This window comes from Hyaena hyaena, unplaced genomic scaffold (genome assembly GCF_003009895.1).
Source record: "Hyaena hyaena isolate Hyena2069 unplaced genomic scaffold, ASM300989v1 scaffold_1337, whole genome shotgun sequence".
In the NCBI taxonomy this organism is placed as follows: Eukaryota; Metazoa; Chordata; class Mammalia; order Carnivora; family Hyaenidae; genus Hyaena; species Hyaena hyaena.
Genome location: NW_024081971.1, coordinates 220,110 through 364,288, shown reverse-complemented (window position 1 = coordinate 364,288; position 144,179 = coordinate 220,110). Strand labels below are relative to the sequence as shown.

The window sequence follows — 144,179 nt, the reverse complement described above, 5'->3', positions numbered from 1 at the left end:
TTTATGTGTTTACGCTTAGGAAAATTGTTTTCTTAGGGCCATTTTCGTGACCTTGGGTTAATATTGCTTTTGAATCCCTCATGGTCAACATTGGCTAATTTTGAGAAGAGAAATTCCTAGAACTAATTTAGGCACTAAATGCACTTAAAATAATATGGACCCTGGGTTAACATTACGTTTTAAGCTACAAAAAGAACATTTGGATAAAAAATTTCCCTCCAGTGATATAACATAAGTGCATGATTTAAATATTTTGATTTGCACTATAAATTATACTTATTTAATTTAACTATTTTGAATTAATTTACCCTTTGAAGTATTTTGAAAACATTTTATTTTACTAAAACATAGAAAAAATTAAAACTGCTGGAGTCTGTGGGATTTTAGATGAACTGTTAAAAATACTTATTCTTTCCCACAGTTGTCAAATCAGACAGCTGTTTTGTTTCTAGTAACATTTGATCTTCATATTTGTAATTTCCATTGTAGATATTATCAATGTATATCACCTTTTCCCCACAATGCTTTTTTTTTTACTTATACCTATAACCTATCCATTTTTAGATATCCGTATTTAAAATTTAAGTATAATCTACAAAGTTAAAATATCTATGATACTAATGTTAAATTCTAGTCCCCCTCTATACAGCCAACCATTGCTATCAGGTTAATGTGGGTATTTTAGACTTTGTTTTATGCATTTGCAAAAATTGATAATTATAGCGAAAATAATATGGTATTGCTTTGATCTTTTTTAAAATAAAAATTGTATCATAATATACTTACTATGATACCAAAACCTGATTTTTTCCCTTTATCACTGCCTCTTTTCTTTAAAATGATGCCTTATTTTTCATACCACGGATTAGGAGTCCCTCTATTCGTAGACATTGAGTGCACTTCCAGTTCTTTGCTGTTAGAAATTTTTTATTTAAGAATACCGTCCAGGAACACCTCGATGGCTCAGTCAGCTGAGTGTCCTGCTTCGGCCCACATGATAATCTCACAGTTCGTGGGATCGAACCCCACATTGGGCTCTCTGCCATCAGAATGGAACCTGGTTCAGATTCTCTGTTCCCAATTCGCTGCCCCTCCTCCGCTTGTGCTCTCTTTCAAAAATAAACAAACATTAAAAAAGAATAACTTCCAGATTCCAACAGGAAAAAATTATATTAATGTAATACTCTTATAATATTATGCTTAGATTATAATCATCTGAAATTTGTCTTTATGAATATGAGATATGAGCTAACTGCATCTTTCTAAATAAGTAGATAATTCTCCCAAGAACTTATATTAAGAAATGTACCTCTTACTCCATTTATTTAAAATGACACTTCTATGGTATCTTAAATTAGCATGTGCTTTTACTTATTTTTATAATTCTTCTTCCACTGATCTAATTATCTATTCCTCTTTCACTAATACAATATTTTTATAACGCTAACTCTATAATATGTTCTATATGTAGTAGTCAATCAAGGCCATCCTGTCATTTTCTTTTATAGATTTATCTTGGGTTTTTTTTTTTTTTTTTTTCTCAGAGGCCATACTCCTCTCTGAATTGTTCTAATTTTAGTATATGTGCTGCCTAAGCAAGCACTTGGTGATTTTTATATATTCAATCTTTGCAGATTTTAGAACAGGCGTTACTTTTTTATTAAAAAATTCTTTTTTTATTAGTCTTGTGCTAAATTTGTAGATTATTTTGAGAGAGCAGACATCATTAAATATTAAACCTTTTCATTCATGAACAAAGTATTTTTCTCCTTTTATGCCTTCTACTAAAGTCATTTTAGGATTATTTCTAAGTATTTGATGTGGTTATTGTATTATAAATAGACCTCTTGTTCTATTTTATTTTCTCATTGGCTTACTGATATGAATAAAAGCTACACGTTATTATATGGTGAGCTTGTATTTGGCCATCTTGATTAAATTCCCTTATCCACCGCATTGAGGTTTTCATACAAATGTTTATATTATCTGTATATTTTCACAGTTTTATGACTTACTTTCCAATATTTAAGTTGTTTTCCTTGTTTTATCACACTAACTGGGACCTCACATTAAAAGGGAAGCAGTTTCTTCTTGTCCATATAAGCCTATTTCATCATTAAGGATAGGGCTTGATGAGGGACTTGGGTAGATCCTTTTATAAAGTCAAGGATATTAATTTACATATTTTTTATTTTACCAAGAGCTTTTAAAAATTGTTGTAAACATCCTGAATTCATTTAGAATACTTTTTCCAAAATCAAGTGAGATGATCAAATGGTTTTCCTCCTTTAATAGACAAATATAGTGCATTCCATTGAAAGAGTTCAATGGGAAGCCATTTTTGTATTCCCAAGAGAAAGCCCTACTTGGTCATGCTGCATTAATTTTACACTGCATTGTTGGATTCAGTGTGTTACCGTTTTATTACTATTATTCTTTAAAGTTTATTTGAGGGAGAGAGAGAGAAGAAGAAGAAGAAGAAGAGAGATGGAGGGAGGGAGAGAGAGAGCAGGAGGTATGCCTGAGTTTGGGAAAGGCAGAGAGAAAATCCCAAGCAAGCTCTGTATGGAGATGTGGAGCCCAAGTCAGGACTCTATCTCATGAACCCCAAGATCATGACCTGAGTCAAAATCAAGAGTCATTTGCTTAACAGACAGAGCCACACACAAACTCATCTTATTATTTATTTATTTATTTATTATAGTCTGCTTGTTTAAAATAGAAATTTCCTGTTTCAAGATTTGTTCACACTTGCTCATAAAATAACTTTGGTCTGGAGCTATTAGTGAGGACCAGTAGGGAACAAGTCATTATTTCCTTACCATTTCAATATCTGTTACTATTTTTTTATCTTTCTAGATTTTCCTAATTTTAGTAATTTTTGTAATTACTAAATTTTTTTTTAGTAATTACTTTTGCTAATTTTAGTAATTTTTAACTCTTATATAGATATAATCGTATATAGTCTTTCTGAAAAAAAATCTGTGCCTTTTTTCTTAATTGTAGTTATCAAAGGTTTACCTGTTTCATATGACCTTTCATTGAATTATTTTTCTTTTGGATTCTGTCAATTATTTCAATTTTCTTGATGCATTCATTAATTATATTTATCTTACTTAATTCCTTTCTTGGCTTTATTTTTGTTCTTGTTTTAGATTATTGGATGATTACTTGGTTCTTTTATTTCAAATATAACTTTTTAATAAATACATTTAAGATGAAAAATTTTCCACAGGTGTTGATATGTTATGCTCTAATTTGAATCAATTCTAAACATACTTCTTTTCAGTCTTTGCTAATGTTATAACTTTGATTTTCATCACTTATTTAATATGCTACTAATTAGTTACCCTTTTTATTCATTTGATACTCAGGAGAGGTAGAATATTTATTCCTTGAAAATAGAAAAGCGTGGCAGCCTAGAGTGATCACACAATGCATAGAGACTGAATAATACACAGCATTTCATTCTTAGGAATATGAATCTTTAACCCATTTCCTGAAGCAAATGTTACACATTTAATGGCCTCTATACTTTCAAAAAGACTTACCACTCCTTTGAGAAAGAGTAAAAGTCACTTAACACTGAATGTCATTATTATTATTATTATTTTCATTTATAGACTTTAGAAAAAGGCAGTTTCTAGGGCTAGTGGGTAACTCACTTGGTTCAGCTCAGGTCATGATCTCATGGTTTGTGAGTTCAAGCCCCACATCAGCCTCTGTGGTGAACGCTTGCTCAGATCCTGGAGCCTGCTTCAGATTCTGTGTCTCCCTCTCTCTCTGCCCTTCCCCTCATCATGCTCTCTCTCTTAAAGATAAATGAAAAATTTTTAAAAAATTTTAAAAAGGCTGTTTCTAATTATGCCTGAAGTCCAGTATCATCCATTCATTTCACTGATTTTGTTGTTGTTAGGATTAATTGTCCCATAGCCCTGAATGAATACAAAGCCCTACATTGGTAAGGAAGTCTATTGGACTGATAGGAAGTATTTCTCATTGCCTGGGAAAGGAAGAATTGGTTAGATGGTGTGAAATTCAACTGTGGGACTCATATCTTTCATAGGTTATGCTGTTTCTAACAAAACCATTGTGCACACTCATATCCTCTCTTACACCACCTTAACACAGGATTCTGCTAATGTAACTTACTAAGGTAAATGTTTCACACAAAACCCGGTTTTGCAGACATTTTATTTTTTGGTGTTTTAATTATCACCTTTCATCTCACAGGGTTTTAGAGAGCCAGAAACTTTTTTCTTTTTTTTGCAGTGCACAGACTTTCTGTTTCCCTTACTCTTCATATGCATTTTTGAAGATGATTGGCTATGAATCTAATCTTGTTAGCACCATGACCTTTCCACCACCAGTTTTAAGAACTACCTGTTAGATCACTGCATAATACCATTAGGAAGTAAAAGGCATGGGATATATGAAGTTATCAGGCAGCATAGTATTTGTTCCCTATTGATATATATCTAACAAAACATTACATAAAATACTTTCTACCTGCCTTAAACAGTTTGGATTAATTCTCCTTTTCATTTTAAGATAAATAATATTTACATTTCAATTAAAATTTAACTAAATTTGGCAAGCTGTGGAGGTTCAAAAGTTTGTGAAAGTCCAGAAACCTTTATATTTTACTTGAACACTCACTTTTTAACCGTAGCTATAAAGCTACATTGGTCTGGTTATTTCCTACTTAGAATTAGTAATCCTTGTGCATTATAAAGGAATTGATAAAGTAAATATGACATTGGAGTTGTTGATATGACATTTCCCTAAATAAAGGAAAAGACAATAGTTTGTAAATAACTCACCATGCCTATAAAGGATGTTTTGGGTTCCTCATGGTATAAGTAGATTGTGACTACACTTACTAATTTTAACTAGAAAATTACTCAGCCCTCTACTTAACCCTCGATAGTATGGTTTTGTGCTGGCTTATAAGAATTAAGCAGGCTTAATTTGTAAACTTTAATGGTCAGTAACAACTAAAACAAAAAAATATGTTTAGTGTAAGAGTAAATTCCAGATAAGAATAGCCATCATCTTGCAAAGAATAAAGCCCTAAACATGACATACTAATAATTCTAAGGAAATATATATATAAGAATTTTTACTATGAGAATTTATACAAGAAGTGTATACTTGTATCTACTTTTATTCTTTTATGAGAAAAACAGATTCCTGTCTTTGATTCTTAATTAATAAATATTACGGGATATTAAGTTAAAGAGGTATCTTTTTATTTCTAATTCTATAAAACATTTTACTCACTCAAATCAAGACAATAAGTGAAGACCAAAATTCAAATACAGTTTTTGTCATCACTTGGTCCAAGTCAGAGAACATGATCTTCTTTATCTTCAGGGGAATTTTCACTGTGAAAGCAAATTATCTTCAGCACAATCACATCCTCTTATCATGGTAAAATTAGTCTTGTTTCCAGGAGAAAGGTTTCTGTGGTATCTTGGAAACTTGAAAGGGTGGATTAAAACGTCTTAACTTCTTTAAATACTTCCTCATATTTTTCTATTGTCAACTTATTAATAGAGGTAGTGTTTTTCAAAAAATAACTTTATAATTAAAATTATAGTTCATCTGATCTTCTTGTTTGTTTTATAATAGATATCTAAAAACCCCACTAGGAAAAAGAACATGGGAAAAAAACCTTTATTTCTATCGCCGGCATAATGAAATGGGGCTTACTACGGAAAGTAGTTCAATTACTTTGGTTAAAAAGTTTAGGTCTCGCTATGAAGATGGTCCCCTGTCAGTTGAAAAGGTGGTACAGTTGATGATGGATACCATCTGTACAAGCAGATGTCACAGGAAAGATGAATGTGGTCATAGCAGTCCTTTCCCTGATTTTGTGCATATAGATTGTCCTTTGACTGTTGTGGTTACTATTCACAGTGCTTATAGCTACTTGCAACCCAGTCCTGGACATGCTCAGTGGCCCCAGTCTTTGCTCTTTCCCTATGGCTGTCTGCCAGCTGGTCTGTAGGCTGCAGTGGTTTCTCCAGTAACTGCATTTCTCTTAAAGCTCACCCCAGAGCAGCAAACAAGTGTATTTTTTTCTACCGCCAAACTTATGACTTTTCCTCTTGAGTTGACTAAACAACCATCTGGACAGCCTGCTGTTACACATTTACTACTTTTAGCCATTACATCAAAAGTGAAGTATTTAGCATTCTTTCATTGATAAATCCAACTTCTTCACAGAGAGCAAATCATGAGATAGATCGCCTGTTAATGAGAAGCCTTTCACTCACTCTGGTAACCTTAAAATCATTCGGTCACCATTTCTGTTCTGTGTTCTTTTTGGGTTTAAGTTACTCTCTGTGGGAAATTCTCTGAGTGGCCGAATTCATTCAGGAGAGCTAGAATGCAGGCAAATTTAGGTTATAGTTTTCTTCTCCTTCCCTTTTATTCTTATTTTATGTTAGAATAGATCATAAATAATTTGTGTTCAGTGTACATGATTCCATCTACATTTTTGGAAATACATCACCACCAATCCTAAAAGAAAAGCTACCATTAATTGCAGGTGCTAATAGCTTCATATGCATTATTTCATGGCAACTCTATGAAGAATAAATGCTATTATTATGAGTCCTGTTTTGCTGATAGGTATGAAGAGGTTAATTAACTACCTGAGGTCATATAAATAGTAAGTGGTAAAACCAGGCTTTGAACCTACTTGTCTAACCCCAGAGCCTCAGCTCCTTTCTCTCTCTCTCTCTCTCTCTCTCTCTCTCTCTCTCATTCTCTGTGTGTATGTGTGTGTGTGTGTGTATACACATATATATTTTATATGTTATATATATATGTGTGTGTCTATATATATACATATATATAATAAGCTTAATTTACTAGCAACTCTTCTAATGCTCTATACATATAACTAATTTTAATTTTCATAATAACTTTAAAGTAAGCACAAGAATTATATGTTCTGTATAGGTAAGAATATTGAGGCCTAGAGCGGTTAACTTGCTCATGTCAACACAATTGGTAAGTAGACAAACTAGGAGACCAAGCATTTTAGTTCCAGAATCTGTGTTCTTAACCTCTGTGAAAAATGCTCATGATAAGAAAACATGAAAAACTTTCTAGTAATAAATATCTACCTATATTAAGATATATTTGCTGAAATAGAATGTTATTTTTATTCAAATATGTCTTTATTTTCTACCTCTATTGCTAATATTTTTTAAATTATCAATTTCATACAAGTGGTAATACCTGTGAATATTTGTATTTTACAAAAACCACATATATTTCAGATTCATCCCAGTTAATCATGATTAATGTTTTCTAGGCCTTACATTTCTATTTGTCTTATTAATTCTAAAAAGAAATTAAGTAAAAAGAGGGGCAATATTTTGGTATGAGAATGAAATTAAGGTGGATAGCAACTTCAGTTTGGGGAAGGATAAAGAAATCTCAGTTAGAAACATAAAGATGAGTCAAAAAACCCAAGACCTAGCCATACTCAGTGTCACATTCACAGTATGAAGTGCTAGCTAATTGATATAAACAAGCCACTGATGAGCAAAGAGTTATTCCAAACATAGTCGTCACAATGCTATGATTAATAATACCTCATAGTAGTAGGATTGATAATAAACTTGTCTTTGTTACTGTGCAGTAGAAAGAAACATCATAGTTTCACCCAGTGTGACCATTAGATTAATGCTTTTCATCTCCACTATTCCATAAATTCTGTAATTTCAGACATGGCCTGTTTTAAATCACTAGTACATACTCATCATCAGTATGTGCTCAATGTTGAGCTGAGAGATGTCTCTTAATAACTGCTGAAGGAGTGAATGAATGAATGTAGATATAATATTGACTGAAGTTAAAGTACCCATAGCCTGAATTCAACTCCTTGTGTCCCAGACACGAAGCCTAGAGTACCAAGTGTAAGTTCATCTCACCAGATAATGGGCCAGTGATGCCATTGTGGCTCCTCCCTTGGTGTAATGGCTGAGTCATGAGTAGGACACAAACTGACCAGATAGAGTCTGGGGACATTTGTCTGTGTCTACTCCTGATTCAAACTAAAATAATCACTCCTCCTTAGTATATCTGACCCAGTGGATCACCCCTTCCTTCTTGATACCATTTCTTTACTTCATTTTCAGGACACTCTCTGGAGTTTTCCTATTATTAGCCATTTGTTTGTAGACTCCTTTGCTGATTCCATCTCTTCTTCTCACATTCTTATATTTTGTGGTTTTTTTAAATAGTGTTTTTCCTGAGAAGGGCAGACTTGTAAAATTTTGATCAAATCCAGTTTATCAGTTTTTTTATGAAGCATGCTTTTAGTGTCTCATCTAAGAAGTCTTTGCCTAGTGTCAGATCGCAAACATTTTCTCCATTCTTGTCTTGAGTATGTTTATAGTTCCAATTTAGCAGTTAGGTTTATGATGTCTTTGAGTTAAGTTTTGTATGTGGGTTGAGATAGGAATCAAAGTTTATTTTTGCATATGGGTGTCCATGTACTCCAAGGCTATTTCTTGAGAAGAGTGTCTTTTCTCAACTACACTGCCTTTGAATCTGTCAAAAATCAGTTACCTAATAGCATGAAAAGACAAGCTACCAAGTGAGAGAAAATGTTAGAAAATCGCATCTTTGACAAGGACTTGCCCCATAGTAAAAAAAAGGGAACTCTCAGAATGCCACAGTAAGAAAACAACCCAATTAAAACCTGGTTTAAAAAAAAAAAGAAAAGAAAAAGAGAGAAACCCTACCAGACACTTCAGCAGACAGAATATTTGGAAGGCAAAGGAGCACATGAAAATATATTCAACATCATTAACCACTGAGGAAATGCAAATTAAAACTATGGCAAGTTATATTCACACACAAGTTAAAATGGCTAAAATAAAAATTACTGATAACATTAAACACTAGGGAGGATGTGGGATAATCAGTACATTGCTGGTGGGAGTACAAAGGTAAAAATAAGTGTTTGGTTGGCTACTGGTTTCTGTCTAATTGAATCCTGTAGCATTAGACTTTCATGTTTGTGTGACCTGGAAATTCCCAAGTAATTACTTTTGAGTAGCAGATGTTTAGATAAGTTAACAAGGTCTTAAGGAAATAAATCCTTTTATGATTATTTCAGAAAAGAAAAAGGGTATTGAGGCCATGATAAAAATTTTCCTGCTTTAATATCCTAAAAAAGATCTATCATTTTTTGAAACAACTTTAACTTTATAGCATGTATCGTCTTATTTTCAGTATTAGGTTATAAAGATAATCTATTTTAAATAGAAAGATAAAACACATATTAAGATCTACATAAAAACCAATTTTGTATTTTGGATGCGATGTAAAATATGTAAGGGGAGATATCTAGAAAAAACGGGATGGTATTTTTTTCTTTGTGCCTTCTTTACTTGAATTATTGAGGAATAAATGGTTCTTTAGAACTAGCAGGACAAACAAGATCCTTCTCACGGCCAAGTCAGTGAGCTTTTCAAGTTCAAAAGCACTTTGCAGCTATTGCCTAGAGCCATTTCCTCATTGTTGATGACAGCAAGAGTGGTTCATTTTCTCTTTTACAGTGTTATGCCCTTTAGCTAATTCTGATTAAAACTGTTACACTTGTTTGGTGAGAATTTTTTCAGCATTCCATGCTGAACATATCCACTGTTCACACCCAGACCACATAAGTTCTGAGCCTAGAGACGGCGTCCAAAACACAAATGCAAAAGAAAATGAAAACACGATGACGTGAGACCTTAACATTAATTTGCTAATCTGTCCTGAGTTGTTTATAAATCTGACTTTAACTTTCAAGTGCCAGCTCAGGGTTTGTAATGAGACATTGAGGGTGAAGACTCTGAACAGTTCAGTAGTTTCACAGGCCAAAGGTCAACTCATAGTTGAAAACTTTTACCTGAGACCTTACAGAATTAAGTAATGCTTTTCACAGGTCAAAACATCTACTGGTTGTGCTGTACACTTTCTGGTAAACACTGGCCTAATGTATGAAGAAAAAGGTATATAAAACAAAAAGTCATGACGTTTGTTCAGCACTGTGAGCGTGAATATCACCAGTCACTGTTTCGGCTGACTGTACTTGGTGCTGTTTCTGTTAAACAAAATACTTTCCAGACATAAAACCCTGCTACTTAAAATTCAGGCATAAAAACATTTTCCTGAGACTGGTTTATATCTAAACTTTCTACAAATGCCCATATGCCAGTGCCCCACCATGACTTCAGTTTAATGTCAACACACAGATAGGAAAACTCATGCATAGACCATATTTATCGAATTATTTCCTATCATAGCCTCATTGAAATGTAAAATGCTTACTGCTTAGAAAAACATATAAATCAATTACCCTAATCTGGAACTGGCAGGCAGGATATCAAATGAAATGGTAAGGTTTTATTCTATCTGTATATGAAATTGATAACTGAGACATAGGAGTTTATCAAGAACATTTTTAGCTTGTTATTACCATTGCATGCTCATGACAAAAAAATTCAAATTTTGTTAGGTATAAGTAACTTCTGTTGACTTTCTCATCTTTAGCTCACTTACAGTAACTCCTGATTCCTAATTAGGAGCATAAACTAGGAAAGATAATGTAGGAAAAGAGAGGAATAGTTGAGGTTTGAAGAGTCTGAGTGTGAGGCATTGGGAGGACTTTCATTGGAGATCCTCAGAAAGAACTTGAGCCTGTGGATATGGTAGGAGCAGAGAAACCAGAGCTACAAATGCAGATTTGTGCCAAAGCTTATTGTTGCTACAAGAAGCTACATCAATGGGGGGAAAAAACTCACTAAGTTTGAGTTGTGAGGAAGGCATCCTTGGGTACATCAACATTTAAGGGACAGGTGGAAGAAAACTCCATGGACATAAGGGAAAGTAGAGAGGAAAAACAAGACATGGTGTCAAAAAAAAAAAGCCAAAGGGTGAGAGAGCTCAAGGAGGAATGCTTTGCCCATAGCCATAGTATTATCAGATGATGCTGAGACATTCGGTAAGATAAGCATCCCAAAGTCTTCATCTGTTTTAGAAATGAAGAGATCATGGGTGTGGCGGACTGGTAGATTTCAGCAGCATGGTGTGACTGGGCCATGGCAGGAGGAGGCAGTCTTTCAGGTAGCCTGATGGTGTAGAGAAAGTAATGCCAGAATCACAAGGGATAAAATGCAGGGTGCAGGATTTTTTTTTTCCTTGAAAGAGCAGAGAACCCTAAGCTTATTCCCTTAGCGAGAGTCAAAGGTAAGGGAACAGTGATATTCCAGATTCTTACCTTGTGATCAAAGAGTAACATCTTTTGTCCAGGAAAATAGCTCAGACATCCCTTAAGAAAGCTTCTATAGATAATACAGGAGAAACCAAACTAAAGGAAGGCATAAAAGACCCATCTAGAGTCTCTCTCTAAGAAAGCGGTGTGACCTTACTGGAAAGGGAGACATTCTGGCAGAGGCCTAATTTGGAAAGGCAAAATAGTGGTAAGGGACAGCTTGGAAGTATTCCACTCAGATCTTCTTTGTCAGTGTTGAGTAGCATCCACATGTGATGGCCACGAGAAGCCCGAGAATAGGCGAAATCTCCACAAGATAAAGTTGACAAACAGCTGGACTTCTCCCGACACAAGGAAGTATTTCTTCCCTAATTTTCACCACTGCCTCCACCAACAAAAAAATATTTTATCTATTTTTATATTTTTATTTGAGATAGTTTTTAAAATATTTTTATGTTTTATTTATTTTTGAGAGGTACAGACAGACAGAGTGTGAGCAGGGGAGGGACAGAGAGAGAGGGAGACACAGAATCCAGCTCCAAGGTCTGATCTGTCAGCATGTAGCTGCACATGGGGCTAGAACTCATAACTGTGAGTTCCCGACCTGCCTTGAAGTCAGCTGCTTAACCGACTGAGCCACCCAGGTGCCCCTTTTTTTTGAGATAGTTTTCAATTGGACTTATGCTCAACATACCATCTTTCCCAAAAGTTTGTTAACAAACATTTAAAGGTAATTTAAAGTAGATACTCATTAAAAAATACTCCCAACTCAAGTAATTTATGTCCCTGTGATATGGCACATTATTTGATAATATTCATGTTATAAATATAAATTGTCAACAAAAATAATTTTTCCTTTCATCAGTTACAACATAAACATATTTAAAAGACTATAATTTTGTATTATTTTATCTTATTGTATGTTCTCAGTTTCTTGAATTACTGACAGATATCTTCTAAATTAGTCATTGTTCCCAGTGCTCAGCTACAGTTTTAAATGCCCAAATTTATGACATGCTTTTTTAGAGTATGTATATTTCAATAACTGTAATCCAACAGAAATAGAAGTCATCATAGTAAAATATGTAATGAGTCTGATATATAAATATTTGTTGTGTCTTTTGTTTTTAAAAGTAGAAAGAGCTTAGTTTTCTTCCTGAGAAGTGGTGCATATTTAGAATAATTTTCTGTACTTAGAAGGTGCTATAAGACATGCTCTTTCTTACAAAACAGCCATTCAGATGTTTTTATACTGGCAAAGAAAGATAGAGCAGGTTAGGATGTGTCCATCTCTTGCTCAAGAAGACAATTTTAAAACGGGAGGCCCCATTAAATGGAAAGCTTAACCCTTGTAAGGGAAGATGACTTTTCCCGTGTGAGCTGACCCTTATCAGTAAACATAGGGTGTGCCTGTTGGTGAGATCAGTTTCTTGGATTTTTCTGTGCTTCGAATGATTTGGAACTGTAAATAGAACCATGAAGATGACATGTCTGTAGCAGCATAAGGACATTTACCCTAGTGTTTTCTCACAGCAGTAGGAATGTTTGTTTATTCAGTGCTCTCAGTGGGGTAACTTATTTCTGATCAACCAGAAAATATGTATTTTTTTAGTTTTACTTTTTAAATTGTGGTAAAATACACATAACATAAATCTTGCCATTTCAACTATTTTAAAGTGTATAATTCATTGGCAGTAAGTACATTCATATGTGCAGCTAGCACCATCATGTATCTCTAGAATTTTTTTTATCTTCCCAAACTGAAACTCTGTACACATTGAATGAAAATTTCCCTCCCCACCTCCTTACACACCAGGGCAACCACCCTTCTATTTCTTTGCGGGTTTGACTACTCTGAGTACCTCATATAGGTGACATTAGACAATATTTGTCCTTTTGTGACTGGCTTATTTCTTTTAGCATGATATCCTAGAGGTCCATCCATGTTGTACCATGTGTCAGAATGTCTTTCCCTTTTAAGTTTGGATGATATTCTATATACATAGATGCCATGAATAAAAATGTTTAAGTGCACTTCGTAACCTAAGCTGTATGGACATAAGGTCTAAACCATTATGTTAAAAACTAAAAATCGAATTGATGAATTGTGTGAAACAATCTGAAGGTATGGAGTCCCAAAAATAGAGATTGAATTTAAATAATAATGCTAATTAAATTTCTAACAAATAAAATTAGAACTTTCCTTAGCATGGACCGATTATTAGGAGAGATAGATGATAATGAATTTAAACTTCATGTGATCATTCACATAATTTTCATCTTTCCTTTCCTGTAATGGCTTTGAAATGCAAAAGGGAGCTGATAGTGGCACTGCATTGTGAATGCAAAATGTGCAACTAAATAGTACGCTTAAATTATTTATTATTTATTTATTTATTTCAAGTTTATTTATTTGTTTTGAGAGAGAGCAAAAGAGCAGGGGAGGGGCAGAGAGAGAGGGAGACAGGGAATCCCAAGCAGGCTCTGCACTGTTAGCGCAGAGAACTATGTCGGGCTCCATCCCATAAACCAAACCTTGAGATCATGACCTGTGCCAAAATCAAGAGTCAGATGCTTAACCAACTGAGCCACCCAAGCACCTCTAAATGGTATAATTTAAAATGGTCAATTATATATTAAAGTTAGACCTCAGTAAAGAATATTGTTATAATGATGGAAACTTCCTTTAACTTTCTACCGGGATTGCATTTTTACTATAAATGCATGTGTTGGTGGACAGTTTGATACATTTGCATTACAATTAAGAGAATTAACTTAATATCAAAAAGCATAAAGAGTCAGGAAACAAGCTTGTGGACATGCCTTTGTACATATGGTTCTCTCTGCTCAGAACATTTCTCAAGGTCTTCCTGTCTGCAGAGTCCAACTCATTGGCCATTTTCTTAGAGAAACCTTCCCCATAATTTAAAAAATTAAAGTCTCCCCCTTTTTGTATGGTCTTAGGTTCTGCCTAGTTTCCCCTGCTCAATGTAAAGTTATTTGAGGCCAGAATCATGCTTTCTTCTTCTCTGTATTTATCACTCATATAGTACATGCTCAGTTAGTGCTGGTTATGTGGAAACTCTTCAAGTTGAATTAATTAAAATTGATTTTCTAGCTCACTGGATTTTATAAGCCATTGTTTCATTGCAATTTTTTCTCAACTGTTCCAGACATTTGAAAGAAAGAACATGAACAAAGAAACTTTCAGTTGGACCTGACTACTTCATGAGGTCATACACAACTTGAGTGGCTAGACAGGCATTTGCCCATTCTCTTTAAGAAGCATGTATTTCTTATTGCTTTACTTTGAAATCAGTTGCTACCCGGGGCGCCTGGGTGGCTTAGTCGGTTAAGCGTCCGACTTTCGCTTGGGTCATGATCTCGCGGTTCGTTGGTTCGAGCCCCGCGTCGGGCTCTGTGCTGACTGCCAGCTCAGAGCCTGGAGCCTGTTTCAGAGTCTGTGACTCCCTCTCTCTCCGACCCTCCCCTGCTCACGTTGTCTCTCTCTCTGCTAGAAATAAATAAAATATTTAAAAAAAAAAGAAAAAATAAAAGAAATCAGTTGCTACCCATTTCTTTTTTCTTCTTTTTAGTTTAGAACAAAATGTTTCTTAACTTCTCTTTTATGTCTCCTTGGTCTACTCTTCATAACCAAAGCAGTTCACTTTTCTAACAAATACCTCTGCTATGTAAAGCATTCCACAATATCTTGCTGATGACAGTCAATGTTCTTGAAAGACTGAAATAGGGTCAGTATAGATTAGCCATGAACTCATTTAAAGACGATGGTGAAACAATTATCCAAAACAAAATTATAGACGATAGAACAAATTGGGCATAACACAATTTTTTATAAAATGCTTTCCTCCAGGGGTGCCTGGGTGGCTCAGTTGGTTAAGCGTCCAACTTCGGCTCAGGTCATGATCTCACAGTTTGTGGGTTTGAGCCCTGCGTAGGGCTCTATGCTGACAGCTAGCTCAGAGCCTGGAGCCTGTTTCGGATTGTGTCTCCCTCTCTCTCTGACCCTCCGCTGCTCACGCTGTCTCTCTCTCCCAGAAATAAATAAAAAACATTAAAAATTTTTAAAAAATAAAATAAAATACTTTCCTTCATGCTGTGTATGAAAACGATTTCGCATGAAACAAAACATCAAACAAAATTGATCATTATATGATACTGAAACATGAGCCTTGAGAAATGTCTAAGTTTAAAGATCTGCAGTGGCACCTGGGTGGCTTAGTCTGTTAAGCGTCCGACTTTCGCTTAGGTCATGATCTTGCGGTTCGTGGGTTCGGGCCCCACGTCGGGCTCTGTGCTGATTGCCAGCTCAGAGCCTGGAGCCTGTTTCAGAGTCTGTGACTTCCTCTCTCTCTGTCCCTCCCCTGCTCACGCTGTCTCTCTCTCTCTCTCTCTCTCTCTCCCCTAGAAATAAATAAAACATTAAAAAAAATTTTAAAGATCTGCAGATAAAGACATGTAAAACAAGGCATCTTGGATAGACAGGAAAAGACATAGAAGGTCAATGTCATGATAGCCAAGGAAGGAGACTCTTATTTGGAAAATAGGCAACGATAATCTAGGTCTCCAGGAAAAGATTAGAAAGCTCTAAAGAAGCAAATAATAAGATGGTTGTAATAGAGTTGCAAATTTAGTCACATCCTTGGATTTGAAAAGAAACCATGGCCTCTATTTCTTGGTAACAATCGGATTGTTTTCATCATATGCAGCCACAGGTGGGAAGAACTAAAAGAAAAAGTAACAATTTAGTCTCCTCCCCAAATTAAATCCTCTATAATATTAATATATGGTAATATGAACAGTATCTTAAATCAGGCTTTGTCCTGAGCCTTTTTTTTTTTTTAACAGGGCTGCTGTAGTTTTGGAGTGTATGGTTTATTTGACCATTGTAGAGGTGGTGGGAAGGGGTCACCTCTGGTGTGAAGTGGCTGGTTTAGTTTGCTGCCTCGACCAAGAGACACTGAAAGGGCTTCCAGAGTATCTGAGCAGTGTTCAGTCATCTACTATGGAAATGTGAGCTAATGAAGCTCAGGTTTGGACACCCAGGGTTTGCTCGGAGCAGCCAACTTCCTGCTGACTCAGCCCCTCTGCAATCTTCACAGGCACCTGATTACTCAGCCACTGAGCCTTGACTTCTGAGCTTCCCTGGAGCACAACCCCCAACCTGACTCTCAACTTACTTGCACATGTCCTCCTCAGGAAACACAGGCACTGTAGATCCTATCTGTGACACAGAAGAAGCAGGTGTAAAAGGAAGCCAGACTCAGGTCACCTCTCTACCACCAAGTTCACCTGCTCCATCTGGCCCAGATTAGTGAGAGACTTTGGGAGCATCTCGTTTCATGTCACACACTTTTCCTATTAGGTCTTCAGCATGGAAAGGGGACATCTAGCCATGTGTGTCTCTGACTTCCTCTACCTGCCCCTCTTTTTCTCTTCCCATCAACCCTTGGAACCAAATAAGATTTTCTTATTTCCTCTTTCTTTCTGGCTGGAACCCCCCCCCCCCTTTTTTTTCTCTAAAATTCTATGTTCAATCTTGGTAAGCCAGCTTCTAGAAATTTTAAACGGAGAGATGAGGGATTTTAGGAAATCCTCCCAGAGTCTGGCTGTCAAAAACATCATCTGTGTGCATCCTGCCTTTGGGGACTTTTTACTCTTTCTTGATGTTTCTGCTGTGGCTGTCCTAGTCACTCCCAAGATCCCGTCTGCCTAAGGAAACAGCTCTTCACAAGGAAATGCAAAGACATAAGCATATTATATTTCTCAAAGTACTGTATTTGTTATCTTTACTCTCTTATAATGCTATTCTTTCTCTAACAGGAAAATACTTAGATGATACTTCTGTGCTTTATCAGTTTCATTTCTGAACTTCTAATACCTTTTTGTTTACATTTTTAGAGCAGTTTTAGCTTTACACAAACAGGGAAATGGACGTATACAAATTTTGCAAATATTCTCTGCTCCTACACGTGCAATGCTTCCCCCATGATCAATGTCACTCACCAGGATGGTGCATTTTGTACCAAGGATGAACCTCCATTGACACATCACAGTTACCCAAAGTCCACAGTTTACTTGAGGATTCACACTTGGTGCTGTACGTTCTAAGGGTTTGATAAATCTACAATGACCTATATTATCATAATCATATCACAGACTGTTTTCAGTGCCCTAAAATGACCTTTTTAAAAATTGTTTTTCTATGTTTCTCTCTATATTTTTTCTTGGTAACTATTTTTACATCCCCTAGCTTTCTAAAGTTTTAAAACACAATGTTTATATTCACTTATTAGTTTGTTCATATTGAGTTTTGCGTCTTAAAGATAAAACCTAATTGAGTTTGTGGAAGTTTTGAACCAAATGCACTATCACACTGTGTACCATACCTCTTCAAAGAACACTCCTTAGTGTTATCTGCAAACTTCAAAAGGACTCCTTATATTCTTCTACCAGTGTTTGATTATACTTACCTGTTGAGTTTTTTAAGTGTGAGACAAACTCCATGAGTGTGTATAGAAATGTGTGTTTAATCTTTCTGAACTTTTAGTTGAGCTGGTAGTTCTATTCTAGTTGTTTTTAAATGCCTCAACTGTAGATGCATTTTTGACAGAAAAAGAGTACATTTGAGGTTACATACTGCAAACTTCAGAGTAAGTGAAATTCAGGGGTGTGATTTAACCATTGAAAAAGTGGTAGACATTATTTTGACCGCAAGTACCAGTCATATCAGTGGGAAAGGATGTTTGAACTAGAAGGGTACAGACGTAAACTCACTTTAATTTCTGTGCATCTTCCTTGAGTATTTTATCAGATTACCATGTACAGAAACTTGCTATTCTGCGGTTACTCAACTTCTAACATTGTAAATGTCGAGAAATGCCAGACTATCACCTTGGGCTTAAAAGTGTGATTGCTTGGTGTCTATGTGGTTTCATACCCAGTGAGTCATTCTGCCAAGAACCTTGAGAATATCAGTCCAGTCTAGACATTTCAATCTTAATGATTGACACACCAGCACTGGCATAAGATTATGTGTCTTTAGAAAGAGGATGTAGGTGGAAAACGATTCTGTGCAAATACAAATATTATATATTTAAACCCACAAAATCTTGACTAGTCATTTCCTCTACTAAACCTTTCCATTCCCATCATTTCCATTTTTTATCACTTATATCAACAACTGTTCATGAGGAAACCTCATATCTGTAGAATAATCTCTTCCTGTCCTACTTGTATTTCTAGCCTGCCTTAGTAGCTTCAGTAAAAATCTGTTGAATGAATCTTGACTTCAAGGGACTTACAGGAAGGCCACTGCAAATTATGCAACTCTGATGCTCGTATCCACTTTGTCTCCTCAGTTTCTTCCTTAAGTATTTCTTAACAGCTTCTAGAAATTCTTCACTGATTTTGACAGTGTCCTCTTATTTTTACCAACTAGCAGATAGGATTATAGCTATGAATGATCATATAAATGTGACTGTTATCAAACTTTTTGTTTCATAGGTGAATCCAATTTAATTGCAAGATACTACTTAAGTTGGGAGAGTGTCTATGGGAATATCAGTCACTTTAGCATGAATAAATATGCTAGTGATGGTCATAGCAATTTAAACAGAAGCTTGGAAAACTGGATCTTAATTTTATCCCACACTATTACTTTGGGCCCCAATTAAAGTTTTAAGATGTTGGAACCAATTGGTAAATATATTAGGAATCTTATAAAACTCTTTTATGAAATATTTTAATAAGAATGATATACAAAGATATATACTGAAGGCATAGCCTACTAAATATTATTTGTATCATTTTCTTTATTGAGAAAAAAATAGTTCTTCATGGTATAAAAACAGAACATTCTTTTAGAATTACCAAGGGTAGCATCCTTTCTAAGGATAGAAATGATGAGAAGTTCCCATTTGCCTAGGTACTCTTTGGGTTTTGAGAATAGCAGAGAAAATTACCCAATGTTTTGGCTTAATCCAAATCAGGTCTGCTGTTCAGATGATATGTGCTATCAGTCATTAAATTAAATATTTCTGTACTGGTTGGTATAGAGCTTCCTCCCTGATTTATTTGCCCTCTTCCTTTCCAGAAACAGTAGACTTCCTTACAAACGAGCCACTATCTGATGAATGATCTCCAGGACCCATCTTGGATGCTAGGGCTAGTTTCAGTACTGATTCACCTGAATTTATACAGCATCACCTGCTGGGTCATTTTGATTTTAGGCCTGCTAAATGTCATGCATTGGAATCCCCTTTATGGCAAACCCGAATGAGTATTCAGGCAGCACTCAAGGTAACACGCAGAGCAGAGGACACATGACCAGTCACTATGGCAAGGGTCACACCTAAGGTACAGTTACACCTCTCACAACTCCACTGCTCCACTAGAGGTTACACTACTACCCAGCTACTCAGACTTAACTGCCATCATGCTTTGAAGCTACCTGCCCCCAGAAAACAGCACCTTGCCCATGGCATTAGTCTACCAAACACAAAGCCCATAGCTTATGTCCTATTTTTCACATCCATGAGCAACAGGAAGTAGCAAAATCTTGAATAGTTGTGGTAACGTTGGAAAATGTTTCACCATGCATAATGCTAAGGAGGCATCTGCCTCAGTGTCAAGTAAGCAGTGCTGGTAACTTGGCCCAAAATTTGGTAAGGCCAAACTTTTCTCTCCCACCACAGCATCTCTTTAGCAGACACGGTATTGAGACAGGGGCAAGCCAGTCTGGATTGCCCCCACGAAATACACAAAAACACCAGAAACTGGACAATGAAGGCAAATTGTTTTTTACTGAACTGTACTTAAATAAAATACTGAAAAATAAACATGCTCTCATTTGGGAGAAACGTTTTTGCCCTCTACTCTTTAACACTACCAACTTGCCTTTTGATTAACGGTGTCAAGAACCTGTTACCTTTTTTTTTAGGGGGGGAGGGCCTTTTTGGTCTAGTTTTCACTTTAATGTCTATGTTTTCCTGATTCTTAGCTCCTTGTCTTTAAACAACCATAGTAGACAGAAAAATGACTCCCAAAGATGTCTTAGTCCTAATTCCTGGACGCTGTGAATGCCTTATGTTACAAGGTAGAAGGCAAGTAAGGTTACATATGGAATTAAGGCTATTTACCAACTGATTTTAAAATAGGGAGATTACTTTGAATTATCTGGGTGGACACAGACTAATTAGAGTCCTTAGCAGAGAACCTTTCCTGGCTATAAATCACGAAGAGAGAAATGATGATGAACGAAGTGCTAGAAAGATGTTACTTAAAAAGGGGTTGGCTCGCCATCGCTGGCTTTAATGACAGAAGAAGGGAGCCATGAACTAAAGAATGTGAGCAGCCTCCAGAAGTTCCAGGAATGAATGCAGCCCTGCTGATGCCTTGATTTTTAGCCTTCTGAAACCATGGTGCACTTCTAATCGATGGCACAATAAGCTAGTACGTTTGTATTGTTGAAGCCATTGAAGTTGTGGTAATTTGATTCAGCAGCACTAGGAAACTAGTATACCAACATCCCCCACACCCCACATTTAAAAAAAAAGAAATAAAAATGATATGAGAAGTTGATGATAATGACACAACTCTCTTGGGCCACATTCTCTTCGAGCCAAGAAAGGAGAAAACTCCTCCTCAATTTCCTTTCATTTTGAGAGACTTTTGCTTAGTTACTGGTATCTGTCTGGGCTTTCATGGACAGTTTTCTGAAGTTACTGAGAAAACTGTCAGGGTGAGGCGTGCTTTGGCACAAAACATAAAAATAGGAGACCCTTTGATGTTTTACAAGTCATAGGGTGAAAGCCAAACTTCTTAAAAGATGAATTCACACTCTGTATCTCCCTGTTCCTTTTCTACACAACTGTCAGTTTGAATTTGTTCCATCAGTAGTGAAACTCATCTGAGGCCTTCCTAGAAGTGGGGTGAACTGTGTTTATAGAGGAGTCTGGACCTGACGGATATCTGAGCAAGGCTACGTATGGAAGCAACAGCTATAAAGTATACATTTTTCTCTCCCATCATCTCTGATCCTTTTTGTTCAGCATTACAGTCTCATGTCAGTTGTAGAGAATCAGAAGAGGGCCAGTCTGGCCATCTTCATGGAAAGCCAAAAGGAGTACCACCAAAGACTATAGTGATGGCAGTTGTGACCAGTGAAGTACATTTTCACTGGGAGAAAGTTCAGGGTGGGAGAAGATGAAGGATCATGTTTAGTGCATATAAATGTATCCTTAGGAATTGGAGGAATACTTGGGAATGGGGTATCAGGGTTGGTGGGCTAACTTCCTACATTCAACTAGTGGAGATTTAAACAACTCTAATTTAGGTGTTTAAGGAAAATCTAAATTTATTTTGTGGTTTACAATGTAAGAATGTGTAGATATTAGTTATGGCGTCTGAGACACAAGAGTGGTACTATGCCTAGTACAATGGGCATCCTCATTACAAACTCTGGAAAGGAATATTTGGAATGTTGTACTGATATTGATAGAGGACATCATAGGCATAGTGGATTCTCAAATATCACTTCTGCTTTGAAGGAACCAGAAAACTGTGATGGGACTGAAATTATAGAAATCAAAAGGGGTTGACCCGCCATTGCTGGCTTTAATGAGGGAGGGAGGAAGGGGGCCATGAACTGAAGAATGTCAGCAGCCTCCAGAAGTTCCAGAAATGAGTGCAGCCTTGCTGATGTCTTGATTTTTATCCCTGTGTAACCCATGGTGCACCAGCCAAAAGGCTGGTTTCATACCCTGACTTGGTACAGAGAGAGCTTAGGAAGATTGTCAGGAAAAAAATTAAGACTGCAGTTATACTGAAGGTCGCTGAACAAATTAATTACTTGAAATCATTAGGGAGATGCTTCTAACAGAAAGTGATATATAAGCCCCCTACCTTGCACAATTAATATTTTGTTTGTTTGTTTTTAATATTTTTTTTATTTATTTCTAGGAGAGAGAGAGAGACAGCGTGAGCAGGGGAGGGTCAGGGAGAGAGGGAGTCACAGACTGAAACAGGCTCCAGGCTCCGAGCGGGCAGTCAGCACAGAGCCCGACGCGGGGCTCAAACCCACGAACCACGAGATCATGACCTAAGCGAAAGTCGGACGCTTAACCGACTAAGCCATCCAGGCGCCCCACAATTAATATTTTGAAAGATTAAATATTTTTTAGAGACCGGAAAGTGGGTACTATGACACATGTCATGAACCTAGGCCTGATAACCTCCCTATAAATCCGAAGTTGAGCATGCCTTCTGTTTCAGAAACCATTCTAAAATCATTACCTCCCTTTTCAGTCCCACTGCCTCTGTGCTGGTCACAGACCTCCTTGTCCCCCTCCTAGATCAAGTGGTAAGAGCTGCTGCCTGGTTTCAATGCTTTCATACCTCCCAGTAGTCCCCCTGTGGCCATCAAGCTCTTTTCCTAAACACAGATCTGACCTTGTCTTTCCCCTGCTCAAAATCCTTCAGTTAGCTTCAATACATAAATAACAACACCTAACTTCTTAGGATTGAGATGTAAAGTCCTCTAATAAGTCATTCCTGCCTAGCTTTCTGGCATTGTATCCTGCAGTAATGGCTCCTGCTGTTTCACCCCCACACATCTAGTCTAACTGTAAGTGTCTGAACATTTCTTGTATCCAACTGCCTTCATATACAGGAGAAAGAGCTTGATATTTTCAAAGAGAAAATACAGGTTTCAGTCCATAGTCCATCCATCACTAATGTCATTGATTTGGGAAAAGTTCCTTTTGTTCTCTGTTCCTCGATTCATCACCTGTAAGATAGGAAACTAAGATGGACGCTTACCTTACAGAGTGGCTGTCAGGGTCCGACAAGAATAATGGTGAAAGTACATTCTAAGCTGTAAGATGGCATCTGGATGTAAGTAATAAATATGGCCATTCTTTCCTTCTTTCCTGTTAGATACTTAGCTGCTATAGATAGCTACCCCAACTTCATTTGATATCTCCAAAATCTCATGGCAATAGGCCCTTAACAAATGTGTCATGAATTGAAACATATTTTAGGCTCCACCATTTATAATATGCATCCTTTTAAGTTTGCACAATACAGAGATCCCTGGGGTGGGGGTGGAGGGTTAGAATTCTCACACCCTTCCAAGTAAATCAGTAAGTCAGAAGCCTACAGATGAGAAAATCTATTTTAACAATACCCATTCTGTTCTCAAAATTTAATTAGGTCAAATAAGTTAACATCACAATGGCAAGATTTATTATTACAGCTTTTCTGACATATGGTTGATAGTAATAGTATTTACAAGAATTCTAGGAGCCACATGATAGGTAAAATGTGTAAAAAGTCAATGACCACTTTGTGGAAATTTTTATACATTTTAATATTCATAAGATCCATTATTCATGAAGTTTTCAAGATGCATTTTTTAAGTCAAAGGGGGCAAAATGAAGGGAAATGGAGATAAGAAGAGAAAAAGAAGAGAGAAGCTTCCTGTATTTATTCTTAATTATGTCATGGCATTTTGTATTATGGACACCCTTTCTTTCCTTACGGATGATCATATCTGAGAAGGAAAAGAATCAAACGACATAGAATTTGAAAGCCAAAAGTTTTTCTTTTTAAATAGATTATCAACTCCAAACTCCTTATTTTGTAGGTGAAGAAACTAGACATGAAGGTGACACGGGAGTAGTCCAGTGTTTTAAAATCTGAGAGTGGTAGATTAACTTTTTGCTAAAGGATTTGACAGTTATCTTCAAATTTATCTTCCTTCTAGATGAGCAGACACTGCTGCTTCTGTTCTTATAATGGTATCTTTATTTCATAGGGAGTCTCTCCAATGTGACAGGAAGTGCTTTTCCTAAAGCCATGAATAATAACCTCTCTGCTTTGTCAGGCGCTGCAGCACAATGCGGGGAACAATACCCTGGTGCCCTCACAGAGTTAATGAGCCTCACAAGGCTACTAATTTACTTTGAGGGAGTAGCTTAGAATTCAGGAAGATTAGATTCGGCTTTATTATATCAGTGCCCTTTTATTTTGTTAACCTAATGCCCTTAACATTTCCCACCATTATATTTCTTTCCTTCCTTTTATACCCAAAGCCCTTACATGAGTAGTGTGTGCGGACCATCTCCTTTTACCTCTCACCCGTTAATTTGCTTTTTGGCTGCTTTCCATAAACCAATACATATTATGTGTCTCAGGGACGTTGCTACTGGACAAATCGAAATGTCTTTTCTTAATCTTCTCCTTCTCGATTCCTTTGTCATATTAAACAAGTTTTGACTATTGCCCTTATTAAAACTCTTTCATCACTTGAATTCTGTAATCCTAAAACAACAAACTTCCTGACCACCCCTGACCACCCCTCCAATTACACTTCATCCTTTGGTCCATTTTCCATGGATATTCCTGAGGCTCACTGGTTTTCTTACTCTCCTCCCAAGACCAGTTTACCTAAGTGGATGGCCTCATGATCACGTCCATGTGATAACCCCACGTCTTGGTCACTAATGAGCATTCTAATCTTGTGATTCCAGCTGTTCTTCTCAGAGATCTTGCCATATCCTAATTTAATATATCTAAAACCAAACTCGTCATCCCCCTAAATAAATTGCAGCTCTTTCCAATACACCATTAAAAAAAAACCCTAAAAATGTTTAAGCTTTTGCACTCAAACATAGTTATTTTTATTCCTCTGTTAAAACATATTTGAAGAATTATGGAATTGCCTTGATTATTTATTGTATTTTCTTTTTAGAAAATACTTTTTTTGAAGTTTATTTATTTTAGGAGACAGAGAGAGTGAACAGGGGGAAGGCAGAGAGCGGGACTCACGAGGAATGCAGAGCCTTTTGCAGGGCTTGAACTCAGAACCGTGGGATCATGACCTGAGCTGAAACCAAAAGTCATTCACTTACTGACTGAGCCACCCAGGTACCTCTATTCATTGTGTTTTCTTAGTGAATGCTTTCATTTCTCTTCCTGCTGTCATCACCTGAATCCATCCATTGACCTACCCACCATCCTGGTTAATCCCCTTTGTTACAAACCCACTTCTGAACGGTCTGTACAAAAAACCCTCAGTGCCAGTTTTCACTGAACTAAGTGTATTAAGTGTTCCTGAGTAGATTGAGCAGTTTCACTTGGTAGAACTGCTAGTCTTCACCTACCTTTACCCTGACTTCTCTCTAAATTAAGCACCATGCACCAAAGTCTCTGTTGCAAAGGGTGGGAACAGTACAGCAAAAATCAGTCTGTCCTTTGTTCTTATTCGGACGGGGAGCAACTCCATGAGGAGTGGGCAGAGAAACATCTCCCCACAATGATAGCTTATTTAATAATGTCCTGATGCCAGGGTCATCCTCTCTTGTTGGAACTATTACCTCATCATCTCTAGCTGTCATTTATATATTTTGCCCGTTACTTGCCTTCACGCTCCGCCAGCATAGCCCCTGGCTGCTCTACTTAGCGAGGCCATTTTCTGTACCATATATACCTATCATTCTGTGGATCTGACAGCTGAGATCTTTTTTTTAAAACCAAGTGTGGGTAACCATCTCAGGGAATAGGCGTCTAAATGGTAGCCCTTGAAGGATGTTAGTAATCTATTATTTTTCTCTATAATTCTCTATAAAAAGTCCTCTTGTTCCAGAAGTTTGTTGATTCTTCAACTATGGTCTCATTCGCTTGACATATATGGTTGAACCACTACTACTGGGTGTCAGGTTCTTTGGTTCTGAGAATAAAATGTTTAGTCTCATAGTCCAGACTCTGCCTTCGCAGAGTGGAGAATACAGATACTGATGAGGCAGTTATGAAGACATTTGAGGAGTATCATGATAAGGGAAGTTCAGAGTTCTGTGGAAGCATGTGGTATTAATACCTCAGTTCCACTACCTGTTGGCAGTGAGATCATGCAAAAGTTACTTAAGCTCTCAAAGGCTCATTTCCTCATAGGTAACATTGTAGCCAATAATAACAGCTACTTCACAGATTTGTTATGATGATTAAATGTTTAAAAACAGTACAGTGTTTGGCACATAGTAACCACCCAATAAATGTTAACTGCAATAATAACATTGATTTTCTGTTACCACACTATTTTACTATGTTCATTTTTATTTCTACAACTTAAAATTCTTTTTTTCTCCTTAATTCTTGGCAGCCATATTTTTCTTTTCAGATTCAAAGTTTATAAAGCTTCTATACACTTGTCCATTTATTCAATTTTCAGGCATTCTTTTATTCAACCCGTATTTATTGGCCCAGTCTAAACCAAACTCTTTGCTAGACACTGTTAGTAACATACTGAGCACAGCATATGGAATCCTCTCCCTGAGGGAGCTTATTGTTTCCTCAGAAAGATGGGCGCTGAACAGATCACCCCTTCAAGAAGCACAGGACGGCAAGCTGTCCCAGTATGTGCATAAATACATTGAAAGATAAAAGATAATGGTCTTTTATCTGACCGAAAGCAAATAAGATTCAAGCTATAAAATTAGAACAAACTAGTCCCAATATGGAAGTGGTGCTTCCTTCTAGAAACTTAGATCCTAACAAAAGCAAAGATTAATATTGAAACCCAGAACATTGTATTTCCAATAACTTTTTGTTTCCTTGTTCTATGAGATAGCTAGAAAAATAATATTCATTATAGCTTAAAAATGGGCTATGTTATACAAATAATAAAACTTTAAATTGGTCATTTTCCTTAGGATGTTACTTATGCTAAAACTCTGTTGGTCTTACAAAAGCATCTTCTATTTCAGTCTAACAGTACAGTCCCCAGCATGCATGTTTGTTTCACCACTGAAAAAAGTAAGCATACTAAGGAATATACTGAGGTGTTATTTTATTTGTTTCTAGGTCCTAGAAGTACTTAAGGATGTAAGGACTGGAATCTATCTTAATTGGGAGACCTGGACCAGTTATTTAAATCCTCAATGCATGGTTTCTTCATTCATAAAGTGGGGTTAATGATAGTATCTTCCTGGGATGCCTTCCTGGGTGGCTCAGTTGGTTTACTGTCTGTCTTCCACTCTGGTCATGATCTTGTGCTTTGTGAGTTTGAGCCCCACCCCAGGCTCCATGCTGACAGCTCAGAGCCTGGAGCCTGCTTCAGATTCTGTGTCTCCTTGTCTCTCTCTCTTCCTTCCCTGCTCACGCTCTGCCTCTGTCTCTTAAAAATAAATAAACATTAAAGGAAAATAATAGTATCTTCCTCAAATGGTTAGAATGTGGCACTTAGACACTGCTTACCGACTGAGAACCCAGTAATACTGTGATTAAATGTTAGCTGCAGGTTTTGGCTAAGTTTAAAGGAAAATGGATTATTTGAGGCCATTTAGGATAGGATCTAAAGTGCCCTGCTTTCCTTCTTTGCCAGGGACTTAGTTTCACCTGACACAGGACTCTCAGTGCTAGTGGGACAGTCCCAGGCAAAAAGGGACAGTTGGTTACACTAGTCTAAATTCGCATAGGTAGAAGGCAGTGTTCAAACCCACAGGGACTGTCCCCTGTTTACACGACACCATTAATCTGACAGAGGAATGACTAATACAGTTTCTATCAGCTAAATTGCAAGGACTGATGAAGAAAGCAGTAGTGAATCAAGGATCATGACAAATCTAATTTGGGGTGCCTAAGTTTCTTGAATTTTAGTTCTTGAAATTTGATTGGTTAGCATGCTTCAATGTTTTCCATATCTCACAGGAGAGAGCCCGGGAAAAATGCATAGTTCCTCAAGCAGATCTAAGTTAGTTAGAGGAAGAATTGTTACTTGTAACTCTTGTTAAGTATACTGCCTTCTACTTCCTGGAATAGGTTACAAAGGTCAGAATTTGGCACCTGTGCTTAACAGGTGCTTAAATAACAATAATCTTCGCAGAAGGCAGCTGAAACTGAGAGAAGTACCACAGGTCCGGATACTTAGGTATGACCTAAGAGCAGCAGCATCACAACAGGTTGAAGAACAATGCTTAAATAAGCGCCTGAATTCTGGCATTCTGTTGATCTTTTTCCTTATTTTTTTTTCTTATTCTACCTGATATCTTAATGTCCTACTCCTCTTGTGAACCTTGAATGTTTTAATATGATGTCTAGCCAGTGTTAGGTTTTCAACAAAAAAATTATTTAATTGAATTTTCATTAAGGCTGGGGAAATTTTTTTGTGTGTAATTCCCCCCTCCCCCCACTTCAAATCAGTACCTATTGCAAGTTTACAGACCTATTTGAAGAGAACAGGAAAGTTGCAGAGTTGATTGTCATACAGATGAATTTTCAGGTTGGCATTTATTTGCTCTGACATCACTTTGGCGCCCTTTACAAATCTAGCTTTGGGATACGACACTGTCAGTTTCCTGAGATCATGCTTCACGGTGAGCCCCGTTATTGCCAATTGTTACGATGTTGATATGGAAAAGGCAGCTATTGAATTTAGTTAACTGTTACAGTGAATCATTCTCCAGCTGTGTGAGAGTCACAATCCATAGTCTTAAATAGACATATCTGTTGTCAGTTTTATGAGCTGCAGGTTATATGAGTCATTCCTTGGTTTTCAGTATAGTAACTTGTGTGGGCAAATGCTTTTGTCAAAATTATTGTTTTAAAGACACAATTACCAATTCATTTTTGTTCAACAAATACAGAATTCACAAACAGTTTTATGTTTTTACTATATAATCCATCACATCATATTTTCATTTTGGATCTCAGAGTCCACTGAGACTATTAGAGATGTATAGAGGTCTGTTTGCCCTAAATCATCATCTACTGACCTCCTAGCATGTGCTTTATAGAAACCTGCTATGGAGGATGAGAAAGATTCTAATGTTGGGGAAACTAACTCAGTCTGTTTCCATCAAGTTGAGAAATAAATAACTCGATTTATGTATATGCAATTAACCTAATGGATTTAAGATGTTTTCACTTCAAGCACAGATTAGACGAACTTTAAATGATGACAGAAAACAAAGGAGAGAAACAGTATATTAAGAGATTTCACTCTAGGATATTTATAAGAAAAGACACAAATCTTGGTTCTGAGCCTCCCACTTCACAAAGGAAAAAGGGAAACAATGATTACTTCACGTTCATGGTTTGGAGCAATCAGTATCAAATTAGTATTCCCTGAGGAAGGTTAAAGACAAGTGGGAGAGCACCAGGAGCCCAGCCTCAGGCCACCCTGGGGATCTCCTATAGAAAGAGGAAGTCATATGTTTTACACAATCCTGTTTCTCCAATGCACCATCTACCCACTTTATCATGGAAAACTGGAGGACTTGACAGCAACCTCTGCCCATGCTCCCTCAAGCTATGTTGTTGTCTGTTCACCCACAGCCCAAGGGTCTCTGCCATGGCAAAACAGGAAGTCCTGGGATCTTCTTGATTCCTTTCCCTCTGTATTCCTGTTCATTTCACAGAGTACAATGATAGGCATGGCATTTTTGATGGGGGTGGAGGGTGAAAGGTGTTGATTCTTAGGACTCTGAGGACTGTCACTCAAGTTTCCTGTTCAGTGACCGAGCCCCAGCCAGAAATAGAAACAGAATTTGGAGCTGGCATCAGAAGACATCATTCCTGAATGTATTGTAGGTGAATTTTTGCCTTCTCCCCAACGCACACACATATGCACATCCCACACCTTTCCCATGGTGTAGTTGTGGCAACCTTGCCAAAACTAACCATAGTACTGTGAACCTGCTACTGTGATCCTCCACTAGGATAGTGTTCCATCCCAGAGCATCAAATGCTTTGCTAGGGTCCGAAGAGAAACCCAACTCCAAATCATACCTCTAGGACACCTCCAAGGGTCAAGGCTCTATGGTGGTATTTATTCACTCCCTGAGCTAGTATTTCACCAGCCATTCCTAACCTGTGTATAATCTGTACAGAAGGCATCATCACTGAAAATAGGTGAATCATCCAGACAAATTTATATCTCCAAAATATTTAGCTTTTTTGACATGCCATGAATTGTCATGGCATGCTCAACTTAAAAGTAAATCTTTTTATACATTAAAAAGGCAAATTTTAAACAAAACTATTTGCTTATAAGGAGACTTTAATAGAGAAAAATATTCCATGATGATAGGGTGCAATTACATCATTTATCTAGGTTATTTATTCCTGGGAGGTCTAAAAACTGTGAAGCAATAACAAATTTTCTGGTTCTTCATAATTAAAAATAAAATAGGGACCTGTGATGGCCACTCTTTAAGTCTGTGTCTTGGTGACCAGATGGATTTTTTAGTGTATCTATTCTGCAATATACTTGGTAGCTATATTCTAAGGCCCCCAAGTATGTATTTCTGGAAATTTCCTCTTTCCTTGGCCATCAGAATCATTTTTCAGTTGCCTATCAGATACCCTTATTTACATATCCAGCCTGCAATATATACTCAGGATGTCCAACCCCAAATTGATCCTCCTCCCATCATACACTCTTTAATTCCCTATCTCATTAATGGCATCACTATCAGCCCAATGGCTAGGAAAGAAACATGGAGTCATTCTAGAAAACTTCTCTCTCCACATCTGTCAAGTATCAAATACTATTTGCCCACAAAATACTTGTCGAATCCATCCTGTTCTCTCCTTTCTTATGCCTTTAGTTCAGGCCTTCATTTTTGTATTATAATAACCTCCTAACTGGTCTTCTTTTTTTCCTGTTGATTTCAAAATTGTTACCAGTAATTTTTCCAAATAAAGGTTGCACGATATCACATTTATTGATAATTATTCAAGGAAAACCTATGGCCCTGTGAATGAAAACTGCTCTAAAAATAGCCTTATTAAAGCCAAATCCATGGGCCTGGTGGGCACAAAAAAGCTTTGCCATAGTTCATAAGGCTCTTTATGCTCTGCACCAGCCAATTTTTCCAGTTTCACTTGCCAGTGACTTCCCCAGCATGAGTAAAGACTAATATGACACTTTTCCTTTCTTCAAAAGTTCACTCTTAATCTATTTGAGGAATTAACATATAAATAATAATAATGCACAGAGGAGAATGCATTTAGCTTCCTTGGAGTTTGGGGGAATGGGATCCTGTCACGGAAATCACAAAGAAAGGGTGACACCTGAGAAAAAAAATCTCCCAGATGAAATCTGAATTTACCTGAAAGGTATGAAAGGGGAAGAGAATTCCAGGTAAAAAGAACAGCAGGGTGCAGGGTGGCAAAAATCAGTAGTGTTTTTCTTGAATTACAGGTTCAATTATGTAGTAACGTGAAAGTTGGGAGAGAGGAGAAATGGGCTGCCAAATGTCCTGCATCTTATGAAAAAATTCCCATGAGTTTCTAAGCAGCTTCTCTGAAACCAGAATTGATTCATCACGTTTCTGAAGCTGTATCTTAACTTTCATGTGAAACTTTGCTGTAATTACCTTGTGATGTCTTTCTCGGGCTTGTAGTCTAGTAGTAGTTCTTGCTCAAAGAAAAGAAAATCTTTACGTAGTCTTTGTTTTCTTAGCACCTAACATATTCTCTAGGACACAGTTGGCTCTTAATGATTGCATAATTCTTGAACTACAGAAGAAAACACACACCTTCCTCTAGTCTATGCTTCTACCACCGGTCTTGCTTCCTCGATTAATTAGTTTTAGTTGTTTATAAAGCATAGAACAAAAATCAGTTGTAGCCTTAATCCTCATGCTTACCACCAGTTAAAATAAGATGAATAATTCTCACCATGGATGAAACTGGTTAATTACTAAAGCATTCGGGTTCAAAGAGATGAGGAAACTCCAATTAATCAGTAAGAATAACCTCACTTCATCAATAGAACTTAGTTAGAAATATAGTTCTAAGGACCTTTAAAGCTTCACTTCCTTTTTTCTAAGAGATAAAGAGATTGGGACTATGAAACATGGAAGATGTATTTAAATGAGGAAGAAAGAAACATACACATTTTAGGAGAATTTTTCTACGGGTATATCTACATAAACTACTATGTCCAAATAGGATTTTCTCATATAAACTTGAGAATTAGAAAACATTCTCTGGGCATTCTGTGGGCTTGCCATTCCGGTGGTGATAAGAAGTGTACATGTGAAAAACAATACGGATACAATATACTCTGCCTGATATCTACCCTCAGTATTTGACTAATGTGCTTGGAGGAAATCCGTAAAATGTTTGACCATAAAGTTGTCACACTGCAAGAGGCTTTTCTTTGCCCAATTTAAGACTGCCAGATATTTGGTTTGAACTTGGTTATACGGATAAGTAAGGATCTAATCCTGATGCTAAATAATTATTGTTCTTGATTTCCTGGTCCATATCACCAGCAAAGATCTTGGCTCCTTAAAGAGTCACCACAGATACAAACTAAGTGTATATATATTCTTTTATGGATTTTTCTTTACCTTTTTTCAAGTCTTACATTTTTATTCTTTATTATTTCCTTAGTCTTAAAATCAGAGGTCCTTTGGATGAGCTTATGATATCTATGAACCCCTAAAACTCCATACAAAACATTCTATATATGTGCATATTCTCTGTGGAAAAGAACTAAGTGTTCATAATTGTACAAAGGTTGCATGCCCCTAAACCATGAGAATATTCTCTCTTTATTTTCTTCTCTCTCTTGTGAAGCTCTACAACTCTTCCCCATTTATGTTTCATTATTTATGTTTGGGTGATAGCCTAATTCATAGCCAATAATAAACATCCCCAAACCCACTCTTACACTGTAGACCTGTATTTCCAAATGCTGCTAGACTAAATCCTTAAACTCAGTATGTCATTATAAATCCTCCTTAGAGGGCTACAGATTGCAGTGGCACTGGAGACACGAGGTAGCCTTCAAAGACATTCTTATATAAGTACCATTTACTGAGCACGTAATATGTTCCAGGAACTGTGCTAAATGTTTTACCTGTACTATCTCTCTTAATTCTCACAACAAATCTATGAGGTTTACAGAAAAGGAAATATAAATCAGAGATTACATAACCTACTTAAAATTGCATAAAAGTGTAGCTGAGAAGGCTCAGTTTGAACTGACATTTGTGTCTCCGGGGTCCAAGTTTTTGTCCACTGTACTAGTGTACTAGCAGGTTAGAGTTGAAAACAGGTCACTACAATAACATATAAACTATGATAAACAATGGATCATCTCCTGCTTAAAAAGGCTCATGATTTCCCTTGGCCTAGAGGATCAAGCACATACTCTTGATGCCAACTTATAATCTGGCCTCAACCCACCTCTCAGTCCTCAGTTGTAGCATATTTCCCATACACATTCTAGCATCTAGTCACAGAACTCGAGTTCCTTTGCTCAGTACCTCCTGTTCTCCTTCTCTGCCTTGTTTATGTCATTCAGTGAGCTGGAAATCATTTGCCTCTTCCTCTTCTTGAAAGACTTTATTTGCAAGATCTAGTCAATGGGTGTCACCGACTAAGTAACTCCCTGAGGCAAAGTTTGTTCTTCCCTGTTTGTAACACTTGCGCCCCAACCATAGGCTTGAATGTAATTGTGTGTTTACTGGTCTTGCTCTGTGCCTATGTATGTCCTAGAGGAAAAGTGTTTCTGGTTTCCCAGCATTGGTGTTAATGGAAGGTATTCAATCATGAAGTACATTCAATCAGTGCAATGTCAGGTGTTTAATACATGTTTATATAATGAATGGCATTCAATCTTTATCTGCCTTTGAAGTTTAGCATCTTTATGTAGACAGGAAACCTCAATAGAACATACATTTAATATGGCCATTTTCTTATACATGTTAAGTGGTTTTTAAATCTTATGTAAATGCTCCAAAATGTATTTAAATTTTTAAGATTTATGTTACATATCTTCTTGACGTTTGTCTTTAACTTTCGACAAGCTGACACAAATCTGAAGGGAGAATTGTTACAAGTAGATATCAATAAAATGACATTTTCTAACTTGATCCCTTGGTATAAAAAATCATTTTGTGCAAAAAAGAGATTTAAGAAATGCTCGGGGTGCCTGGGTGGCTCAGTCAGTTAGGCGGCCAACTTCAGCTCAAGTCATGATCCCCCAGTTCGTGGGTTCAAGCCCTGCATGGGGCTCCGTGTTGACAGCTCAGAGCCTGGAGCCTGCTTCGAATTCTGTGACTCCCTCTCTCTCTGTCCCTCCCCTGCTCACGCTCTGTCTCTCAAAAATAAAAAATAAACATTAAAAATTTTTTTAAAATGCCAAAATTAAAAAAAAAAAATAAGAGAAGGCTTGGAAGTGATATAAAAAAGCCATGAAAGTCTGTTTAAAAAGAAGACAATGATTAATATTAGAGGGAAAGTGCCCACATAATTCAATAGGAGCAAGAATAGTCTTTTTTCTTTGATTTTTGAAAACACTTATTTGTTTTTGAGAGACAGAGAGAGACTGAGCACAAGCAGGAGAGGGCAAAGAGAGAGGGAGACACAGAATCTGAAGCAGGCTCCAGGCTTTGACCTGTGACCACAGAGCTTGATGTAGGGCTTGAACCCACAAACCATGAGATTATGACCTGATACTTAGGTCATAATACAAAGGCAGCTACCTAACTGACTGAGCCACCCCGGTGCCCCACAAATAGTCTTTTCAACAAAGTCTGGAATGCCTGAATATCCAGATGCAAAAGAATGAAGTTGGGCTCTACCTCACATTGTGTACAAAAATTAAAGTGGATCAAATTTTATGTGCAATAACTAAGACTATAAAACTCTCAGAACTATTTTTCATTTTTTAAAGCACCTGTTTCATAGGGTTGCAAGGTTAAGTGAAAGAAAGTATATAAAATGCACAAGGCCTCTATTCAATAAACACTAATTTTCATTTTTTATTTTAAAAAGGCTGAATGAAAAAGTTAGACTTTATTCATTTTGAGAATTGAAAATTTACATAAATAATATGCAACTATAAAACATGAAACTCTCAAAAGAAAATATACAAATTTTTTTGACCTCTGATTTGGTTATGATTTCTTAGCTGTGACACCAAGAGTGCAAGCTGCAAAAAGAAAATATATAGGCTAGTTGGACCTCATTAAAATTTAGAACATTGTGTATTAAAGGTCACTGTCCAGAAAAAAAGTAACCCACAGAAGAGAATATTTGCAATTCATATTATAGTAAGAGTCTAGAAGTCAGAATATATAATTAATTCCTACAAGACAGTAAGATTACCTAATTAAAAATGGGCAAAATAGTTGAGTAGATATTTCTTCAAAGAAGACACACAAATGCCTAATAAACACATGAAAAGATATACAGCATCATTAGTAGAGAAATGAAAAAACTATAATCAAGTGGTTACCAAGTTGGCTATAATAAAAAAGAATAAAATGTTTGGCAAGGATATGAAGAAATTGGATCGCTCATACCTTGTTGGTGGAAACGTAAAATGTTGAGAACATTTTACAGTCTGGCAGCTCCTCAAAAATTTGAATATAAAATTATCATATGTCCCAAGATTGTACTTCTAGCTGTATGCCCAAGAGAAATGAAAACACGTCAACACAAAAACTTGGACAGGAATGTTCATAATAGCTTTATTCAAAATAGCCAACAAGTGGAAACAACCCATTTGTCTATCAACTGATGAATGTGTGGATAAAATGTAATCTGTCAACACAATGATATGTCACTTAGCCATAAGAAACAAAAAATACTGATGTATACTGTAACAGGGGTGAACCTTGAAAACATTACGAGAAACGAAAGTAGCTAATCTCAAAGACCATATTTTGTAGGATTTCATTTATATTAAATGTCCACAACAGATACAGCCCTAGAGACAGAAAGTAGATTAGTGTTTTTCTGAGAGCTGATAGAAGGGGGAATAGAGAGTGACTAAGAATGACTACAGGGTTCTTTGGGCGGTGGGGGCGGGGGGGGGGATGAATTAGATAATACTGATGGTTTGATAAATTAATGAATACACAAAAATAACTCAGTTGTACACTTTAAAATGGTGAATTTCATGGTTTGTGAATTTCTTTCATTTTTTTAAATTCTTTATTTCATAGAGTTGTTGTTAAGATTAAGAGCAAGAAAGTAGATAAAATGCACAGGGCTTATATTCAACAAAAACTAATTTTCTTTTTTTTTTTTTAAAAGGACTGAATGTAAAATGTAGACTTTATTTAGTTTGAGAATTGAATATTCACATAAATAATATGCAGTTTACGTAAGCTGTGTGGACAGTGAATGCAAAAGTGTTAAAACTATATCACAATACTTCTTACAGAGTTTATGAATCAAAAGGAAGACAATGGACCACTTTATCCACATTATCCTGACCAGGGCAGTTTGTGCTAATAGGAGTGCACCAATCTGTTTGTGCTTCTCCTCAGTGTCATCACAATAACAAGGACAGATCATTGGCTTAGGAATAGACACAGCATCCCTTCCAACAATTGAGTAAACAAATGACTGATTTGCCATTGTGATTAGTATTCTGGTTGCTACATAACACAACAGATATTCAGAAAATACAGTGCAATCACAATTATGTCAGAGTTTCATGTCATCTTCAACAGAGCCACTATCTGGAGGCAAAAAATGGTTTAAATTATTAGGGCTAAATTATTTCAGCCTATAATCTTCAGTTCAGTTAGTTCACTTCTTGGGTGCAATTAGTTCTGGTGAGTATTTAATTTTCAACAGTAGCACTGCACATTGTAAAAGTCACCTTATGTCATAAATATATACAACTAATTATATGGTTCTACATTTTGAAATTTGTGCATGCTGCACTAAATGTTTAATGTGTCCTTGACCAAAAGATATGCAATATTAATTTTGTTTTGATGACAAGTTGACTTCATACAAACACAGATAAAAAACTTAGCTAAGTACAACAGTTCCAGGAAATCCTTGATCCCTGGGTTGCAGGATTTATAAAGAACTTCTTTCTCAAGAATGTCATTTCAAACGGAGAACTTTCCCCCTGAGATCAGGAGCACAACAGATGTGTCTGTTCTCATCACTGTTTTTAACATAGTGCTGAAAGTCCTGGCATCAGCAATCAGATAACAAAAAGAAATAATAGGCATCAGAATTGGCAAAGAAGAAGTCAAACTTTGACTTTTCGCAGACGCCATGATACTCTATAAGAAAACCTGACAGACTTCACCCGGAGCATACTAGAACTGATCCATGAATTTAGCAAAGTCACAGGGTACAAAATCAACATACAGAAATCGGTTGTATTTTTATACACGAATAATGAAGCAACAGAAAGAGAAATCAAGGAATTGATCCCATTCACAATTGCACCAAAAAATCCCCATAAAATACCTAGGAATAAAACTAACCAAAGATATAAAAGATCTCTATTATGAAAACTATAGAAAACTTATGAAGGAAGTTGAAGACACGAAGAAAGAGAAAAACATTCCATGCTCATGGATCAGAAGAATAAATATTGTTAAAATGTCATTATTACCCAAAGTAATCTACACATTCAATGCAATCCCAATCAAAATTGCACCAGTATTCTTCTCAAAGCTAGAAAAAACAATCCTAAAATTTGTGTGGAACCACAAAAGACCCCGAATAGCCAAAGTAATACTGATGAAGAAAACCAAAACGGGAGGGATCACCATCCCAGACTTTAGCCTCTACTACAAAGCTGTCATCATCAAGACAGGATGGTATTGGCACAAAAACAGACACACATCCAATGGAATAGAATAGAGAACTCAGAATTAGACCCACAAATGTATGGCCAACTAATCTTTGACAAAGCAGGAAAGAGTGTCCAGTGGAAAAAAGACAGCCTTTTTAACAGATGGTGCTGGGAGAACTGGGCAGCAACATGCAGAAGAATGAAGCTGGATCACTGTCTCACACCATACAGAAAAATAAACTCATAATGGATAAAGGACCTGAATGTGAGACAGGAAACTATCAAAACCCCAGAAGAGAAAGCCGGAAACAACCTCCTTGACCTCCACCCCAAGTAAGACACAGCAATGTCTTACTTGACACATCCCTAAGGGCAAGGGAATCAAGAGCAAAAAGGAACTATTGGGACCTCATCAAGATAAAAAGCTTCTGCACGACAAGGGAAACAATCAATAAAACTAATAGGCAACCGAGGGAATGGGAAAATATAGTTGCAAATGACCTACCAGATAAAGGGTTAGTATCCAAAATCTACAAGGAACTCACCAAACTCCACACCCGGAAAACAAACATTCCAGTGAAGAAATGGGTAGAAGACATGAACAGACACTTCTCCAAAGAGGACATCCAGATGGCCCACAGACACAGGAAATGATACTCAATGTCACTCACCATCAGGGAAATACAAATCAAAACCACACTGAGATACCACCTCACACCGGTCAAAGTGGCTAAAATGAACAAATCAGGAGACTCTAGATGCTGGCGAGGATGTGGAGAAATGGGCACCCTTCTACACTGTTGGTGGGAATGTAAACTGGTACAGCCCCTCTGGAAAACAGCGTGGAGTTTCCTCAGACAATTAACACTAGAACTACCCCATGACCCAGCAGCAGCACTGCTAGGAATCTACCCAAGGGATCCAGGAGTGCTGATGCATAGGGGCACATGTACCCCAATGTTCATAGCAGCACTCTCAACAATAGCCAAAACATGGAAAGAGCCTAAGTGTCTATCAAGTGATGAATGGTTCAAGAAGATGTGGTTAATCTATCCAATGGAATACTACGTGGTAATGAGAAAGAATGAAATCTGGCCGTGTGTAGCAATGTGGATGGATTTGGAGTGTACTATGCTGAGCGAAATAAGTCAGGCAGAGAAGGACAGATACCATATGTTTTCACTTATAAATAGATCAGGAGAAACTTAACGGAGGACCAGGGGGGAGGAGAAGGGGAAAAAACAGTTGGGGAGAGGGAGAGAGGCAAACCATGAGAGGCTCTTAAATACTGAGAACAAACTGAGGGCTGATGGGGGTAGGGAAGAGGGTAAGGGGAGTGATGGACATGGAGGAGGGCACTTGTTGGGATGAGCACTGGGTGTTATATGGAAACCTACTTGACAATAAGCTAAGAAAGGGAAAAAAATGTCATTTCAAAGAATATTCCCTAAATTCACCAAAGTTTAATGATGAAGAAATACAATAAATGTTATTCAGTTTTTTGGAAGGCAGTTTGGAAGTGAATGTCACAGCTTAAAATTCAGAGAAGATCACAATCATGAAGTGGTTCAGAAAGTTTTAAGTGAATTAAAAAGAAAAACAAACAAACAAAAACAAGCACACCTAATAAGAAACCATTTATTTCTTCTCAGTTCCAGGCTGAGCTTTAGTTAACCCGTGACAGGCAGTTCACAACACTGGGAAAAGAAAGAAAAAAAGGAAGGGAGGGATAGAAGACAGGGAGAGAGAGAAGGGAGAGAGAGGAATGCAAGAAAAGAAAAAGAGGGAAAATAGAATTAATAAGAAAATAAAAATTGTAGGAAGAAAAATTAAGACACAGAGGTTTTGCCTAAAGCAAAACCAGGAAAACAATAAAACATCATCACAGTGTGACTCTTATTTTCCAAACTGATGGCTAATGTCTATTTGGGCAGTTTTCTAGTATATAATAAAACTTAGAAGCAATGATTGTAACCTCACTAAGACTGAATTCTCCTTGTGTCATACAGATGTGTCTTTAGCTAAATGTATAGCACATAATTTCTGTGTTCCCTAAATTACTTTTCCAAAATCAACAAAGCCAATTAAGTTTATTAAAATTTTTAAATGTTTTTATTTATTTCTGAGAGAGAGAGGGGCATCGTGAGCAGGGGAGGGTCAGAGAGAGAGGGAAACGCAGAATCCAAAGCAGACTCCAGGCTCTGCTAGCTGTCAGCACAGAGCCCAAGGCGGGGCTCGAACCCACAAACTGTGAGATCATGACCTGAGCCGAAGTTGGATGCTTAACCGACTGAGCCACCCAGGTGCCCCCGATTCAGTTTAATTATACAGGAAACTATAGTAGACATTTGAACAAATAAGTATTTTTGGTTGGAATTCAAAACCCTGAAAATGGAACAAGCATGGTTTAGGGGCCCTGTTAGTTAGTTAGGGATAACTGTTAGCAGTTTACCAACTGCTGTACCCAGCTGCACCCATCCCCGGGTGCTCTGAGTGTTGGCTGACCAGGCTCACTGCTTCCCCCTTTTCCCTAAAATTTCCCTCTGCTCTGTGGAAGTCACTGCATTCTGCATCCAGAAGGTTATCCTCACTTTCCTCCTCACTAAGAAAAGCCAGCCCTCTTGACTCAATGTGGGACCAACTGTGGATGCACTTGATGCTCCCGAGTTGCCCAAAGGACCAAACTAAAGCTGGCCTTCATGGTGTTTCATGTGCCTCCTTCGCTCCATCCCCTACCCTATCCTACTTTTCACATGTCCTTCTCTTGAGAGTGCTCCCTCTGTAAAGCTCTTTAGAAATGTGACCTGAGGGGGCGCCTGGGTGGCTTAGTCGGTTAAGCGTCCGACTTTTGCTTAGGTCAGGATCTCGCGGTTCGTGGGTTCGAGCCCCGCGTCGGGCTCTGTGCTGACTGCCAGCTCAGAGCCTGGAGCTTGTTTCCAATTCTGTGTCTCCCTCTCTCTGACCCTCCCCTGCTCACGCTGTCTCTCTCTCTCTCTCCTAGAAATAAATAAAACATTAAAAAAAAAAAAAAGAAAGAAAGAAATGGCTACCTGGGTGGTTCAGTTGGTAGCATGTCTAACTTTGGCTCAGGTCTTGATCGTGTTTTTTGAGCTTGAGCCCCATGTCAGGCTCACTGCTGTCAGCCTGTCACACTGTCAGTCTGAGACTGTCAGCCTGAGATGCAGCTTTATACTGTGAGTGCAGAGCCTGCTTCAGGTCCTCTGTCCTCCTCTCTCTCTCTGCCCCTCCTTTGCCTGTGTTCTCTCTCTGTCAAAAAATTAATAAAACTTAAAAAGAAAAATGTGACCTGAAACAGAAGGAAAAGAAGTTTCCCCTTGGAAACATTTTAGGAATAATTGTTTTTGAAAAATTATTTTAAGAATTTATGATTCCCAGCATGTTCTTTTGGTTTGATGTAATTTTGTTAGGTTTCAAAGTATGAACTAGAATCATATGAAATCTGAATCAGAACTAAATATACCAGCAGAAAAATTTAGTTAAGTAGTTTTTCCTGTATCTTTAAACTTCACATGCCAAGCAAGAAATTTCATTCACTGCCGTTAGACCTTGGTCTGGGTTTCCTCTGACTTCCTCAAGCTGTTTGCTGGAGTCATGCCTACTCCTCGGGGCTTAGCTTGTCACTTCAGAATGCATGACTTTCAACGTCCTTTTTATGTGCTCTCAGAGTACATCATACTAAGCATAATCTTCATGTCCATCATACTCCTGTTCACACTGCTCACCCTGTTTACCCAGTACATGTTCTGAAAGCAGTGCAAGGGCCGTGCTTTATTCTTTATGCCATCCCCATTACTCAGTACATCGCAGATACTTGAATACTTGTTGAATGAATGCATCCTTTATGCGTATTGAATGAATAGTATACTGTACAAGTAGTGAAATTATCTAGCTTCAGTATATAAACTACTTTATAGATTATCTTGAATTACAAGTAATATACCCGTACTTGTTACTGACATCTGAAAAAAGAGGCACTGTAAATGAGAAAACTTGTGACTAAACCAACAACTAAAAAACACATGACTGTAATTTTTAGGATGTTTAACGTCAACAATAAACTGTCTAGGCTATGTTGTATTAAGTATTTAAATTAAACTCAAACACATATTGATTAAGCACTTAACATTTCACCAGCACAGTAATCAATTACATGGGAAATATAGCTTGTAAATGAAAGAACTCATAAATAATATATAGTATAAGTTAATATGAAGAACATATGACACAAGTCAGTGCTTTATGAAATTAATGGGTTCAATTTGAGTAGGTGGACAGTAGGTTTTCCAACACACATGGTGCTAAAGAGACAAGTCTAAATTTGATGTTTTCAAGAAATCATAAGAAATTTTCTGATTGATATGGAGGGTATGTATTAGGGAATGGGGATGATACAATTAGATAAGAAAGTAAAGTTAGGGGGTGCCTGGGTGGCTTAATGGGTTGAGTGTTGGACTTTGGCTCAGGTCATGATTCACTGCATGAGTTCAAGCCCTGCGTCAGGCTGTGTGCTGACAGCTCAGAGCCTGGAGCCTGCTGTGGATTCTGTGTCTCCCACTCTCTCTGCCCCTCCCCTGCTCATGCTCTATCTCTTATAGTCTCTTAGAAATATAAAGAAACAAATCAATCAATCAATCAATCAATCAAGTTGGTTGGATAGGGGCACCTGGGTGGCTCAGTCAGTTGGGTGTCCAACTCTTGATTTTGGCTCAGGTCATGATCTCACAGTTCATGGGTCTGAGCCCTGCGTCAGTCTCTGCTCTGACAGTACGGAGTCTCCTTGGGATTCTCCCTGTGCCTCTCTCTTTGCCCCTGCTCTTTTGCTTTCTCTCTCACTCTCTCTCAAAATAAATAAGTAAACTTAAAAAAATGGTAAAAATAGAAGTTGATTTGATGGACAAGGAGAAACTGCAGGTTCTTGAGAAGGGAAGTGGAATATGTATTCAGAACACATTATTTTCAGAACAAAGCTCATGATAGTATCTAAAATGAAATGCGGATTTATTAGATAAATCTAAATATTAAGAACCAGTTAAGGTTAAATTTACAAACTAAGGGTAGAATTGGCTAAGAAATGATATATTTAATCATGAACATAAGGTTACATGATGGAATTTTATACATGTGGAAGTAAATAAACTTTTATTCAGAGAGCACTAAAAATTCAACGTAGTTTATTCTGTCTAATATTTAAAATTATATAAGAAAGTAATGAGTAGTCAGTGTAATTCGCTTGTTTTCTGAATTCACCTTTTGAGGAGAAATAGAGGGTATTGACCACAATGAGGTTCAACTGAATTTAAGTCCTGAAGGGACCAAGATCAATATAATAAGATCAGTATAAGATGAACCTCTCCATATGTATCATAAGATAGAAATGATATATGTTTTCTAAGAAAATCTCAAGGGAAAAAAAGGTCAATGTGATAAGACCTTTCAGAAGAGGCAAAATCAAAAACTCATTGCAAGTTTAAGGCAAAGTATGGGACAAATAGAATAAGCAGAATTCTTATGTCTTGCAGAATAAGACAATAGAAATGGAGACAAGAGTCAGGAGCCAGGTTGAAACTGAAGAGCAGTGAAGGAAAGTCAGTAAATTAATCTGAGGAGGACTAGTGTGTTAATGGTGCTTGGGCATATAAACTGGTTTAAAGGTAAAGTGTGTATTGGCTCCACATAGGCAACAATAAATGTTTCTGGAAAAAAAAAGTGCTAGACAAGGATTTTATTTTTATTTTTATTTTATTTCTTTAGAAAGTATGAGAACACAGAGCAAAATTTTTCCAAATCTTCTCAAAATCTTGACTGACTTGGTATGTCTGTCAGTACATTTCCACTTAGGGAATTGGCCACAGTGCTTCTAATTATTGCCATCATAAAAATGTAACATTACTAGGAAAATATAAAATTGAAGTGAAAATTATTCATTCCATTTACAAGAAAGGTATCAGTCAAATGCACGGACATTCTTAGGAATCAGAGATTTATAATATCTAGCTGCCTATTAAATATGCAATTGTTTTTTCTGTGATACTTGCCCAGTGGAACCAATACTTCACAAAACGTGTTTAGATCAATATTATCTGAGTAAAATTAATAACATGAAGATACCACAAGACAATTTTAACAGCTATTTGTCATATCATGACTACCTATCTTTCAAAAAAGAGGAAACAATATGGAATACACTTAGGTGGTACAGTTTGGTCTTCTTGACTACCCTGCTGGGTATGAATGCAATTTGCTTATGTGTGTATCGGTTAGGGTTCAGTTCAGGAAAATGAATAAGGTCCAGATACTTTAAGTAGACAGAAATCCAATACAGAGAATTAAAAGCTTATAAAATAATTGGAAAGTCTAGAGCTAGAGGCTCCAGGCTAGGCATCGAGGAATGTTCCCAGAACACAGCAGAACTGACCTATCAGGGGAACTACTACTTCTGCTTCAATGAGAAAGGTAAGAAATCCAGAAGTTGCTTTGGAATTAATTGAGTTCAGAAACACACAACTGGAGCTACAAGGAAGGGATCAAGACACCACTACTGCTGCCATCACAACAGCCTCTCAAAACCCATGAAACAAGAACTTGGATGCTGGAACCTATCACTCAAAAATCACATCTTCACAGTCTCGCTTATTGGCACCAAACAATGCAAACGGCAGGAAGATGACCTTCACTTGACTTCTGCCTTCCAAATCTCAACAAGTACGTTTAATTGGCTGAACCTAATTTGCATCTGCAACTTCAACTGCACAGAAATCTGGGGACTCTGCAGTACAGAAATGCACACTCTAAAGTGGGGAACGGTTGCCAATTGGCCACATCCACAATACTGTGATTCAACAGCTTTAGAAATTTCTCATCCAAGGTCACAGAACTTGTGAGTGCTAGAGCAACAAACTTGAATTCAAAGAGTTTGGCTACTTGCCCAGTGCTCTTTCCACTACATCAGTCTACAGCACTGATTACTCTCTGAAGACGTTTGCCAAAGGAGACATATTTTCAAATCTTGTGCTAATTATATTTTTCACTGAAGCATTAATTCAGGCATCTGTGAATATTGTTACCTTTTAGTCTTATGTCAAATCTAGTTCTTCTTCCAAACTCAGACTTAATCTTATTTTACAGTACTTACAGTTAAACCAACACTGCAAGGGTTTAATACCTTTGAGTATTTTTCTCAGCAGGCTTGCTGCTTAATCCATTTAATGTCAGAACAACACAAACCTTCTTATTAAAATGGGAGAAAGGACATTCTTAGAGACTACATTAGTGGCTTTCTTTCTGCTGGGAAAACCTGCCAGTCTGGCGATATTCATACTGTATGTTTATTTGTGTTTTCTGTTAAAAATATTGAAAGAAAAACATTTAAAGGAAGGATTTGGGATGTAAAGTCCTCTTGAATTTTAATGATACATAAAAGAAAATGAGAAGAATGAAAATTCTCTTAAAGAAATCTTCCTAAGTTTGTACTTCAATATTAAAATAAAAAATATATGTAAATAAAATGTTTGGATAAATGGGAAATTTGTAGTGAATCAGTAGTATCTCATTAATGTCAATTAAACCATAATTTTCATTTCAAATGATTTTTAAAGGAATTTTGGAAATGTATTTTTATATGCACATTTAATGATCTAAGCACAGAAATTCCTTACCTAAACATTAAAAGAAGATAAGTTATTAGATATATGCCTATTTAGACCCAACAATACTATGTTAAAATGAAAAGAAGGGGTTAAATACATGTTACTAAAAAATAATAAAAAATTCAGTTCTTGCAAAGTTAACATTTAACTCTAGATGCTTGAGAATAACTAAAAAGTCAAAGTTTGTCATTTATATCTTTCATCTACTTTCTGTATACAGTGGAAGCACTTTAGCAGCTTAAGATTACTGTTTTTACTAATATAATGTGTGTGTTGACTAATGTTTTTGGTGTTGGTGGTGATCTGCTTCAAAAATCATGTGAAACATCGGTAGAAATCTGAGAACTCATAAAATTAAAATTAGTTTAAATAATATGGAAAAACAATAACTAATAAGTATTGGAAAATTCTGGTTTCTGAAGAGTTCAGATAAGGATTGTTTACCTCATAATCTAGTTGGCATTTCTTTAAATACTAATGTACTCCAAAATAATTGTTTGGTCTCCATGCTCTTTCTTAGAAACACATTAGCTTTATGTGATTCTTTATTTGTTGATTCAGATAAACATCAAATATTTAACCCAAAGCAGGGACTGAAAGAATGTAAGAGATTTGTTCAAAACTGGGAATGAACTGAATTCTTCCAATCCATTTCCATCAGGACTCCTTGTCTCCGTAAAGGCATATGGGAAGTCAATCTATGTTCAGTCAGGAAAGCGACTCAACTAAAGTTTTAAGGTTTACAAGGGAATTTTTTCCACCCTGCCTTAGGAGGGAAGGGTGGAGAACTTGGTGTTATACAGGACATTCCACCCTCAGTTATATCCCCTTGATTAATTATATAACCAGATGTCCATTATCATTATCAACTTACCAATCAGGTAATGGCAGATTTTTATAACACTTGGTACAAGGTTTGATTGATAGGGTCCTAAGACCCTTACTTATCCTTCTTGTTCTGCATAGTACTAAGGTGAAAAGATTTAGTAAGTTAACATTTTTCCCAAAAGATTTTTTAAAAACCTGTTATTTTGATACGTAAGGCTCACAGATATAAATCCTGACTATTGGTGCATTATAAAGTTTTATACAGTTCAGGGAGTATATGCAAGAAAATGGATAAAGAAGAAATTTCAAATTTACAGTATAAGAACAAATAAAAAATATTTGTAAGGTATTAGAAACTATTAGCATTTTAGTATATATAACTGACTAATAAATACAGTGGAATGAACGATTTATAGTCAGTATAAACCAGGTAATTCTTGAAATATGCAACGAATAATGCATATATTCCTCAGCCCACAGATGCTGCAAAATGGAGATTTAGACTTCGAGGTTTGTTCCCACACTAGAGAAGTGCAGAAATTTCATGTGAGTCTTTTTTTTAAAATTATCTTCCATCTGTTTCTTAGAATATCAAGGGTTAGAGAAAGGTCTAGAGCTTTATCTTAGCAAGGGTTGGGTGATTAGTATTATCAGTCCTGGCTTCATCTCTCACTGAAACAGTTATTAGGTTTCAAATAATTATTTTGTTTCTAAATTGCAAATTTGAGGGTAAAACATTATTTTCTGGCTATTAATTTTTCTTTTTATTGTAAAAATTCCAACATATGGAAAAGTTGAAAGAATACAACAAATACTATATACTCATCACGGTTCTAGATGTGTATGTATAAACATGCGTATATGTGTGTGTGTACTTCTTTCTTTTTCTTTTTCTTTTTTTTTTGCTAGGCCCATACATTAAGTTACAGACACTAGGATATTTCACATTTAAATGTGACAGCAGGTATTTCCTTGAGAATAAGGATCTTCTCTTACACAACCACCGTACAACTGTTAGCCCTAAAAATCTTTATGCCCAGGCTACAACCTGCATCAAGAAATCAAAATCTTGGTAAAGAAACCCTAGACATAAGTATTTCCTAAAGCTCCCAGGGGATTACACTGTACAACAGAAGTTGAGAACTGCTATCTACAGATTGAGTAAATCCAAGTTAAACATTTTCAAGAAAGAAAACATTGTTTTTGCTTTTTAATATGCATAAGAATGTGGTAATCTTTAGCAGGTCTGCATTATAGATTTAAGGTCAGAATGTCACAATAATTTACATTTCTTTAAGTATTCTTTACATGTTTAATACAATTAAAAAATATCTCTTTCATCTAAATATGTTTGATCTTATTTCAATTTCTTCTATATGATCATTTAAAACTATGTATCATTAAGGGAATCACAAATACATTTATCTGTAAAGTTAAATAGCTTTAAACAAAAAATATTTATACATATGTAATTTAATAAATGTTAAATACGTCAGATATGAATCTTAGCATGTGAAACATAAAGCTTCTTCATAATCTATCATGTCATCAAATTTCACATTTACAAGACTAAAGCTTCCAGCAAGCAAAAGTCAAAATCTAAATGGAATACATGTTAATATTTTAAGAATATTCTTCCATATGTTAAAACTCTTGATATTTCTTACAACAAAACATTATCCCTAAGTAAACAAAAATAATTTTGACTAATAACAAATTATTCCTACATTTTATTGTAGCTTTTTTTTTTTTGTGTTAAGATCATCCTTGGCCTAAAAGGTATTTCCAACATTTTTCAACACCTATTAATTACTTTTAATTTTTGGCTTCTGCCTATGACATTTTGTAGATTATCCAAGAAAGAAAAAAGGCATTAAGCATTTAGAAATAGCCATTAGATATTTATATCTGTTCTTTAGTGTTAGAGTCAAAGAAAGTGATGTATAAGCTGATTATTTTTATTTTAAAAAGTTTCTGGTTTGTTTATTTAGGTCATTATACACATGATCTCACAATTTAAATTAATCTTAAGAATTTGTATTTATTACTTTTTTTTAAATTTTCATCACTTTATTTTTTCTTAAATAGTTTATTATCAAGTTGGTTTCCAAATAACACCCAGTGCTCATCCCAACAAGTGACCTCCCCCATGCCCATCACCCCCCCATCCCCTCTCTCCCACCCCCATCAGCCCTAAGTTTGTTCTCAGCATTCAAGAGTCTCTCATGGTTTGCCTCCCTCCGTCTCCCCAACTATTTTCCCCTTCTCCTCCCTTATGGTCCTCTGTTAAGTTCCTCCTAATCCATCTATACGTGCAAACATATGATATCTGTCCTTCTTTGCCTGACTTATTTTGCTCAGCACAACACCCTCAAGTTCCATCCACATTGCTACACATGGCCAGATTTCATTGTTTTTCATTGCCATGTAGTATTCCAGTGTATAGATAAACCACATCTTCTTGATCCATTTGTCAGGTGATGGACACTTAGGCTCTTTCCATGCTTTGGCTAGAAGCAGCACTTTGAGAGTGCTGCTATGCACATTGGGGTACATGTGCCCCTATGCATCAGCACTCCTGTATCCCTTGGATAAATTCCTAGCAGTGCTACTGCTGGGTCATAGGGAAGTTCTATTGTTAATTTCCTGAGGAACCTCCACACTGTTTTCCAGAGGGGCTGCTCCAGCTTACATTCCCACCAACAGTGTAGGAGGGTGCCTGTTTCTCCACATCCTTGCCGTAAGCTGATTATTTTTATTTAAGAAATGAATCAAGCCAGTTCACAGTGAGATAAATAAGATATTTGAATAGAAGTCTTAAGACCTGCATTCTAGACTATGATAAGCAGGCTATTTTATCTCTCTGGGCCTGAAGTCTCTCATCTGTTAAAAGAAGGGGTTAGCTATGTCACAGATACCCAGACTTTGCCTGTTCATGGTACTCTTAGTGTCTCAGTAATTTTTCACAACCTCACAGGGTAAAAGAAATACCTTAAAATTCCATTTATTAAGTTGTTAGGGCCAAACTTATAGACATCTGTCTTAACCACTTAGCTATTTAAAAAAATAATACACGCACATTTTTTAAAAAATATATTTCATTCTTAATGAGATGTGCACATCTATTGGGCACTTTACAAATTCTCAAATCTTGGGATTGGATTGGAACCACTACCCTACTTTTCTTTTCTCATGGTCCTTGTGTTTTATAACTACAATTTACAAAAACGCAGCATCACAAAGGTATGATGTCATGAAAAGGAAGAAGTACGTTTTAATACTGAAGCTCTGAACTACATGGAGCTAGTGGTTTGCATAGTGTCCGACCGATGTCATTGTGTTGGCTAAGTGAAATGGATGAATACATGTACTGTGACAGAATAGGGTTAGCATTCAATTTAGTTATTTCCTTTTCTTCTAAAACAGCTACTATTTATAATAGCATTCCTAAAACTTACTTCTTTTTCTCATAATATGTAGCAGGAAAAAGGAACCCATAGACCTGTAGTTGTATCTGAAACCTCAAAAAGTAATCTTGCTTTTGAGATTAAATGAAATAAGAAGGTAACATTGCTTTGATAAGGCAATAAAATCTTCATAAACTCTTATAAGCATTTTTTGTGATAAGAAAGAAATTATGTTATTACATAAAAATTGCTCACAGAAAATTTTAAAATCTTAGTGATGGCCACAAACCACACTTGGAGACTCATGTTCAACAGTGGTCATGTTAGAAATAGAAAGTGATAGTTTTTAGAAAGTGGCAACACTGTTTTTTAAGGCATTATACTACAAAGACTCATTTCATTGACACAATAAGCAAAATTTGTCAGGGAAGTGCATGATGTCACTAATAAAGTAAAATAAACCCTGAAAATCTTACTATTATTGGTATACAGACATCAATTACTACACTAAGCCTGTAATATAGTATAACCTCATAGAATTTTTGGATAATGAAAATAGTCCTAAAGTCAAGCAGAAAATTAGGGTATGAAAGTAGGAAAAAGAAAGATAGGGGCACCTGGGTGGCTTAGTCGGTTAAGCGTCCGACTTTCGCTTAGGTCATGATCTCGCGGTTCATGGGTTCAAGCCCCGCGTCGGGTTCTGTGCTGACTGCCAGCTCAGAGCCTGGAGCCTATTTCAGAGTCTGTGTCTCCCTCTCTCTCTAACCCTCCCCTGTTCACGCTGTCTCTCTCTCTCTCTCCTAGAAATAAATTAAAAAAAAAAAAAGATAGAGAATGATTTTACCAAGTAACTAACTAAGGGAAAGACATTTTGACAAATCAAAGCCACACTGAGATACTACCTCACACTACAGTCAGACTGGCTAAAATTGACAACTCAGGGAACAACAGATGTCGGCGAGGATGTGGAGAAGTGGGAACCCTGTTGCACTGTCAGTGGGAATGCAAACTGATGCAGCCACTTTGGAAAACAGTGTAGAGGTCCCTCAAAAAATTAAAAATAGAATTACTCTCCTACCCAGCAATAGCACTACTAGGAAATTAACCAAAGGACACAGGAGTGTTGATTCTAGGGGTACACGTATCCCAGTGTTTATAGCAGCACTATCAACAGCCAAATTATGGAAAGAACCCAAATGTCCATCAATTGATGAATGGATAAAGATGTCGTTTACATATACATATAATGGAAACCTACTTGGCAATGAGAAAGAATGAAATCTTGCCATTTGCAATAATGTGGATGGAACTGGAGGGTATTATGCTAAGTGGAATAAGTCAGTGGGAGAAAGACAATTGTCATATGTTTTCACTCATGTGGAATTTGAAAACTTAACAGAAGACCACAGGGGAAGAGAGTGGGGAAAAATATTTCAAACAGAGAGGGAGGCAAACCATAAGAGACTCTTAAATACTGAGAACAAACTGAGGGTTGCTTGGGGAGAGCAGGAGAGAGGGGGAAATGCATGATGGGCATTGAGGAGGGCACTTGTTGGGATGATCAATGGGTGTTGTATGTAAGCAATGAATCATGGGATCTACTCCTGTAGCAAAGAGCACACTGTATATACTGTATGTTAGCTAACTTGACAAGAAATGATATTTTTCTAAAAGGTAGACATTTTGTTTAAAAAAACACTAAATTAAGATTGGCTCATGGGATTTAGTTCACTTCATATATTTCTTTTCCAAAAGGAGCTTTAAGTTACACAATCAATAAGTTAAGTTTCAAAATGCATTTTTCACCCCGGAAGTTCCTCTGCTAGGAGGAAATTATTTGTTTACACTTTATACATTTTACATAGAATGGTGATGGGCAGGAATACAGAGATGAAGAAATAAAAGAGAAGGTAAAATAGAGACAGCAAAGTGTGTCATCTTTGGGAACTGGCTTCCTCTTTTGCCTTAGGCTGAAAGCTAGCTGTCCCTGAAGCTATCATCTCCCAAATGGTGCCTAATTATTTTCTCTCATCACACATCCAGGATATTGGGTTTATGTCTACTTCCTTCCCTGCTCCCATTTCCCAGATCACTTTTATTTTATCAACTTGTAAAATTAAAACAAAATCATCAACCACAGAACACACCTGTTTTCCTTGTAGGTCATGCTAGAATACCCTCCTCATCACATCTTTGACTTTCTGATGAAAAGTGACCAGCCTGCTACATCCCACCCATGGTCCTTTCCTCCAGCTTCTATGGTGTAGTCCTCCTTAAACTTTATGTACACTTCAGTTATCAAAATTCAAATTCTGACTCAAATTCTATTCAAAATTCAGATTCTGACTCTGTAAAACACCCCAGTGAGTCTGTATTTCTTATAACTTCCTGAGAAGCCATGGACAGCTATGAAGAGTAAAGCACTAGAGGAGCTGTTTCTCCTATTACCTAATCTACTATAATCCTAATTCTCCTGTTCTTCTTTGGCATTCATTCCTCCCTCCCTTTACTATTTTTAATACCTATTGTTACTTCATTTCTCCTTGTCTTTCTTACATAGTCAATCTCCTGTTTGTCTCAACTGCCTAAGTAGTAGCCATTAAAGCGCGCGCGCACACACACACACACCCCCCTCAGTTTAACCCTTTACACCCCACCCCCCCACTAGCTACCATTGCCGGTCCCTCCCTTCCACAGCCAAACTTTTTTTAAAAAGAAATTGTTAGAAAGAAAGAATTGTGTTTGCTTATGCCATCTCTTCATCCCCAATACAGAACTGGATTGGATTCTGTATCCACATTCATCTGACTTGCAGGCCCATTAGTCCACCAGCATTATGTTCATGAAAGTCACCAATGGTTGCATGTTGAGAAGCCAACAAAGTCACTTTCAGTTCTCATCTTACTTGAACCTATCAACAGCATTCAATACTGTGAACCACACCTGACACTTTTCCTCATGTTCTCCATGACATGATGGTCTCATTGTCCTGTTATCATTCTAGTGACTTTTTCACTTGGTTTTATAGGATCATAATTTTCTGTGCAGCTATTAGATATTATATATTGAAGTTCTTTGTGACATAGTCCTTCTTTTCCAGTATATATTTGTACCGTATAACCTCCATGCTCTGTCAACCAAAAGCATATGCCTTTTTTTTTTTTTTTTTTTTTTTTTTTTAAGAAAGGGAAACTACATGAGCAGGGGAGAGGGGCAGAAGGAGAGAGAGAAGAGAATCTCTGTTCTCCATGCTGAGCATGGAGTCCGATGCTGAGCTTGATCCTACCACCCTGGGATCATGACCTGAGCAAAAATCAGGTCAGATGCTCAACTGAATGAGCCACGCAGGTGTCCCTAAATGCAAATGACTTTTAAATTTATGTCTCCAGCCTATACATACAGTTTGAATTACAAACTTGTATGTCCTATGACCTACTTGACATCTTCCCTTAGATGTCTCAAAGGTACTTCAACCATAGATCTAAGATAAATTAATAATTTCCTAAAAGTACATGCCAATACACATAGCAAGGTACATAGTCCAGAATTTTATTAAGTTTTTGACACATCCTCTTCCCTGTCATATATCCATTCTATCTTCTGATACCACCCTAATATCTATGGAATCTATTCTACTTATTTCATCTCCACTATCATCTCCATCCTAGTGTCAATAATTGTCATCTCTGGGCTGGGGTACTACAAATGGTTTCCTAAGGAGTATTACTTCCATCCATTCTACTCTGCTTCTCCTTCTTTAATCTGTTCTACATCCTGCAGATACAGTAATACTTTTGAAACACAAATTTCACATTATATGCCCTGAACTTGTTTTGATTCCTTATATCAGCCAAGCCCAGTAAAGAGACATTGCTTGTACTGTTTCAGTGTCTTGGAATGTTCTTTCCCTCCTTTCTCCTAGGTTACACTGCTTATCCTTTAAACTTCAACTCAATTACCTTTTTTTTTTTCCCGAAAGCCTATCTTTGCCTTCATGACTAGGTCAAATTTATTTAGTAGATTACCATATTCCCATATTCCTTGAGAGCATGGTACATTTCTGGTTTTGTTCACTATTATCTCTCCAGTACAGCACAATTCCTAACACTTGTATGCTGAGAATAATATCAGTTGAAGAATCCCAAATGGTATGGGATTTGGGCTGGGCATTCTCTGTAATTATTGAAGAATAAGGTAGAGGGAGATGAATTAGGGATATTGCAAAGAACAAAATGTAACAGCACTTTCTGTAATAATTAGAAGTGAAAGGGGAGTTGAGTATGTTTCGTAGGTTGACCTGGGGAATGGAAAAGTCAGTGATAAAGCAGTTTCAGCTAAGTCAAATGACAAGCCCAATTTATTAATGCAGTTGAGGTAATAAATTTACCAGATGAAAGTAGCTCGAAGACATATTAAAATGTAGCAACGAATATGGTGTGAGATGCCATCTAGGCATCCTGGTATGGACGCCTTTCTGTTCCTGACAGGGAAATGTACTTCTCTGTGTTCACCACCCTGATTACCAGCACAGAGTCAGAAATCATGGAGCTATTTGAGTGTGCCCTCTTTTCTTATCCCTTTCTATCATCATCTATTTGTTCTTTTTTTCCTCTGTCCCACTACCACTTCCCTGGACTTTTACCTGGACTATTTCAACAACTCTCTTACTACTCCCCTTGCGTCCAGCCTTGGTCTCCTATAATCCAGTTTGCACTTTCCTCCTAGAGTGACTTCTAGGACACCACAATGTCACTTTCCTGCTGCATGTCTTTAAAAGGCTTCCACTGACTACAAAATAAAATCTAGACTCATCATCAGGCTTTATGATTTGATTCTAGAATTCCTGAAGTTCACTTCCAGCACCTCTCTCCAATTTTACCAGACTACTTATTATCTCCAAGTGCCTCCTGCTTTCTTTAGTTGTATCCTTTACGTCCTAACGAAATCTGGCGATAGAGTAACACAATTATTCTGACTGGTAAGGAAACAATATAAGGCCAAGGGAACTCTTAGGCTTCCAGTTCAACTCAGATGTGGCCTCCTGACTGAACCCTTCCCCTCTAGGAAAATATTTAGAGTCCCATTAGTTATCTGCCAGCTCTCTGTAATTTTTAGCCAAAAGTTAGCTGAGTCTGTTTCTCACATAGGTGAAGTTAAAGTCGCTATTTGGCATGTCTCTCCTTGAGCTAGGCTAGCTACAAAGGGTTTGGCTCTACGTAATCTGTTGTCACACCTCCCTTCTGGAGGTGTGGAAATGTTTCCACGGAATTCTCCCCTTGACCTCAAGAAGACGGCTACGCGGAGGGGGAGGGGTCATCGTTACGTTTTACGTCATCACGCGCAGGGAGGGTGGGGCCCTCAAGGGATGTGCTAAGGGTGTGGCCAAGTAGGACGGGGCGGGGCTACGATGAGCTGGGCGGGGCCGCAGAGGGGTCCCGGGCGCTTCTGCTATTCAGCCGCGGTTCACCGAAGCCAAAGGCAACGCTGGGAGAGTCCACTCGACGCTCTGTCCCGAGAACGTGATCAGGACCACCAGCTCAAAGCAGAGGCAGCCGCTTAGCCGAGCGGAGGCTGGGGGAACGCGAGTGCGGCCGGAGTCTGAGCTCTGCAGGCGGGAAGCACCCGGGATAAGTGAAGCCCCAGGAGCAGGGGAGCTGCGCCTCCTTACCCAAGGGGCCGCGGCGACGGTCCCCGGGCACTGCGCCCCAGCGCGCGACCCGGGCCAGGATTCTAAACAGGCCCAGGCTCCTCCTCCACCCGGGCCGCCTACCTGCGGACAGCGCTACGCCGCCTCCGCGGGTGTAGAAGGCACCTGCGCCGCCTCGCTCTCCGGTATCCGCCCCTCGCCCCTCAGCGCCAGGCCCGAGCGGCGCACCTGGACGCGCGGGGCTGCGGTAGCCAGGATTCGGGGCGCGCGGCGCCTTCGACACCGCCGGGGGAGGACGCAGGTGGAGCGGGCGCGGCTTCGGAATCCGGTGCCGGCCGCTGCAGTCGTCCGGGTCGGGAACCTGGCGGTCCGCGCCCGCTCCTGGGGAGGAGCCGCCGCCGGCTGGGCACCATGAACAGCAGCAGCTCCCACATCACCTACGCCAGTCGCAAGCGGCGGAAGCCGGTGCAGAAAACGTGAGTGTGCAGAGCTAGTCCTCCGCGCGGAGTGTGCGCCTCGGCACCCCGGTGCGGGAGGCGGCCCCACCCCGCCCCCAAATCACCGCAGTGCAGAGATTAGTTCATTCACGATGCAGTCCATGGAATCGAGCTCAAGAGACCGGTCGAGAGACCCAGGACTTACATTTTTGAGTTTTTAATGATTGCACTTAAAAAATTGCACCCTCCCTCCCAATTCGCGGTGCACACGCACCCTCTCCCACTCCCACCCGTCTACACCTCTCTTCTCTGTGGTCTTAATTTGTTAACTGGACTAGCCTGCCCAGTGGGGCTGGTGCATTAGTTAACAGCAAACCGCCTTGAAATCCCTTCCATTTTTAATATCCTCATTGGTTAGGTTAGAGGACGGTTATTATTTTCATTCTGCTAGGGCCAGATGTTTTAAAGAGCTAAACACGTGCCTTCTGCAAAAAAGGGTGTGAGTTCCCCTGAAGGTATTTTTTGGTTCCTGCAGCCGGCCTTCTGTTGCGCTCTTATTTACTTATTTGGCAGTAATTTTCTAGCGCTCAACGTGATCATATCGGTGAGGTGCATATACATTGGGAGCAGGGATGAGTTGAGTGTAGTGGCTAGGATACAGCGGGAGATTTGTATTTTCAGCCACCCTCTTGGGGGGCTTTCTTACCACTTCTGAGGTGATTTTAGGCTCTGTAAAGTGAAAGATTTGGAGCTGGAATTATTAAAACACGTTTGCATTTTTAGCATCTTTCTCTTTTTCCCCTCCTTCAAAGTTTTGTGGATTCTGATAGAGTGATTAGAAACTTAGATATTTGCTTTGGTAATATATTTTTTTGAGATGGTGAATACATTTAAATGATGTTTCAGGGAAAAACATTCACAGATTGAGTTGGTTGTATTCGTGTGTTTATTACTAATTATGATCTTTGAGCTACTTAACATTTTTCACATTTTCTTAAACCATTTAAAGAACATAAACGTTTACTCAGAACAGGTCAGAAGTGTACACTGCTTAAAGCTCAATTTAGGTCACTAATCCAGATCAGAAAAATAACAGTTTAAAATTTGTGTTTGGAACCAGTAACTGGTTTAAAAGTTTCATTAGTCTGGAGTTTTAATTTCCTTTTAGAATTTCAGTTACAGTTCTTCAGATCTAGATTTGGCATTAACAGAAGATATTAACCTATAAATAGACTGATTAAAATTTGGAAGTTTAATCCTACAGTGTGGCTGACATTAGGAATACTGCCTAGTCAGCAGTTCTCTATCTTGGCAGTTCTGTGACATTGGCCTAAAATACTTATATTTTATAACGTAGTTTCTTAGATAAAAATGTGTTTGTCTAACTTGTCTTTGGTGGTTAAAGTTGAGAGGCATCTCAAATGCCTGTTCTGTGTATATGTTAATACAGTACATAAGTAATACACTTAGCATAATATAAAAGAGGTATCATTGATTTTATGTGTATGGTCAGAAAACTTGGAGATCTCCCTGATGAATTCTTCGGTTTTAATCATTGCTGTAACAAAGGATCTAGATGACTTTGCTTTTTGTAATCAAAAGCCTTAATGTGGTATTCATGATAAAGTTTAACATCTTTGGCTTTTAGTTAGCATTTTGTTTATGTAAGATCTGTCTTTCATTATTTTAGCATTTTAACATTATTCCTAAAACTTCTAAATATATTTGTATTTAATAATCATTTGTAATACAGTATAACTAAAGCATTTCCCATGTTCACGTTCATTTTATTTTAGTTAGTATAGATGTTTATCAGATCTTTATTTAGCACTATGTGTTGTGTCTAGTCCTATAAATGCCTTAACATGTCACCACATCGCTCCCTAAGAAAAGCCCAGTGCTGCCATTTTTTGAATCATGTGAAATTGATAAGTTGTTTTTACCTGAATGAGAAATGAATTACTTTATAATGCGTTAGTCAAGGTTTATTTTAGGAATGTAGCGTTAAATCTAATACTACGTTTAATATACATTTAGTTAAATTACTAGTTTTTAGCTAATGAGGTCTAAAATATGTCAGCATCGTCAGGAAAACACCGTTAGTTTGAGTTGAAAATGGTATTTAACTTTGATTCCTGAAGTGAGAGTCATTTTATTTTATTTAAATAAAACATATGTTGTATCATAATTATAGGACTGCTAACAATACAGTGATTTTAATATATAGTTTTATAAAAATTTATAAGCAATTAGGTGACAACTTTAACCTGAAGCTCTTCCAGTGCATCTTTAATTGACTTTACAAACAAGATAAACCCCCCCTAGTGGCAAGTCTGACATTGAAAATTATCTAATTGGCATGAAATACAATTTAAATGGGTTAAGTACACTGAAGTATCTTGTACATGGTAGATGCTCAGTAAATGTTTCCCTTCATTTTGGAATAATTAAGTTAGGAACTTAAAGGATCCGAACCAACCTTGCACCAGTTCCTAAAGGAATTTTCCAAAGTTACCCTTAGGAATGGATTCTCCTGTTGCTTTCTTTAAGGTGTTGCTCTTTATATCATAACTCTACTTAGAAGACAAACAAAAAAATTATTTTTTTAATTTAAATTGTGTTCCTGTTTTGTTTTCTTTGGAGATGAAAGTACTGTTCGTTTATTTATTTTGTCTCATGAAGATAGGTGAAAATCATACTATTGAGTTAAATGGAATCTTTTTTTGCTGTGGATAATAACTTTGTATATTTTTATATTTTTAAAAGTTTTGTTACTACTGGAGAAGTTTAATGGTACTTCAATTTACTGTTTTTCTAGAAAGTTATTACTGATTGTTGGTAAATACTAAGTGTTGAGTAAATGACATGTACACTTAAAAATGATAGAGCAATAGTGATCAAGGCAGCTGTCATGAAATGTCCGTACTGGTAATAACTTCTCAGTCTTAGATGATGCGGTTTACCTTGTTAACATACTAGTTATATAATTTAAAAGCATGGTCTTTGTTGCTATATTTGCTAAGTTAGTTTATTTAAGCCTCATAAGCCTCATTTATATAATAGTGGAATAAAATTATGTATTGTTTTACTTAAAATATTTCATATAAATAAACTATGGTATCATTTTCCAAATAGCTTTTAAAGTAAAGGGATAGATCTTTTCACTTCCATAATTATTGCTTCATCATTTTTTTTCAGATAGCTTTACTTAGATAGTTTATGCATACTGACTGTAGAGATCCTTACATACTGGAACTCTGAAATGAGTGAATGAAAGTGTTTAGTTATCAGCATTTATGAGATATAACTGGCAGAAAGAGGGAAAAGTGAGAAATAAATTGAAAGAGAATTAGGTCTGAACTGAAGGATGATGTCTAGTTTCCTTGCTTTTGTAGATCCGAGCAAGTGATTGACCAGTAAAGGAGGATGGTCAGTACCTACACTGTCAGTCTCACAACTAAGATGAGCAGAACAAAATTTTTTATAAACTGTAAAGACTGTTAATGACATAAATGAAACAGAAAATTCTATTCTTTACATAACTGTAGCTTGCATGATCACAGAACAGTCAGGTCTCCTGTAAGAGGCAGTATATGATTATGTTCTCAGTTACGGTCATGGCGGAAATGTCCTACTTCACTGACATAAAAACTTACATAGTGCATGCCTAGCATTGTTTATAATGAGGACAATTAACTTAGAAATAAATACCATGCATATGTCTAACAACAGTACCTTTCTACTTACACATTTTTTTAAAAATGGCTTTTTTGCCCAATTTTTTGTCAAATTTTTCATTATCAAAAAGCTATTCATTAGTACTTACTGTTATATATATATGCTCAGTGTTTTATACACATCATTTTATTTTATTTTTATAATAGTAGTGTGAAAAGGTATTACTATTTATTTTATAGAAAGGGATCTGGGGCTCAGATTCAGAATTGTCAGTAAATGAAAAAGCTTAGTTTGAATATCGGATTTCATGTCTTACGGCTCTAAAGCTTATGTTATTACCAACTTCACAATAATGCTCAGGTGAATAAGTTTAGTGATACATGTAGCACACCCATATACTAGGGATTTCCTTAATGTCTTCTGTTTCTCCTCAAATAATTAGTGTTATTTCCAATAGCACTAATTAGTGTTATGTGAAATAAATGATATACTGTTTCCCAGACTTGTGCTTATCTCCATACTTGGATTCATCGTCTTTCCTCTTAGTCTCTCTTATGATTTACTACCTGCCTCCCTTCCTTTACAATATGGTTTTCAGTGGCTGCATAGTACTCCACTCTGTAAAATCTTCCATGATTTAACTATTTTTCTTCTGGGGGAGAAATTCTGTTATTTCCAACTTCTTAATATTTTATCTGGTATTTCAGAGAATACCCTTGAGATACAGGAGTTTCTATGCAAATTGTTAGTTGTTTCCTTAGGAAAAAATCCTTTAAGTGGAACCTGTAGGTACAAAGGTATGTATGTATACTTTCAAGGTTGAGCCCAATGTTACACTTTGAAACAGTGTCAAAGTACTCTACAAAAAATTTATTCCTGTGGATAGTATGGGAGAGTGCCTGTGTCCTTGCATTTTTGCTTTAAAATGTGAATTGTCAATTTCACAGGCGAAAAAGAGGAGGGGTAGGCAATTGAACTTAAATGTTGGGATTGTGTGTGTGTGTGTGTGTGTGTGTATGAAGTTGTAGTACTAGTAGTAATAGTGTATCTGCGGATTTTTCTACTTGAAGTGTATTGTTTTGCTTTGTCTTGTATTTTTCAGCTTGCTTTTTCCCTTTGTTTGCTTGAAATATTTTTTTGAACAGTACTCCTGTTAAATAACACATGCATGTTTAAACAAGTCAAGGATATGTGTGTCATGCTATCTTTTCAGCATATTAGGTATTATCTGTTGATGTTTTATTGTGATAAAGTGATTATTACTTCATATCTCCTTCCTTCTCACCTTTCGTCACCCTCCCAATATAACTTTATCACTATTTTGGATTAAATTAACTTCTAGTGTTTTCTTATTTTTAAACTGTAAATATTGTTTACCGTTGAGCTAAGTAATATACTATGCATACATTTTCCTTCCTGTTCTATGTTATCACTGATTTTGTTTATACCTATTTTTCATCTTCATATTATTTATATCTGAGTTTAGCTATCTTTTAGGCTTATTGGAGACAGATTGTCTGTCTCTTGTTTTCCTTGTCTAGCATGAATTACCTGAAGAGAAGGGTCTTTGTAGGCAGCTATGTACTTGTCTTCCTTAACCCTTCCCCTGGCTCTGCCTGCTCTTACTTCCTCAGCTCCTCAGAGGCAACCATATGACACATTGTGTTTCATTTTGCCTTGTAATGCATCTCCTCCTAGTAAGAGAAGTTCTTCAAGGTTAGCTCCAGCTTTTATTTGTGTTTGTAGCCACCAGAGCTTCCTAATACCATGCACAGAGTAGGTATTTGAGAATTATTTACTAAACAATTGACTACCACTTAAAATTGTCATGTTTTAGTGATTTTGGCATCGTAGATACTTTTTATGTGGATTCCAAAGGAAATACTAAAAAAAATGTACATTCGTATAAGAAGGGAAAAAGGAAACATTTTAATGACTTTTTTCAGAATTTTGGAAATAACCGTGATTTCTATGGCATCTTTCATGTCCCAGGTTTTCACTGTTAAAGTCTTGTGCTGGAGACTGTATGTGGTTTTACCTTATTGTCTCTCTTTAGGTATAGCAAAACGGGGGAAAGGGAAGGACTCATCCCAACTATAGAGTGGCAGCAACAGAGTGATCGAAGAATTCTGGCTCATTAAAAGTGACTTCCAGCTAGAATTCTCAGAAATTCTTATAGATTTTTCCCCCTTCGTCTGAGAAAGTAAAATATCCAGCTGTATTCAGCCTGCCAATGAACTGTGTCTTTATTTGTGTCCCAGATCACCTCTCCAACATTACGTTAATCATAGAATTTATGACTTTAAACATTTAACATTTACTTTCAGAGATAAATAAGTACACACTGAAGCCATTGGGGTGGAAACGATGAATGAATAGCTTGGGTAAAGTCAGTATGGGGCAGAGATTTATTGAGGATTATTTCAGTTTCCTAGCTGTTGGCTAAAGTGAAGAGTAGTACCATGTCACATGCAAAGAAGGGGATGCCTAAATCCTGGAAAATATAAACAGATAAACAATTTATTGGTACATAGACTAAAGGAGCATAGATTAAATCACCAAGAGGAAAAAGCTGATAGAGCACACTCAGTACTGTGGTAGGTAATCTCTGTTAGAAGATGTTGCTTTAATCTCACAGGATGACTGAAACTCTATCTTTGCGTGAAAGTTGAGGTTTTATGATAAATGTCATATAAAAACTTAAACATTTATAGTTACAGTAACTTACAGTTATGGTAACTTAATAGTAACCTAGATTGAACTGAGTTAAAATTTTAACTTTGTTTTCAACCCTGGGCACAAGTGAGGAGTCTAACAGACATTCTACACTGGGATATTAGAAAGGCTTTAATACTGGCATTGGACATGGTGCTGGGCCTGTCAGCAGCAGTGCTTAGAGCACGCAGGGCTTCAAAAACAGACACACGGCCTGCAGTCAGCTAGAGTCTTGATTTCACAACAGTTGTGATTTGCAGGTTGGGACAAGGTTTTTGAGGTAAGGTTTTAAGAAAATAATAAATTGCTCCTTTGCTATATCAACATCAGTGGTGTCTCTATGTCAAGAGAGATCTTAACTTCAGATCTCCTAAGTCTAAAGTTACAGGATTGTTTGTTTATATTTCAAATATAGCCTCTCATCTAAACAGGTAGTTGGCAGTGTATTTTGGCATAGATTTAAAGGTGATACAAATGAAAAGTCCTGGCATAACCCAAGTCACATGTAACTGATGTAATACTACTCTCGATCTCTAATTATTATGCATATCTTTAAGATATATAGATAAGTAGGAAATACTTTCACAAAATAGTTCCGAACGTTTCTCACAAAATCAATGACAAAGGATGCCACGTGGGTTTAGCTAGCTAAAGCTTTAGCTTTAACAGTAGTGCATTTGAAATGCCACATCTGGTGGGTACTTCTCAGGTATGACTTTATTTAATTTTTCAATGTATTTGATTTTGTTCTGTAATGTCCAGAATAGTCCAGCCTGGTTCTTTTCCTGTCTTCTTATAATTCCTCCTCTGTTGTTTTTGCCCATACCTCTTCCTCATTGTTATACCTAAAGGTCCGTATCATCAAGCTCTGTCACCTAGTCTCGCTCTCTATGTTTGGTGCACCTTCCATTAGGAGATAAAGTCGTTACCATGAGCTCCTTCTTCCTCATTCAGTGTTTTCCTCTTCCATATTTCCTCTGCCCCGTCAGCAAACATTTGAGTCTTGCTATATAGCAAGCTTTATGATAGGCACACAGTGCTGTTTTTAAAGTATTTCATGCCAGGCCTTTGGTCAGGCCCTGGTAACTCTTTTTCCAGATACTTCGATCAGCAGACATTAATTGAAAGTCCACTCTGTGCCTAGTACTATGCTGTGCAATGGGGATACAAAACGATCAAGTTTACATAGACATAAGAGCAACAAACAGGTCTAAGTAATACCTGTTACATAACAAGAAATTTGATCTCATGCTAAATGTTCCATAATGTGTATGATAACACATTAGAGCTGTGGACAGTTTTACGTTGTGCAGAGAAGTAGTTTCATCTAGCTCATGGTTGCATACTACAGAGAGCCCCCGCAAGATGGACAGCAGGACCTCATGGAGGAATATCTTGAATGCTTTTTTTTTTTTTTTGTACTGTGATTGTTATTTCTCTGTGTCATATCAGTTTGTCTTGGTTCATTGTTTGTGTTACTGTCTTCTCCCCAGTGTTTTATAATCATTACTGGAAAGCTACCAAAGAGTGCAAGATGAAATTTCCTTTTCAATTTATTGGAAATGCTGTCTGCACAGGATGTTCCTTAATGGAATGGTTGTATAAGACGTTTGCTTAAGATGCATAAGATACAGAAGGAGTACAAGAGGGATCCATTTTGAGTAGGTCAGGGAGGACTTTACAGAAGTGATCTAACTGAGCAGGACTTTGTAGCTGATGAGACAGAACAAGAGGATTCTGATGAGTAATGTGCATGAAAGTACCAAAGTATATATTGTTAACTATATACTTTCTTCTGTCTGTTTTATAATGGACAAGAAAAGCTTTGGCTGGAGGAAATGAGGCCAGAGGAATAGTTAGGGGGCTATAAAAGACCAAGGACTGTTTTGTTTGCTAGGCTAAGAAACATTGACTGTCCAGAGCTACTGAAAGGTTTAAATCCGAGGAGTGACGTAGCTTTGTATTTTAGAAACAAGTGCTAGCTTCACTGAGAGTTGCCTTACATTTCATCCTCTCCATCGCCAGACTCAGCTTAGTAAAAACACAAGACTGGTCATGTAAATCCCAGCTCAGAGCTTAAGATTACTCCCAGAAACCAGAGTCTAATTTTATACCATTTCTGTGAGGAAACTGACTGCTCTGTCTTGAACATTTTTTCATCAGATACCCACATGGCTCAGTCCTTTGTTGTATTTATGTCAGTGCTGAAATGTAACAGTAGAGAACTTCCCTGCCCATCAAAACCAGCACACTTGTCACTCTCCAGTTCCTTATCTTGCTCTATTTTTCTTCTTAACACATAGCAGGTCTGAAATTTATATGTGTATTTATTCATTCATCTATTTATTTATGTTTCCTCCCATTGGAATGTAAGCTTCATGAGAACAGGAACTTGAGTACATATAGTTCACTGCGGAGTCTTCTGTGCTGGGCCCGTGGTAGGTGGTTCCTATTTGTTGCATGAATGGGGCCCCAACAGCTTCCCCTTCTCCTCTCTCTTGTGCTCTATGCTTCATGCTCCAGACGTGGGACTTTTCACAGGTCACTGTTTCTCAGCCCTGCCTCCTCCTGAAATCCCATTCATCTTTAAAGGTCCATCTCAGATACCACCTTGTCTATAAAAATCTTAATTCAGGTAGGTAGTTGCTCACATACTTTGCTCCCATAACACTTTTTGAATATAGAGGAGAAGAATGTTTTCCTAAACTATCCAAAACATGATAAGTGCAAGTAAATATTTGTGTTAACAAGAGATTAGTCAGTAGAGAATTATTCCGTGAGGTAGACATGCATTATCGGTTAACATTTGAAAACCACTTGATTGATTGGAGAAATTTAAGATGACTTGGATTTGATTATAATTGCAGTATGATAAAGGAAAAATAGAGAAACAGTTATCAATTTCTGTTAAATATGCAATTATGCAGTCTGGAGAAAGTACCTGATTTATTCTGTATATATGCCATATGTTTTATTAATTTATTAGTACTTTTGTAGAAATGACATGAACTGTAATAAAAATAGAAATAGATAAGTTCTGAAGAAATTACTTGTTAGGGACAGTATATAACAAACATTAAAGTTTTTATTCACTTTAAAGAAGATTTTTTTAATGTTTATTCATTTTTGAGAAAGAGAGACAGAATGTGAGTAGGGGAGGGGCAGAGAGAGAGGGAGACACAGAATTGCAAGCAGGCACTAGGCTCTAAGCTGTCAGCATAGAGTCCAACGCGGGGCTCGAACCCATGAACCCTGAGATAATGACCTGAGCTGAAGTTAGACGCTTAACTGACTGAGCCCCCCAGGCGCCCCCTTATTGACTTTTTATTAATTTTTAAGTAAAGTATTACTTCTCCACATACAACATTGAAAACATAGAGCATCTAGAAATATTTGATTAAATCAGCACTATACTTGAGCCAATTTCTACTTTTGAAGTACTATAATTTGAATTGTCAAAAATGTCTTTGTCTTCTCAAAAAAACTGGAGGGAAATGTCTTTGTTGTAAGAATGTCCTGAATACGTTTTTATTTTTCTGGCAAATGGAAAGGTTCAGGGGCATGATCTACTTTGTTTTTTTAATATCTTCTGTATATTTCATTATGTGTGTCTGATGATCTATCAGTTCATTTTAAATAATGAATTTCTGCTGTGAAATCCTGGCAAAGGCCTTTGTGTGAAGTTATCCAGCTTCTCATATCTTAACTCAAATTGGGCTCTTAGCTATTAATATCTTTTCTCTCAAGGAAAATCATGCCACACGTTGGGGTGTCATTGAATTTTCTGAGGCATAAGCTATGAAAGCTAATAAATTAAGTAGAATTATTGACAAGTCCTAAATGCAAAATTTGCCAGTCATCACAGTTAACCTCTAATACTTGTCAGTCAGCAAGTATAAATAACCAAAGCCAATTTTTTTTTAACTTTGGAGAATCCTATTAAATGCCCAGGTGGCCATATGGAGGTGCCAGAGGACTTTGAATAGTTGTCACTGACAGGATGAAAGTGTTAAATATAGGAAGTTGAGGGTGATGAAGATAAGTTTTTTATTTAGGGTAGCTCTTATTTATCTATATCATAAATGATGCCAAGATGCTTCTTGTGGAAAATAGCAAAGGAAGCATCATTTTCACATAATTAATTGCGGATTTCTTTTTTATTTCCTTCCATAACAGTGGCAGGGTTTGAAAAAATAATCCTGGTGGATTTGTTATTGGGAATCACTATACCACAAATGTATGAAGTGAAGGAAGTATGAAGTATATAAGATGCACTCAGGATTTTCTTAAGATGAGTTCATAAGCTTTTAATGAAACATTATGAGGAATTTTACCCATTTTCTTATTTTTCTTAATTAAGATACAAAGGAGCATTTTGAAAGGACTTGTGTAAACTTGAAGTAGACTTTTAGGTGTTTTTGTTTTTTACAGAATCACTTGAGGAGCTATAATGCAATAGAAATTTAGCTTTATGTATCTTATTTTGTGGTATTTTGTTTGTTTTCCAGTGTGAAGCCAATCCCAGCCGAAGGAATCAAGTCAAATCCTTCCAAGCGACATAGAGATCGACTTAACACAGAGTTGGACCGTTTGGCTAGCCTGCTGCCTTTTCCACAAGATGTTATTAATAAGCTGGACAAACTTTCAGTTCTCAGGCTCAGTGTTAGTTACTTAAGAGCCAAGAGCTTCTTTGATGGTAAGAAGTTGTTTTGTTTTTTGCTGTATATGAAAATTTAAGTTATCAGAGCCAAGCTTGTAGTATTTCTAAAAATAAGTGTTTCAGGTTCATTCATCAGAAAGATGCTTCTACTTGCCTGATGTGTAGCGTCATTCTTTGAAAATCATAGGTTTGAAAGTTATGCCCATTTAGTTTCCAGTGCCACTTCTTCCATTGCAATTTTTTAAAGTCTTTCTCTCTCTCTCTTTTTTTAATGAAGAGATTAAAACACATATACTATGCCATATTTTTGCTGATTTCCTTCAACATGTTTGAGTAGATATTTCATTTATTCTTTAAAATATTATGTACACTTCTACTACTTTTGTATTAACAGTGTATTTAAATGCTCTAGGAAGATGTAATTTTTTGCCACCAGAAAGAGTATATAGGAGTCAGAATTACATTTCAGTCTCCATTATGCCATGATAAACTATTTGATTTTAATCAAATCATTTAGCATCCCTGTACCTCAGTTTACTCAGCCATGAAGTTACCTTCTAATCACATGTTGTTTCATAGCAATAAAGTATTTTAATGGAAATTTTTGCTTGAAAATGAAGTTTCAGTGTATCTTCTCATGTAAAATAATTCCCGAGTTTCTCTTTTTATCTGTTTATATGTCAGAAATTTTTTTTTCAGGAAATGTTGAGTCTTTTAAATATATCATGTTATTTTACAAATAGTAGTAAAGAATCAATGATAAAATCTCAGTGGCCCAGTCAGTGCTTCTCAAACTTTAAAGTATCTACAAGTCACATAAAGATCTTATTAAGATGGGATTTTTTAGTAGGTTTGGGTAGTAGTCAGAGATTTTGCATTTCTTTTTTTAAATTATTTTTTAACGTTTATTTCTTTTTGAGAGACAGAGTGAGACAGAGCACAAGTGGGGGAGGGCAGAGAGACAGAGGGGGTACACAGAATCCAAAGCAGGCTCCAGACTTTGAGCTGTCAGTACAGAGCCCGACAGTGGGCTAGAACTCACAGACTGCAAGATCATGACCTGAGCCGAAGTTGGATGCTTAACCAACTGAGCCACCCAGATGCCCCAAGATTTTGCATTTCTAACAAGCTTTCAGACCATGCTGATACTGCTGCCCTAGACACATCTACAGAAACTTGAATTAATAATATGTGTTTAGAATATTGCAAAACAGTTATTTCCCTATAGGTTTATATTTAAATGGTTTGCTGTGTTTAGCCTGGACATTTTTTTGTTTGCTTGCTCTGTATGACCTTTATTTTGGATAAAAGCTATATAGTTTAAGAATTGTGATTTGAGCAATACACACTGATTATAAGGATAATCATTTCAAGGCAGATTATATGTTTAAAAGTTCAGAGTAGACACTTAAAATTTTTACTTCTCTATAAAGTCTCTGAATTTTCCTTTATATCAGATCCTTCATCTCCAGATTGGGTTGTTTGTGATTCACCGGTGTGTGTGTGTGTGTGTGTGTGTGTGTGTGTGTGTGTGTGTGTGTGTATTTATCAACTAAATGGTAATTGTCTGATATAGTTAGAACTAGAACCTGGTTTCTGGATGCCTTGTGTTCTTCCTAACCATCTTTCAATTACTTTTCTTTTCAGGGAACCATTTGTAAAGCACAGTCCTGAGGACTTCTCCCTGATCTGTGGTTCTCAAAGTGTAGTCCCCAGACAAGCAGCAATAGTGTCACCTAGGAACTTGTTAGAAATGCCAGATCTTGCGCCCACCCTAGACCTGCAGAATAAAACTCTGGTAGAGTGGTGGGGCCGATGCATATGGAAGTTTGGGAGACCCTCTCATAGACTAACCACTCCCAGCTTTGTGGAATGCTGTCCTAATCCTCAGCATTAGTTCACCTGCAGGACTTACTGCTTGACCTGGTGGCTGGGGGTTCTGTGACACACAGCACCTGGTCTCTGCCCTTAAAGAGTTCACTGACTAGAAGCCAGAGAGATGTTATTCCTTGACTCTGGTAAAGATGAATTGATGTTAGTCATTTTTGCCTTTTCATTTCTTGCTCCTATATAACGGAAGTCAAACTATAAATGTTACAAAGAGAAAAGGAGCACCTGGGTGGCTCAGTTAAGTATCTGACTCCAGATTATGGCTAGGTTATGATCTCACAGTTCTTGGGATGGAGCCCCGTGTCGGGCTCTGCCCTTTGAGCATGGAGCCTACCTGGGAGCCTCTATTTCTCTGCCCGTCTGCCACTCATGTGCGGGCACAAGTGCCCTCTCTCTGTCTCTGTCTCTCTCTAAATAAATAAATTTTTAAAAAAGAAAAAATGTATAGATTGTGCTCTGTTTAGAAGTAGTAAGAGGCTCTTGGGTGTCTCCAGTCAGTTAAGCATTGGCCTGATCTTGGCTCAGGTCATGATCTCATGATTCGTGAGTTTGAGCTCTGCATCAGGGTCTGCACTGAAGGTGCTGAGCCTGCTTGCAATGCTCTCTCTCTCCCTCTCTCTGTCCCTTCTTTTCTCTCTCTCTCTCTCTCTCTCTCTCTCTCTCTCTTTGTCTCTCAAAGAAGTAGTGGGTAATCATTGAAGCTGCTTACCGAGTAGCCAGGTGCAGTTTAAGCACTAATGTAACTACTGTTTTCTAAGCACTGTGTGTGTGTGTGTGTGTGTGTGTGTGTGTGTGTGTGTACATACACATATATACTGAGATAATATATGTATGTTTAATGTGTAAATTTATATATGTATATATTTTTTCATGAGACATGTGTGTCCTGTTGAATACCTCAAGTAAGGGAGATTTCAAACCTGAGTTATAAAGAATGTTATTACAGCATAGCTGGGCTCATTTTGGAGTTCTTAGATGTTAAAAATTGTTTTCTTAGCTCTTGTTGGTGTATTTAATAGTAGGGTCTTACTACCCTATTTGTGTCATTCTTCCATCCATTATATTACCTTTAATTTTAGGTCCTTTGCATCACTGGTTTTTAAACTTCAGTTTGTATCAGAATAACTTGGAAAGGTTATTCAAGGGCACATTCTGGGGCTGCCCCGCTCATGCTGGCCTGTGTAGAACCAAGGAGTCTGTCCTTCTCTTATGCATCCTAGATGAGTCTGAGGCAGTGATTTAACCTGGCTTTGATTATCCCTGAATTATTAAAAAAAATTTTTTCTTTGCCTTCAGAAAGACAAATCCAAATGTACAAAATTTTAGGAAGAATATAAACGTGCTTGCTTAGGTTTTAGTGGAGTGTGTACCCTAAAGTTTCCTAGGTTGTTCACAGAATTAGATGGAAAGTGAGAATCAGTAGAATATAGATTCCACAGTCTTTGTGATGTAGGAAGGCAATGCAGTATTTTGAAAGGACACAGGCAATAAATATTTCAAAGTAAGTTTTAAAATCTGAGCAAATACTAAATGCTACAAATGAGAAGACTTGGATCATGCTTACTGATAGGATTTTTATATGCAGTTAAAACCACTCTCCTACTACTAGGAAAACAGTATAGAGAAGTGAAGGGAAGCTCTAAGTGAATAACAGGATGCAAACAGGGGGTGTGTGAATTCCTGCGGAAACAACAATATAAACGAGTAATCATACAATCTTGTTAGAAAGGAAACTCAAGTTTTACTGTAACAATAGATATTTTTCCAAGAAAATACATCTATTTATTGCGAGTTTAAATAATCCAGCTTGGGTGGATCTTCTTAAACTTTGGAGCCATGACTCTACTGCCCTGACTGGCTGAAAAGCAGCACTGAGCAGCTAAGTACACTAATATTTATCCATTTCTAATTAATCAAAACATTCAGAAATAGAACTTTGAAGTACTTGAACAAGATAGTTATTTTTCAGGTATGGTAAAGTTAGAAGCACTTTCTTTGACATTATTAGGTTAAAATTATTCTGTAATAAATTTTATAATTCTAGATTGCACTTTATTCTAAACCCTGTGCAGGTGCTGAATTCACAAAAAGGAAAAAGAGAAAAAGATTTCTGCTCTCTAATAGCTCAAGGTCAAGTGTCTCAGCAACTGTGACAAATATATAATGTGAAATCCTTTAAAATTGTACCTATTCCGTTTTCATCATGCAATACTTAGGGAGTAGTTTCAAAGGAAGTAAGAAGATTAGAAGTTTTATTAGTTATTTTGGTTTGAACGGAAGAAATAATTGAAGGAATCTTTGAATATTTAATCCTTGAAAACTCTTAAACTATATGTATTCTAGCACTAAAGCTCAGAGAATTATCTTTCACTTTGTACTGTTTATGCCACAGATGAAATAATCATTATAAACATTTTCATTTTTATATTATAGTGCTTTGGTTTTTCTGGCATGCGTAAAAGTCCTATATATTGTCTGTTTCACTAACTAGAATGGAAACTCCTTGAGGGTATTATGTGTAGTGCTGTTCCTTAAACACTTAGAACAATGTCCAATCTATAGTAGGCATTCAGTAAATAATAACTCAGTTTCACTAACTTACATCTGACAACAATGTAAACCTCATGTTGAACTTCTCAATTATGTATTTGAATGTGTAGTTCTGACACTTAGTTTAAGATGTTAATATTTTGCTTTTTCTAGATACTCTCTCTGCCAGTAGCCAATTACAGTTACTGATTCCATCAAATATTTTCTATCTATAAATATTCAGATGTGAGAAATATTTTATGGAATTGTAGCAGTAAATTTTTTACATGGTTTTTGATTGGCTGGCTCATACAGTGAACCATGAACAAATATTTAAAGATGCAAATGTGAAAGCTACATACATCTTTTTAGGACTAACTAGTATCATCTATATCCTTCTCCATTCAGTACTTTCCTGTTCATTCGTTAGCTATTGCTTTGCTCCTTTGCCTTATCTTTATCAGTATTAGCTTGTTCCTGGTTCACTGGTTGTTTTCTTCTTTGTTGGATTCTCCTTTTGTACCTCCCAGGAGTCTGGCAGTCTTGGTACTTTAAAAATTTTTGTCAGTATAGGTGGGAATGTTGCAAACAGAACTACATATTTTTTAAAAAATCAGTCCCTTTTGTAAATTTGTTAAGAATAAGGTGATGCTTTAATTTATGCACAATGGACACATGTAGACATATTTTAAGGATTAATAACAATATATTAATAAGGATAGATTAAAATAGTCGCCGCTGTTTAAGTTCTATTCAGATTCCTCAGTAACAGTGCTCTTCTGGATTATCTTCTGTTTTTCCCTGCTTATTTTTATTTTATGAAGACTCCTCTAAATTATGTATCTTTGATGTTCCTCTTTAGAGTCTTCTGTTTTTAGAAAATAAATACCCAGGAGCGCCTGGGTGGCTCATTTGGATAAGTGTCCGACTCTTGATTTTGTCTCAGGTCATGATCTCACGGTTCCTGGGATCGAACCCTGCGTTGGGTTGATAGCAGAGTTTCTCCTTCCCTGCTCTCTGCTCCTCTCCATTGACTGTGCTCGCTCTCTCTCTCTCTCTCTCTCAAATAAACAAATGTTTTAAAAATTATTGAAAAAAAAATAAAAAAGTACCCACAATCCAAAATTGATGTTTTCTGATGCTGGTGATTAAACCTGGCAAAGTGCCATTTTTGCCTCACAAGGCAAATTAAATCAGACCAGAGGGAAGCCTGAGAACAGTAAAGAGTCAAATGGAGCTGTGACCTCACAAGTCAGTGTGGACTGAGGTCCTGGAAATCTTTAACATTATGTTCAAAGTTTTTCACCAAATTCTAGAATGTTAAGATTAAACTATACTTTGTTAATTAAAAAGAAAAGTGGAGCATGAAAGGAAGACTCAAGTCACAAAATGAGTAGTAAAGTCAAATATCATGTTACCTCTGAGAGGGAAAATATCTAAGAAGTTTAAATAATTTACTATGACCAATAATAGTTTATTGAGGGTGACTAGGATTTGGGTGGTTACAACCCAGCCTTTAAAACTGGGCGATATTAAAGGAAAGGCTTGTGTTGTGTCTCGTAGTGCCAAGCCAGACAGTGCATATTTGGCTTGTTGACTAATTAGAGTCAGTATGGTAATATTTTGTTCTTGTAAGAGTTATTGTAGCATATAAAAATATTTGAGTTAGATTTCATTACCATTTTTAAAAATACTGATTATTATATAAGTGTTGCATTTAAATTACTTTTGAACAGCATTCCCAAAATTAAAAATATGGGAATGACTAATTCATATCTCTGCTGAGGCAAGTATCTAAGGAGAAAAGTTTTCTTTCAGTGCAGCAGTAATAGGGATCAGTGGCATGTAGTATTATTTCAATGAAATATTCGTAGTATATATTACACCACTAAAATATAATTATGAACTGTGAAGTCTTCTACATCCTCCATTACATATGTCATGGGTTATATTTTGTGACATCTTTATAATTGAGATATATAAATTTAATGTATGGAAGGAAAACATAAACACAAAAAAGATGATTTTGTCTAGGTTTCAGTAAGCCTGGCAAAAGTAAGTTTGTGGCGGGGGTTGGGAGGCGCCTGGTTGGCTCAGTTGGTTAACTGTATGACTTCGACTCAGGTCATGATTGTGGTTCATGAGTTCAAGCCCCACATTGGGCTCTGTGCTAATAGTTCAGAGCCTGGAGCCTGCTTCAGATTCTGTGTCTCCTTTTCTCTCTGCCCCTTCCCTGCTCACACTCTGTCTCTGTGTATGTCTGTCTCTTTCAAAAATAAATAAATATTAAAAGTTTTTTAAAAAGTATGTTTGGAGATCTGAGTTTCTAATTCCCAACTCCTGCAGAGGCAGCGGTTATAGGGATAGTTTCTGGTTATTTTCGAAACTAAGTAACATAGGGGAAAATCTGATTCTGAACCATTACACATACTTAAAATCACCATTTTATAAAGTGTGGTATTATTTACATACTGAAATGTTCTAAATTCCCAAAGTCTAAAAAATACTCTAAGAGGGAGGATGACAATAGTTAATTTACACGATGTGATGATCTAACATTTATTCATCCTCACTGTCGAATATGGATCTTTGTTGACTTTATTTGAAATTAAAAAATTATCCGTGCTCTTTTCTTGGTCTTCCTTTTGTCATTAGTTAACAGTTCATTTCCAGTTCATTAGGTTTTCAAAGTGAGCTATTGTGTTTATTCATCTTGAGCTTGTGTGTTCCTCTGGATTTCAATCCTGTTTTGGTGTCTGAGTAACCCAGAACACTATCTTGAGAAACATGTGCAAAGCATGAGCTTAAACAAGCAGAGAAATCAATTAAATAAAAAGCCGTTTCAGGGGTTGAAACTTCATAAAGTTTAAGGGTTTTATTATATGTATGCCTTTCATTCATGGGATTTGTATGCTACCAAGTAGTTTGCAAAAGTTTCAGAAATAGAGTATCATAGCAAATGTGATTTCTTAATTCTAGAAAGAACTATAGTAGGTTTGTTTGTGTAAAAGATGAGTAGATTTGAAATCATCATATAGGATTGAGTTTCATTTATCTCTGGTGTTATCTACCTTAGTGTAACTGAACTATGTTTTTTTTTTCCCCAGAATTCACATTCTAAAACATGAAACTGATGATAACATTCATGATAGCTTACTTAACTAAAGATCTAAAACTTGAAGATTTAAAAATGTAAAGATTTAAAAAAATTTTAATGTATGGACTTTATATAATCTAATTGATATAAATTGAAACAGCGACAAATAAAAGGCATAATACAATATTTTTTTTGAATCCCTTGAAGTTGTATTAAATCCTGGCTGTTAAGTTTAATAATATTACCTCTTTGGATAAGGAATATACTTTCTCTTTTCTTCAGATATTCTCACTTAGAAGATTCACTAGATTCTGTGAATGAGTTTAATATTTAATGATATTTTATATAGGATACTTTCATCAGTGAGTATTCTTTTACTTTGATAGGTATTTTCAAAAAACACAATTGTATATTAAAGATTCAGACTGAACCCATCACATCTTTTATTTTAGGCTTTGCTTTTTTCTCTTTTAAATTTACTGCTTTTTAATGGGTTTTCTCTTTAATCATACTTAGTGTTATATGTCTGTGTCATCCTTAATTTCTTGGCCCTGAGTAGGTCCAGGTAGTCATAAATTGATCCCTTTAGCTTTTTTTCTTTCTTTTTGTTTGTTTGTTTGTTTTTAAGAAAGGTTACCACTGGGGTACTATTAAACCCTGTCAACTTTTAGCATTTTTTCCTTTTTTCCCTGGAAAAAAGATTTTAAATGTCTGTAGTTAATTTGTTTAATTTTTTTGTGTGTGGCTTTGTGATCTGGTTAACGGAAATCTACAACATCATCTTGTAGTGCTTTAGAAACTGTATTTACATATAATAGAAAATTAATCACTTTAAGGCCTGTAATGAAATATAGTTACATTACCACTAATCATTTTTAGTTAGTAATCATATTTATGTCATATTTTTAAATTATGCTCTTACAGTTTTTTTACCTTTTGATGAACCATTAAAAAATTTTTTTTAATGTTTATTCATTTTTGAGAGAAAAATACAGAACCTGAGTGGAGGAGGGATAGAGGTAGGTAGATATAGACTCTGAAGCAGGCGTTAGGCTCCGAGCTGTCAGTACAGAGCCTGATGCAGGGCTCGAACCCACGAACCGTGAGATCATGACCTGAGCTGAAGTCAGACGGTTAACCGACTGAGGCACTCAGGTGCCCCTTGATCAACCATTTTTAATTGGTAGCTCAAATTCATTTATTTGTTCATAGCTGGAGGTTTAGATTTTGGAGTCATTATAATACAGTTGAAATAATATTTTAAACCATGAAAGTGAATAAAATATTCCAGGGGAGAGCATACAGAACAAGAGGAAAAATACCAGAGATGAGATGTTTTAAAGATGAGCAGTAGTGAAGGAAAGCAAATCTGTGTGTACATCGGGTATGAAACTGTGCTGAGGTGAAACTTTGCTTAAAGATGCCTTTATTGGGAGTTTTACTTTGCAATCAAAAAGAATGAGAGCTTGCCATTTGCAACAATGTGGATGGAACTAGAGTGTACTATGCTAACCAAAATTAGAGAAATGTCAGAGAAAGACAAATAATACAATATGACTTCACTCATACGTGGAATTTAAAATATGAAATAGATGAACATAAAGGAAGGGTAGGAAAAATAATACAAAAACAGTGAGGGGGAAAACATAAGAGACTTAAATAGAACAAACTGAGGGTTGCTGGAGGGGTTGTGGGTGGAAGGATGGGCTAAATGGGTGAGGGGCGTTAGGGAGGAGACTGGTTGGGATGAGCACTAGGTGTTATATGTAGGAAATGAGTCTCTGGGATTTCCTCCTGAAATCATTATTGTACTATGTGCTAACTAACTTGGATATAAATTTAAAAATGTATATCCAGGAAAAAAACGATACCTTCTTTTGCTATTTCAAGTTCTTAGAGGCTCAAAAGAAAATTGCACATGAAATTGTGAACTTAAATGACATCAGAGTCCATAGAGGAAAAGTGTATTACTGTAGGAGATCGTTTCTGGTCCTTGATTGACCATAGAAGCCAGAAAGCCATTCAGGTGCTTGTCATAGAGGTTGAGAAGAGACACAAACAGTCACACGGCATCAATCTAACTCAAAATTGTATTGAATTATTCTGCTTTCTTCCAGCCTTAAATTTTCTCATATGATGTGTAGTGCCTTTTATGGTCAGTTGTATAGATACTCTGTTGTCAACTGGATTGTTAATGGTGTCTAGTGTCATTATGTCTGGTCTCTCTGTTATGGAGGCAGCCTTCTGTCTCTTTATCTTAGGATGGCAGAGAGGCGAGACTGTCACAGAACAAAAGCACTGACAGGCAGGAGACTTAGAGGCTAAGCCTGTGGCCTTAGATAGGACCTTTAACCTCACGGTTGCCCAGAGTCTTGTCTTCTCATCCTGGATAGTAAAAATACTTGTCTCCCTCATGTGTTGTTTGGGGTGGATTTATCCTAAGCATATGAGCTGTATGAAGTAAATTTTATAATTAGAATTTTACATAAATTATAATTATTAATTGCAGAATACTGATATTTTACTTGTTTCAGTAGGTGATTTTGTTGTCATTGTTGAATATGCATAGAGGCCTTTCAGACCTGGCATAACTATTCTCTGGTATCTGTTGAGTTAATTTTGTATTTTGATTAGAGATAGTTGCTAATAAACTTTAGTCTTTTTGCATAATATGTAATTATTTCCCCATATTGTTTCCCTTTTCAAAAGTGGCACACATAGAAATCTAGACAATTTGTTCAGGGAAAAGTGACATGACTTGCTTTGGTGAGGGATACACAGAGGTGCTGCTGGCTGTATTTGTATAAATACAGAATTTTTTGTTACTGTCGTATGTTTTAGTCTTAAATTATGTGCTTCCCTTTTGATCTTTATTAAATTGGCATTGGGACATTTCCTGAAGGCTTTCATATTGATAAATGCACTCTTTAAGCAGATGAATAATAATTTTAAAAAATAATAAAGGAATGAGATCCAGAACATTTTAAAGTTTATGAATTGTTCTCAAAATGTGGCACCTGATCCTCAGCATCACTTGGGAGCTTGTTAGCAATGCAAACTATAAGGCCCCATCCTAGGTCCCCTAAATCAGAAATTTTAGAGGGTGAGGTCCAGCAACATATTTTGATAGCCATAGCCTTCTAGGTAATTGTACTGTCTATGAAAGTTTGAGAATCACTGCTTTAATTGATTAAATTCTGCTACTTCGAATACAATTTGAATTCTACTCTAGAATATGTAAAAAGCTTAGTGCAACTCCTTCCCCACTACAAAGGTAAGCGAACTGCTCTTGTTGGATCCATTAATTCAGGGCCCTAACATTGTTACAGTAGGATTGCATATCACTAAATGTAAAACTGGTAGAAATGTTAACATTTTTGGAAGTCAGTTTCCACTTAATTGAGAGCAGGAATAGGTCTAACTTTTAAGGACTTAGCTTTAAAATTATGTGTTTTAGATTGGCTAAAAAGACAGTAAACTACCAGTTTTGCAACCTATATTCATTCATAAAGATATAAGCATATATTTTCAATTTCAAAAACTGAATTTACTTTTTTTCTGCCTTGGTGATTAGAAATTTCTAAGTAGAAAAAAAAAATCTGTCAATATCACGTGAAAGTATTGTGTAAACTATATGGACCTAATCTTAGTGTCCTGAGACCTTAGAATATAGCATAAGCTTCTTAAATTTCTTCCCTCAAAAGAATAACACTTCATTTACAAACACAAACTCTGTGTTGAAATATTTCTTTTACCCCAAAGTATGTAGAAGACACTCTCATTAGGTACAGTTAATATATTATTTGGAAATTATTTATAAGTACTGATCCATGCTTGATTAAACTAGAAATGTTTTGCTTATATTTAAGAATTACTGCATTACTTAACCCTTCCTAATTTATAGAAGTTTATATGTGGTTAAATTTTATAGTGATAGCTTTGCTCTCGTTTATGCTTATATCAGTGTGCAAAGGGAATTTAACTTTTTCTGCCAGAATAAAGGGGAAATAATTATTATAAAATAAAATGAATTTAAATCAACAAGTAGAGATTTAAAAGCTTTCTGTTTTTCCCTGGCAAGATATTTACCATGTCATCTTTCTATTTAATTGTATATTACAGTAGCATACAAAATATAACTTATCACATGCAATATTTCTTCTTCATGAATTTCTCTGTTGAACACTTTAGAACATGATTTTTCAAAGAGGAAATATTTGGCTTATAGGGAGAAATGGAAATCCAAGCTTAGATGTATAAGGAAGGAAGGTATCATATAGGAAACAGATATGGTTAAATACATGTGGGAGTTAAGACTTGAATCAATTGGTAAAATGACCATTTGATAATGCTGTCATAGTATTTATACTCTAGTTTCCTTCATCTATTAGATAAACTTCTTGTATAATTGCTTCATTGATCTCTCAATGAGGAAATAATTGAACTATTTTGATGCTTTATAATCTTAATATTCCACAGACTGTTCAAAGTCAGATCTTTATATTTTAGAAGGTGTAGTATTCTTGCACGTGGGGAGGATTTTAACAAGTGTGTTTATTACAGCAAATGCTTCTCAAGTAACAGAATTGGCTGTGACTTAATTTCAGATAATTACATTTTGTTTCTATGAAATATCATATATTTCATTCCAGTGATGTAATGTTTAGGTGTCTTATGCATCTTATTATTGATAGAACTTTTATAAAAATTCATAACTGTGAGGTGCTTTCAAATCTGTAATATACAGGCATCATAGCAGTCCTAATAGATGATACTCATTAATGCTCCCGGTTTAGAAATGAAAATATGCTCAGTTATCTCTGGTGTGCATTTAAAAAAAATCTTTTTAAGCCATTTATTTTGAGACACAGTATGAGTGGTGAAGGGGCAGAGAGTGAAGTAGGGAAAGAATCCCAAGCAGGCTCCATACTGCCAGTGCAGAGCCTGATGTGGGGCTTGAACTCATGAAACCTCTAGATCATGACCTAAACTGAAACCAAGAGTCAAATGCTTAACTGACTGACCCACCCAGGCTCCCCCCTGGTGTGCATTTTTTGTGTCAACTTTTCGTAATTGTTTGAGGGTATATCAACATATAGCCTATTATCTCAATCCTGGGCTGTAAATTATGATTCTACTTAGGTATATAGGCACTCCACATCTTACTTTAGCCCTAAGAAGAATTTGTCTCCAGAGGCATCAATGACCTTACTTAAAGATGAAGACACTAAAGGTCAGAGGTGGTTGGCATAGGTGAGGAGTCCAGCATGTGGTTAATAATAGCTTGCACGAGTAGGGTCAGGCTACCTGGGTTTAATCTAGATAGACTTCACTATTTTAAGCTCTCTGACCTGGGGACAGTTTCTTAACCTCTCTTAGTTTCAGTTGCACTGAAAGGACAAAATAATACCAATCTCATAGGATACTATTTGGAAGGCTAACAAGATCGAATGTATTCAAACTGTTTGGCATACAGTGTGTGCTCAGTACGTAGCACATACTATTACTAAGGAAATTATTTAAGGCTACTTAGGTGGTGGAAGTACACTGGTGACAGTACCCCACGCCATCTCACGCTTCTTTGGCTTTCTAATGAAGGCAAGAAATAGGTATGTGAAAAGGACTAGTATTAAAGTAGTTCTTGCAGTTTTAAGACTGGAGAGGTGGTAGGTATGAGATCGAGAAACAGAGGACAAACTTCAGAGAGGGGCAAAAATTGCACAGTTTGGGTCACGAGGCCCAGACATAAAGTAAGATCTCTAAAAAGTCACATTGGTGTATTTGTAAAATGAGAATGCGAAGGGAGTGCATCTTTTCTGGACTCATCTGTGCACAGTATTTGTTTAAATCCCTCACTGGTTATTAACCTTAAACCTAAGAGCAACAGAAATATTTCTGGAAGCACCCTCCAGTGGTCCTTCCCTTGTAAGCACTTGTCACTTTTCCTGCTTTAGCAGTTACATGTATATTAACCTTCCAACATTTAGAATTGTAAGCATTGTTGTTTGAAAAGGGTCTGTTCTCTTTTTTCTCCCCGGTTCCTGTACAACTTTAAATAAACTACATTCTGCTACTTAATGGCCTTTGACATTCTTTCTTAGTTCTTTATTTCCATAACTTCCATTCCCAGCTAAAGGCAAAGCCTGATTTCTAATTACATCGGCTAATATCCCTAGTCGTAAATTGCTCTGAGTTGAATAGTGTCAGTGGTCCAGTAGCTCTGGTTGGAATTGACATCAATTCTATTAATTAAAAATTAATTTGAAAAGATTCCTAGTAATTTAGACATTTTAAAAGTTTGATACTAATAATATCTATCCATTTTCATAATTACGTACTTTGCTTTTTGCCAAGTGTGGGTTTTGGTTTTGTTGTTTTCTTTTATAGTAAACCTTAATGACACTTGGTGGAACTCTTAAATGGTGCCTCGTACTGGAGCATAGTTAACCCTGACATTGTGAGGTTTTAATGCACTCAATCAAATTTGACCACTGGAAAGCAAGCAGCAGTAGCACAGGAAAGGAGAAAAAGCCTTTTTCTCTTCTACCTTTCGTTGAGAAAGATTAAGCATTTCCTTTGGTCTTGATGAACTGTTAGATCAATTTATGTACCTCAAACTATTTTTTTGGCCTAAGGAAATATGTTCTTTGGCCTCTTGAAATTGTTACATTCAGAGGCCAAACTTTTGGCCTCTTCTTTGAAAGCGGTATGTTTCAAGTTCTGCAAAAGCAAGAACTTGGCATAAGATTCCAGTGTGATACATGCACTGATTTACCAGAAAATATACCTCAGCGGGAAAATGTTTTATATGTGAGGCTTTGCTCAAATGCAGAGAAAATCTGGTTTTTAGTAAATCTTGTTTTTTGCCAAGCCAGATTATCTTCGGTGCAATAAAAATCTAATGAAATAACTCTTAAAAGGAATGTCAAAGTCAGTTTCACTTAATGATTTCTCTTATTTAAGTTCTGAAGGTTAAAAATAGATCAGAAAAAATGGAAATACTGTATTGTAATCATATCTAAAAGTTTATGTATTACAACAAGATAGTCTCTAGGATCTGGGAAACACTGATAATAATTTACCATTTATTGAACTACTATTGAGCTGCTGAATGCCAGGAGCTTCACATATATTCTCATTATTCTTTACAATAACCCTGGTAAGTTGTTTTGTTTGTTTGTTTTTGATTACCAGTTCACATATCAGGACAGAGGCTCCAAGAGCCTATACATTTTAATAAATGGCAAAGCTAAGATTTGAACTTAATTCTGTCAGATACCAATATTAACTGAGATAATATCTGAGAGTGCTTGGAAAAATTCTGAGTAAGTACATAGCAGCTATTATTACTACCCTTCAGCTGTGGTGCCTCCCACTCTACACACACACACACACACACACACACACACACACACACACACAGTGAAGAAGAGAGTTGGGAGGGGAGAAGAGAAAGCATTATAACACGCTACCTCCAGAAGTAAGCATCCCACATGGCAACAGACTTCTCCTTCTTTACATAATCCACAAGCAGTTAGGATGGGGATGCTACTTTACAAGATGGAATACATAGAAATAAAAATGTGCAAATCTTTTTTGTGGAAATGTTAAAATACTCTAGTGAGACAAAAAATACATATTTGAACAAAAGGAAGAAAATGCACGTTTTTGGATAGAATGATTCCAAATCACAATGGTGTTAATTCTCCGTGAGTTGATTTATAAATTTAACAAGTCTCTACTAATAATACTAATTGCTTTCTTTACCCAAAAGCTGGATGAGAAGATTCTAAACTTAATGGAAATATATTTCTTAATAAAGCATGTGGTTGATTCTTTCTCCTCACCACTATTAGTTCATTGTTTAGATAAGTATGTACTGATATGAAAATCATATCATAGGTTATAGGTTATGTTCTCAGACACCTTATTATTCTCATAAGTAAAGAGAAGTGGGAAGAGTGGTTATAGAGGCACCATGCAAGTCTTTAAAACTCTTAAGTTACATGCCAGAAATCATAATGAGCTCATAAGAAGTTTCTATTATTTTAAATAAATTATTTTATTTATTTTAAATTATTATTATTTTTAGCTATCTGTCCATTGACTTGAAAACCATCACTGACAAAGGAATATTACTTAGTCATTATAGTAGCAGTAGACACCAATATTTCAAACTGTGTTTTGGTTAGGTATAGGTAGATTTTCCATTATAGCCCTTTGAAATAACTTACTTTACAAACTACTTACTGTATCATTGCCTTTTCCTTTTCTCCACAGTTGCATTACAGCCCTCCCCAGCTGACAGAAATGGGGTCCAGGAAAACTGTAGAACAAAATTCAGAGAAGGCCTGCATCTGCAAGAAGGAGAATTCTTATTACAGGTAAATTTTAGTAAATATAGTTTCTCCTAATAAAAACATTGTAAATGAAGGATTAATTCATCAGTCTTTCAGTTACTCCAGTTTACTTAGAACTCACCCAGGGCTTCCTGTCACTTTTACCAGGACTGCAGCAGTGGTGTAATGCTAGATATGAAAAAATGTAATTATATTGAGTAGATTAGAAGCCTACCTATCAAGTTCCCTGGTGTATTTCTTTAAATAGTTAGAATTCCTACATTATTCTAAAGGTTCTCATTTAAGACATTGAATTCATATATATTTTTTTCAGGAATATAGCTTCATGAGAGGAGTTAATTGTATTTACTTAATAGTTCGAAAATGTTCTTAACTGAATTTTATTTTCCACTGTGTTCTTGTCTCTTAGCTAGGAGATCTGTCTTCTCAGCATGCTACAAATTGTCTCTACAGCCAAAAGCCCTAATTTTTGTTTTAGAACTTAGTTTCTAGATTTGTCTATGAAAATATTTTAATTTTTTCTTCTTACTCTGTTTTTTGGAACTCATAGGATGCTTGATTCTGAGCTAAAATTCTCAGGTATTCATTTTGTTTAAAAAAAGATAGAATGAAGATGTATGCTGTGATATGTGTTATTACTATTATGTGATCATCTTCAGTTCTACCTGGTAAACTGAATGAAGTACTTAGTTTGCCATTGTAACCAAAAGTAGCTGCAACCTTTAGTAGCTCCATTAATTCATTCTGAAAATGCTTATGTGTAACCCAGGAATTTATAGCACTTTTTATTATAATTTTGTAATTGTGAAAATTAACTTTTGCACCCATTAGATTAAACAAATTAAATGTATTCAAGCATGAGTCATCCTCTCCCTGGCTAAGGACCTTTGTGTATGTAATAGTTCGAAACAGAAAGACACCTTCTTCAGGTTATAGGAAAACATTCTTATAATTGTGGCTTCATGTGAATCAACACACACCATGAGTTCTGTAGTGAAGTAATAAGGAATTCCTTTATTTCAAATGAAAATAACCAGACATGGAATGCTTAACATTTGGTAAAACAGTTTAAATTATGGGCCAATGTTTTTTTTCCCTCCTAGAATATTTAGGCAAATTGTAAACAAATTCTATGTCAAGGACAAGGAATAAAATTAATACTAATGAAAAGCTAGTCTTATTTTCTTAATTATCTGAAAATTAGAAACATTTAGGTATTTAAAATAAATGCATACGTTATGAATTATATTGCATATCAGCAGTAAATTTTCCAGTGGGAAGCATCACATATTGTCTGATTTGCTAGATCATGCTTGTTATCTCTTCTGAAACAGATGACCAAAAACGTTGTAGACATGTGAAAATGGCATATTGCATTATATACAGTAACCATAATGGCATCTAACTTTATACTTGCAACATGTGATTATCAAACAATTATCCTAAGACATAGAGAATGTTTCCAGAGGTACAGTATACCCTCTGGCGTGAAACTTTTACTAATGAGAAGTCTTTTCCTTTAGTTTTAACAAAGGAGATATAGAAAGAAAATGTTACATAATATTTTATTAACAAAAATTTGAAATAATTACTTTGAAGCTTAGCTTAAATTTATTACTATTTTAAAAGGAATAAAAATGAAAAAAATTGACTTTTTTTATCCTTTCATTAGCTGTTATTTATTTCAGACATTTATTTTCATTTATTTAATCGTGTTCTGTCTGGTGCTACTTACCGTGGTGCTGATTATAATCAGCAGCTTTGTTTTTTAGTTAACAGCCATTGAAACTATAAATAATACTACCGATTGCAGTTTATTTCTCTTACATTAAAGATAATCTCAGAATGACTCTTGGGTAGGCAGGGCAAATCTTTATAAGCCTAGAGAATGATAATCTCATTTATTAATATGAAATTACCATATTCTTTTTATTTACTGATAATTCAATATAAGTAATATCCTTGTCCCATTTAGTATTTAAGATCATTTGACGATATACATAAAGTCAGTATGCATATATTCTTTTTAAAGGCTTTTTATTTCTGATGATTAATGTTTGTATAAGAGTATGATATTATACCTTAAATTATCTTTGTGTCTTCTGGTAGAATGAGGTCATTGGAAAGTACTAAATTCATTTTGCTGTTTGAAAAAGCAGGACAGTCTCCAAAATAAAATGCATATGATAAATAGATACTCTTTTCCAAAATGAAGATATTTTGGGGAGGAAAAAATACAAAAATGGGTATATCTGTTATTGCCAACTGAAAGTTAAGAATATTTAATATGGAGGGTGTTAATGAGTAAATATATAAGTTCCCGGTGGATGACAGCACCATTCCTTCTGGAGAAATCAGCAGGCATTGTAGCCATAGTCTCTGAAATCAAGGACCTTCGAGCCCAGTCCTGCCACAGCTGGTGAGTAATAGAACTAGGCAGACCATGGCAGATAAGTGGACAGGCTTCATAGAGTCAGGCTAGATTGCCTTCTGGCTCAGCTTCGCTGTGTGACCTTCGGCAAGTTGTTTTGCGGTTCTTCACCTCAGTTACTTGATTGCTATACTGGAATATGGCACCTACCTCAATGGAATGTTGATGGGTATACAAAAACATTTAGAAAAGTGACTGTTAAATAGTAGGTCCTGTGTATTGTCTTTGTAGTCCGTTTCGCAGGCATATGTCATAGACCAAGAATCTTGAAGATGAAAAGAATTAGGGTGAAAAGGAAGACAGTCACTGTTCGTCTACCATATCTAATAATTAAGGTAGATACCTTCCTCACTTTGCAAGCATCCTATGCACAGTGGCAGCGTCTTGGTAATTTTCCAGTTCCAGTACTTGATATGTGTCCTCTCTGGTTTGTCATTATTGATTAAGTGTTGAACTAACTAATTGCTATCATGATGTACCTCAACAGTTCACAAAACATGATCATGTAAATCTTTATTTGCTCATTTTCACAACCTTATATTATAGTAATGGTGCCTTATGTTAATTGAGTGCCGACTCTGTGCCAGGTGCTGGATAAGATGAAATAGTCTTCATATCCAAAGTGCCTATTTTTCAAATGATGACACTAAAATTTGAAGGCTTAAGTAACCAAAGCCACACAGATAGTAAGAGACTGGGATAGGAATACAGTTTAACTCTGACTCCAAACTGTATGGTTCTCACTAAACCGTACCATGTCAAGAAGAGGAAAGTCTCAGAAGAGTTTAGCCATGATAACAGCAAAGAACAGACTGAACTCTGCTAAAGTGAATTGAAGCAGGAAACCATGAAAGCTTACAGGAATAAAATATGTGACAACAGTAAATGTTTAAAGTGATCTAAATACTCTTTCTTTATCTAAGAGTATAGAAATATTAACAGTGGACTTGAGTAATTTCTAAAAGAATAGAAAAAGAGAGTATAAATTTCCAAGCTAAAAGCAGGGGAGAAAAGGGAATAATAAAAATAAAAATTGGCCAAAAGCAGGTAAAATGGAAAGAAACAGAAGCATAGTACAGATGGAACAAACAGAAATAGCATGTATACAATGATATCTTTAAACTTGAATTTATTAGTAATTAAATGGGCATCTGCCATACATTTGTGTATACTTGTATTATGTTTAGGTGTGTTTTATATGCAGTCCATATATGTATCATATTTCCAATAAAGCTTTAAGTTTTTTTAATGCTTTGGGAGTATTCAGATTTCAAATTGCATCAGTGTTTGAGTAGTCTGTACAAAGATGTTCTATCAAATTTCTCTTAAGAATCTAATCCGCATGGGGCACCTGGGTGGCTCAGTCGGTTAAGCGTCCGGCTTCAGCTCAGGTCATGATCTCACGGTTTGTGGGTTCAAGCTCCGCGTTGGGCTCTGTGCTGACAGCTCAGAGCCTGGAGCCTGCTTCGGTTACTGTATTTTCCTCTTTCTCTCTGCCCCTCCCCTGCTTGCATTCTGTTTCTCTCTCAAAAAATAAGTAAAGCATTAAAAAAAATCCAATCAGCATCTTTACAGACTTTCTCTAAAAAGCAATGTGACAGATTATAACACATTTATACAATTTAAAAAGCATGTACAGTAAAAAATATACACTATTTTTAAAATAATACCTGAAGCACGAGGAAGACGAAACCAATTTTCTATTGAAGTTACTGTGATTGAGCATTAAATTTAGCTGTCAGCTTTTCCTTACCTAAATCAAAAGGTAAGAATAGGTCCCTCTCATCCCACAGTATACAGTATGTCTGTGTTTATGCGGTGTGATCATTTTAACCATTTCAAGAAGAAAAGTTTTCAGTAGTAAAAGTAACGGCCTTAACTGAAGTCAGTATTTATGAGTGACCGTACTGTTACTTAGTCACATTACTAATTTTAGAGATATTTTTTCCCTTGTAGGCTCTGAATGGCTTTGTGCTGGTTGTCACTACAGATGCCTTGGTCTTTTATGCTTCTTCCACTATACAAGATTACCTAGGGTTCCAGCAGGTAAATATATTGTTCTTGGGTCATTTAAAACTTTTTTTTTTTAGAAAATTACTCTATTTATCCTACATTTTAGGGACATAACCGATAATTTATATATAGAAAATATCAATTAAAATATGCTTATAGAATAAAAATCATCTTTTTGCCTCTAATAATTTCTTTACTATTAATAATTTACTGCATTATAATTTTCTTAAATGTTTATGAGATTCATGCATGTTGTGTTTCATCTTTCTCTTGTTAAAGAATCTCATATATTAGAAACATTGGATGGGGGGCAGACCGGAGAATATTTGCCATCAGATTAGTTATGGATACCAGAGGGCATGTGGCAGCTATGAAATGAATGAGGTGATATGTAAAAGTACAGGCAAAATATCATGGTTTATATCTCTAATTCTGACTTAATGCTGATAATAGAAGGTATCCTGATGCAATTAGTATTTAAGCATAAGATCCAGAGGTTGGACTTTTGTGGAGGGAACACAGGAAAGAAAAGATGGAAGTACTACTGTAAGCGGTCGACTGGGAGTAGCTTAAGAGGGAAATGTGTTGGATTTGTTTAATGTTCGTGAATAAATGGTACGTAGATGGAGTGGTGTTTGTCCTATCTGAGGGGCAAGAGTGTCTATGTGACATGAGAACAGTTTGTAAGTACACCTGACTGCTAGCTATCCTTATGTATCAGTAGTTCTTAAATTCTAATGTGTTAAGACTCACTTGAAGAACTTGATATAAAACTAAAATCTTTGGGTCCCATGCCACATACTCTGATTCAGTAGGTCAGAGTGGGGCCTCTGAATTTGCATGCCAAACAATCTCACAGGTGATGTCCAGACTGCTGGTTTGAATAACAGTGTCTGCACTATTATACAGACTGAAGTTTAAACTGTGTTATATACACAGTGGAAGCCTCTAGCTTTTTTGTTAAGGGAATCTGTATGCTCCAGTCTGTGTTTTAGATAAGAACTCTGGTAATTGGGTAATGGACAAGTTCACTGGGAGGTGTGAGTCTAGATAGCTAAACTAGGGGAACCTGGCTCTGCGACAAAGCCTGTTTTATGGAGAGTCAAAAGAAGGATTCTGACCCACTAAAGGCATAATTCCTTACTCTTCCAGAGTGTACTGGAAATAAAACTTTAATATAGAGAAAAGTCATTATAGGACAGTGAAAGATATTTAATACTAAGCTTAGAGAAGTCTAAGACAACTGTTTTTAGACAAAGTTTTGTGAAAAAAATTAGGATATAAAAGAACAATAAGTGGCTGAAAACACATAGAACTTAATGTGTTGCAATGAAGGAATGACGAGGTAGGGAAGTGCTGGCAAGGAGCGCTAGGCTCACCAGTTACAGAGCTCCCTCCATCTAGCCTTTCCTGTCTTGGATGACTGAACAGCTCTGTGATCATCCGTCTAATGTGCATTCATCACCATTATCAACCACCCAGTAACCTAGTCACATTCTGAAATTAATTTAGTAAGCCACATTTTTTTAGTCAGTACTTTAAAAAAATTTCCCTCTATCTTTTTTCTTTAGTCTGATGTCATACATCAGAGTGTGTATGAACTTATTCACACTGAAGACCGACCTGAATTTCAGCGTCAGCTGCACTGGACATTAAACCCTCCACAGTGTACAGACTCTGGACAAAGAACTGACGGTAAGGATGTTTACCGAAAGATAACATTGGTGAGTTTTTAATATACCTCTGTACAAGGAGGCAGAGAACCTCTGGAGGCTTATAACTCCTTGGCAGAGGTAGGGAAGAAGCAGAAAGACAGGAGTCTGCAGCTGTATGTCACAGCCAAGTCATAGAGACTGATGACCTAAGGAATATTTTGACAAATGACCACCACTGATGAATTTCAAGTGAGGAAGTGTTACCATACTTAGTACTATATTTTATAAAAATAACTTTTGAAAGATTGGAAAGAGTGTATAAAGTTGATCCTAGAGTGTGTAGAAGTTGTTGTTCTGCTTTTAGAAATGTGTGAAGGTGTTGATACAAAGTGTTAGAGATGAAAATTGACAATAGAAATAAAAACAAAACTGAGTAGGTTAAGTTCTGTGTAGTAAAAGTGATATTCTGTGCATATATTTCTTTTCGTTAGCTCCTCTTTTAAAATGATTCTTCATTTTTATATTCAGAATAGAATCCAGTTTAGAAATTGACACAAATTTTAGCTATCCAGACACTTGATTGTGTAGCAAAATGGGATGTAAATTTGTGTTGCTATTATGTCTGCAGAAGCAAATGGCTTCCCCCAGCCAGCAGTCTGTTATAACCCTGACCAGCTTCCTCCAGAAAACTCTTCATTTATGGAGAGGAGCTTCGTGTGCCGACTAAGGTGTCTCCTGGATAACTCATCTGGTTTTCTGGTAAGGTGCAAAATCTTCTGATACTAGCAGTTGTGTTTCAGAAAGTAAGAAAGAAATGTCAAAACCATTTTTTTTGGCTAGATTGGAGTTTGATTTTAGAAACCTACTATATAAAATAATTTCATGAAGGAAAGTAACTTGTTTTTTCAGATTTCTAATATCTTCCGTGACTCAAAATCTCCATCTTTTTTTTTTTTTTAAATGTTTTATTTATTTCTAGGAGAGAGAGAGAGAGACAGCGTGAGCAGGGGAGGGTCAGAGAGAGAGGGAGTCACAGACTAGAACAGGCTCCAGGCTCTGAGCTGGCAGTCAGCACAGAGCCCGACACGGGGCTCGAACCCACAAACCGCGAGATCATGACCTAAGCGAAAGTCGGACGCTTAACCGACTAAGCCACCCAGGTGCCCCATCAAAATCTCCATCTTTTAGGATGTAGTAACAAAGACTGAGAGAAGTCAGATGGGACCTTGTATTTTGCCAAAATATCTCTGGGACCTTTTTTCTGTAAACAAGAACTTTGTAGCCCTTTTTTTTAGCAGACTGTCTGCTGCTTTATACCCTTTTTGGATTTAATTCCTGCTGAACAGAAAATTATCATGTCCTTTTCTACACAGCTACGGTAACTGTCATATAGAAAAATGGTTGTAGGGGTGCCTGGGTGGATCAGTCAGTTAAGCATCTGGCTTCAGCTCAGGTCATGATCTCATGGTTTGTGGGTTCGAGCCTCGCATCAGGCTCTGTGCTGACAGCTCAGAGCCTGAAGCCTGCTTTGGATTCTGTGCCTCCCTATCTCTCCCTCTTCTCCTCCCCTACTCATGCTCTGTCTCTCTGTCTCTCAAGAATGAATAAATGTTAAAAAAAAAAAAAAAAAAAACTGACAATCAGCAAATAGGTGTTTTTCTGGTGGAATTTGCATAATCAGGTCTTTGGTTCTTTGTTTTGCTACCATATCTTGTGGAGGTCAGAATCATCCCTCAGCCTGATTAATACTGTTTTAAGCAACTAAGTTGATCATGTTCACATTTAAATTATCTTTGTTTCCTCGGTCTTCTAAAAGTACCCGTTATTTTTTTAAAATTTTTTAATGTTTATTTTTGAGAGAGAGACAGAGAGACAGAGTATGAGTAGAGGAGGGGCAGAGAGAGAGGGAGACGCAGAATCCAAAGCAGGCTCCCAGCTCTGAGCTGTCAGCACAGAGCCCGACACGGGGCTTGAACTCACGAACCATGAGATCATGACCTGAGCCAGAGTCAGAGGTGGCACCCCTCTTTATTGTTATCTTGAGTTCTGCATTCTTTATGTGACTTTATGATTCATTTTTAGTGTTTTAATAAAACTGTATTTTAAACTGTATTTTATTTCTATATAAAAGATAGCCATGAGTTATGAAATAGACCATGAGCTTTGGAATATAGTTCATCTCTATTTGAAAATTAATGTGTACTTGATGACGTTAGTACTGATCATTCATTTAGGAAACATGTATCGAATGGCATGGGGGGAAGGAGCTGTATACTGTAGGTGTGAATGACAGGGCAGTGGTGAGCTCAGAGATGATAACAGGCATTTTTGTGGTGACAGTTGAAAAGGAGTGGCTTACTGGGCAGCCCCTGTAGGATAGTATTCATATTGTCCTTTGGGATAGTTATAATGGGCTTCTTGCGGAGAAAAGAATGCAAGTAGCATCAGTCAGCCCCAGGAACTTTTATGGAATTATCAAGAATACTGGAAATGTTCATGACTGAGCTTTCGGAAATGAAGGGTTTTAAAGTGTAAATTTTAACGAGCTGGTTTTGGTTTTTAAAGGCAATGAGTTTCCAGGGGAGGTTAAAGTATCTTCACGGACAAAACAAGAAAGGAAAGGATGGGTCAATACTTCCACCTCAGTTGGCTTTGTTTGCAATAGCTACTCCACTTCAGCCACCTTCCATACTGGAAATTCGAACCAAAAACTTCATCTTTAGAACCAAACACAAATTGGACTTTACACCTACCGGTTGTGATGCCAAGTACGTAAAACTTGTTCAGTTTTCTTTCACTAAATGTATATTTTGGTGCAGCATATCTGTCTTAGCATGTAAAACATGTAGCATAGATTATAACGTTTATTAGTCTATTAGCTGTTACTTCATACTCTTTCAGTGTAGCCTTTTAAAATAATTTCATGTGGCTTATAAAGCTTCTTGTAATTTTTTTACAATACTTGTCACAGTTTATCAAAAAGATGATTTGCTTCTATTAGTAAGATGCACTGTCCTGATGACATTTGTTGGTGTGTTTTACATTTTTAAAATGCACAAACTATTTGATTTTTAACCCTAGAAGTTGAGTAACTTCCAGAAAATTATGAAGTAGACTGTGATATTGGCATTCATATCATATCAAAACCTGCACTTGGTGTTCCCCTAATATGAGAATGCAGACAGATTTGAAAAACTTCACCTCTTGAAATGGAGTATATGCATTCTAGGTTTTGATTAACAATTCTGTTTTACCTACATAATCTGCTGTGTCAGATTCATCTTTAGACATGCTCATTTTCATGGTTTTTTTTTTAAGAAAATAAAACTGATATTAACAGCCAGAAACAAAAGAGGGCACTTGCATAGATATTGTTGTTTTTACTTGCTAATATGAAATTCTGAATCAAGGAAAACATTGCAGAAAATAGCATATAACGATTAGGTTGTTTCGTTCATTCATGTTAAATTTTAATCTCTTATTTTACCTTTTTTTTTTAAAAAAAAAACAGAGGAAAACTTGTTTTAGGCTATACTGAAGCAGAATTGTGCATGAGAGGATCAGGATATCAATTTGTTCACGCGGGTGACATGCTTTATTGTGCAGAGTACCATATCCGGAGTAAGTTGTATTTCATTATGCCATGTCTGAAAAAATGGCATATATTCTATTGCATGTTTTAAATTATTACATAATGTAACGAGTTTAAAGCAATTATTTGGATAAACTTACAGTCAGTGTCATACCATTATGATTAACTGGAATTACACTGTTCATTAACTGTTCCACACCTACTGCACAAGAGTCTCATATTTTAATTACTATGAAAATAAACATTTTGCCCCATGTTTCACTCCGTTTCTAATAGCATTTTAAATGGCATCATTTATTTATAAGTCTGTGTTAATATAGATTATGGTTTAAAATGGTTAAATAAAATACTAAGCGGTAGAAACATTCCCTTTTTAAAATGAAATTAATTTTAATCTTTTTGTTCTCCCCAGATTGTATACTCTCTCTGTAGTTGGATGTATTACCAGAATTTTGACTTAATCTTCCCTTTAACCTACTGAATAATAATAAATTTAGTCTAGGAGCTTGTGAGTGGCTCAGTCAGTTAAGCATGTGACTTTGGCTCAGCTCACGATCTCTCAGTTCATGGGTTCCAGCCCCACAGCTGGGTCTGTGCTGACAGCTCAGAGCCTAGAGCCTGCTTCAGATTCTGTGTCTCCCTCTCTCTCTCTCTCTCTCTCCTCACTCCCCTCAACCTCACGCTCTGTCTCTCTCTCAAAAATAAACATTAAAAAAGTGTTTTTTAAATAATAAATTTAGTCTGAAGTAGAAAAAAACAACTCTGAAGAACTGTTTCCTTACATTTTAATATATTGTGTTTAAAAGTTGTCAAGACATTTATCATTTTTGGTGGTAAATGAAATATATCTAAATATATATCAGAGTGGCTTTGTTTCAGATGTGTTCTTTAAAACATTGATTTCAGGTTTGATAATTTAAGTTTTGGATTTCGTTTCAGTGATTAAGACTGGAGAAAGTGGCATGATAGTATTCAGACTTCTGACCAAAGACAATCGATGGACTTGGGTTCAGTCTAATGCGCGCTTAGTGTATAAAAATGGAAGACCAGATTATATCATTGCAACTCAGAGGCCTCTGACGTAAGTACAAAGACAAAATGTTTCATGTCTTCAATTTTTTAATAATAGTTTGGTTTATAAATCCTCTTACATGAAAATTTTAAAATAAATTCTATGAGAATTTTCTCTGGAAATTTCTCAGAGAAATTTCCAGTAAAAACTGAAAATCTGTATAGAAGGACATTGAGAAAACAGAATTGACAAACCTTATTGAACTAAATATATGGAGTTACAGAAAGAGAATAACCAAAGAAAATTCCAGGGTTTTACTGTGATGTATGAAGGAAAGATGAAAAGTTAGTGCCATATGTAAAAATAAAATAAATGCATACTAGTGCTGGGTTCTGTACATGTTTTCTAAGCAACCAGTGGTTTTTTAAGTTTCTTTTTTTTTTTCTTAAAGTTTTTTTTTAATGTTTTATTTCTAGGAGAGAGAGAGAGAGAGAGACAGTGTGAGCAGAGGAGGGTCAGAGAGAGAGGGAGTCACAGACTGAAACAGGCTCCAGCCTCTGAGCTGGCAGTCAGCACAGAGCCCGACACGGGGCCCAAACCCACGAACCACGAGATCATGACCTAAGCGAAAGTCGGACGCTTAACCGACTAAGCCACCCAGGCGCCCCGGTTTTTAAGTTTCTTATAAATTCTGTAAATGAGAATTTTGTCCAATATTTGTATTAGAAATGTTTTCTCCACTCTAGAGAGCTGATGTTCGTATGTGACTTGAGGTAAGATCAACATTAATATTTTCCTTTATATGTATATATGGTTGACAGTAACATTTATTGAAAAGGCTGTTTTTTTTTTTTCCCCCGCTGCACTGCATTTTAATCAGCGGATTATATCTGTGGTTCTCTTTCTGGGTTCCATTAGTCTAGTTGTTTTCACTCTAATAACACGTTATCTTAATTACTCCATCTTTATAATACATCTTGGTGTCTGTCTGTAAACTCTCCATGTTAGTTGAGGAATTTTTATTGTTCTCTTTCAAGATCGTCTCTTCTTTATCCTTTATATTTTAGAAGTAAGTTGTCAAGTTCCACCAGATTATCTATTGTGATTTTGAATGGAATTACATTGAAACTATAGCTTATTTGGGGATAATCAACATCTTTACAATATTAACTCTTCCAACCCTTGAACATGGTGAATATATGTATATGCATATGGGTATATGAATATGTACCTATGTCTTTATCCTAATAATGGGTTTTATTTTTCTTACCTGACTCTTCGGTATCTTTAACTTAATTTTATTTCTAAATGTTTGGTATTTTGTGATGCTTTTTTTACATGGTGTGCATGGTGGGGTGCCTGGGTGGCTCAATCGGTTAAGCATCCAACTCCTGATTTCAGCTCAGGTCATGATCTCCCATGGTTTGTACAATCAGTTCCCAAGTCAGGCTCTTAAACTGACATCATGGAGCCTGCTTAGGATTCTCTGTTCCCCCCTGCCCCCCACTAACTTGCTCGCTTGCTCAGAATAAATAAAGAAAACGTTAAAAAGAATAGTGTGCATGTGTATAGCATTTTCTAATCATTTTTTAAATATTGGCTTGTATTCAGTGACCTTACTAAAGTCTACTTATTCTCATAAGTGTCTGGATCCTTCAAAATTTTTACTATATACCGTGTCATTTGCAATATTTTTTTAAATCTTTCGACATTTGTTGTTTTCTTAAAATTCCTTTATTGCATTGGTTAGACCCTCAGTAAAATGTAAAAGAAATAATGATATCAGGTTTTGATTTTGTGTTATTACCCGTCTCGGGGAAATCATTTAATATTTCAAGTATGATATTTGTGGTAGTGTCTTCGATGTTAAATTATATATATGTATATATACACACACACATATATATACATATAAAATATCTAGATACTACATGCATACAAACATATATACACATATACTTCTATACATTTATATATATTATTTTCATATATTCATATATATTATATATATATTGCTATTAAATATATAGATTTATATCTACATGTGTATTTATATGTTCATATTTGTGTGTGTATATACATGTTTTTAATTTAAAAGTTTCCCTTCTCTTTAGTTTACTAAGTGTTTAGTAAGCTGTGTCAACTTCATTGACATGATGATGATTTTTCTCTTGTATGCAGTTTCCTTTTCAGTGTGTAATATCTGTAGTGATTTTTAAAGAAACATTTCTTGTTATTAGAAATTTGTGCCTTCTCAAATAATATTGCTAGAAGGCCATTAGTTTCTAATCTTCTCAAGGATCCAACTTTCGGTTTGTTGAGTTTTCCTATTGTATGCTTGTTTTCTACTCTGTTTATGTCTGCCTGTTACTTCTTTCTACCTTCTTTGGGTGTATTTGATATTTTTCCAACATTTTCTTTAAGCAATCAATTTCCCCTTAAGCACAACTTTAAGTACAGTCCTCATGTTTTGATATATCTTGTTTTTTCCACTTATGATTTATTTAAAAATATAGTAGGATATACTGTTTACACTGGGGATTTTCTGGGTTGGTTTAAATTTTCATTGCCTTTAATTTTGAGAGAGAGAGGCTGAGACAGAACGCCAGTGGGGCAGGGCCAGAAGGAGAAGGAGACACAGAATCTGAAGCAGACTCCAGGCTCTGAGCTGTCAGCACAGAGCCTGATGTGAAGCTTGAAACCACGAACCACGAGATCATGACCTGAGCCGAAGTTGGATATTCAACTGTCTGAGCCACCCAGACGCCCCTGATTTTCTTGTTACTGGATTTTACATCACTTCCATGTTAGAAAACATTCTAGGAGTGATTTCATTTCTTTGAAATTTGTGGTAGCTTATTTATGATCAAATAGATAGTAACAGATCCCATGTGCTTTGGTCAAGAATCTATGTTCTGTTGCAGGTATGGTACTCTTCATTTATCAGTGATTTCGTTTTTGCTGTTCATGTTTTTATTATTTGAGTTTTGTGTTTTCTTATTCTATTAGTTATTAAAAGGTTATTTGTTGCATTTCCTCATTACCAATAAGGCAGGACATCTTTTGTATCTTAGTAGGGCGTATTCCTTCTGTGTCTTGTCAGTTCATATTGTTTCCCTATTTTCTACTGTGGTGTTTACCTCTCATGGTCCTCATTGGACCAGCTCTTTACTTCCTATGGGTATTAAGTTGGATATATTTATACACACACATACTATATGTAGAATACATGTGCAATTACAAACATGACACGTGTTATCCATGCCTTAACTTGATTTATGAATTCTTTTGCCATGTAACATTTTTCATTTTTATGTCAATTATGCTACTATTTTCCTATAGAGATTCTAGGTTTTTATTTAGACATGGCTCTTCCCAATCAGATTCCTAAAATTTTTTAGATATAATTAACATACAATGTTTCATTTGTTTCAAATGTACAACATAGTGATTCAACAGTGATATACATTGTGTAGTGCTTACCGTAAGTGTAGCTACCATTTGTCATCATATAAGTTATTATAGTACTGTTGACCATATTCCCTGTGTTACACTTTTCATCCCCATGATATATTATAACTGGGAGTTTATACTTCTTATTCCCACTCAACTATGTAACCCATCCTTCTAGCGCCTTCAGGCTGACAACCACCTATTTTTTCTATATGTATGACACTATATCTGTTTGTGTGTGTGTGTTGTTAGTTTTCTAGATTCCATGTAAGTGAAATTATGCAGGATTCATCTTTCTCTAACTTCTTTCACTTAATATAACACCTTCTAGGTTCATCCATGTTTTACTGATAGGAAGATTTCATTCCTTTTTATGGCTGAGCAATATACCACATCGTCTTAAAAAAATTTTTTTTAATGTTTTATTTTTTTCTGAGACAAAGAGAGACAGCATGAGCAGGGCAGGGTCAGAGAGAGAAGAAGACACAGAATCTGAAGCAGGCTCCAGGCTCTGAGCTAGCTGTCAGCACAGAGCCCAAGTTGGACGCTTAACTGCCTGAGCCACCCAGGTGCCCCTATACCACATTGTCTTTATCCTGTAGTTAATGGATGCTTAGGTTACTTCCATATTTTGGCTACTGTAATAATGTTGTAATAAACATAGGGGTTCCTCTATCTTTTTTGAGTTAGTGTTTTCATTTTCTTTGGGTAAATATGCAGCAGTGGAATTACTGAATTGCATGGTAGTCTTTTTTTAATTTTTTGAAGAGCCTCTAGACTGTTTTCCACACTGGCTGTGCCAATTTACATTCCCAACAGTGAATGAGGGCTCCCTTTTCTCCACACCCTCACCACCACTTGTGATTTCTTGTTTTTGATTCTCTCTGGTTAGTGACGTTGAATATCTTTTTATCTGTTAGCCATCTGTATATCTTCTCTGGAAAAATGTCTATTCAGGTCCTTGTTTTAATCAGATTCTTTTTGGTAAGTTGTATGAATTCTTTTTGTGTTTTGCATATTAATCCCATATTGGATACATTATTTGCAAATATCTTCTCCTATTCAGTAGATAGTCTTTTCATTTTGTCGATGGTTTTCTTCACTGTGCAGAAGCCTTTTATTTTGGTGTAGTCCTGATCATTTGGTTTTGCCTTTGTTTTCCAAATTGTTGGCATACAAGTTTTTAGATAGTCTCTTATAATCCTTTGTATTTCTGTAGTGTTGGTTTTTACTTCTCTTTTATTTCTGATTTTATCTATTTGCATATTTTCTTTTTCTTGATTGTGGCTAAAGGTTTATTGATTATCTTTTCAAAGAACCAGCTCTTGGTTTCATTGATCTTTTCTTTATAGTCTCTTTTTCATTTATGTCTGCTCTGCTTTTTATTATTTCCTTCCTTCTAGCTTTGTGTTTTGTTTATTCTTTTTCTGATTGCTTTAGGTCAGAGGTTAGATTTGTTTGAGATTTTCCTGGTTTCTTGAGATAGGCCTTTATTAGGGTAAACTACTTAGAACTGCTTTGCTGTATCCTAAAGATTTGGACCATTGTGTTTCCATTTTCATTTTTTCTCCAGGTACTTTCTGATTTCCTTTTTGATTTCTTTGTTGATCCTTTGCTTGTGTAATAGCATGCTGTTCAGCCTCCATGTGTTCATGTTTTTTCTAGTTTTTTTCTTGCAAAATTGATTTCTAGTTTCATTCCACTATAGTCAGAAAAAATGCTTGATAGAATTTCAGTCTGTAATGTACTAAAATTAGTTTTGTGACTTAACATGATCTGACTTAGAAAATGTTCTGTATGCATTTGAATGTGTATTCTACTTCTTTTGGATGGAATGCCCTGTGTATCTAGTAACTCCATCTGGTCTAATGTATCATTCAAAGCCACTGTTTGCTCATTGATTTTCTGCCCAGGTGATCTATCCACTTATGTAAGTGAGGTGCTAAAGTCCCCTACTACTGTTGTAGTATGGTCAATTTATGCCCCTTTATGTCTATTTGTATAGGATTCATATATGTTCATGATCCTATGCTAGGTGCATGGATATTTACACTTGTTATATCCTTTTATTGGATTGAGCCCTTTATCGTTATGTAATGCCCTTTCTTGTCTCTCGTTATAGTCTTTGTTTTAAAATGTATTTTGTCTTTTAAGGTTTTTTTTTGCTTTCACTTGCATGGAAAATTTTTTATACCTTCACTTTTAATCTGAATTTGTCATTAATCTCTAATAGGCAGTATATAGATGGGTCTTGTTTTTTATCCAGTCACCTTGTATCCTTTGATTGAAGCATTTAGACCATTTATACTTAATACATACGTATTTATTGCCATTTTGTTTATTCTTCTGATTTTTTTTCGTAGTTCTTCTCTTTTCCTTATTTTCTTGCTTTCTTCCCTTCTGATGGATATCTTTCTTTAGTCTCATACTTGGATTCCTTTCTGTCTGTCATTCACACATTTTTGGTCTGCATTAACCTTGAGGTTCTTATATAACATCCTAAGTATATAGCAGTTTATAGTGATGATTAAGTTTGAACATGTTCTAAAAGCACTATGTTTTTACTACCTCTCCATTTTTTAGTTATTTGATGTTATTTTTTTTATCTTTTATGATTCCCTAATTTTTAGATCTAATTGATTTTTACTCCTTTTGTCTTTTCACCATCATAAGGTTAAATCACTCATTTATAAATGATTGATCTACTGCCTGTACTCTAGACCTGTACTCTGGCCTTCAGAATTTCTGCTGAAAAAACAGCAATCTGCTGTTAAGGGGTACATCAGTAGTTACTTTTCTCTTCCTGCTTTTAACTTTGATATGTCTTGGTGTTCATCATGTTTGGGGCTTTCTTTGCTTCCTGCATCTGAAAACCTGTTTTCTTCTCCAATTTAGGGAATTTTTTAGCTATTATTTCTTCAAATAGGGTTTCTGCCCCTTTCCCTCTCTCTTCTTCTGGGATTCCTATAATGTGAATGTTTGTGTGTTTGATGTTGTCTCAGAGACCCCTGAACTTGTTCTCTCTTTTTTTCTTTTTACTATTCTCCTTGCCTGCTTTCCATGACCTGTTTTCCAGATCACTGATCCATTCTTCTGCATCTTCTGATCTCTTGTTGATTCCTTTTGTCTTTATTGTATTCAACTCTGATTCTTTTTTATATTTTCTGTCTCTTTGCTGAAGTTGTCACTGTGTTTGTCTACCCTTCTCCGAAGTCCCTTGAGCATTCCTTTGAGCTCTTTGCTAGCTCAATTAGCTAGATTGTTTATCTCAATTTTTTTTCCTGAAGTTTTGTCTTTTTTGTTGGGAGAATTTTCCTCTGTCCTCTCTTTCTGACTTTCTAATTAATTAGGTGTAACAGGTACGTCTCCCAGTCTTGAAGGAGTGGACTGTTGTAGGAAGATCTCTTCTGTAGACTGCATGTCTCTGGCTGAATGACCAGTGCTGTAGTGGGCACAGGCAAGGAGTCCTGAGTTGCTCTGCACAGGGGGTGCCTTGACCAGGAGAGTTAATTAATTCCTAAATTGTTAGAGTTTGTTTTTATAATTGGATCTTTATTCCACTTAGAATTTATGTTTTGCCAGAGGATGTCAGGGGTGGACACTGAGGGTGAAAATAATAACAAGATTCTGGGACAAATTCTTTTTTTTTTTTTTTTTATTTATTTCTAAGAGAGAGAGAGGGAGAGACAGTGTGAGCAGAGGAGGGTCAGAGAGAGAGGGAGTCACAGACTCTGAAACAGGCTCCAGCCTCTGAGCTGGCAGTCAGCACAGAGCCCAACACAGGGCTAGAACCCACGAACCACGAGATCATGACCTAAGCGAAAGTCAGACGCTTAACCGACTAAGCCACCCAGGCGCCCCATCTGGGACAAATTCTAAGTCACTTAAGTTTGTGTACAAAGTTTTCCAGCCCTTGTCATCTGGAAAACTTGTGTCAAAATCATGTTCCAAATCAAACTCAATTGCAGTGTATTTTGCTTGCTGTTTTTCTTTAACATTTTTTATTTTTAAAATGTTTGATACAACTCTTATTTTTTTTGTACCCAATTTTAGAGATGAAGAAGGAACAGAGCATTTACGAAAACGAAATACAAAGTTGCCTTTTATGTTTACTTCTGGAGAAGCTGTGTTATACCAGATAAACAACCCTTTTCCTCCCATGATGGATCCCTTACCAATAAGGACTAAAAATGGTGCTAGTGGTAGAGAGTCTGCTACCAAATCAACTCTAAATAAGGATTCTGTCCATCCCAGTTCCCTCCTGGGTGCTATGATGCAACAAGATGAATCTATCTATCTCTATCCTGCTTCCAATAATACAACTTTTGAAAGAAATCTTTTTAATGAATCTATGATTGAATGCAGTAATTGGCAAGACAGTGTTGCACCAATGGGAAGGAATAGTATCCTGAAACATGAGCAAATAGGTCAGTCTCAGGAAATGAATCCAGCAATCTCTGGAGGTCAATCAGGGCTCTTTGCAGACAACAGAAATAGTGACTTGTACAGCATTATGAAACACCTGGGCATTGACTTTGAAGATATCAAAGACATGCAACAGAATGAAGAATTTTTCAGAACTGACTTTTCTGGTGAGGACGACTTCAGAGATATTGACCTCACAGATGAAATCCTGACCTACGTCCAAGATTCTTTAAGCAAGCCTGCCTTCCCGTGTTCCGGGTACCAGCAGCAACAGCCCCTGGCTGGGCACTCCAGTTGTATGGTACAGGAGCAGCTGCAGCACCATCAAAACCTGGTAGCCTCGGAGCAGCAGCAGCAACTGTGTCAGAAGATGCAGCATATGCAAGTTAATGGCCTGTTTGCAAACTGGAGCTCTAACCAGTCTGTGCCTTTTAGTTGTCCGCAGCAAGAGCTACAGCACTATAATGTCCTTTCGGACTTACCTGGGACCAGTCAAGAGTGTCCCTACAAATCGGAGATGGATGCTATGCCTTACACACACAGCTTTGTCCCCTGTAATCAGCCCGCACTACCCCAACATTCCCAGGGGGCACAGTTAGACTTTCCCATCGGGAATTTAGAACCATCCTCATACCCTACTACTTCAAATTTAGAAGATTTTTTCACGTGTTTACAAGCTCCTGATAACCAAACACATGGACTTACTCCAGAGTCAACCATGGTAACTCCTCAGACTTGTTATGCCGGGGCTGTGTCCCTGTACCAGTGCCAGCCAGAGGTTCCGCACGGCCACATGCCACAGATGCAGTACAGCCCGACAATGCCGGAGCCGCAGGCATTTTTAAACCAGGTAAGAGTTTTATTGGGCTGAATAAACTTTTTCAGTGATTCTTCTTAAATTATAGACCTGAATTATAAACATTTTATGTGACTACTATTTTATAAGCCAATACTTTTCCAGTAGTAGTATGTTACTAATAGATCTTTTTTTTTTTTTTTTTTAACAGTCAAGGAGAAAGAAATCAAGGGCTACAGCAACGTGAATATGTTGTATGTTAGTGAAATTAGGAAAAAGTATATTGTTTAGAATAGATCCTTTGGTTTCTCTCTCTTCTTTATAATTATATGTCCCTTTAAAACTTCGGACTTCAAGGTCGCCTGGGTTGCTCAGTCGGTTAAGCGTCCGACTTTGGCTCGGGTCATGATCTCATTATCTCTGAGTTCAAGCTCTGCTTTGGGCTCCGTTTCTGACAGCTCAGAGCCTGGAGCCTGCTTCCATTTCTGTCTCCTTTTCTTCCCCTCCCTCACTCATGCTCTGTCTCTTTCTCAAAAATAAACATTAAAAAATTTTTTAATCAGACTTCAAATATATATTTGCATTTTTAAAAGTAATTCCTTTAAAGCTCAATCTTTTTTGTATGTGTTAAAATTGGATTAAAGTCAATACACTCGTGCTTTCTTCAGATGCCTTTGTCCTTGGTGATTCCTGAAGTCAGTCCCACACTCCTCAGTGTTCTCTGGCAATACCTCCATGTTATCTGCTAGATCCTCATTTTCTCCTTCACAATGGAGTGGTTTTTCTAGCATTTTGTAAAGAAAGCTTAACTCATTGGCTTTTTCTCTTGTGGTCAAGCTGGGTACTGTACTTAAATTTTTACTTATTTTTTAAAATTATGTATGTATGTATGAGAGAAAGCAGGTAGGGGCAGAGAAGAGGGAGACAGGCAGAGAATCCAAAGCAGGCTCTGCATTGTCAGCACAGAGCCCTGTGGCATGGCTTGATCTCATGAACCAGAGCTGAAGTCAAGTCCGACATTTAACCAACTGTGTCACTCAAGAGCCCCTTTATTTTTACTTATTTCTTTAAGGGGCTTGAACTCATGACTCGGAGATCAAAAGTCACATGCTCTACCAACTGAGCCAGCTAGGAGCCCCTGTATTTTTTAAATACACCATCTGAACACTTGTAGCAGCAAGCACAGTTTAAATCCTTTTTAAAGTTAATAGTGATGAGAGCTGCTCTCTATGGCCACTGGGGAATGCATCATGTTTACCTTCATGCTTTTCTGTTAGAAAATATTTACTTCATTTTATATACTTAAGTAGGCTTTTGAAGAAAATCTTAATTAAAATTAAGTTCATTAGTTTCTGTTTTCTGTGTCTCAGAGTATAGGTTTGTTTGTATAGGGGTTTTTTGATAGATAAGGCAGTGAAAGTTTCTCTTACCATTATTTCATCCTTGAGTTACATCAAAATTCATTATTCAGTATACTCACAATGTTGCTATGAAGTAGCATGGGTAGGTAACTTGGGTAAATTGTTGACAATTTATATAACCTAAAATTTCATTACTAGGCTCTTGAGAGTTTTTTCCTTCCTCTTCCTGCCACTTTGTATTACTTCTTTTTTTTTTAAATAATGTTTTATTTATTTTTGAGAGAGAGATAGAGACAGTGTGAGCAGGGGAGGGTCAGAGAGAGAGGGAGACACAGAATTTCCAGGACAGGTCAGAGAGAGAGAGAGAAACAGTCTCCAGGCTCTGAGCTGTCAGCACAGAGCCCGACGCGGGTCTCGAACCCACAAACTGTGAGATCATGACCTGAGCCGAAGTTGGACACTTAGCCGACTGAGCCACCCAGGCGCCCCTACTTCTTTATGAACAGTGAGGGAATACGAAGTCTGTAGACCTACTTATTTCCCCAGGGAATTATTTTTAAACATTACCTATGTGACTCACAGTATATTTTAATTGACTAGCACTGCTTTTGATAATATACTTAAAGAGAATTGCTGGCATGCATTTTGTTATGAATTGTAACAGTAACTTATTCGAAGCCTACCATTCTCTGAAGACCTAGATTATAGGACATTCACTACGTATTAATGTATTAGAGAATCTTTTAAGTCTGATGTTAACATTAATTGATGTTCCATAGGCTTTAGAAAGGTAGAGTTTATTTCAAGGAATTAAGGGTATGATTTCGAACTATTTGAACGTTCCTGTAACTATATAAAATACAAAGGCCCTGTAATCTATAAAAGCCTTACAGAACTAGGTATCTGCCTTTTTTTAGTAGCAGTTGTAGACTAATTAGACTAATTTTATTATAAGAAGACAAGAGCAAGCATTTTATTTGGTAACTTAATCTGTAATTATACTTTTTAGTAGCACTTATTAAAAGCATTTAACAAAAAAAAAATGCTTTAGGAAATCAGACCCATGCTGTAATGTTTTAGGAATATTAAGATGCTTCTGTCAGAAATGACCTCTTACAGAAAAGTCCTAAGCCTGCAGCCCAGTCTAATAATTTTAAATGCAGTCAATATTTTGGTACCCAGAACTTGACTGGGATGAAATCTGGTCACAGCAAACCTATGCGTGACAGATATATTTAACTGTGACTCATAACTGGTACTCTCTGATCCGTCAATTCCTATCTGATACCAAAGGCAATTTGTTAATCAAATACTCTTGATGCCAATTCTGAGCTGAGACCAATGTGTGTCACATATCTATACCATCTAATGGAGAAACCAAAAAGGTTATAAATGGAACTAACGCATAGTTTTTGCTCAGTTGGTCTTCATTGAATTATGTAAAGAATTTGAAGTTAACAACATGCAAGGCAAAGATTTTAAAAATACTTATCATGTAGTGGCTTAAGATACTTGAAAAATCTATCCTAATAAGTTGCATTGCTCTTTTTGTTTCCAGTTTCAGAATGGAGAAATTTTAAACGAAACCTATCCAGCTGAATTAAGTAATATAAACAACACTCAGACTCCCACACACCTTCAGCCCCTTCATCACACATCAGAAGCCAGACCTTTCCCTGACTTGACGTCCGGTGGATTCCTGTAAGGCCAAGCCCATTTTTACCTTAGGTTTTGGCTTAATTTATGGAAGGTTACAGAATAATGGAACTGTCAGTGTTGGACATCAGCACCTATACATGGAGGCATTGATGTATGCTGTTCGCACTAGTATTCCAAACCAAATGGTAGTCTTTTTAAGAGCTAAAAAAATTACCAAAACTACATATACTATAGTCATTAAAAGATAATTATGACTTTGTACTATAGACAAATGTTCTGAATGCTAGAGAATATACAAAACTTATTCGGGAGAACTTTATGACACTTTTGAATAAAAATTTGTGTCAGAAAAAAATGAAATACTTTTGAGTTCTCAACTTCTATATTCTTATTAGCACACCAAATATCGAATTAAACTATTTTATTTTTAGCTTCTGCTTTTATCTCAGATGTTAAAGTAAGTGGTTTGGTGCTTTTATAAAACAATAATCTCAGTGCTTTCCTCCTCCTTTGTTATGTAAGTGCCTCACAATTTTTTATACCTATAACACTGTAGGATGTCTATTTGATAGCAGGTATACTTTTTAATTAATAACATTCTGCACAAATATTATTTGTATTTCCTAAATTCAGTCATTTTTATCAATCCAGGCATGTTTTAACTGCACTACTCACCCACTTTCTTCAGAAAAAGGGCAAGTTATGATTGAAAAAGTATTTATTATATAACCTAGTTGCTTCTAGATCTTAAATGTTGCTATGTGCCTTATGTTGAAAAATTTTGAAAGTAAAATGTCTTTCCAAATTATTTTTTGATCATGATATAAATATTAAGACTGCAGCATTAAAATTCCAACAGTGTTTTCAGAAGAAAGAGATATATTGCAATTTACTTAAGTTTCCATCATGGTGGGTCAGTATTGCAGATGCAGAAAGATCTGCTTGAATGCAACCATATTTATTAACTTGAAATGAGGAGCAAGTAGCTTTATTTCTAGCTCTTTACTCATCATTTCAATGTGTATAAATTCTTTAAAAACTACTTTAGACCTAGAATGAACTTTAAGGTATAATATGTTGACTTTATAAATTTCACTTATGAGTACAGTGAAACTATTTGTTTTTCTCATATTTGAGGAGCTTAAAGATTGAACGTAGCAATGTTTGATGCAAAGTTCTGAATGACATGAATGGTGCATATATAGTTTGTAATGAACAAAATTAAATATAAAACATTTTCAAGCTGTCATTTGCCAATAGTCTATATCTTATATATGCACGTAATTTGAGTCTTACATATATTCTTGTGTCTTTTCAAAAAAATCAAATAATGAATCCAATTGCTTTTACTTTTGTATTAAGACAACCATGCCATTCTCTTAACTTCAAACAAACATTACGTTGTTTCAGGATACAGTGACCTTTATTATTGGTAAGGCAAATGATCACCTTGCTAACTTTACTGTCCTCAGGTGACTTTTTAAAAAGACTCCTTTATTTAAATGTGACATGTGAAGGGCACACACATTTTTCATGTATTATATAAAAACCTTTTGGAATCTTGAACCGAGGTGCAGTAAAATACACTATTTTTCACTTCTTCTTTTAGTAAATTGATGTATATCAAAGTGACTTCAGACAAAATATCTGTCAGTTCTATGCACTTTCAGTTAAAACCCTGAATCCATAGAATCAATTTAAGGTAAAAAAATTTGTCTAAAACATTTCATAATGTTTTTCCAGCATGAGGGATCACTAAAGATTTAGACCAGTGGTCTGGCTTACTATTCCATTTTTACATTTAAGCCTTTCATTAAGTCCTCACGGAACCATTTTTTGGTAGTCTCTTCCACATGCTATTGGGTGAATTATTTAGTGGAAAAATAGGCTTTTTAAATTATGAATAGGATGACAGGTATACACTTAACAAAATTAAAAAATTTTAAAGCAATATTGTATATTTTTATCTATATAAAATAAACTGTATCTAAGAATAATAAAATCACATTAAACCATATTTGTCTGTATTGCTAAGTGCCAAACAAAGAAAGAATGCTCTGTTTGCTGGTCTAATGAGAGACTCATTTTTTAGGTAATATGCACTTCTGATTGTGTGGATATGTCTAATTTGACTGACTTTTGCTAAGCCAAATTGTTCTTCCAGTACTCGGTGATTTTCCAGTGTTCCATTGTATTAGGAAGTTTCATTCATTACTCTGCACAGACTAGTGTTTTTCAGTATTACTAAACTTTTGGTAGATGTATTCATGGCTTTTCTCTTTTCTTCAGAATGTTACTGCTTACCTATGCCATACATACAGTTTTGTTTAAAGTATGATTTATAATCTCCTTATCAAACAAAATTGTATATAATAATATATGGTAATAAAATAATTGAATATAAATTTTTTTTAATGTAAATTCTTTCTGGTTCACAGAGCGGGAGGGAGCATGTTTAGTACAGTATTATAGCTGTATTAGATAAAGGCAATCTACAATACTTGCATGAAACAATAATTTAATTTATAAAATTCTGTCCTTGGATATTTTAGCCTTTACCTGGATATAAAAAAGACTCTTCAAGTAACTTCACAGATTAAAATGCTTTTGAAATGGAGTACTCTTTTAAACTTTGTATTAGTGTTTGTTAGGTATGCAGTGGTGTTAGTGTCTCAAATTTTAAAATTCCACCTTACTGATTTAATATTTGATGAGTTTTTAAAACAATTCGTTGTATTTTGTTCTCGGATTAGAAAAATTATTGCCTAAGTCTATCCTCTAACAAATATAAGTGATATGTTATGCCTTTGGCATTAAACTCAAGACTTAAAACACTCACCAAGAATGTTGCAGTTAGAACCATTTGAAGAAAAAAATCCTGAAAAAAGTTTTCTTTTTATTAACTTTTTCTACATTCATCTTTTGTTTAGCCTTTACATTCATTACAATCATTAGATATTTTTCTCAACACAGGATATATAAGCATGGCAAGTTAACACCATACTTTGAACATTTTAGAAATAATACTGAGTCTTTTGTCTAAGAGTTTCAGTTTTAACCATTTGATCTGAAAACATCAAGTAAAAAAATTCAGATAATGATAATTATTATCTTTGCTTTGGCTCCAATGGCTTGTATCAGCAGGAATGACTTCAAGTTGCACCCTCTCCCCAAGCCAAAACCAACATATTCTTATGATGTAATTATAAGAGTATGGAGGCCCACCCTAGGTTTCCCTGTCTCAGGGACCCTGATTGACCCTCTGACTCCTACCTGAGAAGCAAAGTCACCTTCATTAGGTGAACTTGCTTGCTCTCCCAGTATGTGATCTTTAGGATGTCAACACTTGCTTGGATAGAATTTAAGTCCACCCAATTAGCTTTCCTGTGCTATTTAAACTTTTAAAACTCCACCCTAGGCAGAACCAGTTTTGGCTTCCGTCACCACCTCCAATCCCACCACCACCATCTTGGACAGGATCCACAGCTCCTAAGAATCTGCTTCTGACACGAGGCCCTCTACCTCTAGCAAAATTTTTCAGGAGGACAGATCGACAGAATTCTATTTGTAGTGTCTGATGTATATAGCCTGCATGAAGCAACTCACATTTTAAGACCAATTAGAACCATGAAGAAATACAAATTCATACAGAGAAGAATGATAGGAATCAGCAATTAAGACATTGGAAAACAAAAAATTGTCTGTGACATAATTACTTCAAATAACTAACATAATAACATGGGGAAAAACATATTCTTGTTTATGGTGCAGAAGTTAATTGAGGATGAATGACAAAAGTTACAAGCTAATAGAGTTTACCTTAATATAAAGAAGAGTATCATTAAAAGATGAAGTGGAGATCAATTAGACAGATGTGAAATCTAATGACCTTCCTGTCTTTAGAAATGCTCATTTACAATTACAATTTACAATTCTGAGAAAATTCAAAATTGTGATGTGTATATACATTGTCACTACTACTAAGTTTCCTTAACTTCTGAGAATCTGTGATTCCATAATGTCTATGTTAGATATGATCTTCGGAATGGCTTATTTGATGCTCCACCCCCCATTTCATGTTTGGAGAAAAACAAAAAGACTATCCTATACAAGTCTCTTTAGTTGGTGATACACTGACCTCATGTATCTTGAATTCTGGTCCAGTATATTTTCCCCAACACAAGAAGGACACATTATTTTCCACTTAGAAAAATCAAAATACTCAAATACCTTTTTTACCCTTGATACATGAAATTTCTTTTTTCTTTTATTCAGGATTATAGCTTCAGGTAATGCTGGATATCCTAATGCTTATAGAATATCTATAAATTTATTCTCAACTCCATTTTTCCATGATGCTGTATCTTTTTTTTAAAAAGTATTTTTATTTATTTCTAGGAGAGAGAGAGAGATAGCACAAGCAGGGGAGGGTCAGAGAGAGAGGGAGATACAGACTCTGAAATAGTCTCCAGGCTCTGAGCTGGCAGTCAGCACAGAGCCCGACGCGGGGCTCAAACCCACTAACCACGAGATCATGACCTAAGTGAAAGTCGGACACTTAACTGACTAAGCCACCCAGGCGCCCCAATGATGCTGTGTCTTTAAAATGTTTTTTCAACTACCTTTATTGACATTTTAGGGTACTGATGTCTAATTTGGGGGCTCTGGCATAAAGATCTAGAAGAGAGACTGAAATTTGTGTTTTAGAATTAGGTTAACAGAATTTAACATAATTTCTAAGTGGGTATCTTTTTTCTAGAGTATTAATTTCTATTGCCTTTGAAGATACTTCCCTTCCTCCTAATTGCATCAACCGATTAAAATCTCCGTTGGTTCCCCACAAGGCAAGACCAACATCTTGACATGTACTTACAACAAAGGAACCCTGAAATGAGGGAAGGCAAATTTTTTTTTAATGGTGGTACGCATGCCTGACCCTTTGCTCTGAAAGGAGATACTACGTTCTAAGGCTGTTCATTGTACAAACATCTTAAAAGATTGTTCAGAACAAAAACAGTTGGTGCCTCTGCAAGATGTGCAGCAACAGTAGAAACCCACAGCAAGTAGTCTCCATCACTTATGACTGTTCTTCTTGCTCTTTCAAGCATCCCACTTTCCTTGCTGGACCTCCTCCTGATTCTTGACTACAGAGACAGCTGTTATTTGCACGGCATAACCTGACAAGCCAGAAATATTCTCTATCCACAAAATACATTATTCTAAAGTTCCTTGTAAATTGATCTGAAACCTTGACTTTAACACTCTGCCCCAAGTCCTTGCCCCAAGGCAATACACCAGGGTACATTATGTTTGAACTCTGGCTCTGCTCTCTTGTTAGACATGTGATATGGGGAATTTATTTAAATTTTCTGTGCCTTTAGTTCCCTTCTATGTAAAAAGAAGATAGGGTCACCTGGGTGGCTCAGTTGGTTAAGCCTCTGACTTCTGCACAGGTCATGATGTCACAGTTTATGTGAGCCCCATGCTGGACTCTGCTGACAGCTCAAAGCCTGGACACTGCTTCAGATCCTGTGACTCCCTCTGTCTGCCTCCCCCACTCATGTTCTGCCTTTCTCTCAAAAATAAATGAAATACATTTTAAAGAGGCAAGATAATATAATGAGTTTACCTTATAGGATCTTCAGGAGAACTAATCAGATAATACCTGTGAAGTGTTCAGCACAGTCACTAGCACGTAAGTGTTAAAATAGCTAGGTCTTAAAATTTTTGTAATCTGTAATAGTTGGGGGTAAAGGCAAAGCTGGTAGTAATCAAGAGATCAAAAGAGCATTGTGTCAAAAATAGACATTGGTCTATTATAAGTAGGCTTTATGCCACAAAGCCACCCAGACAGGTGGGGCAACTCTTCCATCCTCAGTGTGCTCTAGCCGCTGTCTTTTCCAACCAAGAGAAGGAAAGGAAGGAACTTTCCCATGCCAAGGATCTTTGAGAAAATAACTTAGAAAGTATACACATCACAATTCTGCCCACATTCTGTACCCATGAACTTAGTCACATGGTCACACCTGGTTACAACCATCTGCCCAGCTAAAATTCCATTACTATAGAAAAAGAAGAAAAAGATTTTTGTTTATAACATAAAGTATTTAACAAATAACAGCACCTCACTGTTCTATTTGAATTCTGAAGCTATTGAGAAATAAGGAAAATGTATGAACAGAAAAAATTATCATCATTGTTAGAGATGGTAACTTAGCACAAGTTTCAAACAAGGATCACCCCTTCTACTCCCCAGTCTCCAATCTAGACCTTAGAACAGACTATTCTGGGATACTCTCAGCTGGCAGAGCCAGCCCAGTTTTCCAGGTCACTGCTTCTTACAGTTCCAGGTAGAGAAAAAAAAATCAAATTCCTCATGCCCAAGACCATTGACGGATTTGTTTTGCATATTTGAAGAATGTGGACAGTGGCTGTCACCCACTTGGCCTTTCTACTATGGAGGGATGAGCAAGGTAACATGTTGGCAATAAAACTTAGGAACCTTTACAGCAGATGGACAGGTTCAGTGCATAAGTAGTGCTTTCGGATAATATGATGATGACTCTGAATACTGGTTTTAATCCTGTCTGCATTTCCAGAGGCTATGACTGTTTCTTCATGATCATTCTCTTTGACACTGCTTCTGTAAAACTTTTTGCAATGTCCATGAAATTTTTTGTTGGCCTCTCTCATATTCCCAGTCCTACTTGTTTTACATATTGTGGCATTTTTTTTTTTTTTTTTTTTTTTTATAAATTATCTGTTTTCTTTGCTAGACCAGAGAACCAAAAGGACACAGTGGAATTACTTTAGAATTGATGTATGGACACATGAGAAACACTGCCTTAATACTCCTCTAAGTAAGTGGGTGGGACTGGGGGAAGGTTGTAAGTCCTTTCTATTGAAGATGGGGTTATACTGAAGCCTGTATCAGTGCTGCCAATTCTCATAGCCTGATGAGAAAACTCCAGTTACACATAGAGATGAGGAAGCAGAGCCAAAAGGCAAAGCTGACAGTTCAGGTCACACAGGCAGTAGTGGGTACAGAATCTAGGCTTCGTAGTTCTGAATTAAGAACATTTTGAAAGAGTAGATTTTCCCAAGGCCATCATTCAAGGGATTTGCTGTATTGCTTCATCCAGGTTATCTCACTGACTTACTATATCCCATGAGGTAAATATCATTGTCCCAATTTACACATGATGAAAGTATTCTAAAAAGCAATCAAAATGACCAAGATGACTGGGTAAATGGACTAATGCCTCCCCACCCTAACTGCCAAAGATGTTCATATTTGAATCATCAGGTAGCAAAAGACTTCATGGACGTTATTAAGATGAAGACAGGAAGGCTATCCCTGATTATGTTGGGATACCCAGTGTACACCAACTTCCTCTTAGAGGAAGGCAGGAATGTCAGAGTCAGATAAAGAGGTGTGATGACAGAAGAAGAGGTCAATTAAGAGAGAGATAAAGAGAGATTTAAAGATATTCTGCTGCTTGCCTTCAAGATGGAGGGCCATAGGCCAAGGAATATAGGCAGCTTCCAGAAGCTGGAAAAGGCAAGGAAACCAAACCTTCCCTAGTGCTGGAAGGCAGCTCCATCAACATCTTGATTTTAGGATTTCTGACCTCCAGTACTCCGAGATAATACATTCGTATTGTTTGAAGCCACAGAATTTGTGATCATTTGTTATGGCATCAAAAGAAAACCAAAACCGTGGTTATAAATTTTCAGGAGGCAGGGGGCCATTATGAGGAAAATATTTACTCCTCCATTATAATCCTATATAGAGAAGAATAGGAAAGCTGTTTTCCGTATCTCTTCTTGGCCCTTCTGCAGGGGGAGGATCAGGAAGGTCTGGCAGTGTTCCCCATCCTTCCTCTCTACCCTTAGATACATCTGGGCCTGCAAAAGGGCCTCCATTTTATGAGGATGATAGTGGGGCCTGATGGGCTCCAGCCTTGCTTTGGCATTGCAAAGAAATGTGCAAGAACACAGCCAACTCACACTTTCATTACAGCTTTGGCTTTTCCAGATGTTTAGCTCATGTCAGAAGCCAGGAAATACATTGCTTACAGCCCCACATGTGTTTCTGAAGAAGGGTCCTGATAAATGTGTCTGATCTTTCCAAGTAACCCCCCAAAATTGGCCTAATTCCTAGAAGAAAAATGGCTTTATTTCAGTAAGTTAGACATTACACAAGTAGTGTCAGATATGCATCTTTAAGTGTTTGTTTTGCATTTAAATGAAAAAAAACTATTTTGCACATTCTTTTTACAGCCATGCATCTAAAATGCTTGAGTATGAAAAAAGTTTATTTTACTGGTACCATGATGCGATCATGGCATCAGGTCTAAGAAAGATCATTACAAGAGAGTAAGTGGCAAGAAGCTGTGTTCAAGAAATGGAATTTATAGAAAAGAGAGGAAGCAATCCAAACTATCAGAAAAGTTGTTTTTTCTGAACACAGAACAGCATACATTTATTCAATGCTTTACTTGCCCAGCAATCTCCCATCTATTTTCAGAATTGATTCTGACTACTACAGTATAAGGGGAGTGTTTACTGAAAATAAAGAATTCAAAAAGATTATTCAGCACAGATAGCTACTAACAGGTGACATCAAAGTTCAAATCATCTATCTTCTAAGTTCAAACTTCTATTAATTTTTATCCAAGTTCAAACTTAAAAAAAATATTTCAAGGTGGTCTTTGATCAGATACAAGAGTTGAATCACTGATTGAACTACATGCAGCAAGGAGCTACAATTTCCCTTGAAGGTCAAGTGCTCAACTGGGTTAACTCAGACAGCAAGGCAGGATTACTACTTTGGAATCTATTGAGGAATTATTATCCCTATAGTTGAGGAAATTGAGGCTAGAATGGGAGATAATTAATGCTTGTTCTACCTAAAAATGTTCCTCATTTGTCTAGCAACTAAAACCAAATTTAAGATTTGGCCATTTGACTGACCAATCATTCAGGAAGTCCCCCTCCTTTATTCAAATGAGATATAAAATGAAATATCTCCTTTTGAACATTCATCATCTAGGATGTTCAAGATGGCTCTTCACTCCTGACAGAATTTAATCTTTCCTGGAAAATTAATGTGTGCCTCTCTGCACAAAAGCCATTTACAAAATTTATACTTACATTTGTGTATGTATCAAAGTCCTTAACTGCAAATTGAACATTGCAAAACTTATGGCAATATCTCAGTTTAAAACAGAAGTATGAAAACACTTAGGTAATAGACTTCTATGCTTTTTTTGAATTCGTAAACTACAGTGTTTAAAACTTCATTTAAAAATCATCTTACCAAACATATTTAATAGTACAGAAAGGAACTCTGACTTCTGCTTTTCTTCCACGTTCTAAATGTTCAATATACAGTTCTTCACTAGATTTTGGTGTGTTGCGGAAGCCACGTTTGTTTGAAATAGATTTACCAGAATTCTATTCTGGCTGTGGGTGTGCAAGAGCTTTGAGTTAAGGTCTATTGTTTCCTTTCCTAGAACTTTCTTCACAATGACATTTTTAAAGCTATCTTAATCTTACTAGCATATCAAGTCAATGTCTTCTGAAACTACAAAATGTTTTTCAATGCATGTTTTATAGGATATTAGTCACACAAGATATCAACGTGTGCATTTGATGATCAAATAAGTTGGGAAAACTTAGGCAAAGAAAAGTTAATCAGATTTCTTTATTATAGGTCTCTAATGTGTTACTGTGCATCGTAATTATCCAAGAGATGAAACTGGTGTAGACTTTGAGAACATTATGCACTGTGGTAAAAAATCCCTCGTTCTTCTCTTGAAAAATTCCTATGCCTCAGAGTCCTATTATTTTATAGATAAGATTAGAATACCTATGGTGTGGCCATGTACACTAAACTTACTTACATGCTATTTCTCTGCCTAAGCATACAGATTTCCCAACCCAGCTTTTCAATATGTGGAAGAGTTTAATGTTATTTTCACACCCCAAGTACCCACTGTGTGGTCTCTTATCTATATCACATATAAACATGTTCTAAAGTTTTCTTTTGGTCAAGATTAACCATCACAAAACTCTATGTGGTTTGGTCAAGTTATTTTGACCATATGCAGAGAGAGTTTCACTGAGTTTTGTTTTGGTGTTTTTGATCTGAATTTTTGTTGAGGGGTCCTAGGAAAAGGAGTTTTAAGAAATATATTACAGCGTTTACAGTGGGGGATGTACTTAAGCCCCTTAGAAAGGATCCATATGCTTTCTTGAGTGTTAGAACTAGGAAAACAGCATGTTTTCTCCTCATCAAACTGTAATTGACTCTCATTTTATTTTGAACACCAGGCAACTTAAAATCAAATCAGAAAACTACTAGAGCAATGATTTATGCCTTTATAGCTTGCACATTTGGGTTACATTTTTATCTCTCCCTAACTTGCACTAACCTCCTACTCCAATTTATATTGTTACTGCCTTTTTTTTTTTTTTTTGCATTTATTTTTCTTTTCATGCTATCCTATTTTATGTGTTCTCATTCTAACCAAATTCATTATTAGTTCTTGGAATAATTTTTAAGAAGGTAAAAGAAAGAAATACAGATAAATCTGGTTCCAACTGTGATTGCTACATACTGCAATACTACATATAACTGAGGCTGTGAGATCATTTAATGTTCATAGTTCAATTTGGAGTAAAATGTCAATGATGTTCATAACATCTGATTGTTTTTCTGGTTTTTTAATGGTGCCAGTGTTGTACACATTAGAGGATTCCAGTTCTTTAATCTTCCTTAATTGCTTCTGTTAAAACAAGTGCCTAAAAGTTTGACATAAACCATACAGATAGTTATGAATGAAGAGGTCAATCAAGCTGAAAATATAGAAGGCTCTTGAATACCCCTCCTCCCCCCCTCACACACATCAGATCTATAGTTACACAGCAATTACTGATGAAAGAAATCTAGAAACTACTGAACAACTCTGACACGTCAGGCAAATGAGAAAATACCAATATCAAAATGGGTAGGGAAGGCTGAGGTACACTTTTTCCATAAACCCTATCCCTGGCATTACACCACACATTTGGGAGGGAGCTCCCAACTCCCAGCTTCTCCCTGAGGAGCACAGGGTTTGGACCCAACACTTAGAACCAACTTTTAAGACTCTTCACTGAGGGACAGGCTCCCAAAACATCTAGCTCTTAAAGCTAACAAAGACTTTGTCCATACCAATAGCAAACAAAGGAGCAGTTGTTAATAGTGTGCAAGCACTTGCTGTAGGGATATGCCCCTAGGTATTCATTGCAGAGAGAGTGGGCAAAATAGCCTATCTTCCTGTCACTGTCTGAAAGCATACATTTGCAAACTTTGAAAGCTGCTGCTTGAGCCAGCCTTCTAATTTAGCACATAGAGGGGATGGTTGCAATCATCTCTGAAAAACAAGGAAAATGACCAACACATCTCCCACTGACTACTTGTAGACTACTCCATGCCACCAGTATCTCCCTGGAAGGAGTATGTACACATGTCCGTGCCCAAGCTTTTGCAGCTTCTGCCCAAAGTGTCAATTCCTGGTATGCCTACTGTATTAGCTAATGGGGCTTCCATTTACGAATCTAATAAGAATGTAGCAGTCAGTCAAGATCACCTTCCTGTGGCTATATACCTGTCTCCCAGGACAGAGAAAGCAGGATAGAACCCCTATTTCCTGGTTTTCCCCTGAAAGGGACTTAAATACATACATTTCAGCTGCTGCCCAAGGTTCCAGCTTCTGTTTAATCTACATCTGAGCCCTGAAGGCACTCCTTCCTTTTGGACGCTGATAGGTCTTGGCACACCTTCAATTACTGGGATTTGCTAAGAACATAAAGGCAGCTTGGCCAATCACAAAGGTTGAAAGAAAACTGGGAGCTTAAGCTAAGCTGACAGATAAGGTTCATTTCCTACCTGAGGCCACTCTGTTGAGACCTGGAAGGTGGATGTTTTTTATCCAATGCACAGAAACCAACAAAAGGGCAAGCAAAATAAAGAAACAAAAGTATATTTCCAAAAGAAGAACAAGATCAATTTCCAGAAATAGATTTTTAATGAAAAAGATAGAAGAAATTTACTTGATAGTTTAAATTAACAGTCATAAAGCTATTCACCAAAATCAAGAGAGCAAAACCGGAACAAAGAATTTCAACAAAGTAATAGAAAATTTTAAAAATTATCAAATAGCTAGCACCTGGGTGGCTCAGTCAGTTAAAAGTCTGACTTCAGCTCAGGTCATGATCTCACAATTTTTGAGTTTCAGCCTCACCTTGGTTTCACAGTTGTCAGCCTATCAGTGGAGAGACTGCCTTTGATCCTCTGTTCCCCTCACTCATGCCCCCTCCCCACTTGTACTCTCTCAAATATAAATAATTTTTTTTAAGTTTACCAAACAAATCATAGAACTGGAGAATCCACCTTGTTCTTTACTTGTAGCTGGAATTTCTAGTTTTATGTTTTAAGACTGTCATTTGGTTTTTGTGGTTTTTTTTTTTTTTTTTTTTTTTTTTTTTTTTTTTTTTTTTTTTTTTTTTTTTTTTTTTTTTTTTTTTTTTTTTTTTTTTTTTTTTTTTNCATAGAACTGGAGAATCCACCTTGTTCTTTACTTGTAGCTGGAATTTCTAGTTTTATGTTTTAAGACTGTCTTTTGTTTTTTTTGTTTTTTTTTTTTTTTTTTTGGTCTGCTTGCTTGTTTGTTTTGTTTATTTGTGCCCTTGTGTGTCTTTTTTTCCTGTTTGTCTGTTTTCCTTTTCAGGACTATTTCAAGGAACAAACAAAAGAACACCTGGTGGAGAGCCCAAAACATCACTAGGAGTAGGGAAATCAAATAACCAAATTCACAACAACAGAGAGCAAGTAACACTCTCGAAAAAACACCTCCTGAATGGCCAGGCCCTGAACAGTGTATGAACCCCCTTTAATATAGCAGTTCTCACAGGTACAGAGCACATAGTAAGCTTTTAAAACTTAAAAGGGACTGAAAACTAGCCAAAATGATGAAACAGAAGAATTCTACTCAAAAGAAATTCCAGGAAGAAGTGACAGCTAAAGAATTTATCAAAAACAGATATAAGCAACATAACTGAACAAGAATTTATCATAATAGTAATAAAATTAATTGCTGGACTTGAAAAAGGCATAGAAGATAGCAGAGACTACATTGCTGAAGAGATCAAGGACCTTAAAAATAGTCATGATGAATTTAAAAATGCTATAAATGAGGTGCAAAATAAAATGGAGGTAGCAATAGTGCAGACTGAAGAGGCAGAGAAAAGAATAGGTGAATTAGAAGTTACAATTATGGAAAAAGAAGAAACTGAGAAAGAGAGAGACAAACTGATCCAGGAGCACGAAAGGAGAATTCAAGAAATGAGTGATGCAATCAAATGGAAGAATATCCGTATCACAGGAATTAGAGAAGAAGAGAGAGAGAAAGGGGCTGAAAAGGTACTTGAACAAATCATAGCTGAGAATTTCCCTAACCAGGGGAAGGAAACAGACATTGAAATCCAAGAGGCACAGAGAACTCCCCTCAAATATAACTTGAATCGATCTTCTGCACAAGATATCATAGTGAAACTGGCAAAATACAAGATTAAAGAGAGAATTCTGAAATCAGCTAGGAATAAACAGACCTTCACATACAAAGGTAGACACATAAGCAGACCTGTCTACTGAAAACTGGCAGGCCAGAAAGAAATGGCAGGAAATCTTCAATGTGATGAAGATGGAAAATCTGCAGCCAAGAATCCTTTATCCAGCAAGCCTATCATTCAGAATAGAAGGAGAGATAAAGGTTTTCCCAAACAAAAACTGAAGGAATTCATCCCCACTAAATCAGCCCTACAAGAGATCGTAAGCGGAACTCTGTGAGGGCAATGTTGCAGAGAACACAAGGTACCAGAGACCTTTTAAAAAACCAAGATCCACCTATTTGCTGTCTACAAGAGACTCGGTTTAGACCTCAGGACACCTTCAGATTTAAAGTGAGGGGATGGAGAATGATCTATAATGCTACTGGAAGTCAAAAGAAAGCTGGAGTAGCTGTACTTACATCAGACAAACTAAAGTAAAGGCTGGTAATCAGAGATGATGAAGGGCATTATATAATAATTACAATGTCTATCAAATCAGGAAGATCTAGCCATTATAAATGTTTAAACACTGAATTCGGAAGCACCCAAATATGTAAATCAATTAATCAAAAACATACACAATCTTATTGATAACAATGAGCTAATTGCAGAGAACTTTAATACTCCACTTACAGCAATGGATAGACCAACTAGACAGAAAATCACTAAAGAAACAATGGACTTGAATGACACATTGGACCAGATGGACTTGACAGATATATTTAGAACTCTCCATCTCAAAGCAGAGGAATTCACTTTCTTCTTGAGTGCATATGGTACATTCTCCGAGATAGATCACATACTGGGTCACAAAGGAGTCCTCAATAAATATAAAAGAATTGAGACCATACCATGCACACTTTAGATCACAATGGTATGAAACTTGAAATCAACCACAGGAAAAAGTCTGGAAAACCTCCAAAAGCATGGAGATTAAAGAACACCCCACTAAAGAATGAATGGGTCAACCAGGCAATTAGAGAAGAAAGTTAAAAATATATGGAAACAAATGAAAATAAAAATACAACATTCCAAACCATTTGGGATGTAGCAAAGGCAGTCCTAAGAGGAAAATACTTTGCAATCCAGGCCTATCTCAATAAACAAGAGAATTCCCAAATACAGAATCTAACAGCACACCTAAAGGAACTAGAAGCAGAACAGCAAAGACTTCCCAAACCCAGTCGAAGAAGAGAAATAATAAGTTCAGGGCAGAAATAAACAATATAGAATCCCCAAAAAACAGTTGAACAGATCATTGAAACCAAGAGTTGTTTTTTTTTTAAATAAACAAAATTGATAAGCCTCTACCAAGGCTTCTCAAAAAGAAAAGAGATAGGACCCAAATAGAAAAATCACGAATGAAAATGTATTTGTTAAAACCAGTCCTTCAGAAATTCAAGCAATTATCAGGAAATACTATGAAAAATTACATGCCAACAAACTGGACAACCTGGAAGAAATGGACAAATTCCTAAACATCCACACACTACCAAAACTCAAATGAGAAGAAGTAGAAAATCTGAAAAGACCCATAACTAGTGAAGAAATTGAATAAGTTATCAAACATCTCCCAACAAATAAGAGCCCTGGACCAGATGGCTTCCCTGGGGAATTCTACCAGACATTTAAAACAGAGTTCATACCTATCCTTCTCAAGTTGTTCCAAAAAAAAAAAAGAAAAAGAAAAAAAAAAAAGAAATGGGAGGGAAAACTTGTGGATTCATTCTATGAAGACATATTCACCATGATCAAGTGGGACTCATTCCTGGGNGGAAAACTTGTGGATTCATTCTATGAAGACAGCATCACTTTGATTCCCAAACCAGACAGAGATCCAGCAAAAAGAGAGAGAGAGAGAGAGAGAACTACAGGCCAATATCCCTGATTAACATGGATTCAAAAATTCTCAATAAGATATTAACAAATTGGATTCAACAGCATATAAAAAGAATTATTCACCATGATCAAGTGGGACTCATTCCTGGGTTACAGGGCTGGTTCAATAGTCACAAGTCAATCAATGTGATACATTACATTAACAAAAGAAAAGATAAAAACCATATGATCCTGTCAATAGATGCAGAAAAAGCATTTGACCAAAAAAAATTAAATAAAGTTTAAAAAAAAAAAAAAGCATTTGACAAAATACAGCATCCTTTCTTGATAAAAACCCTCGAGAAAGTTGGGACAGAAAGAATTTACTTAAATATCATAAAAGCCATTAATCAAAAGCCCACAGCTAGTATAATCCTCAATGGGGAAAAACTGAGAGTTTTCTCCCTGAGATCGGGAACAGGATAGGGATGTCCACCTTCATCACTGTTGTTTAACATACTGTTGGAAATCGTACATCAGCAATCAGACAACAAAATGAAATAAAAGGCTTCAGAATTGGCAAAGATGAAGCCAAACTTTTACTTTTTGCAGGTGACATGATACTCTACATGGAAAAACCTGACAGAATTCACTAAAAGTCTAGTAGGACTGATCCTTGAATTCAGCAAAGTTACAGGGTACAAAATCAATGTACAGAAATCAGTTGCATTTTTATACACCAATAATGAAGCAACAGAAAGAGAAATCAAGAAACTGATCCCATTAACAACTGCACCAAAAATCATAACATACCTAGAAATAAACCTAACCAAAGATGTGAAAGATCTGCATACTGAAAACTATAGAAAACTTATGAAGGAAATAGAAGACACAAAGAAATGGAAAAACTTTCCATGCTCATGGATTAGAAGAACATTGTTAAAATGTCATTACTACCCAAGGTAATCTACACATTCAATGCAATCCCAATCAAAATTGCACCAGCATTCTTCTCAAAGCTAGAACAAACTATGCTAAAATTTGTATGGAACCACAAATGACCCCAAATAGCCAAAGTAATATTGAAGAAGAAAACCAAAACAGGAGGCATCACATTCCGAGACTTTAATCTCTATTACAAAGTTATAATCATCAAGACAGTATGGTATTGGCAAAAAACAGACACACAGACCAATGGAATAGAATAGAGAACTCAGAATTGGACCCATATATGTATTTTTAACTAATCTTTGACAAAGCTTTAAAGAGTATCCAATGGAAAAAAGACAGCCTCTTTAACAGATAGTGCTGGGAGAACTGGACAGCGAACTGCAGAAGAATAAAACTAGAACACTTTCTTTCACCATACACAAAAATAAACCTAAAATGGATGAAGGACCTGAATGTGAGACAGGAAACCATCAAAACCCTAGAAGAGAAAGCAGGAAAAAAACCTCCCTGACCTCAACCGCAGCATTTCTTACTTGACACATCCCCAAAGGCAAGGGAATCAAAAGCAAAAATGAACTCTTCTGCACAGCAAAGGAAACAACAAAACTAATAGGCAACTGACAGAATGGGAAAAGATAGTTGCAAATGACATAAAGGGCTAGTATCCAAAATCTATAAGGAACTCACCAAACTCCACACCCGACAAAGAAATAGTCCAGTGAAGAAATGGGCAGAAGACTTGAATAGACACTTTTCCAAAGAGGACATCCAGATGGCCAACAAACACATGAAATGATGCTCAGTGTCCCTCATCATCAGGGAAATACAGATCAAAACCACACTGAGATACCACCTCACGCCAGTCAGGGTGGCTAAGATCAACAAATCAGGAGGCTATAGATGCTGGCAAGGGTGTGGAGAAATGGACACCCTCTTACCCTGTTGGTGGCAATGCAAACTGGTACAGTCACTCTGGAAAACAGTGTAGAGGTTCCACAAAAAGTTAAAAATAGAACTACCCCATGACCCAGCAACAGCACTGCTAGGAATTTACCCAAGGGATACAGGAGTGCTGATGCATAGGAGCACATGTAGCCCAATGTTTATAGTAGCACTTTCAACAATAGCCAAATCATGCAAAGAGCCTAAGTGTCCATCAACCGACAAATGGATCAAGAAGATGTGGTTTATCTATACAATAGAAATACTACATGGCAATGAGAAAGAATATGTGGCCATTTGCAACAATGTGGAGGGTATTATGCCAAGTAAAATAAGTCAGGCAGAAAAAGACAGATACTATATATTTTCACTCATATGTGGACCTTGAGTAACTTAACAGAAGACCATGGGGGAGGGGAATGGGAAAAACATAGTTACAGAGAGGGAGGGAGCCATACCATAAGGGACCCTTAAATACTGAGAACAAACTGAGGGTAGATCAGGAGTGGGGGAGAGGGGAAAGTGGGTGATGGGCATTGAGGAGGGCACTTGTTGGGATGAGCACTGGGTGTTATATCAAAACCAAATCGACAATAAGTTATATTAAAAATAAGTAAACAAATAAATAATAAAATTCACTGGTAAACATAAATATATAATTAAGTTCAGAATACTCTAATGTGGTAAATGTGGTGGGTAAATCACTTATAACTTTAGTATAAAGATAAAAGGTACTAAAAATAACTCTAACTATAATCATTTGTTAATGGATACACATGGTAAAAATGTATAAAATCAAAACATAAAATGTTGGGAGGGAGAGTTATAATTCAGAACTTTTGTGGACACTCAAAGTTAAATTGTTATCAACTTAAAATAGACTGCTATAAATATGTTTTATGTAAAGCTCGTGAAAACCACAAAGCAAAAACTTAGAGTAAATACACAAAGATAAAGAAAGCTACGCACACCACCATAAAAAAATCATCAAATCACAAAGGAAGAGAAGAAGAAAGGAACAAACGATTTATAAAACAATCAGCTAACAAAATGGCAACAGTAAGACCATACCTATCAGTAATTACTTCAAATAAAAAGGAATTAGGGGTGCCTGCGTGGCTCAATCAGTTAAGCATCTGACTTCAACTCCGGTCATGATTTCGCAGTTCCTGAGTTTGAGCCCTGCGTTGGACTCTGTGCTGACAGCTCAGAGTCATTAGCCGGCCTGAGATTCTGTGTCTCCCTCTCTGTCTTCCCCTTCTCCCCCTTATATATATAGATATAGAATTATATATATAAAATCTATATATATATGTTATATATAATTTATATATTTTATATATAAAAATATATTTATATATAAAATATATAAATTATATATATATTTTTATATATATATATAAAATCAATAAGCATTAAAAAAAGAATTAAAATTCTCCAATCAAAAGACACAGAGTGGCCAAATAGATATACAAATAAGACCCAACTATATTTTGTCTACAAGAGACTCACTTTAGCTTTAAGGACACATACAGGCTGAAACTAAAGGGAGAAAAAAGCTATCTCATGCAAATAGAAGCCAAAAGCAAGCAAGGATAGCTATACTTAATATGAGACAAAGCAGACTTTAAGCCAAAGACTATAATAAGAGACAAAAAGATCGTAATTCAATGACAGAGTGGTCCATTTATCTGGAGAATATACCATTAGTAAATATTTACACACTCAGCATAGGAGAATCTAAATATATTAAACAAATTTAACAGATCTGAAAGGAGAAATAATAATAATGGGGGAAGGAATGTCAATATCTGACTTTCAACAATGGATGGATCATCCAGAAAGCAAATTAAAAAATGAACTCACACTACACATTACAAAAGTTAGACCTATCATATATTTATGGAAGATTCCATTCAAAATCAGTAGAACACATTCTTCTCAAATGTGCACAGAACCTTCTCCAGGCTAGAACTTAGTGAGGCCACAAAACAAGTCTTAATACATTAAAGAAAACTGAAATATATCAAACATTTTTTTCCCAACTACAATGTTAAGAAACTAGAAATCAATTAAAAGAAGAAAACTGATGGGGCACATGAGTGGCTCAGTTGGTTAAATGCCTGATTTTTTATTTCAGCTCAGGTGATGAACTTGTGGTTCACCAGATGGAGCCCAGCGTCAGCTCTGCGCCGACAGCACAGAATCTGCTTTGGAGTTTCTCTCTCCCTTTGTCTCTGTGCCTTCCCTGCTTATTCTCTTTCTCTGTCTCAAAAAAAATTTTTTTTTTCAAAAAAGAAGAAAACTGAAAAATTTAGAAATATCTATAAACAACAGACTCCTGAAACACCAGTGAGTCAAAGAAGAAATAAAAATGCAATAAAAAATATCTTGAGACAAATGCAAATGGAAACACAGCATACCAAATTTATGCAAAGCAACAGAAGCAATTCTAAGAAGAAAGTTAATAGCAATGAAGAGCTACACTATGAAACAAGATCTCAAACAACCTAACTTTACAATTCAAGGAACAAAAAAAAAACAAAAAACAATAAACGAATCCCAAGGTTATAGAGGAAAAGAAATGACAATGATCAGAGTGGAAATAAATAAGATTGAGACTAAAAAGACCATAGGGAAGATCGATGAAGCCAAGAGCTGGGTTTTGAAAAGATAAACAAAATAGACAAATCTTTAGCCAGGCTCAAGGGGAAAAAAAAAAAAAATGAAAAAAGAAAGAATGAGAGAAGATTCAAGTCAATACAATTAGAAATGAAAGAGGACACATTACAACTGTTAAGACAAAAAAGCAGTACAAAGAACTCTTGAGACTACTATGAACAATTATATGCCAACAAATTGGACAACCCAGAAGAAATGAATGAACTCCTAGAAACATACAACCTGCCAAGACTAAGTCAAGAAATAGAAAATCTAAACAGACCAATCATTAGCAAGGAGATTGCATCAGTAATTAAAAACTTTCCAACAAATGGAAGTCCAGGACCAGATGGCTTCATTGGTAAACTCTACCAAACATTCAGAGAAATTACGATCAAACTTTCTCAGACTCTTCCAAAAAACGGAAGAACAGAGAAAACTTCCAGATCCATTTTATGAGGATAGCAGTACCCTGATTCTAAGCCAGATGACACTATAGGAAAAGAATATTAAAAGCCAGTATCCTTGATGAACATAGATGTAAAATCCTTGATAAATATTAGCAAACTAAATTCAACAGTACGTTAAAAGGATCACACACCATGATCAAGTGGCATTTACTCCAGGGATGCAAAGACTAACATTTATAAATCAGTTTGAAACACCACATTCATGATCACCACAAATTGTATGATCATTTCAATAGATGAAGGAAAAGCATTTTACAAAATACAGTATCCTTTCATGATAAAAATTACTCAACAATCTGGGTATAAACAGAACATATCTTGACATATTAAAGGTCATATAAGACACATCCACAGCCACCATTATACTCAATGGTTAAAGGCTAAAACTTTTCCTATAAGATCAAGAACAAGACAAGGATGCCCACAACTGGTACTTTCATTCATTGTAACACTAGAAGTCCTAGCCAGAGCAACCAGGCAAGAAAATTAAAAGCCATTCAAATTTGAAAACATGAAGTAAAAATTACCTTTATTTGTAGGTGACAGGATATTCCACATGGAAAAGCCTAAAGATTCCACTCAAAAATTGTTAGAATAAATGAATTTAGTAAAGTTGCAGGATAGAAAATATGCAAAAATCAATTGCATTTCTATATACTAACAATGAATTATCAAAAAAAAAAAAAAAAGAAATTAAGAAAACAATACCGTTTACCACTGCATCAAAAAGTAAAATACCTAAGAAGAAATTTGACTAAGGAAGTGAAAGATCTAAAATGAAAACTATAAGATATTAATGAAAGAAATAAAAAGTGACACAAATGAATGTAAATATATTGTATGCTCATGGATTAAAAGAGTTAGTATTTTTTAAATGAAAATAGATCCTATCACCATCTAGAGATTCAATGCAACTCCTACCAAAATTCAAATAAAATTTTTCACAGAAATTAAAAAACCCTAAAATATGTATGGAATCACAAAAGATTCTGAGTAGCCAAGGAATCTCAAGAGAAACAAAGCTGGAGGCTTTCAAACCACATTACAAAACTATAGTCATTAAAGCAGTGTGGCACTGGGAGAAGAGCAGCCACATAGATCAGTGGAGCAGAACAAAGAGCCCAGAAATCAATCTTTGCAAACAGTTGATGAAGTTTCTAAGAATATTCAATGAGGGAAGGATAGTGTCTTCAATAAATGGTACTGGGAAAACTGTATATCCATAAGCAAATAAACCAGACTGGACCCCTATCTTACACTCTACATAAAAATCAACTAAAAGTAGGTTAAAAGTTAAAAGTACAACCTGAAACCTTAAAGCTCCTAGAGGAAAAACATAGGGAGTAAGCGCCTTAATTTTGGTTTTGGCAAGGATTTTTTGGATTTGACACCAACAGCAAAGGCAAAAGTAAAACTAAACAGGTGGGACTACACTGAACTGATAAGCTTCTTCTCAGCAAAGGAAACAATCAACAAAATGCCAAGGCAACCTATACAATGGGAGAAAATATTTGTAAACCCCATATCCAATAGGAGTTAATAACCAAAATACACAAGGAACTTTTAAAATTCCATAGCAAAAAAAGTCAATAACCAAATTTAAAAAATGGAGAAAGGATCTGAATAGACTTTTTTCCAAAGAAGATATACAGCTGGCTAACACGTACATGAAAAGATGCTTAACATCACTAATCATCAGGAAAATGCACATCAAAAACATAATGAGATATCACCTCACACCTGGCAGGATGGTTATTATCAAAAAGCCAAGAGGAACAAATGTAGGCAAGAATGTAGAAAAAAGGAAACCTTGACACACTGTGGGAGTATGGACTGGATTAGTCAGTATGGAAAGTAGTACGGGGTTTCCTCAAGAAATCAAAAATGGAAATACCCTATGATCCCCAAATCCCACTTCTGGGTATGTATCTAAAAGACACAAAACCATTATCTTGAAGACCTATCTATACTCCCTTGTTCATTGCAGAATTGATCACAATATCTAAGGCATGGAAGCAACCTGAGTGTTTGTTGAAGGATAATTGGACCAAGAAAATATGTTATATAAATACAGTGGAACATTATTCAACCTTAAAAAAGAAGGAAACCCTGTCATTTGAAATAATTTGGATGACCTATAAAGCATTATGCTAAGGAAAAAAAAAGTCAGACAAAAAAAGACAAATACTGCAATACGTTGAATGAAAAAAAAGTCGAACTCAAAAACAGAAGAGTAGAAAAGTGGTTGCCAGTGGCTAGAGTGCATGAGAAATAGGAAGTTGGGAAAAGGATATAAACTTTCAGCTATAAGATGACTAAGGTCTGAGGACCTAATGTATGACTTGCTGGCTAGAGCTTATAATACTGTATTTTATAGTTGAAATTTTTTTTTTAAATTTTTTTTTAAATTTATTTCTAGGAGAGAGAGAGAGACAGCGTGAGCAGGGGAGGGTCAGAGAGAGAGGGAGTCACAGACTGTGAAACAGGCTCCAGGCTCTGAGCTGGCAGTCAGCACAGAGCCCGATGCAGGGCTCGAACCCACAAACCCCGAGATCATGACCCAAGCGAAAGTCGGACGCTTAACCGACTAAGCCACCCAGGCGCCCCTGGATGAAATTTTCTAAGAGTAGAACTTAAATGTTCCCATTAGGAGGGAGGGTTGCAGCCAATGCGTGAGGTCATGGATGTGTTAATTAAGTCCATGGGGGTAATCCTTTCATAATCTATTCGTACTTCAAATCCTAACATTGTACACTTGAAATATCCTATACTTTTACTGGTAAATTGTAGCTCAATAAACTTAGATAATAAAGATAGCTATCAATGGTAGAAGGTGACTTTATGAGGTTAGCATAGTTTCCCTAAAAGCTTAAAGGGCATGCCCCCTCTGTCCTGATGTCAAACAAGTTTTCTCATTTGGGGCATAACTGACATTTTGGAACAGCTAATTCTTACTTGTGGGAACAGCTGGTCTGTGCATTGTCAGATGCTTAGCAGCAACCCTGGCCTCTATCTAGTAGATGCCGGTAACAGCCTCACCTGCAAGTACGACAACCAAAAATCTCTCCAAATATAGTCAAGTGCTCCCTTGGAGTTGGGGGAGCAGGTAGGCAACTGCCGTTAAAACCAGTAATAGAAAAAGGAGCATTTCAGAAGGACACGGTTTTATGTGTTGGCAATGGCCCAGGAAATGGAATTAAATGGTAGAATTTTCTAAGAGGTCCTATGTAACTCCTTTATCAGTCTCTTTTCCAAGTGCCCCCATGAAATTAGTAAAGAGCTCTTTGTTCTGTTGATCCTGGCTAGAATAGATCACCTGGCAGAGAGTCAGTTCAAGGGGAAACAAATATTCATATAGAGACCAAGAAGAGAGACCTTGATGCAATAAATTATGCACCATGATAATGAGTTTATTACCAAACAGTAGTGGGATTAGTAATATAATGAACATTGTTCATCTTCATTATTTGCTTCAGCTTACAAAATAGGTGTCCAACGTAAAAGGCCAAACATGAATCATGTTTGCAAAAGTTGTACTTATTGTTGTAAAAACTTCAGAGTAAAGGAACGCCTAAAACAAAAAGTCAAAGTATCATCTCACCTAACCACTCCTCCTCCTAACAGCCTGCTGTATTTATCTATATATTTTTTATTTTCTATTCATAAGCAATCACTTTCATGTATTGTGCAGTTGTGCATGTCTGTGTATGTATAATGCTTTTTCACTTAACACATCAACTGAACGACTGTACATATAATTCAATTTTTTTCTTTCTAGGAATTTGGGTAGTGATTTATTGTTTACATATGCCACAAATTATCCAATCTGTCCCCTATTAGTGGAAACTTAGGTTATAATTTTTACAATTTTACTAAAATGTGGACATAATCATCTTTATGTATACATCTTTGTATGCTTTTGGAGATATTACTGTTTGATAAATTCTTAGTATTACAATATTAGCATCAGAGGATATGTAGATGTAAAATAATGAAAGATAATTGCCAAATTGCTTTCAGACATTGTAGCAATGCAAATACTACTGCAGTGTTTAAAAATGCACCATTAATAACTGTTCTATAATTTTTACCATTGTGATAGAAGACAGATTGGTGTGTATGTTTTTTTCTACCCACAATACATGGTACATATTAAAAAACAGACAAACAAAAACAGCCTCAGAGAGGTAGATATTTGCCTTAATTTACAGTTTACAGGGATAGTAAGTGACAGAGCTGAACAGCTGGGCAGCTTGGCTCCCCAATGCACGCTCTCTTCATCCTGCAGGCATATCCAAGCTAGGCTGAGCACCTGAAACATTCACAGAGCTTTAAAAAAATTGACATTTGCTTCTCCATAAATACATCTCTGTTTTTTTAAGTCCCTGGTTGACTCAGAAGAACAGCTGTTTCTCTGCTTACATACGGAAGATTATTCTGAAATTAACATTCTAAGGACAGCCGATGGCCCTACTGGGAATTTAACTTCCATTTGTCTTTTCTGCATGTGCCCTATTCACAGAGGGGCATGAGGAGGTGGCTCTTGTGCCACATTAGCAAGGAATCAAAGATAAACTTTGTCCTTCTTAGAGAATGGAAGTGCTAGTTAAGGTCCAACCCCTTTCTCATGGGAGAATAAGAATGGATTAACTAATCTGTGGAGGGTCCAACTGGCCCAAGTAGGAAACTGAATGCATCTGGGCTGCAAGCCCAGCCAGAACATGTGTGAGCAGTGCCCAACACGAGCAACAGCTCCAGGTCTGCAGTAGCCACTAGTCTGGAGACCACCTCGGGTATCTCACCTCACCACCAGCAACAGAACCAAGACACAAGCCTTCAGAGTTCTTGAAAAACCTGGAAAGAGGAAGCAGTACTTGTCTTTAGCCCACCTAGTGGTTGGCAGCTGGAACCAGTTCTAATTTTATTTGGGAAGTGAAGAAATGTGACATTATTTCCATCTCCAGATCATAGAGCAGTTTAAACCTGGCTACTTGTACAATAATAAACATTTTTTGTGGGAAATGGTTTACAGTAAAAATAAATTTCACTTTTTTGCTTTAATTAATTCCTATTTCCCAGAGAAAAAATAACTTTGAGGGCCCTCCCCCCAGTACTTCACAGGAACAGAGATGTGGCAGCATCCCTGATTTGGCTCACAGCTGTGATCCTGCAGCCTCTTGAATTGTGCACAGCAAAGCAGAAGACCATCTCCTCAAACTACTCTCCAGACATAGCTCTTGAAAGAGGCTGAACTGCAGAACCTTTTCGTCCTTGTCAGTTGTGCTCTAAGCTCTTCATACACCTGTTCCCAGCCTTTCTGGTTTCAAAAGACATGGGCCACTTCTGCTTTGGGACTCAAGTGGGGCGACCAGGACCAAGTAGGCATTACACAGGAGTCCCCAGGCAGACAAGGGTGGTGCTTGGTAATGGACTAATTTACACAACGATGTTCGGGCAGCCAAGGCGGCAAAGAATGTTCCAATAAAGAGTAGGTCTGAGTGCCAAGCAGGAGGCACCCCCCCCTCCCCACTTGAGTAGGCTCATTTTCAAGGTTGGAAGTGGGATACTTTGCATAAGAATTCAGTGACTGTTGGGGCGCCTGGGTGGCTTAGTCGGTTAAGCGTCCGACTTTCACTTAGGTCATGATCTCGCAGTTCGTGGGTTCGGGCCCCGCGTTGGGCCCGGTGCTGCCAGCTCAGAGCCTGGAGCCTGTTTCAGTCTGTGACTCCCTCTCTCTCTGACCCTCCCCTGCTCACGCTGGCTCTCTCTCTCTCCTAGAAATAAATAAAACATTTAAAAAAAAAAAAAGAATTCAGTGACTGTTAATTACCATGGGGTAGTGCCTCTATCGCTAGAAACCCTCTTTTTCTCAAGTTTACACTCAGCAGGACAACTCAGATGTAAGCTGTGTGTGTTCTGGAGAAAATCCGAAGTTCCCTCCACCGTCAGAGGTGGAAAAGCACTTACGGATCCTCTCATCCCTCCCACTTTCTTCTTACAAATGAGAACACTGAAGCTTAAAAGGTAAACCAGCTTGCCTAATACAACACAACTAGTCATAAACAAATGCTCATCTATTTTGGTAAGAGTAAAATCTATATCATTCACAGTCTTAAAAATTAAGGCGTCATTAGCACAGAATAAAGGCATCTTGCAGTGCTTCTTGATCTTGAACATGCATAAGAACTCCCCACTCCCACGTCTTGTTTCATTGCAGATTCTGCTTCAGTAGGTCTAGGCTGGGCCCGAGATTCTGCATTTCCAACAAGCTCCTGGAGGCTCCCAAGTTGCTGGCCTACACTTTTGACTATCAGGTGTTTACAGGCAACACCCTGTTCTGGTGTGTGTGGACCTGAGAACAGTATGCAATTTTTCCCATAGAAAACTATTCTTTCCTGATATGGTAAAGAGTTTCCCGTCAGAGAACTTTTTTGCTATGGTTAAAGTGTTAAAGTGATTGAAATTTTCCTGAGAGCTTCTTTCAGAAAAAAAAATGTAAGACTAAGAGGGTAGATCATTTAAATGTCTTCTATTTATGTAAATGCACAAATTGGATTCCTGTGTGTCCTTGGCAGAGGAACCTTCTCGTAATTAAGACAGTTCACATCTGTATCTCCCACTCACTCTGAGCATGCCTCACTTCCTCTTAAGTAAAAATCAACATTGCAAAATTGCAACTAGGCAACCAGCAAAACGTTGCCAGGAAATACAAGTGCTAGATTTCTCTCGTAACAAGTTCCCTTCCCTAACCCACATCATTCTTTCCTACATACATTCATTCATCACTCATGGGTTTCTCAACCTCAGCAGTGTTGACGTTTTGGGAACAGTCATTTGTCACAGAGCGCTGTCCTACGCATTGTAGGATGTTCAACAACATCTTTGGGCTCTCGTCATCTCTTAGGTTGGGGTGCTATACCCTAGTATTATAGATCGGGTGGCTTAAACACTACATACCTATTTTCACAGTTCTGGAGGCTAGAAGACCATGACCAGGGTGCCAGCATGATTGAGTTTTTGGTAAAGGCCCTCTTCCTGGTTTAGAGACTAGCATTTTCTCATCATACCCTCTTATGGCAAAAGAGAGTGTGAGTTAGCTCTGCTTCTCTTCTTATGATGACACTAATCCCACTGTACAAGGGTTTCATGACCTAATTACCTCTCAAAGGACCCATCTCCAAACACCATTAACCTAATGTGAATGAATGAGGTATGTGAACATATGAATCTTGATGGGACACAAATAATCAGTCATGGCAACCCACTAGATGCCTATAGCACCATAACACCAGTTGTGACAACCATTAATGTCTCCAGATATTGACAAATGTCCCCTAGGAGGCAAAAAATCACCCCCAGTTTGAAAAACGCTGCCTTAAAAAATGGTAATTCTATGTTGGGAAAGACAATTAGCTTAAAATGCAGATTTTAATTTTAGCATATAGAGTTATATCATTTTAAATCTGAAAGGAGTCTTGGAGCTCTACTATATCTTGGGGTTACCCACTGAACTTAGGTTAGAAAGGCTGTTTTTACCATTAGGCACAATTCTTTCCGTTCAAGTCGTGACTTCAAGGTATTCCATTTTTTCAATGGCACAAACTCCAGTTAAGTAAAATCCCAGATTCCTTGTCTAGATGGAGTCTTTGTTGACGTGGTGGGGCATGGAAAAAAATCAGTACTGTTCTCTGTTGTCAGCTGAACAAGCTTAGAATAGGTGAGCCCAGAGCTGTATGAAGGCTCCCACATGTCCCCAAATCAGGCACCACCCAGCTGGGTTGTGAAATGTCTTCATCGGATGTAAAGTGCGAAAATACAGACATCCCTTCAAGATAAGTTTCCCACCCCCTACTCAGTGCTTGCGAGCCATCCAACCAGCTAAATTCCAGAGCCATTCGTATTTACTTTCAATGACAGTAGGTCAGATTACAACATGCTCTGTGATTTTGAGAGAGGCTTTCTCACTGCAGTATTAGTGAAAAATGTTTTACTAATACTCTATTGACAAAAGGGAGAGAGAGAGAGAGAGAGAGAGAGAGAGAGCACATGGCAGAGCGAGGGCAATTTATCAGGGATTTGCCTCTTGGCAAATGCTCAACATTAATGATTTGCTAAAGTAACCACTTGTTATTCGATTTGTTATCTCACTGGTAAAAAGAACTCCGAAGTCAAACACATAGTACATAAAACTCATTTCATGTTCATTCGTTCTCTAACATTATTAAAACATGATGGCCTGGGAGGATGTCAGTGTCAACCCAAGTTATTTATAGTAGCTAATATTAATAGCTTGGGGCCCTGGCACAGGGCCAGAGTGAAGGGGCCCTTTTCCCGCCTTCGCCTCTCCTGGAAAAAAGGGAAAGCCTGTCTCTGTCAGCTCTGTGCTGGGGATGACACTCACCCCCACTGAATACAGCCTGCTGCCCTACAGCTGCCACCACCACTATTCACACTCAGCTCGTATTTCTCATATACCCACCGTGTGCCAGATCCTGACTAAGGAATTTCTACATCATTTGTCCATCTCAATTTTGGTAATGTATTTGGACAGTGCTGCGGCATATAAGGAAGGGCATTGACGTGAGTAATGCCAGACTTATTTTAGAGTTCTTTGTGCACAAAAAATTAATATTCATCTTTTTAATTTCACAATTTTTTATTTCACTAATTTTTATTTTAGTGAGAGAGAAAGAGAGCGTGTGGAGGGGAGCAGGAGCCGACTTGGTGCTCGATCCCACACCCCAGGGATCATGACTGGAGCCTAAGTCAAGAGTTGGATGCTCAACAGACTGAGCCACCCAGGATCCCCTTATTTTATCTGCTTTTTATCATTTACCTCCTTACTTGATTTCTTTCTGCAATAAATATACTCCCAACATTTAGAAGCAACTATCAGTTTTCTAAGTGGACTCATTTTTGAAATGTTTGATTCTAGCATGGCCCAACATTTAAGACTCATGAAGTAAATTTGCCCTTGATAAACAAAATATCCCTTGGTAAGAAGACTAGCCACGTTTTACCTTCTTTTTAATTCTGAATCTTTAATTAGATTTGTTACATAGCAGTAGAAAAAACAGAAATGTCATCAAGTTTGGCTAAAAATTAATGCAATAGGATGGGGAAAGAAACTTTTTGTGTAACCAATAATTGTAACTCAGGCCATAAAGCTGGGAATGTGGGGTGTTATAAGTTTATCAATTCCAGTGAGAACCGACCAAAATAGGGACAGGCTAAGCCATGGCCACAGCCCAGTAGACTGATCTGCAATCAGCCCAATCCTCAGTGTGTAAGGACAAGAAGATGTGGGGTGGGGAGGAGCGGGGAAGAGAGTGGTGAAGGCCTTAGTAACAAGCAGCCTCCCCCTCCCCTCCCACCATTCCTCCCCAGTGAACTTAAGCCGAGAGAAAAGTGCTTCTGAGACAGTCATTCCTAGGTACTTATTAGCAACCCCTACCAATAAGGAAGGTGTAAGTGAAACAACTTCACTGGCTTTAGCTCACTCATCTGTATTTGGTGGCAGCGGAGGGGAACGGAGCAGGGGAGAATTAGGTCACATCCTGCAACGGTAGCCTGGAAAATGAGGATAAAGATGCTCATTTTGCAGTGTCATTTATCATTAAGAATAAAGATGTGCTTGCTTCACCTTCATAGGTCCTCAACCTAGAGACTTGTTTATTTTGAGATAGAGGGAGAGAGAGTGCACATGCACAGGAGGGGCTTGCAGAGAGAGAGGAAGAGAGAGAGACAAACAGGAAAGGAGAGAGAATCCCATGCAGGTTCCACAGAGTCAGCACGGAGCCTGGTGCAGGGCTTGAACTCTCAAACTCCAAGATCATGACCGGAGCCAACTCACTTAACTGACTGAGCCCCCCCAGGCATTCCAACCTAAAGTGATTTTATTTTATTTATTTTATTTTTTTTACAAATACTTTATTGTCAAATTAGTTTCCACATAACACTCAGTGCCCATCCCCCCTCCCCCCCACATCCATCAGTCCTCAGTTTTTGTCAGCATTCAAGAGTCTCTCATGGTTTGCTTCTCTCCCTCTCCCCCACCATTTCCCCCTTTATTTCCCCCCATGGTCCTCAGTTAAGTTCCTCCTAATCCTCCTATACGAGCAAACATATGATATTTGTCCTTCTCTGCCTGACTTATTTCACTCAGCCTAACAGCCTCAAGGTCCATCCATGTGGCTACACATGGCCAGATTTCATTCTTTCTCATTGCCACGTAGTATTCCATGGTATAGATAAACCACATCTTCTTGATCCATTCATCAACCTAAAGTGATTTTAAAACATACCTGCTGCCAAGCCCCTCTCCAGACAAACTAACATCAAGATCTTTGGGGATGAAGCCAAAAGTTTTTTTCTTAAAATCACCCAGGTGATTCAAATATGGCAGCAGGTCAGAATGTAACTGTCAGAAAAAGCAGCTCAGGAAAGCTGCCCAACAACTAGGCGGAGTGGTATGAGCTCAAAATACTGGATGAAAGAAATTTCAGCCTTATGCTGTGAGGGAACATGGCACTTTGGGGCTGCTCTTCTGTTTGCCAGTCCTATAAAGTTGGCCTCTGGGTCTCCAATTTGTGTCTTTAAAACGGCACTAGCATTATCACCTACCCTCTGTGATTGCAGTCAAGAATAAGATGACCCACATAAGCTGTGAACTCTTCCTGGTAATGTTCAAGAGCCTCAGAATGAGCTGCCATTAGTTAGAAGGATACTTGGAAATTTACACTGCAATACTGCCATGTATCAAGTTCTTTGGGGTTTTTCAGGCACTTTATAAATGTATTTTATTTCAGCTATATTGCAGTAACTGAACAACCATGCCAGAATGACCTGCTGTTTATCAGATTTTTCTCAGTATCCGAGAAGGCTGTGCTTTGCCTGACAACTAGTCTGTTTTCATTTTTCTTTTCTTTTAATTTGGCTACTATGAATCTTACAGTCAATTTCTCTTTGCTTTAGCAGTAAGAAAACTAACATGATCCGTATCTCAGAAGTAAATAAGACAGGCTTTATTGTCTCCCTTTTTTCACTTCCTTAAAATCTGAGCTTTGACTTTATACTTTTACCTAACATCTGTGTACATTTTGCATATATAATTTTTACATACTTTTATAACATCTGGTTTTTAAGTTGACTCAAGTACTTTGTACAATGAAACCAGCTTAAGTTAATTACATTAGAAGCACTTTTCTATGATGAGATCCAGACTAATAGGTAATTGGTTAACTGAAAAATGCAGTGAAATGCACAAAGTCATGAAAACATGATGTAGATATGTATCTTAGTTTTTTTAAAAAAAAAAAAAAACTTAAAACATAAATGTGCATCTTTTCATTGATCTTTTGATATGGAGCAACGTCCTGTCTTTAGACACAGAAATTTACCTTCTCAAAAAGATGGCAATTGTCACCTTCTTGTGTCTATTATATCATCAGTTACTAGACCAATTTCTTTCTTTTTCATCTTCCTCTCTTCCCCTTGAGTGCATGTGAGAATGGGGAAGGGGCATAGAGAGAGGGAGAGAAATAATCCCAAGCAGGCTCTGTGCTGACAGCCCCATCTTGGGGCTTGGTCTCATGACCTTGAGATCCTGACCTTAGCCTAAACCAAGAGTCAGATGCTTAACCGATGACCCACCCAGGCATCCCAGACCAATTATTTTTAAACTGGAATGAGAATTCAGAGACACTTGTAAAGAAAGTACAATACAGAATCTCCCTAGAAATGTTATGATTTCCTCCCTGATCACTAACAACTTTCTTGCCCATACCTAGTTCAAAAGTATTTTTTAATGACTCCCTTTCTCAAAACATTTTAAAAGTGGTAGCCGAATTTTCGTATGTCCAGCATATTTCTTCCTTTTTGCACTTATTTTGTTTGTAATATTTGTAATGACACTTTGGGGAGAAAAAATCAATCTCAGTCAAGATATAACTCCTCTGATGGAAACAAAAGTGAACTAGATCTATTAATCGTGAGTGGTCTGTGTTCTAGAGCTTTGATCTGTGTGTTTTAGACAGATTGAAGAGTCTTGTATAAATTGCTGACATACAGAAATAGCTAGCTGAATAGTCTCATATAATATATATAGCTAAATTTGGCAATGAGAACATTTCGAAGTATATGAATACACATACATGTGGAGGAACCTAAGTGGATTATCGTGTGTGTGTGTGTGTGTGTGTGTGTGTGTGTGTGTGTGTGTGTAGATGTCTATTTGTGTGGGGATGTGCATGGGTTTTCCCACAGAAGCGTACTTTCCTTCATTAGTATTGTTCTTGCAAGGACATTCCAATAACTTTCATCTGGTTTCTACTTCCAGAATTGATGCAACTTTAGTTTTTGTATTTTGTAGGTATTTGCCATATAGTTCAAAAGGTGTTTCTTCTTCTGATATTTGCTGATTCTTAGTATTTCGGGGAATATGTCATATTTTTCTCCAAAGTGGAAAAAATATAGGTTGTAACAAGACATCCTAGGTAGAGCACATTCTTCCTCTTCATGACTCTAAATTTCTTGATCATTGTGCCTCAAGTCGTAAAAGAAGTAATTCTTCACTTTGAGGATTAACCTCATAAAATATCTCCTGAAGTTAGCAGGTAGATTTAACATTAGTGAGTAATGAAAACTACTACATATTAGACAAGCAATTCACATAGCAATGTGTCAGCTCAGGAATTGTATGACTCTCAGACAAACGGAAATTCATGGGAGGTGGGAGAAATGGTCCTGGTGACAGAAGTGAAATTCTCTCAAATGAATTCATCAAGAATATTCTACTTAAAATGAAAAAAATTTAAAGCTAAAGATTGTATCTAACAGCCATTAATCCAACCAGGTTCTATCTGTAGAAATGTATAATGTTTTAGGTTTAAAATTTGGAACTTGGACCAAAAATATACACCTATAGGACCATGGAATACCAACGATCAAGTTTCAAAAGGTAATTTAAGAGAAAGTTACCCAGGATTGTCAAATATTGAAGCACTCTTATATTCTCTCTACCAAACATCAGCATGTATACTCTTTAATCCCTATCCACATCCACCACTGCCTGTCTTAGTGATTGACATGACAAACAGAAAAGGAAATGAGTGGAAATATTATTTATTAACCATTTTTATTTAAACAGTATTAACCATCATTTAGCTGTATTTAATCATATTAAGAATCACAAAGTTCAACTGGATGAGAGCCAGTCCTTCACTGTAACCATGTGGTCACACTGATTATTCTAGAATTCGCAACTCTACTGGGCAGCTTGTCTAATTGAGTTTTACTATTTTTTAATCACACAGTTCTTCATTTAGAGGTTTTATGATAAATCCCAAGATTTATCCCAAAGAACTTTCTTCCAATGCTGCAGAATATGTGAATATTCTATGGGTGGTGTATTTCTATTAATAAATGTCTATTAATTTTAATTTAATATATATACCCCCTGAATAATTTAAATATGGGGAGAAATATAAAATGGTTAGGAAAGCTACACAGAAAATAGTCAGCCAAGCATTTTAGTTCTCTTTTCTATAGACCAAAGGATTAGTATTAATGGTTAATATTAAGTACTCATATTAAGGCAGAGTTGATCATTATTCACAGAATGAATGTCAACTGGATGAATAATTAACATTATTTGGATCAGAGCCCAATGAATCACAGACTGAAGAGTTATAATGACCGATGTTAGATCTTCGTATTTCAATGCATGAAAACACTTAAGAGCATTCATTAGTCAAGTGCTGTTCTCGCCTCCCAGGAAATGCACTGAAGGATCCAATGGGATACAGGAAGTTCATACCAGAATTTACATTTAAGTTTTTATATGCACAGAAAACGAACTATCCTTTATTAACATTTGGTTCACTGTTTGATCCTGATGCTGTGGCTAGAAGTGTATTTCCAAAGTCAGGGACTGCATATGAGTGTCCCAAGACATAGGAGGACTCTCCACAACCCAAAAGCATCTTTAGTCTTTAACTACCTTTTAGAATTTAGAGACATTTTGGGACACCTGGGTGGCTCAGCCGGTTAAGCATCTGAATTCGGCTCAGGTCATAATCTCACAATTCAAGGGTTCGAGCCCCGCGTCTGGCTCTATGCTGGCAGCTAGCTCAGAGCCTGGAGCCTGCTTCAGATTCTGTGTCTGCCTCTCTCCGACCCTCCCCTGCTCATGCTGTCTCTCTCTCTCAGAAATAAATGTTAAAAACATTAAAAAATTTTAAAAAATAGAGTTTAGAGACATTTTGCAGTTTACCTATGAGAAGTTTTGTTACAATATTCTTCTAGATGTCAGAATAACTTGTCTTGATTTTACTAATACACTTCACTGCTTTTCTTTATTTTATAATGATTTTATCTACATTATCCCTTAATCTGAAGGTGACAAGATGGTTCAAAAAACAGTCAGTAGTTTCTCATCTCTTTTATTGAAAGGATCCAAGTATCTCTACAACTTGTAGTTTGAAATGGCGTATTTCAGCTTTTAAAACATAAGATATAGCATGTATTTTAAAAGCTGAAAAAAATACATGTTGTATCTGTGTCTCTAGAGGCAAGGGAATTGCAGCAAAAATTAACTCTTGGGATCAAATTGAGGGTTGATGGAAGGAGGCAAGTGGGGTGGGCTAGATAGGTGATGGGTCCTAAGGTGGGCACTTGTGATGAGCACTGAGTGTTGTGTACAAGTGATGAGTCACCAAATCCTACTCCTGAAATTGATATTGTATGGTGTGTTAACTAAAATTTAAATTAAAAAATAGTAATAATGCTAAGTAACTATGTCTCTTATTATTCAATATATTCATCTGAGGGGTTTTAATTTGATTAACATGTAATCCAAGCTAACAGTTTTATTATCTATCCTACCAAGAGTTTTTGAGTTCCTTTGGTCTACAGAAACAGATCTATCTTCTTTATAAACTGCTTTAAACCAGACTCTTATCTTTAGATAAGTTAAATTTTGTTAACAAATACATCTGAAAGAAAACTGCATGGACTGAAATGTTTAATATAAATGCTCTTACAATTCCTTCAATTTTAATTAAAGTTCCTACCAAGTGAGCCCCTTATGACTCTAAGTCTTTCCTGCTTTTCATTAAAAGGTAAAGTCTGATAGAACTTCAGAGGATCAGATAAATCCTAACAATCCCTTAGGCAGAGCCAAATTAAAGGAAAATTTGCAGAAAGTGATTTTTCCTGCTGGTCTTCCTCCAAAAAATCCATCTCTCCTTCTTCTATATCCCCAAAGGTGTACTTAATCTGAATCCCACACGTGCTTTAATTTTGGGGTGCAACTGCTCATAAAAATTTAGCCCTGTGGAGGTCAAAGCCTCTTCCCTCTTTTGCCAAAGAAAGTTTGCATTATGAACTTTAAATTATTTGCTTCTTTTTCCACAGATCTTCTGCAGCTTTAATATATTAACCAGCTGTATGGTTCTAATCACATTGCTCTCTGCTGCTACAGCAAACAAGCAATGTTTGGAGATGAAATCAAGTTGATTTAAATAAAAGGAAACTGAGAATAGCTTTACAGTGTGATTTCAAATGTGTATCTTCCCTTAGATTATTTATTAACCTCTTATCAGAAAATGGAGCAAAGACCAAAGTTCTTATTTCACTAGGAAGAAATGTGATGATTCAGTGAGTTGCTCCCTATACAATCAATAGAAAGCACATGCATTATTTTTCCTTTCTGGCAATTGGTGCTGTACATAAGTTCTGTATGTAAGGTCATGTGTAGTACGTCTGTGTATAAAAGCAGATTCATGTTATTAGAAGTCATGTGTGAAGGACTGTTGCCCCAACTTCTATTTGATTTTAATACTAAATAAGTGATTGCCTTTCATTTATCCTAACTTTGAGCAGCCAAAATAAATTTGCCCCAATCTGTGCAGAACCACCATACAAGTCTAGATTTAGATTCTTTAGCAAATGTGCAACTGTAAATGATCATTATGCTTCCATAGACTGTTACTTAAGTTAAATGAGTTACTTCCTGAAGAAAACAGGAAGCCGAGAGAAGAATGATCTATACAACTGACTGTTTTTTAAAATGTTTTATTTTTGAGAAGAGAGAGCAGGGAAGGGACAGAAAGAGAGGAGACCAAGGATCCAAAGTAGGCTCTATGCTGGCAGCAGACAGCCTGATGAGGACCTCAAACCCATGAACTATAAGATGATGACCTAAGCTGAAGTCGAGTGCTTAACCAGCTGAGCCACTGAGATGCTTCTAAAACTGGCTTTTTTAATCATACAATTGACAAAGCATGCCCTATTTGTTTTTTAGATTAAGGCCTTATCTTTAATACATGCAATCATTTTGGGAAAGTGCCACCTAATGCACATAAATGAAAATGGTAGTTTATTATATTACTGTGATTTATTAAAAACTAGTCCATGTCAATTATAGGTAAATATCACAGGTAAGCAAGTACAATAAAGTGAAAACAAATCTGTAATCCCACCAGTAGGAAATAAACATTATCAGTTAACATTCTGATATATTCATTTCTAGACATCATAAACTCAATCTCTACTAAGGCCATTGTGCTGTTGTCTCTTTTGCTTAGAATGTTTCTCCCCAGACCTACAAGGGCCCACCTCCTTCAGCTTTCAGTTGACATGTCAGAGGCCTCCCCTGACTGGTCAAAGTGACCCATCCCCAGCCTTCCAGTTACCTTCATATCACTCTGTTTTATCTTCTTTATATTCCTTGGAAGTGCCTTAAGTTCATTTGTGGTTGGAGTAGGTTTCTCAGCAGGTTTTATCAGCTGTTATCTTTGGAGCCTATAACCAGTGTTAGGTGCATTTTTGTATTTCAGGAAGAATTTTTGGTGTGTTCATTTGAACTGACCATACCATCAAATTTTTTCCATGTCAGAAAGTATTTTCCCAGAATATTATGTGGTGGCTATATCCACTGGCCATGTGAATGTCATAAATTTTTAGTCATTCTAAAATTGCAGGACCTTTTGGTCTCGTCTAATTTTTCACCGTGTTAACTATGCAGTGATAAACACCTTGATAGTTAACTTGTTGTGCACGTTCAGGATTATTTCCTTACGAAAAATTCCTAGAAGTAGGGTGGTTATATTCAAGGGTATGATCATTCTAAAGCCCCTGGCAGTATGTAATAAATTCTGCTACAGAAATATGGAACCAATCAACATTCCTGCTAATGATGTGGGAAAGTGTTCATTTACAATACCCTTGCCAATCTGAGCGTTGTCATTTAAAAGTCCTTGCTGGTGCTATTTTTAAAGAATGAAGTTACAACTACAAATATTTCATGTGCATGTTTGTATCAACCCAGTACTGAGGGAAAGTGATCAACAATAAACCTCACTATTGCCTTGGAGCATTCATTATGACATGCCTTTAAATGACTATCTTCCCACTGTCAGCTGGATGACTTCCAGGTTTTATACATCTTTATTAGTTGCAAAACTGAAGCAGAATTTAATGGTCTCCAAATGGACTGCTTTAATCTGCAAATATTTTTCAATGCATTATTCAATGCATTCAGTGTTCCATATATAGATCTCATTTGTTCTTCTATCTAAAAATTATACAGGAAAAAATCCTCTAAGGCTATAAACCACTTTGGTTTGGCTATGGTGTTTGGAAATCATTGCTAAACATCCAAAATTCTTCAATAAGAGTTGCACAAACACTAATAACATCTGAAAATTACATGTGTTTAATGAAAAAATTAAGTCCATTTCCTGACAGACCCGCACAGAAACACAATGGGATAGATTAAGTGAGCTCTTCTCATATATCCAGTGTTGCTTTAGTAATTCATAGGCTTGTTCAAAAAAAAAAAAAAAAAAAGAAGGAGCACTTAAAAGAATAAGCTAAGCACTGACTCCATGTACAAGATTATACATGAAGGACACCAAGAAACATCACAATTTCATCTTGAAGCCACGTATGGTGTTAACTACTAACAATGAATACCAGGCCAAAAAATAAATTTGCATAAAGAGGATCAAGTGACCTCAAGTCCGTATACAACAGGCAGAACTTCTAGGTCTTAAAAAAAAAAACCAACAAGCATACATAGGTAATAGAGGACTGCCCTGGCTGACATGCAATCAGAAAATGAGGTGGGTATAGAAGTCAGCATTACAGTCAAAAAGACAAGTGGCAGCAAAAAGGGACTTTTTGACCAAAGCTGGAAATGTGTGGAGTATTTGCTTAGGAGACAGGTGACAGACCACCACATGTGTGTCAACACAGAGGGCTGGGGAAATCAGATGCAAGCAGACTCCAGAGGACGCTAAGCCGCTAACGTGAGCACGGTCACAGAGAAACTTACTGAGAAGAATCAAAGGGGTATGACGATATTGCTTGTTCTGTGGCTTAGTATCTTTAGGTGGAGGACAAGATTGCAACCAAAGGTAAAACCTCTTCTATCCTTCTGATAATGCAGAGCTCAACAGAGTCAACTGCCTTGAGAAGTAGTCC

General features: G+C 36.6%; 1 protein-coding gene across 1 annotated transcript; it reads left to right on the top strand.

Moving 5' to 3' along the window:
• The first annotated feature begins 55,751 nt into the window (after positions 1–55,751).
• Positions 55,752–107,513, top strand: AHR (aryl hydrocarbon receptor). The gene is made up of 11 exons (XM_039223363.1): positions 55,752–55,905; positions 66,768–66,955; positions 82,716–82,819; positions 87,183–87,272; positions 88,811–88,934; positions 89,523–89,653; positions 91,460–91,662; positions 92,406–92,515; positions 93,426–93,567; positions 101,005–102,226; positions 105,092–107,513. Exons 1-11 carry the CDS (start codon positions 55,841–55,843, stop codon positions 105,236–105,238), a joined length of 2,526 nt encoding a protein of 841 aa, XP_039079294.1. The 5' UTR covers positions 55,752–55,840; the 3' UTR covers positions 105,239–107,513.
• Positions 107,514–144,179: the final 36,666 nt, after the last annotated feature.

Bases quoted from the DNA above. Each gene is read 5' to 3' on its own strand.
- AHR (XM_039223363.1), top strand. From the start codon at position 55,841: ATGAACAGCAGCAGCTCCCACATCACCTACGCCAGTCGCAAGCGGCGG. The intron at 82,820-87,182 runs GTAAATTTTAGT...TTTCCCTTGTAG, and splicing joins AAGGAGAATTCTTATTACAG to GCTCTGAATGGCTTTGTGCT. The intron at 93,568-101,004 runs GTAAGTACAAAG...ACCCAATTTTAG, and splicing joins GCAACTCAGAGGCCTCTGAC to AGATGAAGAAGGAACAGAGC.